We start from the raw sequence: 124,671 nt of genomic DNA on the forward strand, positions 1-124,671 counted from the left end.
CCAACAATTACAATGCGTCAAGGACAGAGTTATAATTGGCTAAAAAAGTTAGCATGTGGACGAGGATCTGAACAGGAGGTTTGGAAAGGTCCTTCCTTTGGGATCAGAGGTTGAAAACCAGAGGATTGTTACAGAGGTAGCAGTTTAAGAAATCCACCATCCAAAATTTCAGGGATATCGTAGCATGCGGACGGAAGTTATGACGGTATAATTTTCCGCCACCGGGGGGCGATCTTGGTGTCGATACGCTGACGTTAGCAAGCCAACAATTACAATGCGTCAAGGGCAGAGTTATAATTGGCTAAAAAAGTTAGCATGTGGACGAGGATCTGAACGGGAGGTTTGGAAAGGTCCTTCCTTTGGGATCTGAGGTTGAAAACCAGAGGATTGTTACAGAGGTAGCACAGTTTGAGAAATCCACCATCCAAAATTTCAGGAATATCGTAGCATGCGGACGGAAGTTATGACGGTATAATTTTCCGCCACCAGGGGGCGATCTTGGTGTCGATACGCTGACGTTAGCAAGCCAACAATTACAATGCGTCAAGGACAGAGTTATAATTGGCTAAAAAAGTTAGCATGTGGACGAGGATCTGAACAGGAGGTTTGGAAAGGTCCTTCCTTTGGGATCTGAGGTTGAAAACCAGAGGATTGTTACAGAGGTAGCACAGTTTGAGAAATCCACCATCCAAAATTTCAGGAAGATCGTAGCATGCGGACGGAAATTATGACGATACAATTTTCCACCACCAGGGGGCGATCCTGGTGTCGATACGCTGACGTTAGCATGCCAACAATTACAATGCGTCAAGGACAGAGTTATAATTGGCTAAAAAAGTTAGCATGTGGACGAAGATCTGAACGGGAGGCTTGGAAAGGTCCTTCCTTTGGGATCAGAGGTTGAAAACCAGAGGATTGTTACAGAGGTAGCAGTTTAAGAAATCCACCATCCAAAATTTCAGGGATATCGTAGCATGCGGACGGAAGTTATGACGGTATAATTTTACGCCACCAGGGGGCGATCTTGGTGTCGATACGCTGACGTTAGCAAGCCAACAATTACAATGCGTCAAGGACAGAGTTATAATTGGCTAAAAAAGTTATCATGTGGACGAGGATCTGAACGGGAGGTATGGAAAGGTCCTTCCTTTGGGGTCTGCGGTTGAAAACCAGAGGATTGTTACAGAGGTAGCACAGTTTAAGAAATCCACCGTCCAACATTTCAGGAATATCGGAGCATGCGGACGGGAGTTATGACGGTATAATTTTCCGCCACCAGGGGGCGATCTTGGTGTTGATACACTGACGTTAGCATGCCAACAATTACAATGCGTCAAGGACAGAGTTATAATTGGCTAAAAAAGTTAGCATTTGTCAAGTACTAAGTTATATCACTGAATACAGCATAGGACGGTTAATAACAAATGAGTGTTTTTCATACATACCATTGTTATTAGTTTAACTAGCTTCACTTGATCAAAGCTTGTCTAACATTCCACACCACAAAATAATGGATGTATGTATGATTCCCGCTGATCGATGTTGGTAGCGGCTAATAATTACGGCTCCAATATCGGTATCGTATCGAACATGGAAAGAGTTGTATCAGCTCTCTTCACGACAACAGTCCAGCAACAACAGTCACAAAAACAATTGTAGGGCTTCATATATAACACTGTATATATCTTCCTCCTATCCAGGAAATCGCAAAAAGCCGCTGCCTGACCAGGGCTCAGAAAATCTGTAGAGACTCCTCCCACCCCCACCAAGGACTGCTTTCACTGCTGGACTCTAGAAAGAGGTTCTGCAGACTCTGTAGCAGGACCTCCAGGTTCTATAACAGCTTCTCCGCTCAGGCCATAAGACTCTTGAATGCATCATAATAATCCCTTCAATTCCCCCCAAAAACGGATTAACTCGCTGGAATATAAAGACAATACAACATACATCCATAAATGTGGATGCATATGCAAAATATTTATCTGTACAGGAATCTTTTTATTTATATCTGTACTTTATTGCTCTTTTATCCTGCACTACAACGAGCTAATGCAACGAAATTTCGTTCATAGCTGTACAGTCAAGTTCAAATTTGAATGACAATAAAAAGGAAGTGTAATAAAGCAGGACTGAACATGCAGGGTTCTAAGACGGCGCCCTGGGGAACACCCTAAGAAAACTTTGACTAATTTGGATCTGTTTAATAAAGCGCCGTGTTGAGTAAAAGTCAAGTGAATCAACAAAAAACTGGGAAGAATGTGTTATCAATCGTTGTGATTAAAGTCGTATTCTTCTTTGTTGTTTCAATGGTTCCACTTCTGCCTCCGACTTTGGATCAAAGCGCTTGACAATGGCGGCTGTGGCAAAGCCGTGTGTGTGTAATTGCAGTGTTAGGAAATTGAAGGTTGCACATTTTAGAAAGTATGAAAAAGTCATTTTTCTTCTTCCCAGTAACATGGAAACTCATGGTCACGGTCAAAGACGCACAAGCCTGAAAAGAACCTGTTTAGTCGTGTTCCGATCCGGCTTTCACAAAGACACGCAAGAGCATGTTTCATCACAAAGGCTTCTGAGCGCACACACACACACACACACACACACACACACACACACACACACACACACACACACACACACACACACACACACACACACACACACACACAGTATTGCCAGGGGCGCAAAAGAAGCAGCTGACAAAGAGACAAGAAAAGACTGAATTGTCTCTCCAAGGAGAGGAACCAGTTCTTGTTTTCATCAAAGCAACAGCAGGAAAACTGAGTGGTCACTTTCGCCTCGGTCGCACATTTTGACTTCAACGCGATGACACCCGGACACCCCCTGGTGGCCATTGCTCGAACAAAAAAAAAGTTTGAATGGGGGGTGGGGGAACGCTGACCTGGAATGTTACGAATGAAAAGAAGATGTCACCTGCACGCCCGGCATGAATGAACTGATGATCAGTGAAAGGGAAACCTCATTTCTGCTCCACAAAATGTTATTACCTTACTATCGTAAAAACACTGCTTAACTACTTTTAATGGAATTTGGTGTAATGACACACAAACACGTAACGGGTCTGTACTTGTGATGGGTTTGCAGACCGCGGTCACACAATGGACTTCTTTACAGGAGGTTTTTTTCTGAAAATGAAGTAAAAATCACATTAACTCCTTCTCTGTGACTCCTTGTACCACTCTGCTTCCTTATTGCAAGTAGCAACAACAAAAAAAAGTTTTAACATTTTGAAGAAATACACATTATATTACAGGTGTCAAACTCAAGGCCCGGGGGCCAAATCTGGCCTGCCACATAATTGTATTTGGCCCGCGAAAGCCTGGAAATAATATGTGTTAATAAAATGCTGAATATTTTCTTACTAAATATATTTGTTCTTTCCCTTTTGACATTAAAAATAATGTACTGCATGCAATTTGCATATCTTTTAAAATTCTATATTATCAAAATCAAAGGATTACATTATCATGTATTCCAAAAATATTTTTGTTAAAATAAAGATAAATACTCTACTGAAATATCTGCTTGACTTATGATTTCAAAATTATCAATGAAATTGTAGACTGTAAAATTGACAATAGATTTTACGGTTAAATTTCGCCGACTGAGTTTTTTTTTTACCGTAAAATCAAGTTTGGTACTGTTTTTTTTCCATATACAGTAAGATACTAAAACATTAAAAAACAAACAAATAAAAACAAGATTTTATGGTAAAAAAAAAACTGGCAGCTTGGTTGCTTGAATTGTACGGGTGTAACGGTACACAAATATTTCGGTTCGGTACGTACCTCGGTTTAGAGGTCACGGTTCGGTTCATTTTCGGTACAGTAAGAAAACAACAAAATATAAATTTTTGGGTTATTTATTTACCAAATTTGCAAAATCTTCCACCAAAAATATTTTTCTTAGTGGAACATTTGATGTGAAGTAATCGGAACCTTGGATAGGTCAATAATTCATAATAACATTGATTTTGATTCAATATTATGTTTTATGACAGTTTGAAAGAAAAAAAACCAGCTTTGTTTTATTAGTCAACATTGCAACTTTTTCTAAATTACATTTAACCTTTAAGCTTTTTTATTTCACTTTTGACATGTTTTTGTTTATTTTAATAGTATTTTTAGAATGTGCCGTGGGCCTTTAAAACATTAGCTATGGGCCACAAATGGCCTCCGGGGCACACTTTTGACACCCCTGCTATAGATAATAAAAAATTAAATCTGATAAATCTATGGATTAAAAAGCAGAGCCAGGCGACGCATGCGCAGTTATCATAACTCTCTCGCTCTCTCTGCCCCTCCCTCACCAATGCTGCTGCACACACAATTTGTTTTGTTTTCAACCCCTTCTTAACCCTGAACGTACACTGAAAATACACGCAACCCTAACTCAAAATGCCGCACATTTGAGGCATTTAAGAAACTCCGCCCTGACAGCTCCGCAAAAGAGGACATGTCCGGTGAAAAGAGGACTTATGGTCAGTCTATCGAAGCCCGTTAGCTGCTAGCATGCCGTGTGTTGTGCCTCGGTGTGCATTGTTTACACAATGTGCGTTACGCTATTTAATGTCCGTGTGGAAACTCGTTCGGTACCGAAACGGTTCAATACAAATACACGTACCGTTACACGCCAATTGAATTGTACCGCTAAAAACCCAGGTATTGTTTTTCCATTCCATTTTTGTATATGCTGTAAAAACCCACTGCTTTTACTGTAAAATTCTGGTGACTGAGCTGACAGTTTTTAAAGTAAAATTTATAAATATTTTTTTTGCAGCTTATGTAAAAAAAAAATATTACTCATTGTTAAAAGCGGCCATCTGAGGGCAACCATAACTGCCATGTGGCCCTCAATGAAAACGAGTTTGACACCCCTGCATTATATCATCAAACAACATTGACTCAATGTAAGATGCAAAAAGAAAACACTGCCGACTAGCGGCCAAAATACAGAACTGCGTGGGGAAAGAGTAAAATAAAGGCAAGATGAATCACACTTTTAAAGTGTTACACATACCTGAACATGAAGTAAACATCACATAAACTCCTTCTCTGTGACTCCTTGTGCCACTCTGCTTCCTACACATAAACAAATAGACATTTTACCAACAGGACACAGGCTACGTAATGTGGTCACGTGACATCAAAGAGGACCGCTTTTTTTCCCCAAACAAATCGCGCCAAAACGTGTGACTCAGAAAAAAACGCTTGTAGCGCTCAAAGTAGCGGTTAAAACAACACAAAAACACTTTATATCTTAAGGGTACATAACAGTAAACAATATAGGGCAAGGGTTACAAAAAACAAACCGTTCCTTTTTGTTAGACAACGACTCACGGCACGACGCCAATTTAAACACAATTCACTTTCTGCATTGCACGTAGAAAAGTGAGGCGGAAGGGGAGGAGCTTCAGAATCCACAGGAAACTACGGAAGCCCGGCAGGAAGGAGTACAATAAAAGCACAAATCTTACAATAATATAGAACGCTTTGAAATCAACTTCACACAAATACCACAAAATTAAAACATTTAGAAAGATTAATAATGTGCATTTTTAACTGTGTTACACACACTCTCTTTGAGACCGCCACCAAAGATGATTCAAGTCTCATAAAGGGTGTCCCTAATGTTTGGACCTACAATACACATTCCCAAAATGTTTTATATTAATTATTAATATATATTTAATATAAATGTCATTAAAACGATTGAATAATATACCTCCCCCCCACCCCGCCCAAAAAAAATATAATATATATACATAAAAAAGTAGGGCTGTCAAAGTCAAAGCATTATTGCAGTTTAATCCATCATTAATAATCAGTATAACATCTTTATCGATACAAAAAAATGACTCGAAATCTCTGAAAGTAACATTAATGAGGATAAATGTTTGTTCATAAGATCAGACATTGTGAGTTCAATAACACATTAAGTCAGCCCTTCTTAAATAGAGTGGCGAGGGTGAGGGAAACATGCTTTATCAGTATCATGCTTCAAAAAGCTGTGCACTACAAAACATTAACCCTGACTTCTTCATATTAATTAAAAATACAAATAAAATCAGCACAAATTATTCTATTCATTTTTGTTAAGTAAATAAAAGTGTTTATATACTCTGCCCCTGGGTTAGTGATGCTGATCAATTAGATTATTACTTTTTTTTTCTTAGTACTAAATGGCTCAAATTGGTCCCAAAAAAATTATAAATAAGGGATTGATTGATTGAAACTTTTATTAGTAGATTGCACAGTTCAGTACATACAATTGACCACTAAATGGTAACACCCGGATAAGTTTTTCAACTTGTTTAAGTCGGGGTCCACGTAATCAATTCATGGTAATAATAATTAATCGTTTTGGAGCTGAAGAACCCGTTTTTGTTTAAAAGTGATGCTTCTTTAAGAGTGTCAGAATAATGGTATGTAAGTTATCACAAAACTTTCTGTTCACATGAGTTCCCGGCGAGGAGACAAAAGCTGTCTTTGATCTTACCAAGCAAAAGGCTTGTAAAACTCCACTGTGTACGATGGGAAGCGACATGAAGGTGTCGGTTTCTTTGATCTATTGTAATCCACAGGAAGATCTTGTCTTATAAATAATGATAAATGGGTTATACTTGTATAGCGCTTTTCTACCTTCAAGGTACTCAAAGCGCTTTGACAGTATTTCCACATTCACCCATTCACACACACATTCACACACTGATGGAGGGAGCTGCCATGCAAGGCGCTACCAGCACCCATCAGGAGCAAGGGTGAAGTGTCTTGCCCAAGGACACAACGGACGTGACTAGGATGGTAAAAGGTGGGGATTGAACCCCAGTAACCAGCAACACTCCGATTGCTGGCACAGCCACTCTACCAACTTCGCCACTTGACCCGAGACCTACAAAGCGGAGAGGAAGCAGGACCTGACGCAAGCTCCAGCCATCTTTTCTTTGAACTGTTTTGTGACCGAGGGCAACGGCTGTTTACGACCCCCTCTCCCCTTAAAAACAGCTGTTGCCATGTAATCAGGGAAAGTCCAAATAAAAGAGGAGGCGTGCAATCCTTTCGTCAGAGCGTGGGACGACACTGTACAAGAGTACAGGTGTACGCGCTCTCCTCATTGAGCTAAATTGAATCATGTCTCTGTTTAATTCCTTGCTTCTTGTCTGTTTAATAGATGTCATCAGTGTTTGAAACCTGACAAAGAGGCTGGCGTTATTTTTTGGGGGGGAATTAAATTCTACAAACAGTACAGATGCTTCGCCGTCTTTATTTCGTGGCTAAAATCAAACATGAGATATGTCCATGAGTAAAAGTAACAATACATGTTGAGCTGCAGGAAAACTTACAATCATATTTTACTGAGAGCAGTTGTACTGAATGCGACAAATAAAATAAATATGACACAAGAGGACATCTTTAAAATCAACAGAGTTCTTGTGCCTTGAAGGTTGTGTGAGGACCGAAAGTGTAAAATAGTGTGTATCTGACCCTTTAAATACGGCAGGTAAAAATGCTAAAAACGGCGTAATGTTTATAGTTCTGTAAGATGGTCAACTTAAGAAATCGGCAGCGATCAAATATTTATTGAATGTACTCTACATTAGGGCTGGGCGATAAAACGATATCAATATATATCGCGAAAGAGACGTAATCGATACCAATAAAAAATGTGTTTGATAAAAATTTAGATTATTTTTATTTCTTCTTCGTCGGAAGAAAAACTGGAAGTTGCGATTCAAGGTCGGTTGTATGAACAAAAGGCACTCGCTTTCTGGTAACCGAGCAACGCAGGAAGTGATCACTGGTCAGTGGGAGTGAGACGCTAACAGCCAATCAGGTAGCAGTATCAACTATCACGTTTGGTTGCGCCATCTTGTTGTATAGCGGTTGATTCTTTGCATAGAGTGAGAAGATAAAGTCGGTTCAAATCGGATGAGAAATGTCCCATTCATTCCGGGAAATCTCGGGAAAATCTGGAATTTTGGTATAGGGGAAACATGTTTTGCGTTCAATATATCGGAAGAGTAGTGTTGGTGGATGGTTGAAAGGTCGGAATTGGGCAAATAAAGGGCGGAAGATTTTGGGCATTGTAGAACTATGAATGGGAATTTCCTGGACATTTGGGAATTTCGGGAAATGCGGGATTTTTTTCAATTATTGATACTCGCAGAATTGTCCTGGATGATATGAATGGGTTGCTGTTGGAATTTTTGGAATCGGTTTAAAAGGGTTGACGTATTAACAGCTTGAATTGAGAATGGGTATTTTGGGAATTCCTGGAATTTTGGGAAAACCAGGAATTTTTGAAAATATTGATTCTCGCACAATTGTCCTCGATGATATGAATGGGTTGCTGTTGGAGTTTTTGGAATGGGTTGAAAAGTGCTGACGTAGTAACACTTTGAATTGAGAATGGGTATTTCGGGAATTCCTGGAATTTCGGGAAAAACAGGATTTTCTAAAAATATTGATACTAGCACAATTGTCCTGAATTATATGAATGGGTTGCTGTTGGAGTTTTTGGAATGGGTTGAAAAGTGCTGACGTAGTAACAGTTTGAATTGAGAATGGGTATTTCAGGAATTCCTGGAATTTCGGGAAAACCGGGAATTTAAAAAAACCCAACATTGATACTAGCACAATTGTCATGGATGATATGAATGGGTTGCTGTTGTAATTTTTGGAATCGCTGAAAAGTGTTGACGTAGTAACAGTTTGAATTGAGAATGGGTATTTTGAGAATTCCTGGAATTTCGGGAACACCGGGAATGTTTGAAAATATTGATACTAGCACAATTTTCCTCTATGGTATGAATGGGTTGCTGTTGGAATTTTTGGAATGGGTTGTAAAGTGTTGATTTAGTAACTGTTTGAATTGAGAATGGGTATTTCGGGAATTCCTGGAATTTCGGGAAAACCGGGAATAAAAATAAAAAAAACATTAGTACTAGCACAATTTTCCTGGATGATATGAATGGGTTGCTGATGGAATTTTTGGAATGGGTTGAAAAGTGTTGACGTAGTAACAGTTTGAATTGAGAATGGGTATTTCGGGAATTCCTGGAATTTCGAAAAAAAATTGATTTTTTTTTAAATATTGATACTAGCACAATTGTCATGGATGATATGAATGGGTTGCTGTTGGAATTTTTAGAATGGGTTGAAAAGTGTTGACATAGTAACAATTTGAATTGAGGATGGGTATTTCAGGAATTCCTGGAATTTTGGGAAAACTGGGAATTTTTGAAAATATTGATACTAGCACAATTGTCCTGGATGATATGAATGGATTGCTGTTGGAATTTTTGGAATCGCTGAAAAGTGTTGACGTCGTAACAGTTTGTATTGAGAATGGGTATTTCGGGAATTCCTGGAATTTCGGGAAAACCGGGAATTAAAAAAAAACAACATTGATACTAACACAATTGTCCTGGATGATATGAATGGGTTGCTGATGGAATTTTTGGAATCGGTTGGAAAGTGTTGACGTAGTAACAGTTTGAATTGAGAATGGGTATTTCGGGAATTCCTGGAATTTTGAAAAAAACGTGAATTTTGGAAAATATTGATACTGGCACAATTGTCCTCGATGATTTGAATGGGTTGCTGTTGGAATTGTTGGAATGGTTGAAAACATGTGGACTGTGAACCTTTTTCAGGTGAAAATAGGGCTTTGGAAAACCGGGAATTCCTGGAATTTTTTTTTGGACTGGGAAAATGGTAGTTTGATTGTCCAAGGTGAGTGGAGTGTGTGGACCGGGAATTCTGGGTAATCCGCAGTATCTATAAAACATTTTTCGGGGGGGCGGCTCACGATTCCCGATTAAGCTGAACGTTTTGATACTCGAACGGCTCCGATCGGAATAACAACAAATAGATGATTGTCTGGAGCCGAGCTCACCCTTTAGAGCACAGCTGTAACTTGCTGGCACTAAACCTGCAGAAAATAGTCATCTATGTTTACGTTTTGTCACTATTTTCTTACACTTTATTAAACATTTCTTACATATTCCTTATTATAAGAAGTTATTAAGTGTTTACACTTAATATATTTTCTCCTGCTCCCTATTTTCCATAGGTTATCAAAAGTATCAATAATTATCGATATCGTGATACAGTTTTCAGCCGTATCGCCCAGCCCTGCGCCACACACATACTTTACACAGATGATACAGTCCATGATGTACACGTGTTGCAGCGGTCAGGTCAAAGCGGCGTCGAAGCTCGGCTGCTCATTAGTCGTGACGATGTGGCACTTTAGCGTCCATCGCTTCACACAAAGCTCTCCTCCATGTTGGAACACAGCAGGAAGGAATCCACCAGCCGCGGTTTGATCAGCTGCTGATGGTCAGACACCTCGATGCTGTCTGGGCACCCTGCTGCCAGCCTCCTCAAGGCCGCCTGCACACACACACACACACACACACACACACACACACACACACACACACACACACACACACACACACACACACACACACACACACACACACACACACACACACACACACACACACACACACACACACACACACACACACACACACACACACACACACGCACACAATATCACATGTATTGCTTTCGACTGACCAACACATTATTAACCAATGTGTTCCTGGAGTTGTGTCAAATGCAGCGTATATAAAAATGCGTCACTTTGATATTCTTTACCTTTTTTTCTTTAAATAAATATATTAATATTGCCGTTTTTAACCCAATAATATCAGAATCGGCTCCTATGCGCAGAAAGTACATCGCACTGGGAATCAAGTAGAAAAAAAAACAGAGTCATTTAACGCTCAACAAGCAGAATGATGGTTTGAAAATGGATATATTCATCATATTTGAACATACTTATACTGTACTGATATTTAATAAATGAGTAAAACTGTATAATTACACTACTGTTCAAAAGTTTGGGGTCACCCAAAGAATTTTGTGGAATAGCCTTCATTTCTAAGAACAACAATAGACTGTCGAGTTTCAGATGAAAGTTATCTTTTTCTGGCCATTTTGAGCGTTTAATTGACCCCACAAATGTGATGCTCCAGAAACTCAATCTGCTCAAAGGAAGGTCAGTTTTGTAGCTTCTGTAATGAGCTAAACTGTTTTCAGATGTGTGAACATGATTGCACAAGGGTTTTCTAATCATCAATTAGCCTTCTGAGCCAATGAGCAAACACATTGTACCATTAGAACACTGGAGTGATAGTTGCTGGAAATGGGCCTCTATAGACCTATGTAGATATTGCACCAAAAACCAGACATTTGCAGCTAGAATAGTCATTTACCACATTAGCAATGTATAGAGTGTATTTCTTTAAAGTTAAGACTAGTTTAAAGTTATCTTCATTGAAAAGTACAGTGCTTTTCCATCAAAAAAAGGACATTTCAATGTGACCCCAAACTTTTGAACGGTAGTGTATGTGTGTGTTTTATGTTAAGTAACAATAAATTAGGTTCACATCGCAGAAAACTTTAAGACAGTGGTTCTTAACCTGGGTTCGATCTAACCCTAGGGGTTCGGTGAGTCGGCATCAGGGGTTCGGTGGAGCCTCCGTGACTCATCGTGTTAATAAAAACTTCTCCCTATCGACGTATTATGGATACCCCCAAACGATGTTCCCTCTAATTTTCCATATACGTGAGCAAACGTAAAAACTCCTTGAGCATTCAGTGGACCACGTGTGAGCGACGTCAGACGTGCACATGCACTGTGGCCACACCAGCAGCACACCCGTCCCAAACCTGACTAAATAACAAGTTAAATGTTTTATTATTATAATCAAATGACAGCAGTCATTTCCATGAGATTATTTTTTAATATAAGTGTTTTGGCCCACTTACAATGACAATAACAAAAAATATTGTTTTTCATGAGCTGTGTACTAGTATTGCATGTCTGGGTGGGGGTCCTGCTTTGGAAAATAAATTCCAACCCCCCCCCTAGAGGGGGGGGGGGGGGGGTTACCCACATATGCGGTCCTCTCCAAGGTTTCTCATAGTCATTCACCGACGTCCCACTGGGGTGAGTTTTTCCTTGCCCGTATGTGGGCTCTGTACCGAGGATGTCGTTGTGGCTTGTACAGCCCTTTGAGACACTTGTGATTTAGGGCTATATAAATAAACATTGATTGATTGATTGAAATTGTACCCCTTTCAGATATCGCATTTAGTTCCCACTAAAACATTCCCATGTTGCACAATGAGATGTAAACATGGGATTATGTGTACATTCCTGTAACTTTCTGTTTGTAAAATATATCTTTATTAGTATTTCTTTAAAATAATAACATCATTTCATGATTAATATTTATAAATTAAGATTACATTTAATTATTTATTTATTTATTTTTCACTAAAGAAGGGTTCGGTGAATGCGCATATGAAACTGGTGGGGTTCGGTATCTCCAACAAGGTTAAGAACCACTGCTTTAAGATCAATAGAATAAAATACATGAGAACATATGAAAAAAAAGACTGTAATTTATGTATTAAATAAAAACTATGAAATTAGAAAATATAAAAATGTTTGTGTTGGCATTGATAATGTTTGATAAATCACCAATTTAAAAAACTACTTATTCGAAAAAAGCGCTATATAAATCTAATCCATTGTTATTTTTTTCATCATCATTGTTACTTATGTACTTGTGCAAAAGTTTGTTGAAATGTTAATTATCTGCAAAATACAAGTGGTAGCGAATCTCACTGAATGCACACATGCCTAAAGGACACAAAGGTGCAGTTTTGTACTGCTGACCACACACACACACACACACACACACACACACACACACACACACACACACACACACACACACACACACACACACACACACACACACACACACACACACACACACACACACACACACACACACACACACACACACACACACACACACACACACACACACAGTCGTACTTACCAGGCAGGCGACCAAGACAGAGTCGCTGTTATTCCTCTCAGTGGGGGGAACGACACAACTCGATAAGACGAGGGACAGCTGAAGGCAGCGGAGGGAAAGATGACTTAGTATTCAAAGTGTCAACCACAATTAACATGTAATTAACATGTAATTAACATGTATTTAGCAAGTTAACAACATGTATGTGACACCATCTTTAGCATTCTAATTTTTACAGAATCCATCACATCTTCCCAACAGCAGATGCATTGCTATTAGTGTACCTAATGAAGTGGACAGTAAGTACCCTGAGAGTACTTGGCTGTGTCTCAATGAGTGCACTTACTTGTTCTGAGTGTATAAATGTCTTCCTGTGGACAATATACAAGTGCGCGCTCAAAATAGCGAGTGTGCACCGCTGACTCGTGTCTCGAATAAATGTTTTCCGTCAGTACACTATTCACTGGGTTCTTAACCTTTTTCCTACGCTTTGAACCCTGTGGCTTATAAACGGTGCGGCTGATTTATGGATTTTTCTTCGCTGACTGCCATAATGCAAATAGTTTGAATACAAAATAGGCAAAGACACTGAATGGGTTATTATTTGTGCTATGGCGCCATCTTGTGGACGAGTTGGCTCACTGCGGGTGTTGCGGCGTTGCATTGCCCTTCTGTTCAGACTGAGTTTTAACCGGAAGTACAGATGCCATTTTGACTACTAGCCGTCCATAACGTTTCTACTCGTATGGATTCGTCATTCATCGCTCCAATCAACGTTTGTAAGTTTTACAATATAACTAAAACAATTCTTACTTATTGAACCATCCCATGTGTAATGTCTGTAGGAGTGTTTTATTGCTTATTTGTACGTTCTATCGTGATGTAATGACGTTAGCGTTGCTAGCATTTGCTAATATGCTAACAAGTTTTTGAGTGTCTCTGTTAGTATTAATAACTTAAAATGCTATTATTTTTGTAGTGTTTCAGTGGATTTATTGGGTCTGTTTAGCTGATTGGAGAGCTAGTTTTGGAATTGGGGGTTAAATCACCAAAATGATTCCTGAATGCGGCCACCGCTGCTGCTCACTGCTCCCCTCACCTCCCTAGGGGATGGAACAAGGTGATGGGTCAAATGCAGAGGTTAATTTCACCACACCTAGTGTGTGTGTGACTATCAGTGGTACTTTACGGGGACGGCGTGGCGCAGTTGGGAGAGTGGCCGTGCCAGCAATCTGAGGGTTACTTGTTCAATCCCCATCTTCTACCATCCTAGCCACGTCCGTTGTGTCCTTGAGCAAGACACTTCACCCTTGCTCCTGATGGGCCTGGTTAGCGCCGTGCATGGCAGCTCCCGCCATCAGTGTGTGAATGTGGAAATAGTGTCAAAGCGCTTTGAGTTCCTTAAAAAGGTAGAAAAGCGCTATACAAGTATAACCCACTTAACTTTAACTTTAGCTTCCGCAGCTAGTGGGTCCATGACGATGACTTCTGTTTTGTTTGATCAGCCGTTTTACTGCCGTGTTACAGACACCGTTTGGAAACAATTAAGGTATGTAAGTAAACATTTACAAAATATTTATATATATATATATATATTTTCAAATATTTATAGTCCGGTGTGGCTAATATATGGAAAATATTTGTTTTTTCAAAAATGTTTTGGGTGCAACTTATATACACCGGCACTCTATAGTCCGGAAAATACGGTAGCTCCGTACTTAGATTTTCCAAATTTACCCACTCTTTGCCTCTCTTTTAGTAGGGAATTGCAACCATGTGGAGCTAGCCCCGCCCCTTATGCTGCGCAGCCAAGATGGCGGCTTTTGAGTCTGGGTTAGTTTTTGCCTCATTCCTGTGAGAACCCTGCGTGTGACTGAAGCATTAAGGAGTGGGACTATCCAGGACTAGTCGCAGCGTGCTCAAACAACCACCAGGTAATACTGTATCATCTCTTTCTTTTCGGGACTTATCAGGTCGGCGGTGCCTTCGAACTAAGACCCACTAGGGTCCGTCCCTTAGAGGCCTACTGAAACCCACTACTACCGACCACGCAGTCTGATAGTTTATATATCAATGATGAAATCTTAACATTGCAACACATGCCAATACGGCCGGATTAACTTATAAAGTGCAATTTTAAATTTCCCGCCACACTTCCGGTTGAAAACGTCTATGTATGATGACGTATGCGCGTGACGTCACAGCGGCAACGGAAGTATTGGTACACCATTGAATCCAATACAAAAAATCTCTGTTTTCATCTCAAAATTCCACAGTATTCTGGACATCTGTGTTGGTGAATCTTTTGCAATTTGTTTAATGAACAATGAAGACTGCAAAGAAGAAAGTTGTAGGTGGGATCGGTGTATTAGCGGCGGACTACAAAAACACAACCAGGAGGACTTTGAGGTGGATAGGAGACGCGCTATCGTGAGTACAGCTTTGGCTTCCAAACATTTGATCGCTTGCCCGTACGTGCGTGTCGCTATGTGCATGTCACGTACGTAACTTTGGGGAAATATATGTTTCTTGCCGACTCTGATGGCGGCCGGGGTGTCGTCAAAAGCTACAACGCCCGCCGCCGCCGCAGCTTCAATGGCGTCGTTAGCAACAGCATTTTTAAGCTTCGCCAAGCTGGAAATTATTAACCGTGTATTTACATGTCCATGGTTTAATAGTATTGTTGATCTTCTGTCCATCCTTCCAGTCATCCATCCATCCATCCATTTTCTACCGCTTATTCCCTTCGGGGTCGTGGGGGGCGCTGGAGCCTATCTCAGCTACAATCGGGCGGAAGGCGGGGTACACCCTGGACAAGTCGCCACCTCATCGCAGGGCCAACACAGATAGACAGACAACATTCACACTCACATTCACACACTAGGGCCAATTTAGTGTTGCCAATCAGCCTATCCCCAGGTGCATGTCTTTGGAGTGGTTTATTAATTTTGTTTCTATCTGCATTTGAGCCCGATACTATCACGTTAGCTCAGTAGATAAAGAGCTTCACCGATGTATTGTCGTGGAGATAAAAGTCACTGTGAATGTCCATTTCTGGTTTCCGACTCTCATTTTCAAGAGGATATAGTATCCGAGGTGGTTTAAAATACAAATCCGTGATCCACAATAGAAAAAGGAGAAAGTGTGGAATCCAATGAACCCTTGTACCTAAGTTACGGTCAGAGCGAAAAAAGATACGTCCTGCACTGCATTCTAGTCCTTCACTCTCACGTTCCTCATCCACGAATCTTTCATTCTCGCTCAAATTAATGGGGTAATCGTCGCTTTCTCGATCCGAATCGCTCTCGCTGCATTGTAAACAATGGGGAAATGTGAGCAGCCCTATCCCCTGTGACGTCACGCTACTTGCGGTATAGGCAAGGCTTTTTTTTATCAGCGACCAAAAGTTGCGAACTTTATCGTCGTTGTTCTCTACTAAATCCTTTCAGAAAAAATATGGCAATATAGCGAAATGATCAAGTATGACACATAGAATGGATCTGCTATCCCCGTTTAAATAAAAACAATTCATTTCAGTAGGCCTTTAAACACTTAAAAGAGTTCAAGTGTGCAGATCGAGACGGTCATAAAACACTTATGGAAGTGGACTGAGAGAAGTCCAGTATGGGATTTGTTCACCTTTCAGCTGGATGGCCATCATGGCCACGTCGCCGTCTCTGCTGAGGCGCGCCAGCGTGACGGCGGCCTTCTGCTGGACGCGCTCGCAGGCGGCGCCCTCGGACGGGCTGGAGGAGGACGGCTTCTCTCCCAGCAGCAGAAGAAGACGCTCGATGCCTTCCGAACACAAGACGAGGTTAGGCGAATATTCATTGTCACCTAATACTCTTCTGATTGCCATGCCAGTAAACATGTGACACAATGCTGCCCTCTGCAGGATGTTGATTGAACTTCAGTCTTAAATGTTTTAAATGAATGAAGTACAATTGTGCAATAAAACAGCAAATCAAATACATTAAATTTTTACCGTTTCAGTTATTTTTAAGTCAACTACGTTTTAAGCAGGCTGCTAGGAGTTCACTTAAAAGAGCAAAGAAACATTTTTTTTTTGGTTGCTACATTTTTTATTTCCAGAGCCTATATCAATAAATAATAATGATTACTTTTTAAATCTAACTTGACACTTCGACCTGTGGCGTGTCTAGAATCTGATACCACAGAGGCGGTATTCAAACTGTGATATGAGTACCACTCTGGCTCCATCTAGTGGTACGCCAAATAATTGCCTAATTCGGGGGTCCCCAAACTACAGGTTGCAGGTTGTCCCAATTTATTTTTTAAAACATGAATCAGGAGATATCAGAATTTGATATCCCACCCAAGGTTAGGTCGGGGTTGGCCTAGTGCCTTTTTAAAAAATGTATGAAAATAGAAAAAAGATGGAGGGGAAAAATATATTTTTTGTTTTAATATGGTTTCTGTAGGAGGACAAACATGACACAAACCTTCCTAATTGTTAGAAATCCCACTGTTTATATTAAACATACTTCACTGGTATTTGGCGAGCGCCGTTTTGTCCTACTAATTTCGGCGGCCCTTCAACTCACCGTAGTTTGTTTACATGTAAAATTTCCCCCCCGACGCTGCCACAGAAAGATGTGTTTTATGCCACTCCTTCTTTGTCTCATTTTTTCCACCAAATGTTTTATACTGCGCGTGAATGCACAAAGGTGAGCTTTGTTGATGTTATTGAGTGCTAATCAGGCACATTTGGTCAGTGCATGACTGCAAGCTAATCCATGCTAACATGCTATTTAGGCTAGCTGTATGTACGTATTGCATCATTATGCCGTGTTTGTAGGTATATTTGAGCTCATTTCATTTCCTTTACTTATGTCCTCTGTGTATTTCATTTATATTTGCATGTCTCATGACACATTATCTGTATGTAATATTGGCTGCATTTTTTTTTGGATTGATTGATTGAAACTTTTATTAGTAGATTGCACAGTACAGTACATATTCCGTACAATTGACCACTAACAATTGAACACCTGAATAAGTTTTTCAACTTGTTTAAGTCGGGGTCCACGTTAATCAACTCATGGTAGTTGATAGTTGTTTGTGCGCCATGTTGTTCCAGACCACAGCAAACGTTACCCAGCTCGCAAAGATTGTGATAAATCCATTAGCTTGCAGTAATGCAGTGACCAAATATGTCTGATTAGCGCTACACACAAGTCAATAACATCAACAAAGCTCACCTTAGCGCATTCACGCACAGCATAAAACATTTGGTGGACAAAATGAGACAAAAGAGGAGTGGCATAAAACACGTCTTAGAAAGTCGGAGAAAGTTGCACATGTAAACAAACTACAGTGAGTTCCAGGACCGACAAAATTAGTAGGACAAAACGGCGCTCGCCAAATAGTCTCTAATAACTGAAGCATGTTTAATACAAACAGTGGGATTTCTAACAATTATGGAGGTTTGTGTCATGTTTGTCCTCCTACAGAAACCATATTAAAACAAAAAATATATTTTTTCCCTCATCTTTTTCCATTTTTCATACATTTTTGAAAAAGCTCCAGGGAGCCACTAGGCCGACCCCCATACTAACTAGTATGCTAATTGATTACCTTGTTCCTGCAGGACTTCGGGAGCACACTGCTCCAAGACCGACAGGTTGGCCAAGATGGTCACCACCTGAAATGGACAAAATGAACACTCAGTAAAAGTTGTTTCCTGTTTTCGTGACTTTTAAACACAAATCATTCGACCAACCATAGAAGGAAATTCAATGTGTAGAAATTGTGTGTGAAGGCTGAAGAACTCAGGCTGAACTGACAATGTTAAACCCCATCCCTATTCCTTCATGCACGTGTAGTAACACATTTAACTCATAACATGTGCAACTACAGGGGAAAGTGGAACATTAAAAAATGTGGAAAAAATATATTTCAAAAGGAAATGTTTGGGATGAAAAATGTGGAATTCCAAAAAAAAACTGAAATTTTATTTGGAATGAGGAATGTTTTGGTGTTGAAATGTTTTGAATAATGTAAATTATTAATTGAAAGAAAACTGGCACGTTTTGGAATGTTGAAAACAGATCGTCCTCGGGATTTTATTAAAATTAAAGCTTTGGGATGTTGCAGTGGCTTAGAATGTTAAATGTTAGAAAGTGTTGATGAAAGAGAAAAAAGTTAAAATGTTCAAAAGTGTTGATGAATGTGTAAATAGTTTAAATGTTACAAAGTGTTGATAAATATGTAACAGTTTAAATGTTCAAAAGTGTTGATGATTGTGTAAATAGTCAAATGTATGAAAGTGTTGATGAATGTGTAAAAAGTTAAAAGGTTTGAAAGTGTTAATGAATGTGTAAATAGTTAAAATGTTAGAAAGTGTTGATGAATGTGTAAATAGTTCAAATGTTAGTAAGTGTTGATGAATGTGTAAATAGTTCAAATGTTAGGAAGTGTTGATGAATGTGTAAATAGTTCAAATGTTAGGAAGTGTTGATGAATGTGTAAATAGTTCAAATGTTCAAAAGTGTTGATGAATGTGTAAATAGTTGAAATGTTCAAAAGTGTTGATGAATGTGTAAATAGTTTAAATGTTAGAAAGTGTTGATGAATGTGTAAATAGTTCAAAGGTTTGAAAGTGTTGATGAATGTGTAAATAGTTTAAATGTTAGAAAGTGTTGATGAATGTGTAAATAGTTCAAAGGTTCAGAAGTGTTGATAAATGTGTAAATAGTTCAAAGGTTCGGAAGTGTTGATGAATGTGTAAATAGTTTAAATGTTAGAAAGTGTTGAGGAATGTGTATTGATTGTTTGATTGAGACTTTTATTAGTAGGTTGCACAGTGAAGTACATATTCCGTACAATTGACCACTAAATGGTAACACCCGAATAAGTTTTTCAGCTTGTTTAAGTCGGGGTCCACTTAAATTGATTCATGATACAGATATATACTATCATATATACTATCATCATAATACAGTCATCACACAAGATAATCACATTGAATTATTTACATTATTTACAATCAGGGGTGTGGAGGGGGGGTAGGATATGGACATCAAGTAGTGGACATAGAGAGAGAGAGAGAGAGAGAGAGAGAGAGAGAGAGAGAGAGAGAGAGAGAGAGAGAGAGAGAAAGAGAGAGAGAGAGAGACATCAGAAGGCATAAGAAAAAGTATCTGCATTTGATTGTTTACATTTGATTATTAGCAATCCGGGGAGGGTGTTAGTTTAGGGTTGTAGCTGCCTGGAGGTGAACTTTTATTGCGGTTTTGAAGGAGGATAGAGATGCCCTTTCTTTTATACCTGTTGGGAGTGCATTCCACATTGATGTGGCATAGAAAGAGAATGAGTTAAGACCTTTGTTAGTTCGGAATCTGGGTTTAACGTGGTTAGTGGATCTCCCCCTGGTGTTGTGGTTATGGCGGTCATTTACGTTAAGGAAGTAGTTTGACATGTACTTCGGTATCAGGGAGGTGTAGCGGATTTTATAGACTAGGCTCAGTGCAAGTTGTTTAACTCTGTCCTCCACCTTGAGCCAGCCCACTTTAGAGAAGTGGGTAGGAGTGAGGTGGGATCTGGGGTGGAGGTCTAGAAGTAACCTGACTAGCTTGTTCTGAGATGTTTGGAGTTTAGATTTGAGGGTTTTGGAGGTGCTGGGGTACCAGGAGGTGCATGCGTAATCGAAAAAGGGTTAAACGAGAGTTCCCGCCAGAATCCTCAAGGTGCTTTTGTTGACCAGAGAGGAAATTCTGTAGAGAAATCTTGTTCGTTGGTTAACCTTTTTGATTAGCTTGGTTGCCATTTTATCACAGGAAAGGTTAGCCTCTAGAATGGAACCTAGGTAGGTGACCTCATCTTTCCTGGTGATAACAATGTCACCCACTTTTATGGTGAAGTCAGTGACTTTCTTAAGTTTGATGTGGGACCCAAACAGGATGGATTCTGTTTTACCCAAGTGGATGGATAGCTGTGTAAATAGTTTAAATGTTAGAAAGTGTTGATGAATGTGTAAATAGTTTGAATGTTAGAAAGTGTTGATGAATGTGTAAATAGTTTGAATGTTAGAAAGTGTTGATGAATGTGTAAATAGTTTGAATGTTAGAAAGTGTTGATGAATGTGTAAATAGTTTAAATGTTAGAAAGTGTTGATGAATGTGTAAATAGTTTAAATGCTAGAAAGTGTTGATGAATGTGTAAATAGTTTAAATGTTAGAAAGTGTTGATGAATGTGTAAATAGTTTAAATTTTAGAAAGTGTTGATGAATGTGTAAATAGTTTAAATGCTAGAAAGTGTTGATGAATGTGTAAATAGTTTAAATGTTAGAAAGTGTTGATGAATGTGTAAATAGTTTAAATTTTAGAAAGTGTTGATGAATGTGTAAATAGTTTAAATGTTAGAAAGTGTTGATGAATGTGTAAATAGTTCAAATGTTCAAAAGTGTTGATGAATGTGTAAATAGTTTAAATGTTAGAAAGTGTTGATGAATGTGTAAATAGTTTAAATGTTAGAAAGTGTTGATGAATGTGTAAATAGTTCAAATGTTAGAAAGTGTTGATGAATGTGTAAATAGTTCAAATGTTAGAAAGTGTTGATGAATGTGAAAATAGTTCAAATGTTAGAAAGTGTTGATGAATGTGTAAATAGTTCAAATGTTAGAAAGTGTTGATGAATGTGTAAATAGTTCAAAGGTTCGGAAGTGTTGATGAATGTGTAAATAGTTTAAATGTTAGAAAGTGTTGATGAATGTGTAAATAGTTCAAATGTTAGAAAGTGTTGATGAATGTGTAAATAGTTTAAATGTTAGAAAGTGTTGATGAATGTGTAAATAGTTCAAATGTTAGAACGTGTTGATGAATGTGTAAAAAGTTAGAAAGTGTTGATGAATGTGTAAATAGTTCAAAGGTTCAAAAGTTTTGATGAATGTGTAAATAGTTTAAAGGTTCAAAAGTGTTGATGAATGTGTAAATAGTTTAAATGTTAGAAAGTGTTGATGAATGTGTAAATAGTTTAAATGTTAGAAAGTGTTGATGAATGTGTAAATAGTTCAAATGTTAGAAAGTGTTGATGAATGTGTAAATAGTTTAAATGTTAGAAAGTGTTGATGAATGTGTAAATAGTTTAAATGTTAGAAAGTGTTGATGAATGTGTAAATAGTTCAAATGTTAGAAAGTGTTGATGAATGTGTAAATAGTTCAAAGGTTCGGAAGTGTTGATGAATGTGTAAATAGTTTAAATGTTAGAAAGTGTTGATGAATGTGTAAATAGTTTAAATGTTAGAAAGTGTTGATGAATGTGTAAATAGTTCAAATGTTAGAAAGTGTTGATGAATGTGTAAATAGTTCAAATGTTAGAAAGTGTTGATGAATGTGTTAATAGTTCAAATGTTAGAAAGTGTTGATGAATATGTAAATAGTTCAAAGGTTCGGAAGTGTTGATGAATGTGTAAATGGTCCCACATTTTCAGCGATGTCATGCGACAGAGTTGCGGCCCACAATGCACCTGGTCCTTGGAGTAGGGCGTGTCCACTCTCTGGCGGTCCTTGCAGGCCTGCAGCAGGATGTGGATGGCGTTGAGCTGCAGGAGGATCTCACAGGCCATGCTGTCAAAGAAGGTGATGTTGGCCAACGCCGCCGACGCCAGCAGGAAGACTTCGCCACAGGAGGCGCTCTCGCACAAGCCTGGGAAACACATCTCAGATCTTTAATCAAGGGAGAGCGGGCCTGAAGCGGGTCATAGGTGACAGGCGAGCGCTCACCGATGAGCGCGGTGACGATGTCGTGCATGCTCTCCAGGAAGCTGGCCAGGTGCTGCGTGGACGTGTGGTGAGGCGACGTGATCTGAGCCACCACCGCCGCCGCCTCGGCCCGCGCCGCCTCCACGCTGCTGTCGTCCGTCAAGATGTCCGCCAGGCACAGGATGCCGTCCACCTGGCGGTCAAACGTCCTCATCAAGTCTGAACAAATTGCACTGTTGACCCCACGTTTCAAAACATTTAAGAGCATTTGGGAACTGTTCAGAGCAAACTATAGCGCACGTTTTTTTATTGTGAGATTATCATCACACTTCAACATCTCTAACATGTAAATGCAGCCTCTTTGCTAGTAAAAGTTCTTACATTTTTGGGTAAATAAATCTTCAATATATGAATACAGGAATTAAATAGTCTTCCTAATTCATACACTACATTACCCAGAAGGCTTAGCGCTGTAGACAGGAACAGGAGGTAGTTCTGAGCACAATTGTGCTGTTTAATAATTTTTTTCTTTAAAAAAAATTTTTTGTCTTGAAAATAACTTTTACCTTGAAAATCATTTTTTGTCATGAAAATCAACTTTTACCTTGAAAATCTTTTTTTTCTTTAAAAAAAATGTTTGTCTTGAAAATCAACTTTTAACTTGAAAATCTTTTTTTCTTTAAAACAAATGTTTGTCTTGAAAATCAACTTTTACCTTGAACATCATTTTTTTGTCATGAAAATCAAATTTTACCTTGAAAATAATTTTTTTCTTAAAAAATAAATTTTTGTCTTGAAAATAACTTTTATCTTGAAAATCATTTTTTGTCATGAAAATCAACTTTTACCTTGAAAATCATTTTTTTCTTTAAAAAAAAAAGTTTGTTTTGAAAATCAACTTTTACCTTGAAAATCATTTTTTGTCATGAAAATCAACTTTTACCTTGAAAATCATTTTTTTCTTTAAAACAAAATGTTTGTCTTGAAAATCAACTTTTACCTTGAAAATCATTTTTTTCTTTAAAAAAAAAAGTTTGTCTTGAAAATCAACTTTTACCTTGAAAATCATTTTTTGTCATGAAAATCAACTTTTACCTTGAAAATCATTTTTTTCTTTAAAACAAAATGTTTGTCTTGAAAATCAACTTTTACCTTGAAAATCATTTTTTGTCATGAAAATCAACTTTTACCTTGAAAATCATTTTTTTCTTTAAAAAAAAATGTTTGTCTTGAAAATCAACTTTTACCTTAAAAATAATTTTTTGTCATGAAAATCAACTTTTACCTTGAAAATCATTTTTTTCTTTAAAAAAAAATGTTTGTCTTGAAAATCAACTTTTACCTTGAAAATCATTTTTTGTCATGAAAATCAACTTTTACCTTGAAAATCATTTTTTTCTTTAAAACAAAATGTTTGTCTTGAAAATCAACTTTTACCTTGAAAATCATTTTTTGTCATGAAAATCAACTTTTACCTTGAAAATCATTTTTTTCTTTAAAAAAAAATGTTTGTCTTGAAAATCAACTTTTACCTTGAAAATCATTTTTTGTCATGAAAATCAACTTTTACCTTGAAAATCATTTTTTTCTTTAAAACAAAATGTTTGTCTTGAAAATCAACTTTTACCTTGAAAATCATTTTTTGTCATGAAAATCAACTTTTACCTTGAAAATCATTTTTTTCTTTAAAAAAAAATTTTTGTCTTGAAAATCAACTTTTACCTTAAAAATAATTTTTTGTCATGAAAATCAACTTTTACCTTGAAAATCATTTTTTTCTTTAAAAAAAAATGTTTGTCTTGAAAATCAACTTTTACCTTGAAAATCATTTTTTGTCATGAAAATCAACTTTTACCTTGAAAATCATTTTTTTCTTTAAAACAAAATGTTTGTCTTGAAAATCAACTTTTACCTTGAAAATCATTTTTTGTCATGAAAATCAACTTTTACCTTGAAAATCATTTTTTTCTTTAAAAAAAAAATGTTTGTCTTGAAAATCAACTTTTACCTTAAAAATAATTTTTTGTCATGAAAATCAACTTTTACCTTGAAAATCATTTTTTTCTTTAAAAAAAATGTTTGTCTTGAAAATCAACTTTTACCTTGAAAATCATTTTTTGTCATGAAAATCAACTTTTACCTTGAAAATCATTTTTTTCTTTAAAAAAAAATGTTGTCATGAAAATCAACTTTTACCTTAAAAATCATTTTTTGTCATGAAAATCAACTTTTACTTTGAAAATCTTTTTTTTTTTTTAATGTTTGTCTTGAAAATCAACTTTTACCTTGAAAATCTTTTTTTGTCATGAAAATCAACTTTTACCTTGAAAATCATTTTCTTCTTTAAAAAAAATGTGTCTTGAAAATCAACTTTTACCTTGAAAATCATTTTTTGTCATGAAAATCAACTTTTACCTTGAAAATCATTTTTTTCTTTAAAACAAAATGTTTGTCTTGAAAATCAACTTTTACCTTGAAAATCATTTTTTGTCATGAAAATCAACTTTTACCTTGAAAATCATTTTTTTCTTTAAAAAAAAATGTTTGTCTTGAAAATCAACTTTTACCTTAAAAATAATTTTTTGTCATGAAAATCAACTTTTACCTTGAAAATCATTTTTTTCTTTAAAAAAAAATGTTTGTCTTGAAAATCAACTTTTACCTTGAAAATCATTTTTTGTCATGAAAATCAACTTTTACCTTGAAAATCATTTTTTTCTTTAAAACAAAATGTTTGTCTTGAAAATCAACTTTTACCTTGAAAATCATTTTTTGTCATGAAAATCAACTTTTACCTTGAAAATCATTTTTTTCTTTAAAAAAAAATGTTTGTCTTGAAAATCAACTTTTACCTTAAAAATAATTTTTTGTCATGAAAATCAACTTTTACCTTGAAAATCATTTTTTTCTTTAAAAAAAAATGTTTGTCTTGAAAATCAACTTTTACCTTAAAAATCATTTTTTGTCATGAAAATCAACTTTTACCTTGAAAATCATTTTTTTCTTTAAAAAAAAAGTTTGTCTTGAAAATCAACTTTTACCTTGAAAATCATTTTTTGTCATGAAAATCAACTTTTACCTTGAAAATCATTTTTTTCTTTAAAAAAAAAATGTTTGTCTTGAAAATCAACTTTTACCTTGAAAATCATTTTTTGTCATGAAAATCAACTTTTACCTTGAAAATCATTTTTTTCTTTAAAAAAAATGTTTTGTCATGAAAATCAACTTTTACCTTAAAAATCATTTTTTGTCATGAAAATCAACTTTTACTTTGAAAATCTTTTTTTTTTAAATGTTTGTCTTGAAAATCAACTTTTACCTTGAAAATTTTTTTTGTCAAGAAAATCAACTTTTACCTTGAAAATCATTTTCTTCTTTAAAAAAAAATGTGTCTTGAAAATCAACTTTTACCTTGAAAATCATTTTTTGTCATGAAAATCAACTTTTACCTTGAAAATCATTTTTTTCATTAAAAAAAAATTTTTGTCTTGAAAATCAACTTTTACCTTAAAAATCATTTTTTGTCATGAAAAATGAACTTTTACTTTTAAAATCTTTTTTTTTTTTTTTTTAAATGTTTGTCTTGAAAATCAACTTTTACCTTGAAAATAATTTTTTGTCATGAAAATCAACTTTTACCTTGAAAATCATGTTTTTCTTAAAAAAAAAATGTTTGTCTTGAAAATCAACTTTTACCTTGAAAATAATTTTTTGTCATGAAAATCAACTTTTACCTTGAAAATGATCCACTGTGACACTCGCTTTGTCCACACAAGAAAGTAACATATTTTCTTGATACGACAATGGATGTACACGAATAATAATGTAGTCTGATATTATTAAAATTAATCACACTATGACATAAAGACATAAGAATAACAGACCAAAATTAAAAGTTGCACTTGCACCTTTCAGAGTGGAAAGGGATTGTGGAATTGTTATGATTTTATGGAATTATTAATGACATAAAGTCAATCAATCAATCAATCAATGTTTATTTATATAGCCCTAAATCACAAGTGTCTCAAAGGGCTGTACAAGCCACAAGTGGTCATCTCCTCATTTTTAAGTCAAATTGCTGGTCGAAAAATAATGTAGTTCAAGTCTTTGTCCACAGGGGGCAGTGTTTCCCATTACATACAAGCTTTAAACATTGCATGTAGTTCAGGTTGTCATCCACACGGGGGCAGTGTTTCCCATGACATACACGCTTTAAACTTTGCATGTAGTTCAAGTTGTCATCCACACGGGGGCAGTGTTGCACATAACATACAAGCTTTAAAATTAGCATCAAGGTTGTCGGCCCAGCTGCTCAGACATGCATTAAATTCAGTAAAAAATAGACAAAATGCAAACTAGGGACACATACATGTTTTCATCATATGGCGTAAAAGAGAAGGTGGAAGTCTTTTAAATGTTTGAAATCCCTTTGAGGGATTTACTAAAAGTCACAAAAGTCCTTGTTTGTTCGCCATCAGCGACACTTAAGGGAGCAAAAGTTTGGAGACGAGCATGCGGCGTGACTCGCACCTGTCACTCTCAGCCGCTGATGAGCATCAGCGCTCCCACATTCCACCGTGCTCGTCCCTATTTCGGTCCCCCGAGGACGTCAGCAGCGTGGATGCAGCCTGACCCAGTGACGTGGAAACACCCACCGCACCTGCACCTCCCCCATTTGCCACTCTCTACCTCACTTAACTTCTCCGCACGTACACACACAAAAGTTCGATAGGAGTGTTTACCAAATCTTTTAAACACAGCCGTCCCGGCAGGCCCAAGACGTTGATTATACGTACATGTCCTTTAAAACTGACATTGATACAACGTTGCAAGATAGTTGCATTTGTAAATTGAGTCAACATTGATGTCCAACGTTGGATCCACGTTGTCCGTTGGGAAATGACCAAATTTCAATGGTCAAATCAACGTCACAACCTGACATTGATTAAACGTCATCAAAAAGCATGTTGTTTCAATGTTGTATTTGTGTTGTTTTTTTGATTGATTGATTGAGAAGTTTATTAACATCTTAAAGAATTGTAGTATCCTAGAAGAGTTAGTGCTGCAAGGGGTTCCAGGTATTTGTTCTGTTGTGTTTATGTTGTGTTACGGTGCGGATGTTCTCCCGAAATGTGTTTGTCATTCTTTTTCGGTGTGGGTTCACAGTGTGGTGCATATTTGTAACAGTGTTAAAGTTGTTTATACGGCCACCCTCAGTGTGACCTGTATGGCTGTTGACCAAGTATGCGTCGCATTCACTTGTGTGTGTGAAAAGCCGTAGATATTATGTGCCTGGGCCGGCACGCAAAGGCAGTGCCTTTAAGATTTGTTGGCGCTCTGCACACAGCTGCGTTTTAAAAAGTCATACATTTTACTTTTTGAAACCAATACCGATAATTTCCGATATTACATTTTAAAAGCATTTATCGGCCGATAATATCGGCAGTCCGACATTATCGGACATCTCTAATATATATATATATATATATACAGTACATACATACATGTTTGTATGTATATACATATATATGCACATTTATATACATATATACATACATATATGCACATTTATATACATATATATATACATATGTATAACTACACATACATTTTATATATATATACAGTATATATATATATACAAAGTATATATATATAATGTGCATTTATCAATTAAAAAAAACCTTCTAAAACTTTTTCTAATTAAAATGGAAAAACATCATTATTTAAACACTCACATGAAAACATGGCTTTCCAGAATACAGAACCATACATATGTAATGTTTTTTTCTGCTGGAAAATTATATTTTTGTCAATTTGTTAAAGTTATTTGTTTTATTGAAATCGTTTAAAATATTTATAATCCGTGCAGAAATACATTATGAACTCAATTGGCTTTTATCAAAAAATATATTTTTTACATATATATATATATATATATATATAAAAATATTTTCAAAAAAATGCCTTTATTAATTAAAAATGTTTTTTTTTTCCGTTTTTTTTTACAAAGTAAAATGTTGAAATAGAAACATTTAAACACTTAAATTAAAATATGACTCTTGGGAATCGAGAACAATATTTAATGTTTCTTCTTTCAAGAAAGTCTACTTTGAGTGAATTTATAGTGTGAATGCTCCAAAGCATTCACACATATGGTTTTCTACACCAAAATTCATCAATTCATCAAACTTCTTCAACTTCTCGTTCTTCTTCTCCAGATTTTGGCGCGCTCTACCTTCTACATTCAAACCATTCCAACTTCAAACTGTTCAGCCTATTCGGGAATCGCAGGCTTTCCCTTGACAAATTCCAAGTTTTCCCAGAATTCCAGGTTTTCCGGGACATTTTTCAACCACTCCACCTTCAACATATTCCACTCATCCCCGACATTCAAACTATCATGTTTCCAAGTTCCAAAAAATTCCAGGAATTCCCAGAATTCCTGTTTTTTCAAACCCTTTTTTGACCCTTTTTTCTGGCGACTACTCCATCCACATTTTTTAACCCACTTCAACCGTTCCACCGTCAAAACAATCCTCTTAATCGGGACAAACAAACAAAGTTGTTTTTTAAACTGGAAAAATTCCCGGGTTTTCCCGAAATTCCTTAATACCATTTCTCAATTCAACATGTTACTGCTTCAACATTTCTCGAACGATTTGAAAAATTCCAACACCAACCATTTCAACTCATTCAGAACATTCAAATTCCCAAAGATTCCCAAATTTTTTGGGAAATCCCCATTGAAATCAATGGGACAGTCTTCAAAGTTCCACAACTCCCACATTTTTCATCTGTTTCAAACTGTTCCAACTTCAAAATATTCACCCTGTTTGGGAATAGTGTGCTCTACTTCAACAATTCTAAAAAAAAATTCCAGGATTTCAGTTCAACAATAGCATTGGAGCATTGGAAATTGGAACTATTTCCCTTGTGGATCAATAAAGTTTGTCTAAATCGAAGTCTAAGTCTATTCACACGAAATTCCTTCAGGAATTGCCTCGTCTAGTTATAGTTATTTTTTTTACATAAAATTGGTAAAATATTTCAGTGTGTGTATAAATAATTATACTTCTACAATAATAACTATGATCATTTTGGTCACAATAACAGTGAAGTCTATTGGAGGTTCAACACGTTGCCATGGTGATATGCCCCTCAGAGTTAGTAAGCACATTTTAAATGGAGATTTAGGAAACAGTTAATAATACAAGCAGGTATGCTCCCATCTACCTGTCAATCATCCCGTCGTGTTTTTACCCCCACACAAAGTTCCCACGTGGGGATAAAAGTGAGCAACAAACATGCGGCCATGACAGTTGTGTTTGTCGAGCCTGAGCGGGCGGCAGCGAGCCGACGTGGCTGACAGCCCCTCACTCCCCTGAGACCACGCTGCTAATCAGGAGCGGACGTCTGCTTTGTTGACGTTACACACCTGGATGCTTCCATATTTTACAGTAGTCCTGGGCGATACGACTTATTTGGGTATCGAATATCTGGGCAGTATCGCTCACACCAATGCTGATACTTTTACTTTGAAAATCATTGACTTATCGCATTTTTTACCACAATTATAATCAGACGAAAACACTATTTTAGGCAAGATGAAGTCAATTAGTGGAAAATAACAAAACATAGACAACTACTGGTTCTGATTTAAATACTTTTGTTAGTTTTTTTTGTCTCGAGGTTTAAAGTTCCTGAGTTTGTAAACAATAACAACAAAAAAAGGATAAAATATCTGGTACTGATACCAAACTTGGTATTGTTTACACCCATATTTGTATTGCTCCACCCACCTTTGTCTACGTTAAAAAGCTCTAGATTAGCGGTTAGCATGGCTTCTTGTATCCCCTACAATGTGTAATGTACCATGTTTAACTATTCACAGGCCTCCAGGGATGATTAGTGACTCTAACTCGCTAACTCGCCAGTGAGGAGTCTACGTAGCAGGGGTGCCCCAACTCCGTCCGGCGGCCAATTGCCTTTTCAATTTGGCCCGCGAGACGGCACAAGTTCAACAAGCAATCTGGCCGAGTCATAATAAATTTAAAAATCCGGCAGTTTCATCGGTGCTTAGTTGTCACCCATCCTGTAGACTCAGACCAATGACCATGGATTATGCTTTCTAAGGAGTACGTGCATAGCATTTACTCATATGACTCAATCTAAACAAGCTTCCCTAGTCATGGCGCAGGAAAAAAAAAATCAACCAGCACAAAAAGTCACTGTCCACTGAACTCTGAGGATATTATATATAAAAAACAGCCAACCGCCATAAAAAGTTGAAAATTACACCCATTTAGCAATGCATGATGGGAAAAATGCCAAACACTCTCTCCACACGTATTCATATTTGGCGCATTTTAGCTGCTTGATATTTCTGATGGATTACAAAATGTAGGTCGTCACAAAGGAAATAAAGGTAAGATTTGAACTTTCACACTCTTAATATTCAATTCTAAAAATTATGAATTATATATCCATTATATTATTATAATATGTACACATATATGTATACACTATATATATATATACACATATATATAGATATGTATATATATATATAGATATGTATATATATATATACATATGTATATATATATATACATATGTATATATATATATATATATATATATATATATATATATATATATATATATATATATATATATATATATATACACACACACACATATATACACACACACACATATATATATACATATATACTACACATATGTATATACATTCATAAATGTATATGTATATATATACATACATATGCATACGTACAGTATATATACATACATACATACATACATACATACATACATACATACATATATATATGCATATATATATATATATATATGCATATATATATATATATATATATATATATATATATATATATATATATATATATATGCATATATATATATATATATATGCATATATATATATATATATATATATATATACATATATATATATATATATATATATATATATATATATATATATATATATATATATATATATATATATATATATATATATACACACACACATACACGTATACTTACTTTGCATGCAGTCGGCTTTTTGTTTTTGTTTGTTTGCTTTTTAGCCCAATGCGCACCCCCCAGTCAAAAAGTTGGACACCCCCGCTATATAGCGTTGAGGATGCGGTTGTTGATTTGTCGCTGTCAAATTTGAGGGGCCACAGCCTGAATTCAATGGTGCCATGTTTCGGTACCTGGTTTGCGCATGATGCCACGCCCAGTTGCCTTTTTGCACTACGACGATCACTCCAGCAGCACAGAAAGCGTACTCAGCCAACCTTACCTCTAGGTAATGTTGCAATTTTCAACGACAAGAAAGAAATTGGTAAAAAAAAACAACAACGCTCCAACGAATGTAAGTAAAGCATTGGCTTTGCTATTAACATGTTAATGATTAGCATTAGCAATTTTAAATGGCGATTTCATCACTGCCAAATTTGTTAACGAAAAAAACCCACTAAGCTGCACGTTACACTCAAACAGCTGGTGCGTAATAAGTACAATACTTAGTGTTAACACTTTGTAGGGCGCAACAAAAGCAAAGCTTTAGCAAAGACTGAACTGACGAGCCCACACACATTAACAAACTATGCATTACTGCCATCTAAAGTCTAGGATTTGCAACCTAATGTTATGCTTAATAAAGACTCAGAAATGTGTAATAAAATAAAATATAACAACTGGACAGCAGTTTTCATAATCAGCTTATTTTTAAATGCTGCAATAAGAATGTGATTTTATAATAAAAAACAATTAATATTTACTAACCCATACAAAAATACCAAAAATCTGTACCATTGATATTGATTTCCAGGTGCCAATCGGTTCAGCAGTTCCTATCCCGAGTCATGTGACAGTCATGTGACTATGCGAGCATGTGGCTTCCCTGGTTAAGCTAGCTCATTGGCAAAATATTCCATTAACAATTGTAATGCTTTAATAGGGTGCCAAATATTATAATCAGACTGTTTGTACTGCATTTTCTTCAATGAATTCACATGAAATAAGCTGGGAAAACATCAAGTTTTCAGCGCTAATGTTGCTACGGCAAGCCTTGTATAGCAAAAATGCTAACACGACAGTCAACAAATGAATGACTGCACTGCAAAAACTGAAATCTAAGTAAGATTAAATATCTCAAATAAGGGTGACATTTGCTTATTTTCTGTCTGATAAGATAATTCTTCTCACTAAGCAGATTTTATGTTAGAGTGTTTTACTTGTTTTAAGGGGTTTGGACCTAAATGATCTCAGTAAGATATTACAGCTTGTTGCTGAGATGTTATGACCTATATTGAGTAAAACATGCTTGAAACTGGAATATCAACTGTTGCAAAGCTGTGTCATTAACACTCACAAGTATAAAACTACTTTTTTAAAGTAATAATTTCTTACTTCAAGCATGGAAAAAAAAATCATGATGCCGAGCGCATATCATTATGTCAAGATAATGGCACTAGCATTTACTTAATTTAAGAATATTTTTCAACATATTGAGCAAAAAAGGTCTCATTTTTTTTCTACCAAGAAAAGTGCACTTGTTATTAATGAGAATTTACTTATTTTAAGGTATTTTTGAGTTCATTGAGGTTAGCTAATTTTATTTGTTTTGGAAAGTCTTGACAAGCTGAATTTTCTTGTTCTATTGGCAGATCATTTTGCTTAGTTCAAATAAAATACCCCTAATTTTTGTATTTTTTTTTTTCTACTTTTTGAACACTGACTTTTTGCAGTGGGAATTCACGAATGTGTTGGTTGTTATTCAAAAAAGGGACATATTAGCATACTTGCCAACCCTCCCGATAACCTCCCGGCAGAAATGTTCTCCCGACAAACTCCCGGTATTCCCGGTAGCCACGCCCCCTACAGCTCAATGCGGACCTGAGTGGGGACAGCCTGTTCTCACGTCCGCTTTCCCACAATATAAACAGCTTGCCTGCCCAATGACGTCATAACTGTAGAATGATCGAGGGCGAGTTCTTGGTTTCTTATGTGGGTTTATTGTTAGGCAGTTTCATTAACGTCCTCCCAGCGCGGTAACAACACACAACAACAGCAGTCACGTTTAGTCTACCGTAAAGCAGTTCGTCTGCCGTAAACAGCAATGTTGTGACACTCTTAAACAGGACAATACTGCCATCTACTGGATAGCCTCCAAAACACTGAAATTCAAGTATTTCTTTTATTTATATGTATAATAAAATACATTAAAAAAATAAAAAAATAAAAAAATAAAAATAACAAAATAAAATATATATATATATATATATATATATATATATATATATATATATATATATATATATATATATATATATATATATATATATATATATATATATATATATATATATATATATATATATATATATATATATATATATGTATGTATGTATGTATGTATGTATGTATATATATGAAATACTTGAGTTGGTGAATTCTAGCTTAAATATATTCCCCTCTTAACCACGCCCCCGCCCCAACCACGCCCCCACCCCACCCCCGACCACACCCCGCCCCCACCCCCCACCTCCCGATATCGGAGGTCTCAAGGTTGGCAAGTATGTATTAGCAAGAACAATGTCAAAAAGTAACATGACACATCTTTGACATGGCTTCTCGCGGGTTAAGATAACATGGGTTAGCGCACACGCATCTACGAAGGGACACTCTACCTTGTCCAGCTGCTTGATGCCTTCCTCCACGCAGCAGATGGAGGCCACCGTCCTCAGGGCGTGAGCGTAAAGGCCCATGAAGCGGTCCTGTCTGCAGATCTTGAACAGCGACACCACCGCTCCTTCCTGCACAGACATGACGATGCACAGCATTATCCATCAGACAATCAAAAAAGACCCAACTGTCGAAGTAAAAACCCTGGTCGGGTTTTGTAGATAAGATAATTGGTCAATAATATATTATCACACAACTTTATGCTTAAGGGCCGTAGCTATAGTTATTATCTGTATTTTTCTATCTGTGCAAAGCTGGCAATCCAAAAGATTACCAGCCATCTCGTATCAGTGTTGTGTCCAGACTCGGCCTGCTGACTGCCATGGTCGAACACCGCCGTGACACAGACAGGGCAGAGACAAGGCGATATCACCAGCGTCAACACATTTGCATGTTTGCATAATCATATATTGTGTCTAACTGGAGTTGTCGAGATTACCCCCTTCCCTCAGCGACAGCTTCAGTGATGTAACCAGGGACCTCCCAAATAACTTTTAGAGCGTAGTTTGGATCTGTAACTAGAATACAGCCCAAAACACGTGTCTCCTCATTGAGGCAAATTGAACTCTGTCTCTGCATGATTCCTTGCTTCTCGTCTGTTTAATAGATGTCATCAGTGTTTGAACCTGACACAAGCGCTCGTCCCGCATTGTGGTTATAATACGGCAGCATGCAATAGGTAAGGTTGTATTTTTGCCTAATTCCTGTGAGAATCCTGCGTGTGACTGAAGCATTAATGTGTGGCACGATCCAGGACTAGCTGCAGTGTGAAAAAACAACCGCTAGGGGGCATCTGTGAGCATAATCGGACGTATCGGGTCGGTAGTGTATCCTTTACTCGCGCTTCAAGTGAGGGATGAAGTAAACCCTAAAAAAATTAATAAAACCTTGTCAAATGGCTGATTGGTATCGGGGTTGACCGCGGTATGTTAATGTCCGCAAAGAAAGGGTATGATTCATAGATGGAATACTTTCATAGTTGGAACATAAAATAATTATTGATGAACTTCTAAATGTGTTTTTATCATAACGAGACATGTAGTCACCTTTACACTACTTTTACCAGATATAGTAGGTAGGGCAGTGGTTCTTAACCTTGTTGGAGGTACCGAACCCCACCAGTTTCATAACCCTCCTTTTTTTTCAAATTCAAGACAAAGTTATTATATGTTTTTGGTAACACTTTAGTATGGGGAACATATTCTAAGTAACAAAGACTTAATTTAGAGTTATTTGGTTAGGGTTAGGGTTCGGGTTAGGGTTAGAGGATTAGGGCCAGGGTTAGAGGGTTAGGGTTATAATAAGGTCATGCCGAATAAGGCATTAATAAGTACTTAATAATGACTAGTTAAGAGCCAATATGTTACTAATTTGCATGTTAAGAAGCAACTAATTAATGGTGAATATGTTCCCCATACTAAAGTGTTACCATGTTTTTTTTACTGGTGCACAAAATGAACCGTGCATGAACATCACCTTGTTCAAAGAACAAAACCAACACAGTGCATAAACTCACAACAAATGACACACCTGCAAATCAGTCTGACTTCTGCTGTTGCCGTATCCGTAATACGCCGATAGGGAGAAGTTTTTATTTACACGATGAGTCGGGTGTGTTTCGACCTCCGCCGAACCCCTGAGCCCGACTCACCGAACCCCTAGGGTTCGATCGAACCCAGGTTAAGAACCACTGAGCTAGGGTGTAACAATATGAAATTGTCATATCGCGGTTGTTGTGACCACAGAACTTTCCTCCAGAAGGTCTTATCTTTGTCTATGTGATGTGAAATGAAACAAAAATTGAGCTGTGTGGCCACAATACACAGCAATATCTTTGGAGGAGAAAAGGTGAGGCCTTTAATCCCAGTAACACCATTCCTACCGTCAAGCATGGTGGTGGTAGTATTATGCTCTGGGCCTGTTTTGCTGCCAATGGAACTGGTGCTTTACAGAGAGTAAATGGGACAATGAAAATGGAGGATTACCTCCAAATTCTTCAGGACAACCTAAAGTCATCAGCCCGGAGGTTGGGTCTTGGGCGCAGTTGGGTGTTCCAACAAGACAATGACCCCAAACACACGCCAAAAGTGGTAAAGGAATGGCTAAATCAGGCTAGAATTAAGGTTTTAGAATGGCCTTCCCAAAGTCCTGACTTAAACATGTGGACAATGCTGAAGAAACAAGTCCATGTCAGAAAACCAACAAATTTAGCTGAACTGCACCAATTTTGTCAAGAGGAGTGGTCAACAATTCAACCAGAAGCTTGTGGATGGCTACCAAAAGCGCCTTGTTGCAGTGAAACTTGCCAAGGGACATGTAAGCAAATATTAACATTGCTGTATGTATACTTTTGACCCAGCAGATTTGGTCACATGTTCAGTAGACCCATAATAAATTCACAAAAAGAACCAAACTTCATGAATGTTTTTTTGTGACCAACAAGTATGTGCTCTAGTCACTCTATCACAAAAAAATAGGAGTTGTAGAAATTATTGGAAACTCAGGACAGCCATAACATTATGTTCTTTACAAGTGTATGTAAACTTTTGACCACGACTGTATATATGTATGTACAAACTTTGTATATATACAGTATATAGATATATTAGGGCTGCAACTAACGATTAATTTTATAATCGATTAATCTGTCGATTGTTATTTCGATTAATAATCGGATAAAAGAGACAAACTACATTTCTATCCTATCCAGTATTTTATTGGAAAAAAACAGCATAATGGTACCATACTTATTTTGATTATTGTTTCTCAGCTGTTTATAAATGTTGCAGTTTATAAATAAAGGTTTATTTTAAAAAAAAAACAAATTAATAAAAATAAAAAAAAACCTCTGCGCATGCGCATAGCATAGATCCAACGAATCGATTACTAAATTAATCGGCAACTATTTTAATAAACGATTTTAATCGATTTAATCGATTAGTTGTTGCAGCCCTAATATATATATATATATACATATATATATATATATACATATACATACATATACACACACACACACACACACACACACACACACACAGACACACACACACACACACACACACACACACACACACACACACACACACACACACACATCATTATTATTATTATCATTATTATTATCATACGATTTTTGAAAATTAGAAATCTATTTTTAATCTGGATGAATAAGAATCGTGATTGGGATGTGATTTTTATTATTTTTGTGTAGAATTAATATCTTTCCAATCATTCTCAACATCCACCGAGGCACGCAGCGTCAATGTTCGTCTTTTAAGCAGTTTTTATAATAATAATAAAAATTAGAATTTAAAAATGTATTTCCCACAAATTTGTTTTAATACAAAACATGCATGAAATTGAATGTAGGTTGGTTTAAAAAACAACAAAAAAAAGGTATAAAATGGTTTCACATAATTACAAAAGTGAAAAATAACATAGTAGTGGTGAGGGCTCCAAATAGAATTCTGCTCAGGGTCTCAAATTAGCCCTGGGTGTCGTGGTGCTCCACGGGACAAATTATAATAATTTTGTGAGGACATTGCGGGGTCCAGCTGAACCACGTCAGAAGATTCACGGCGGTCCTCCATGGAATGACTGGATTTTATCGCGTTTGATAAACATTGCATTTTTCATGAGCTGAAAAATGAGCTCCATGTCTGCTGTTGGAGTAAACAAATATGTGTCATGTCCACACAGACCTCGGCCCCTGGCAAACATTTCCAGGTGTTCGTCCGTGTGCAAATAGACGGAATTACCTGCCGGGAGGCAGCCATTATCCTAATACGGCCATTAGAGCCGACATGTCTTTTTCACGTTTGGAGTGGCCAATCACGCGGCCCATGTTGTGATTGGACGGCCTGACAGGTTCTCAGACGAGCCCGTCGGCAGAGTTTGTATTTGTGACGGTGGCAGTTTTTATTATGAAAAATACGAGAGGGAGAGATTCAAAGAAATAATCCAAAGAATGAAGTTCTCAGGGCATCGGATGGATCGGAACACAGTTTTTGTGTGTGATTGTTGTGCCCTAAAATAACTGAATTTCTGGCGGCTTTTTCGGAAATTTGCATAGATGTTTTTTTTCCCAATAACATTAAATCAACTTGTGATTTTATGCATTGATTATCACTATTTTTAATCTTAAAAAATCCCAGGATTACAACAAAAATTAGATAAATGCTGTATTGATGTTTTATTCATTTTATACCACACAAACATAAAAGTAGATACCAGATAGCAGTTAAAGCCTATTGTTAAATTACTGTACTGTTTTAATTCATTATACCTAATAATAGTAATAATCAATTATAATTACAGGCGTCCTTGTTATATAGACATTCTCCACGTATGTTACGCTTAAAAAGTGTTTGTCCATCTTAAACATTCATTCAACATTCTGTAGCGCTAGTTTTTGCTGGTAAATAGGAGATGGCGTGAGATTATCATCACACTTCAACATCTCTAACATGCAAATGCTGCCTCTTTGCCATGTCAGCATTGTGAAAAGAAAATATGTTTTTAATTGTCTTACCCTGGATAAATAAAGCCCAAATAAATATGTTTATATGTGTGAACTAGGATAACAGGACAGAGTTGTGTTGCTATATGTTTACATAGTACATTACCCAGAAGGCTTAGCGCTGTAGACAGGACAGGAACAATTTGGAGGAAAACTGTATCACATGTTTTATATTGGTGGATATTGATAATTATTGATATTTTTTATGACCTATGGAAAATAAGGACCAGGAGGATAATATATTTAATGGTAACATTTTTGTCAAAATTATAATTTTGATAGTTGATACTAGAGATGTCCGATAATATCGGACTGATGATATTATCGGCCGATAAATGCTTTAAAATTATCGGTATCGGTTTCAAAAAGTAACATTTATGACTTTTTAAAACGCCGCTGTACGGAGTGGTACACGGACGTAGGGAGAAGTACAGAGCGCCAATTCACCTTAAAGGCATATCTACGGCTTTTCACACACACAAGTGAATGCAAGGCCTACTTGGTCAACAACCATACAGGTCACACTGAGGGTGGCCGTATAAACAACTTTAACACTGTTACAAATATGCGCCACACTGTGAACCCACACCAAACAAGAATGACAAACACATTTCGGGAGAACATCCGCACAGTAACACAACATAAACACAACAGGACAAATACCCAGAACCCCTTGCAGCACTAACTCTTCCGGGACGCTACAATATACACCCCCCTGCGTTGCTCGGTTACCAGAGAGCGGGTGCCTTTGTTCATGCAACCAACCTTGCTTCGCAACTTCCGCTTTCTTCCGACAAAGAAAAAAAATGTTTTATCGTAATGATAAATGCACTGATTCAGAAATCGGGGGAAACAAAACAACCACTAAGCCGCCGCATGGTACAAAATAAAAATGCGCAGAGAAGTTGAAAAAGTTGCAAGGCTGCGTATAATATGCGGAAATGGATGAATTTGCGTGAATCAGCGCGATTGCGACCTGGCAAAGTCCTGGAGGGACGAACAAAAACTGTTCACGTTGTCTTGAAACACGTTTCGCCTCTCCTCCGAGCAGGCTTGATCAACAATAAAATTGTCTTGCAATACGATCACGCTATTCTGTTACTCTGATATTTCCACCTAAATAAATGTTTTCTGACGGATTAAAATTAAGTGTATTGTAATGGCAGCGGCGATATGAAGGAGGAAGACTTTTTGAACAAACACGTCTTCTTCGCTACCACTGAGACTCGGTTTACATATGCCTGCTACTGCCCTCTGCAGCCCACAGCGGGTAATCACAGTTCACCACACAATATTACCATCGCTAAGGTATATTATTTTATAACCTGTTCTGATTGATAGTCCGCAATTACAGAATGCTTAACAGGCTGAATATTGCATTTTATTAATAAGTAAGTAGAGAAGGTTAAAACATTCTCATGCACAAATACGAATGTCATTAACTTGTACAACATGTAAAGTACAGAATATCAGAAACATAAATTCAGGTCATAAAATCATGCTTTGACGATCAAAGCATGATTGTAACAATCCACATTTTGTGTTATTAGTAGATTAATAATTAATTAATTAAAGTCTACACAAATTAAATTAAATAAAAAGTCTACTTAATACCTGCATTACCCTTTCAATCCTTACTCTTTCCATCCTTTGAAACTGAGCTACTGTGTGGAACAATTTCCCTTGTGGATCAATAAAGTTTGTCTAAGTCTCAGTCTCAGTCTAAGTCTAAGTCTAGTAGTGTAGCACCTCTACTTTTAATGCAAGTGCTCCTAAAGCAGGAAGGCAAACTCTGTATAAATACAAACTCTGGCAAGAGACCAACGCACTGCAGGTATTTTTTTAAAAGCATGTTTATATTATTTTGTGTCGATCAAAATTTCGAAAAGCATAATGTTTAAAAACATTTCATTAAAGCAAAAAAATTGTCCAGTCATTAAAAACTTAAAAATGATCTGTCTAGGGTACACTTATTAATGACAAGAGCAGGCTTGATCATTTTAATGATCAGATAGGACAGATCTCGCCTGAGACAAGTGAGTGATTCAATGCCCTGGGAATAAAATGAATGAAAATATTCACAGACAAGCAGAAGAAGTCAGGTTTGATGCCCTGTGATTGACAGGCGATGAGTCCAGAGACCCGGCGGAGGCGTAGTGTTTCATATAGCCCGTAATCAGCCGAATCATGATTGAGGTGAGGAAAGGCCACATCCTCAATGATAGATAAAACGAGGACGTGAATAATTCTGGCGTGTGATGAAATGAAAGAATTCCAGTCGGTTGTTTGAAATTTGTCATCACATTTACCTGCGCGGCTCTTCGTCGCCCGCTTCGCCTTTTCACACGTCATCAAACAACTCGCGGCTCGCTTGTTTCCACTGGCTTCACCCAACCCACAGAGCCTCATCGAGCGCAAGTTTTATTGGAGCGCGGGCTGACAGCATCACGCACAAACCGACCGCCTGGGCTGGGAAGGACTCTTGACTGTTTGCATGGACGCAACAAAGCGGCGTGTAATTCTATAATCGTCTGACGGGATGATTGTTGCACTCTGATGCACAAAGAACTGGCGGCTTTCACCAGATCATCGTTTGTTTCCAACACACGGAAACTGTTTCTTTTTTTTTCCTCTCTCTGTTTCTACTCCGAACAGAAGTAATGTCAGCAACTTAGGGCCATTTTTTTGTTGGCAGTGATGACTGAGCCCAGTCAACTATCACAAAACTCTACATTTCTTAGGCCGGGGGTCCGCAACCGGCGTCTCTAGAGCCGCTAGTGGCTCCCTAGAGCTTTGAAAAAATGTAAGAAAATGGAATAAGTAACCTGCTTGTGTTTATGCTTCACTGATGAGAGTATTTGCCGAGCGTACTAAGTTCGGCGGTCCTTGAACTCACCGTAGTTGTGTGGACTGTGACGCAACAGTTTGTTTACATGTTCAACTTTCTCTGACGCTGCCACAGAAAGACGTGTTTTATGCCACTCCTTTTTTGTCTCATTTCCATGTGGGCTCATAGATATAAATGCCGTTTGCCCTTTGGTTTGGGACCCTTTGGGACTGTGCGACAAGGGGTGGCACTTTCGTGACTTCTGCGGTGCTTTTTTGTCAATCAATCAATCAATCAATCAATCAATCAATGTTTACTTAAATAGCCCTAAATGTCAACTTCTGGATCTGCTTTTTTTCTCACCCCCCTAGCGTTTACCTGTTTTTCACCTTTTTTGTAAGGTGCACCGGAAGTTGGCAGACCCGTCAGCGATCCTGTTCTGTCTCCCTGTAATGTTTGTCTGAACTTGAATGGGATTGTGCTGAAAATTTTCATTTCCCCTCGGGGATTGATAAAGTATTTCTGATTCTTATTCTGATGCTGGGGGTCATATATTTATGTATATATTAGGGCTGTCAAAGTTAACGCAATAATAACGCGATAACTATAAGTTCCTTTAATGGCGAACATTTTTAGTCATTCACATCGATGTCCCACTGGGGTGAGTTTTTCCTTGCCCGTATGTGGGCTCTGTAACGAGGATGTCGTTGTGGCTTGTGCAGCCCTTTGAGACACTTGTGATTTAGGGCTATATAAATAAACATTGATTGATTGATTGATTGATAACGTGCGATAAACATTTTTGACCCTTGGCCCGTTCCGTAGTTTGGGTTTGATTGATTGATTGAAACTTTTATTAGTAGTTTGCACAGTGAAGTACATATTCCATACAATTGACCACTAAATGGTAACACCCGAATAAGTTTTTCAACTTGTTTAAGTCGGGGTCCACTTAAATTGATTCATGATACAGATATATACTATCAAATACTATCAAATATATACTAACATCATAATACAGTCATCACACAAGATAATCATCAGAGTACATACATTGAATTATTTACATTATTTACAATCCGGGGTGTGGGATATGGAGGGGGGGGGGTTAGGTTTGGTTGGTATCAACACTTCAGTCCTCAACAATCAGCATCAACAATTGCATCATCAGAATACAGAATAGGGTAAATGTGTAACAGCCTCCAGTTATTGTTGTATCTAAAATAGCTTGCAGAACTGCACAAAGAAAGGGGGACCTTATGGAAATCTCAGATCCAAAGCCATGGCAAGTCGTTCTCTGCGTAAGACAAGAATGTTTAACAGGCTGAATATTACATTTTATTAAGTTTATAAGTAGGTAGAGAAGGTTAAAACATTGTCATGCACAAATATGAATGTCATTAACTTTATTGGGGCAGAAAAAATATCACCCAACATCCTTGACAATCAAAGATTGATTGTAAAAATTCACATTTTGTGTTATTAATGCGTGAAACTGCTATCTAAACATGGAAGTGTAGTTCCTCTCCTCTTAATGCAAGTGCTCCTAAAGCAGGAAGACCAATTCTGTATAAATACAAACTCTAGAACAGTGTTTTTTAACCTTGTTGGAGGTACCGAACCCCACCAGTTTCTTATGCGCCTTCACCAAACCCTTCTTTAGTGAAAAAAATAAATACAAATGTTTTCAAATTAAGGACAAAGTTATGTTTTTTTTACTGGTGCACAAAATGAACCGCGCATGAACATCACCTTGTTCAAAGAACAACACAAACACAGTGCATGAACTCACAACAAATTACACACCTGCAAATCAGATGGAAAATTAGAGGGAAAATTGTTTGGGGGGTATCCATAATACGCTGATAGGGAGAAGTTTTTATTTACACGATGAGTTGGGTGTGTCTTTGACCTCAGCGGCGGAGGCTCCGCCGAACCCCTGAGGCCGACTCACCGAACCCCTAGGGTTCGATCGAACCCAGGTTAAGAACCACTGCTCTAGAAAGACACCAACACACTGCAGGTATTTGTTTTTTTATTCTCTTTAAAAGCATGTTTTAAAAAGCATCATTTCATTTAAATAAATATTTAATTAAAGCAAATTCATTGTTATTAAAAAAACTTCAAAATGATCTGTCTTGGGTACACTTAATGACGAAAAGTGATAGCTTTCTGCAATTAATTTTGAATTAACTATGAACAAAATGTGATTAATCACGATTAAATATTTTAATCATTTGACAGTCCTAATATTTATGTGTAGCTTTGATGTAGCAAGCTACTTTTGCCGTGCAGCTTGTAGTGTAGTTTACTACGATTCTCCAGGGACAGCTTCCCCTGTAGCTTAGCTACATTCAATCGAGAGGTACTTGTCGCCGAGCCTACTACATTTTTAAAGTAGCATGCTCACCACTGATGATATAATTCCTCGGATTTTCAAAGTCTTCCGTGTGCGCACTCTGAATCATTTCTTAATGTCAGCACTACACTCCTCACTACATTATTCACACCGCGTGTCACAACAGAGGAAACAACAACTCTCCTTCCCGACATTTCAAAATCGAATCACGTTTAACGGGGGACGGGGAATTGTACGATGGATGCACGCAGTCTGCGGAAAATGATAATGAGGGTTTGAAGAGCTCGGAAACAAGCCAGGAGTTCTGCACTCATTGTGTGTGTTTCATGTCATTTAGTGTGGTGCAGTCATTGGAAGGCAGCTTCAGCCTCACACTAAACGCCCACTTCAACAAGGTGGGGCGGATTGATAGGTAGACACGCCTAAGCCTTGTGATCAATGCTTCTTGCTAATGGGAACTGACGGTATTGATTGTGTGTGTGTGTGTGTGTGTGTCCTGTAAGTGGCCAGCTAACTAATGACCCGATTGAGACTTCTTGTCTGGTCTCTTTGGTCTTACCTCGTAGCTACGCAGTCTTTTCAGAGGCGTGTGCAGGACAAAGATCGAGTGACCGATGCAAGGTGTACCGTCTTCATTAAGAGGAGGTGTAAGGTTCTGGAGTAAGGTGAGGAATATGATAAAGTTGAGGAATTTCCGTGGGGGTTTATTGTCCGCACTTTACAGGTTGCCGGTCTTCTTCAAACTGTCTGGATTGATGAGGTGTGTGAGGTCAGCGGTCAGATTACTGTGTGTTCACTTTCAGGATTTATTCGTACCAGGCTGAGGTCAATGGATGTTCCTCACCGCTAATCAGTAGGGATGTATACCATGTACCTGCAGTGTTTCCCATAAACTGCCAAGATTCCTGTGGCGGTGGGGGCGTGGCTATGGGCGTGGTCACCATGACATAATCGAGTAATTTGCATAATTTACTACAATGATATGATTTTCTCTAAAAAGGCTCAAAAAATGTATACTTAATAATTAATAATAACAGTTTTGTTTTAAACGTCCATCCATCCATCCATCCATTTTACAATATAATTACAACACTTTATGTACATATTTATATACATATTTGAACAATAAGTTATTCACTGAAATATATTTATTAATTGTGGTTCTTACAAAAAATATATCTTATAAAAATATGAAAGCTAAAATGTCTCTTAAAGCTCTGCCCCTTTAATTAGTGCATACTAAATAATTTAACTTTAGCCTACTACTACAACCATATTATTTACCAGCAACATAAAGTGAAACAGAGGCAGAGGTGTCCTGCCACAGTCAGTAACAAATAAACAGAAAACAGTAGTGGTGGTAGATAGACACAGAGCTTCATCAAACTGAACCACTGAACCTGATCCACTGAACAAAGAGCTCCAAAAATCTTGATCCTACACTTCTCTTTTGTAAAGTAAACCTGAACAGCCGATATGGGCATCTACATCAACTATATGATTTGCCTGAGAAGCTGGACAGGACCAAAAAAAAATTAAAATTAAAATTAAAATTAAAATTAAATTTAAAAAAAATAAAAAACTTTTTTTTTTTTGTGGTGGCCTTAATTCTTTCGTGGCGAGCCGCCACAAATAAATGAATGTGTGGGAAACACTGACCTGTACCGGTTTCTAACTTGGTCGGTCCAGGAAGACTATTAAGATTCTGGACTAATGAAACGGCTATCTGTATTTTTTTAATCCAGTTGACCGTATTAATTTTAACATTCGGTTCAAGTGCTTGTTATGGTACAGTGGCATCGTCTTTCAAAGATGCAGAGGAACGTCAGGAAGCAGCTTGCAGGTAAGAAGAATGATTTATTCTCAAATGCAGACAAAAATATGTTGCGCGGTGCCCACGGCATGGGAAACAAGTACGGGTTAGCCAAAAGGATGCCAGTCAAAACACGGACTCGGAGCATGAACGAGAATGTAACTTTGTTGCATGGGAGCAAACAAAAACACCATGCCGAGTGAGGCCAGAGGATGGACTAGATAGCGTTCTGATTAGTGCCCGGGAACAGGTGAGCGTCCCGAACACTAATTAGATGCAGGTGAAAATAATCAGCACCCATGACAACCAAGAAACACAAAACAGGGGTGCTGAAACCTAGGGATGATACTCGAAACCGGTTTTCCCGGTTGTTCGATAAGAAAAGAACCGAGTCCTCGGACTCGAATCCCTTTTTGAGAACCGGTACCCGTTATCGAGACCACTATAGTAAAGAAAAAGAGTTGGTTCTTTATTCGAATCCCTCGGAACGAATCCCGTCCCGACCAGAAATGCCCCTTGAGACATCACAAGAATTTACGTCACGTAGCTCAGTCATTAGGCGCAGATAGGGAAAGCAGGAAAAACAATGGAATAATAAAGTTAAAAACAAAAGGTATAATCCAATGAATAACTTTACTGAGAGATTTGAGCAGGGTACAAACACATGACGAACACTTTTACGACCAACCGGAAACATAGCAACCAGGCTAGCAACGCACCTCCTTTACGGCAGCTGTCACAACGTTCTTAAAGCAACCGCAGCACATACATATATATACAATATATATGACATCTCCCTTTTTTAACTTTTGTTTTTCTTTCCTTGTAAACAAAACAAAATCACACTGTAGATGTGTTGTCTGTCTAATTATAAATAATGCAGACGAGGCGTGTTGGCTGAGTTCTTGACGTTTACTTTCACGGGTGACGACATGCAACAACACTTTTCGGGGCTACCGTGCATGCTCGTCACTCCCGTTGCATGCTGGGTAGTGTAGTTGTTATATTCCCTAGCTCATAACATCACATCTTTCCCCCTATAAAGAAAGATTTTAACTCAATAAAGAGTATTTCTTTTTGTAGCTTTAACTTTTCATCTTTTAGCATTGTAACCACATTTGCAAACAACTTTTCTCTTCATAGAATTTTCTTTCAATAAAGAAATAAAGTGCAAAAATGTCAAAGCATCATAACAAACAGTTATGTCAAATAGCAGCAGAAGTGCACTTTTTGGAGAGCTGTATTATTTTCAGTTTTGTGCCCATGGGACTGATTTTATTTAACACTATATTATTATTTATACACATATAGTGATCACAGAGACAGCTTGTTTTTGTGTTACTGTATATATTTGTTTTTCTGAAAAATCCCACTTAATATACTTTGGGTAACAACAGTCAATATCTATTTATTTTATTTTATTTTTTTAGGGGGGTAACAGTCAATATTTATTTATTTATTAGATTTCTTATATAATAAAAGTGAGCTTTTGTTAAACCAAATATTGTGTGTTTTTTTCCATATACAACAACCTATCTGGACTCGATAAGAGAATCGATAAGGAATCGGTTCGATAAGAGGATTCGATAATAGGCTCGAACTCGATAATTTCTTATCAAACATCATCCCTACTGAAACCGAACATAAACAACAAGTGAATCAAAAAATGTAAATAAACTATGATCTGGGCAACGGTTCATCACAGTGGTGCTGCTATGCATTAAAAAAAGACCCGGGTAGATGATAATCAGCTTGGAATAATGACAAATAAGGAAGCAACACCACACACAAGTTTCTAACAACAACATTTCCATGCACTAAATTATTTTCACAAGAAGTCCTAGTGTCCATGCACTCTCTCTAATGCGACTATTGGGCATACGCCGTGTGCCTCCCGTATACTGGGGGGCGCTTATTTCCTTTTCGCACGGATAAATGTATTGCTTTTCCGGTTGACCTATGACGTCACACTAGACATCAGAGGCTCCATAAAAGTAAACAGCGCAGCTCTGTTGTACATGATGTCAGCTGCAATATTGGCACAGATTACAAATATTACGTCTCTAATGGGTATGCTGATGTTAAATAACAGACAGCATCAAGGAACAATCTTATATTGCGCTACTACCAAGAATGTATCGGAGTGAACGCAGGTCCGAAGCAAAGAAAGACCGGCAGCAAAGAGTTCTTTCGAAGGAATTTTCGAATGTAGAATCATGGAACCAAAACTTGCGGATGTCTCGGAGTTCATTCACAAGGCTCTGCGGATTGATGGAAGGAGTTTTAAAACCGAAGGAAAAGATTGTTCGTGCCACGGCCGATAATGTTCCAGATGAGGAATGCTATTGTTCTGGACTATCTTGCCAGGGTCAAGAGATCTGGTTTTCAATGGCATAATCCAGGTGTCTTAGTCCGACTTTTCCAAAACCGAATCGGATTAAACTGTTTCCATGGGTTGTAGGAGGCTTATTTAGAGCCGGACTATTTGAGAAATCCGACACATTTCGTGCATGGACACACACTGAAAGTCACACATGATAATAACAGCTACCTGTCAACCGTCCTCTAAACAATCCAGTAATCCACAGCCCAAAATTAATTAACCAAAAAAAGTGTAAACCTGGAATAATCACTGGGTCTTTTTATTTATATATTACACACACGACACCGACATATACATCGGTAGCTGAACAGGTGGGTGCCATGATTGGGTATAAAAGCAGCTTCCATGAAATGCTCAGTCATTCACAAACTAGTAGGGGGCGAGGGACACCACTTTGTGAACAAATGCGTGAGCAAATTGTCCAACAGTTTAAGAACAACATTTCTCAACCAGCTATTGCAAAGAATTTAGGGATTTCACCATCTACGGTCCGTAATATCATCAAAAGTTTCAGAGAATCTGGAGAAATCACTGCACGTAAGCGATGATATTACGGACCTTCGATCTTTAGGCGGTACTGCATCAAAAAGCGACATCGGTGTGTAAAGGATATCATTACATGGGCTCAGGAACACTTCACAAAACCACTGACAGTAACTACAGTTTGTCGCTACATCTGTAAGTGCAAGTTAAAACACTACTATGCAAAGCAAAAGCCATTTATCAACAACACCCAGAAACTTCGTTGGGCCCTAGCTCATCTAAGATGGACTGAAGCAAAGTGGAAAAGTGTTCTGTGGTCTGACGAGTCCACATTTGAAATTGTTTTTGGAAACTGTGGACATCGTGTCCTTCGGACCAAAGAGGAAACCGGCATGGATTAGGAATTTTGGCATTGGTATCAATAAAATCCTAACGATATCAGTGACGACAGTACAACCTATCACGCCAGTCCCGGACAATCGCTGTACCTTGGCGATGATGCTGCACAGCTGAGGTCCGTCCTGGGTGAGGGACAACAGGTTGCTGATGGCGCTGCCGATGGTGTCAACGTCGTCCGAAGACTCAACTTGTTTGATCAGAACCTGCAAGAACCGAAGATCTGACACGTTAAAAACAACTAAAAAGTCATCCGGCTTTTATTTTCATGAAGAAGCTGTCCAGTGCAGACCTGGATCTCATTGGCTAAGGCCATGTCGATCATGTTGCTGAACGAATCGCTGACGTCAGTCAGGATCTCATGGATGGCGTCTCTCATGGATTTCAGGAAGAACTCGTCCTCGGTGTGCAGACATCTGAAAAGGACACTAGTGAATTCAGGGAACACAGTCTTGGCTTCAATAAAGGTAAAAGTGATGTCAAGCTTTTATTTATGCTTTTGACTCAGTATTTTAAATTTGCTTCGATTTTCATCAGATACTCTTAGAACGGATTACGAACTAAACGGAGGTGTGTATCTGATTGCAGGGTTGTCCAAAGTGCGGCAGTTTTTTATTGGCCTGCGGCACATTCTTAAGAAAAAATAGAAACGCTCCTGATTAGAACATTACACACCTAAAAAATTGTTTTATGCGATTTTGGGAGAAATTGTGTGTAAACTGCTGAAATATGCCAGCCGAAGTTAAATGTTAATGTTAGCATGCTAACAGTTAGAATGTGTCAAGTACCAAGTCATATGACTGAGAAAAATGGGCATGTAAAATCAGCTACAAAATCAGCTAAAAAAGTTAGCATGCTAACGGTTAACATGTGTCAAGTACCAAGTTTTAAGACTCTGAGGTGTTTGGCTGATGTATGCTTGAAAATGCTTAATTAAAATTTAGGGCAAGAGTAGGTAGAATATACTTTGTTACCGACAACACACAACTAAGATGTGAACAATTTAGCATATTGTATTGGTTTTAGTATCTTTAAAGGCCTACTGAAACCCACTACTACCGACCACGCAGTCTGTTAGTTTATATATCAATGATGAAATCTTAACATTGCAACACATGCCAATACGGCCGGGTTAGATTAGTAAAGTGCAATTTTAAATTTCCCGCGAAATATCCTGCTAAAAACGTCTCGGTATGATGACGTTTGCGCGTGACGTCACGGATTGTAGCGGACATTTTGGGACACCATTGTGGCCAGCTATTAAGTCGTCTGTTTTCATTGCAAAATTCCACAGTATTCTGGACATCTGTGTTGGTATATCTTTTGCAATTTGTTTAATGAATAATGGAGATAGCAAAGAAGAAAGCCGTAGGTGGGAAGCGGTGTATTAGCGGTCGGCTGCAGCAACACAAACACGTAGCCGGTGTTTCATTGTTTACATTCCCGAACGATGACAGTCAAGCTTTACCATTGGCCTGTGGAGAACTGGGACAACAGAGACTCTTACCAGGAGGACTTTGAGTTGGATACGCGGTACCGTGAGTACGCAGCTGCGGCTTCCAAACATTTGATAGCTTGCCCGTACGTGCGTGCCGCTATGTGCATGTCACGTACGTAACTTTGGGGAAATATATGTGCTGTATGAACTTTGCGGAGGTGAACGGTACTTTGGACTGTGGGATTGAGTGTGTTGTGCGGGTTTTTGATTTGTATTGGCGGGTTATATGGACGGGAGGGGGGAGGTGTTTGTTATGCAGGATTAATTGGTGGCATGTTAAATATAAGCCCGGTTGTGTTGTGGCTAATAGAGTATATATATATGTCTTGTGTTTATTTACTGTTTTAGTCATTCCCAGCTGAATATCAGGTCCCACCCGCCTCTCACAGCATCTTCCCTATCTGAATCGCTTCCACTGCGCTCTAATCCTTCACTCTCACTTTCCTCATCCACGAATCTTTCATCCTCGCTCAAATTAATGGGGAAATCATCGCTTTCTCGGTCCGAATCGCTCTCGCTGCTGGTGGCCATGATTGTAAACAATGTGCAGATGTGAGGCGCTCCACAACCTGTGACGTCACGCTACTTCCGGTACAGGCAAGGCTTTTTTATCAGCGACCAAAAGTTGCGAACTTTATCGTCGATGTTCTCTACTAAATCCTTTCAGCAAAAATATGGCAATATCGCGAAATGATCAAGTATGACACATAGAATGGACCTGCTATTCCCGTTTAAATAAGAAAATCGCATTTCAGTAGGCCTTTAATGTAGAAAATGTATCAAAGCGCATTCTTCAATTTCTTATGAATGTGGCCCTCACTGAGCAAAGTTTGGACCCCCGTGTCGTAAAGGTGCATCTTGGAAAAGGTTTACCTCTCGGTGATAGTAGTCAGCTCCATGCACTTCTCCAGAAGAGCCGTCTCGTACTGTGAAGCAAACACGGCGTGATTAGTGGCGGCACAGTGCGAGCGGGTCCTCGCGGCAGGGGGGGGGGGGGATCACCTTCTGCATCTCAGGCGGCGTGCCCCGCGCCGCACTACTGTACTCGTGCACCAAGGAGCGCACGTGGCAGTTTGCCCGCACGGCCGTGCTGTGGACCCTCTGCCAGCGTCCCTTCTCCAGCCGCTGGAACATCTTGCCCAGTTCTGTGCTGACCACCAGGGCCCGGCGGAGGAGCGTCTGCAGGTTGTTGCGGGCCACGTGGTCCCCGGCGCCTGCCACGCCGCCCACGATCAGCTCAGCCTGCTGGTTGTCGTCCTCCACCTCGATGGGCTTGGCCTGGAGTACGCACATGCACTCCACCTCCGTCATGTGGCGCAAGTCCTCCATCCACCGCTGGACCGAGTCCACCTGCAGGCACTGCATGCGGCTGCTGGTGGACGACATGAGACCACACAGACGTAACTTGTTAGACCTTTTTGGTCCTGTTTACCAAGCCTTTGCACACAATGCATGTAGTAAATATCATTGTTCACACATCATGGCCTTTTCCCGATCTAAAACGTGTTTGTTACTTCTTTCCTTGCTTCCTTTGGACACTGAATCTATGTAACAGATTTTTTCTTCATCAAATAATGCAGACAATTTCAGAAAATAAAATTGTGTGAGCAAAATTTGTGGTTTTAAAATTCAATTTGTCAAAATACAACCCCTTTTAAAATTCATTGAGTATCAATTCAGTGCCAAAAAAAAATGAATGTATGAAAATATTCAGTGTAAAAAAAAATTGGTGTACAAAAAATGAGTGTAACAGAATTCAGTGCATAGAAATTTACTAAAACAAAATTCAGTGCAAAAACAATTCAGGGTATAAAAAAATAAATGTAAAAAATTCACAGTAAGAAATACAACCACTTAGTGTGAATCAATTTAGTGTAAAAAAAAATCACTGTATACACAAAATTTAGTGTTCAGTGTAAAACAATTCAATTCAAAAACAATTTAGTGTATTAAAAATGAAATGTAAAAAAAATCAGTGTAGAAAATAGTGTTTTCTATAAAAACTTTGGGGAAAAAAATCAGTGCAAAAGCAATTCAGTGTATAAAAATGTGTGTTTTACATAAAAAAATTGTGTGTATCAATTTAATGTAAAAAATCACTGTATACAAAAATTCAGTGCAGAAACAATTTAGTGTATTAAAAATTGTATGTAAACAATATAGTGTAAAAATAGTGTTTTATTTAAAAAAAAATTGTGCAAAAAAAAAATTCAGTTTATAGAAATTCAGTGTAAAAAAACTCAGTGCAAAAACATTTCAGTGTATAAATATTTGATTTTAAAAAATCTGTGTAAAAAATTGTGTTTTATATAAAAATTCAGTGTATCAATTTAGTGTTAAAAAAAATAAATCACTGTACAAAAAAATTCAGTGCAAAAAAATAAGTTCGAAAACACTTTAGTATATAAAAAATTCTATGTAAAAATTTCAGTGTAAACAATTAGTGTTTTATATAAAAATGCAGTGTTAAATATTTCAGTGTGTAGAAATTCAGTGTAAAAAAAAATTGGTACAGAAAAATTCAGTTTAAAAAAATAGTGGGTCGATTTAGAGTAAAAATTCACTATAGAAAAAAATGTTTGTGTAAAAAAATTGCTACAGAAATATTCAGGGTAAAAAATTGAGTTAAACATTTTTTGTGTATTAAAAATTGTATGTAAAATATTCAGTGTAAAAAATAGTGTTTTATAAAAAAAAATTCAGTGTAAAAAAATCACTGCAGAAAAAGTCAGCGTAAAAAAAAATAGTGCAGAAAAATTCACAGTAAAAAAAATTGGTGCAACTAAATTTCAGTTTATAAAAATTCTGTTCAAAAACTTTCAGTGTATAAACATTCAATGCAAAAAAAATTAAGTGTAAAATAAACTCAATGTAAAGAAATTTGTCACTTCAAAACTCAAGACCCACTTCTGGTAAATGAAGACTGAAGAACCTCTTTGACTGGTTTTGACACTTGATCGATTGCTTCAGCCTTAATTTACAGGAAGTTGGTTTTGAGGTTTGAAGCAAAACACATTTCTGCATTGAATTATAACAGACTGAATTTTTAAACAAATATTTTGCTCACAAAACTTCATACAAATTACAAATAAAATTGTTAGCATAATTAGAAAATTAAAAATTATGTTAAAAAGGATTTTATAATAAAGACACAAATTAACTTCCAAATTCCACCAGCTGTCATGAATCTGATTGCTTTTAATTCAGATTGAGTTTTTGTTGCATGGTTTATGTCGCGCTCGTGTGAGTTCTTGTGGTTTATTCTTTAAAATAGAAAGTGGTTATTGCAAGAATCTGTGAGCAGGCTGACAAACACATCAATATCTCTCTAATGAACAGCAGGTCACAGGAGCAATTCAGAGTCCGGCACGCGGGAAGTCCCCGAAGTGGTCGCGTCAATGCCAATAACGTCTGGAACTGGTCTCCCCGGGTGCCGTCTGTAGTTGGTTCCTTTGAGACCACATGGCGCTCAATGGCGTAGGACGTAGCATTGTGGTCGTGTGTACTCGCCAAACATTTTCCATTGGCGAGCGGTCTCAGAGCATCGCAGGTATTGGGTTTCGGTTACACAGGACAGAATCATTAAAAAACAAAACCCACAGCTCCATTTCTGTCTAATCCACTAACAAACTCAACAGCGGCTGGCGGTTTATGAAAGCAAATCAATGTGGGCTTTTGTCCGGGTTGTGCTAAGGTCTCACTCGTACCGCAACCAACCCTCCAATCAAATTGTTTTCTGGTCTTCAGGAAGTTTAGTATCAGAAACAGAGGTCTGTTAAACACTTCCAAAGTTGTGCAACGTGAAATTCAACCAAAAAGTACACAAGCTGAGAAAATATCAGCTTGAGAAAATATCACTAACAACGTATTTGTCCAGTCCTCCAAAAATAAATCTTCCCTGAGGAGCCAATAAAGGTTTTGGAAGGTTACCAAACGGTGAATAAGGAGCGAGTCGCACTCCAACAGCTTGATGAGCACACATTGTCGTGGCTGACGAGGAGACACGCCACACACTCGCTCTCGACTTGGCATCATTCCGCACAATTAACCACTTAGGGACACCTAAACCGAGCTGAAATCTCACGATCCTGTTCGTCTCAAACCCGATGGAGCCATTTCCTGCCATTATATAACATCATCTCATAAGAATGAGTCGGGCTTGATTTATTCGCCTCGCCGGCCTCAAATCGTCGCCCCTCGCCGCGAGAGCGCTGATGATGAGGATAATAATAGGCCTGTTTTCCAGAGGAGTGGAAGCGGCGCACAAGCGTTACAAATATTTACATGCACGATCCAAAGAGGCTCCAGAGGGATCCTGGCAACATCGGCATCCCCTTACACCAATGGAATGGTCTACTTCCTTCTGGCACAGGAAGTCTCATTATGTGACCACAGCTAACTGGGCAGATTCAATAGTAATGTTCTTACTTGAAGATAGTTTAAAGAGCCAAGCTATGCTAGGCATCATTACTGCATCAGCATTGACAGTAATAACCCAGCTGGCACAAGACATCGATACAGTGTTTCCCACACAGTAATTTATTTGTGGCGGCCCGCCACGAAAGAATTACGTCCGCCACAAATAAAATAAAATAAAAAATAAATAAAGAAAGAAAATTGTTTTTTTTGTTTTTTTTGTCCTGTCCAGCTTCTCAGGCAAATCATATAGTTGACGTAGATGCCCATATCGGCTGTTCAGATTTACTTTACAAAAGAGAAGGGTAGGATACTTCTCTTGGTGCCTTATTTGTATTTGACTTTATTAAATGTATTTATATTATCATTTGGTGACAGAGGGGGAAATTGTGGGGACAAGAGGGGGATTAGACAGAGAGACAAAAACAACAACAACAACAATAGAGCAACATCAGCAAATACGACATGTACAAATATGATGGTAAAAGTAATAGCAAATAAGCAGTTAGCGAAAATAAAAAACAATACAGAAATGACAATGAGCATTATTACACTACAAATGGAGCAATACAAATACCAATAGAAATAGCGCTATTGATATTGAACAATACCAATACTTTACCTTTATTATCAACAATACAGTTTTTCAAATGCAACAATACATATACCTGTACGTAATGGTAACTTGAGATACGAAAGAATGCAGAAAAATGGAGGGGAAGAAAGAGAAGCAACCTACATTAACCTTGTAGATTGTTATAGTAACGATAGGTTAAGCTTTGTCAGTGTGCCAAGTGTTACCCAGTTTACTCTAGGGCAACAACGTTAATATATGTTTGATGAAACGTGATTGTGTGCATGAGTGTATTTATGCATATGTACTTGTATATACAGAATGTGTATATGTGTTTGTACAGTGAGTGTATATGTACAGTATGTGTATATGTATGTTTGTACAGTGAATGTATATGTACAGTATGTGTATGTGTGTGTTTGTACAGTGAATGTATATGTACAGTATGTGTGTACAGTATGTGTTTGTACAGTGAATGTGTACGTACAGTATGTGTATATGTGTTTGTACAGTGAGTGTATATGTACAGTAAGTGTATATGTATGTTTGTACAGTGAATGTATATGTACAGTATGTGTATGATGAATGTGCGTGTGGATGTACGAACTTTGAGTATGTAAATATGTACTGTATTTGTATATGTATGTGGGAGCGTAGGTACCTATGTATGTGTGTATGTATGTATGTGAGTATATGTGAATTTGTATGTACAATACATTTGACTCCCAGTGTGTGTGGGAGCCAGAGTACGGCCCCAGCGTAGCCTACTATGCATTGTAACTCCGCCAATAGCACTTAATTCACCTGGTGGGCCAGAAGAAGAAGAAGAAGACGACGACGACGAAGTAAAAGAAGAACGGACCGACCGGATCAAAATACGAGGGTAAGACGTCTTGGCAAACAAGTTAAAAAGTGGTCAGAACCTGTGCAGTACCGACTCGGATTTTGAATGCATTTATTTTGAAAGGACAGCTGGAGAGAGACGGGGGAGACGGGAAAGACGGTGAGAGGGGGGATTGACGCGGAGCGAAGCGACTGTCAGGCCTTACACTATTTTTTTCGGAAGCCCCGAAAAATTCATTGCCCTAACAAAGGGTGCAAAGTCTGCAGGCAGTAGGAAACACATGGTTAAGTGTAGGGAGTAAAACTGATGGGAGTCTAAAGTTCAAGATTTTTGGAGCTCTTTGTTCAGCGGATCAGATGTTTGATGAAGCTCTGTGTCTATCTACCACCACTACTGTTTTCTGTTTATTTGTTACTGACTATGGCAGGACACCTCTGCCTCTGTTTCACTTTATGTTGCTGGTAAATAATATGGTTGTAGTAGTAGGCTAAAGTTAAATTATTTAGTATGAACTAATTAAAGGGGCAGAGCTTTAAGAGACATTTTAGCTTTTATATTTTATAAGATATATTTTTTGTAAGAACCACAATTAATAAATATATTTCAGTGAATAACTTATTGTTCAAATCTGTATATAAATATGTACATAAAGTGTTATAATTATATTGTAAAATGGATGGAAGGATGGATGGACGTTTAAAACAAAACTGTTATTAATTAGTAAGTATACATTTTTTGAGCCTTCTTAGAGAAAATCATATCATTGTAGTAAATTATGCAAATTACTCGATGTCATGGTGACCACGCCCATAGCCACGCCCCCACCGCCACAGGTATCTTGGCAGTTTATGGGAAACACTGATTTTGGTTGGGAAATGACCACATTTCAATGGCGAATCAACGTTACAACTTGACATTGATTAAATGTCGTCAAAAAGCATGTTGTTTCAACGTTGTTTTTGTGTTTTAGAATATTGGTTGGGAAATGATTAAATTTCAATGGTCGAGTCAACGTAACAACCTGACATTGATTAAATGTCGTCAAAAAGCATGTTGTTTCAACGTTGTATTTGTGTTGTAGAATATGGGTTGACATTTAACCTTTGCTACCTCTGTCGTCTTGTCCTGGATGTACAGTATGTCAAAACCAAAAGTGTTCTTTTAGGAGAGATGAAAGTATGAATCCTCTTACTTGTGTCCATCAGAAACTGGATCGTAGTTTCTGTTGGACTCTGAGCAGGAAGAAAACTTTGTGGTTGTTCATTTCAGAAGCGTGTGTGCCGCTGTTGACGTGCATGAGTCATCGAGAAGCTGCTGCTCTGCTGCTCGCTCTCAGGAAGTTTCATCCTCCAGCTCAAGCCTGGCGCGCGAGGGCGTGAGTGTTACGTTGATTTTATGAGACACTTAGCACGGTAGTTAGCAGTGAGTAATTGTGTTGTAACGCAATGATATCAACTCGGGCTGTGAATCTCTGGGCACCACACGATTCGATTTGATTCTTGAGGGGAAACTATTCGATTTAGAATCGGTTCTCGGTTCAAAATCAATACATTGGGTGCCAGTTCTATGAGTAACTACATTCCTTCATAGAATACTATAACAGCTCTGATACATTTCTATTTTACTTAAAAGAAAACTGGTTTAGTTTACTAGAATTCTACCCAAACATTTAATAAAGTCAAATACAAATAAAGCAACAAGAGAAGTATTCAACATTTCTCTTTTGTAATGTAAATCTGTACAGCAGATATACTGTAGATCATCTACATCAACAATATGATTTGGCAGAGTGGCTGGACAAGACAGATTGAAAAAAATAATAGTAATAATTTAAAAAATCTCAGAATTATATTATTTTATAATAAAGAATTATAAAAAAATGTTAATTGATTTTTTGATGTTTTTTTAATCGATTAAAAATCGTTACAAACAAGAATCGCGATTATTTCTAAAATATTTTTTTTATTTTCCGCAACCCCAAAAGGGACAATTGGTAGAAAATGGATGGATAGATGGATTTAGATTTATTTTTCATCAAATAAAATGTTTTAAGAATCGCGATTCATTCGATAAACCAATTTTTTTTGACACCCCTAATATCAACGCCATTTAGTTCTTTGAGAGACTCATTACAGAGTCCTACTAGCGGCACAAAATTCTGAATAAAACACAGATTTATTTCTCAGAATTGCTTACATTTTAGATAAATCACACTATTTTATATCGCCATTACTTTTTTTCCCTCTTATTCTTAAGGATGCACGATATGTCATTTTTTCAAGGCAATACCACATATGTATGCTTCTCAAGACCGATACCAATAATTTAGTTGTGTATGCTACTGTTAAATGTAGATTTAGGTGCATTTTGTGCTCACCTAGAGGTAAGAAGGGGTCAAACAAAGGTGGATTTTACAAAGTGTACATATAGATTTAGTCCTGAATTTTAGGAGAATATTTTCATACTTGTGAGCAAAACGGAACGACTTAGAAGTTACAAGCTTTGGCCTGCTCGAAGAAGATAAAAATAATGATCTGTGATTGTGTCATCTCTGGCAAACGTTTTCTTACGCCACAGGAGTAGGAACATGCAACAGGGCATATAAGCCACACCCACTAAATTGTAGAAGAAATACAGGTGTTCCATATATAAGCCGCACCGGACTATAAATCGCAGATATATACGTTGTGGAATTAGTTATTAACACAGAAATATTTTGTAAATGTTTACCTTAATTGTTTCCAAACGGTGTCTTGTCTCTAACACAGCAGTAAAACGGCTGATCAAACAAAACAGAAGTCATCGTCATGGACACCGACGTTGTCTCAATTTACAAATGCTACTATTTTGCGACGATGTTTCAAAGTCAGTTTTGAAAGACATGTACGTACAGTGTTTCCCATAAACTGCCAAGATACCTGTGGCGGTGGGGGCTTGGCTATGGGTGTGGTCACCATGACATCATCGAGTAATTTGCATAATTTACTACAATGATTTGATTTTCTCTAAAAAGGCTCAAAAAATGTATACTTACTAATTAATAATAACAGTTTTGTTTTAAACGTCCGTCCATCCATCCATCCATCCATTTTACAATATAATTACAACACTTTATGTACATATTTATATACAGATTTGAACAATAAGTTATTCACTGAAATATATTTATTAATTGTGGTTCTTACAAAAAATATATCTTATAAAATATAAAAGCTAAAATGTCTCAAAGCTCTGCCCCTTTAATTAGTGCATACTAAATAATTTAACTTTAGCCTACTACTACAACCATATTATTTACCAGCAACATAAAGTGAAACAGAGGCAGAGGTGTCTTGCCACAGTCAGTAACAAATAAACAGAAAACAGTAGTGGTGGTAGATAGACACAGAGCTTCATCAAACATCTGATCCACTGAATAAAGAGCTCCAAAAATCTTGAACTTTAGACTGCCATCAGTTTTACTCCCTACACTTAACCATGTGTTTCCTACTGCCTGCAGACTTTGCACCCTTTGTTATATACACATGTTGTGTTTCTAATATAAATACATTGAATAAAGTCAAATACAAATAAGGCAACAAGAGAAGTATCCTACACTTCTCTTTTGTAAAGTAAATCTGAACAGCCGATATGGGCATCTACATCAACTATATGATTTGCCTGAGAAGCTGGACAGGACAAAAAAAAAAAAAAAAAAAAAAAAAAAAAAAATTATTATTATTTTTATTTTTTAAATTTTAAATTTAAATTTTATTTTTTTTAATTTGTGGCGGACGTAATTCATTCGTGGCGGGCTGCCACAAATAAATGAATGTGTGGGAAACACTGACGTATAATCAACGTTGTATCATTCGTCAAAAACCGCCTGAAGTTGCGTCCGACGTGGCGCGACTGGGACATTAGCGAGTGGCATACGAGCAGGTGTGCGGCGGAGCAGCAGAGCAGATGTTGTCGCTCAAGTATGGCCGTCAAAGCACAGCTGGAAGTGGTTTGTGACCGAGCTGGGTGTGCAGACGGCCTCAGATGGTTTGAGTTGGGGGAAGAATGCTTCATAGATCACGAGCGCAGGTTGAGCGAGTTTCGCTTTAGTCCACCAAATAATGAAACGTCTCTCTGCTGTTTTCCCACAATATGATCCCACGGATGCTCCGAATTAAAGTGGAACAAATTTTGCCTTACAAAAAACATTTGGAGGCTGGAGAGATGGAAACGCACAAACCATGTTGTGTAACTCCAGCCTGACTTTCCTCACCTTTTGTCAGCCGCACGGGGAAATCAAAACGTTTTTAGAGCTTTTGGAGGAGACATCGGAGTGACTAAGGTCTAAACATGGAAAACTTTACTGTGCTGGTTTGCGAGACCACCATCCTGCACATGCAGTGTGCATGCCAGGCCAGTATTTGGCAGTGTGACACATTTTTTAGGGGGTGACTTAAAAAAAATTACTTGTGGCCAATTAACACGTCAATAAACAAAACTTCAGTGATCATTAGATCGTGTAAGCCGGTAAAGTGATGATGGTGTTTTCCCAAAGTATTTATCTGCATTTGTGGTACGAGTGCAACACAAACATCAGACTGCCACAGAAGGATTTAAAGTATCAGTAGTGTGGAAAAACAAGCGTCCTCTATATTGAAGCTATTATCATATCTACATGGGTCTACTGAAAATGTGAGCAAATCTGCTGGGTCAAAAGTATACATACAGCAATGTTAATATTTGGTTACATGTCTCTTGGCAAGTTTCACTGCAATAAGGCGCTTTTTGGTAGCCATCCACAAGCTTCTGGCAAGCTTCTGCTAGAATTTGTTGGTTTTCTGACATGAAATTGTTTCTTCAGCATTGTCCACACGTTTAAAGGCCTACTGAAACCCACTACTACCGACCACGCAGTCTGATAGTTTATATATCAATGATGAAATCTTAACATTATAACACATGCCAATACGGCCGGGTTAACTTATAAAGTGACATTTTAAATTTGCCGCTAAACTTCCGTTTCGAAACGCCTCTGAGGATGACGTATGCGCGTGACGTAGCCCGGGGAACACGGGTATGCCTTCCACATTGAAGCCAATACGAAAAAGCTCTGTTTTCATTTCATAATTCCACAGTATTCTGGACATCTGTGTTCGTGAATCTGTTGCAATTATGTTCATTGCATTATGGAGAAAGAAGCTGAGCAAGCAAAGAAGTAAGTTGTCGGTGCGAAACGGACGTATTTTTCGAACGAAGTCAGCAACAACATTACACAGCCGGCGCGTCTTTGTTTACATTCCCGAAAGATGCAGTCAAGATGGAAGAACTCGGATAACAGAGACTCTAACCAGGAGGACTTTTGACTTCGATACACAGACGCCTGTAGAGAACTGGGACAACACAGACTCTTACCAGGATTACTTTGATTTGGATGACAAAGACGCAGACGTGCTACCGTGAGTATGCAGCTTTGGCTTCTAAACATTTGATCGCTTGACCGTATGTGCGCAACTTTTTTTTTGCGTATGTACGTAACTTTTTTTTAAATATATAAGCTTTATGAACCTTGGGTTAGGTGAACGGTCTTTTGGGCTGAGTGATTGTGTGTGTTGATCAGGTGTTTGAATTGTATTGGCGTGTTCTATGGAGCTAGGAGCTAGCATAGGAGCTAGGAGTTAGCATAACAAAGACGTAGGTGTTTTTATGCAGGATTAATTTGTGTCATATTAAATATAAGCCTGGTTGTGTTGTGGCTAATAGAGTATATATATGTCTTGTGTTTATATACTGTTGTAGTCATTCCCAGCTGAATATCAGGTACCGTGAGTATGCAGCCTTGGCTGCTAAACATTTGATAACTTGACCGTATGTGCGCGTCACGTACGTAACTTTTTAAAAATATATAAGCTTTATGAACCTTGGGTTAGGTGAACGGTCTTTTGGGCTGAGTGATTGTGTGTGTTGATCAGGTGTTTGAATTGTATTGGCGTGTTCTATGGAGCTAGGAGCTAGCAGAGGAGCTAGGAGCTAGCATAACAAACACATAGGTATTTTTATGCAGGATTAATTTGTGGCATATTAAATATAAGCCTGGTTGTGTTGTGGCTAATAGAGTATATATATGTCTTGTGTTTATTTACTGTTGTAGTCATTCCCAGCTGAATATCAGGTCACCCCCGGCTCTCACAGCATCTTCCCTATCTGAATAGCTTCAACTCCCCACTAGTCCTTCACTTGCACTTTACTCATGCACAAATCTTTCATCCTCGCTCAAATTAATGGGGAAATTGTCGCTTTCTCGGTCCGAATCTCTCTCACTTCATGCGGCCATCATTGTAAACAATAGGGAACTTTGCGTATATGTTCAATTGACTACGTCACGCTACTTCCGGTAGGGGCAAGCCTTTTTTTATCAGATACCAAAAGTTGCGATCTTTATCGTCGTTGTTCTATACTAAATCCTTTCAGCAAAAATATGGCAATATCGCGAAATGATCAAGTATGACACATAGAATAGATCTGCTATCCCCGTTTAAATAAAAAAAATTCATTTCAGTAGGCCTTTAAGTCAGGACTTTGGGAAGGCCATTCTAAAACCTTAATTTTAGCCTGATTTAGCCATTCCTTAGTATTCATGGGTATTTTGGCCAAACAGCTCAATTTTTGTTTCATCTGACCACATAACTTTCCTCTAGAACAGGGGTAGGGAACCTATGGCTCTCGAGCCAGATGTGGCTCTTTTGATGACTGCACCTGGTTCTCAGATAAATCTTAGCTGACATTGCTTAACACGATACGTATGTAATGAATAATTCCGCTGGTAATCACAGTGTTAAAAATAACGTTCAAAATATAAAACATTCTCATGTATTTTAATACATCCATCCGTTTTCTCCCACACCTGTTCAAGAAGTCGTAATATTGGTAAGAAGTATTTTATTTATTATTGGTTAGCTTCAGAATAACAATGTTATTAAAAAGAATAATAGACTTATTATACTCTAAAAATGTTGGTCTTACTTAAAAATGCACGCATTTAGTTGTATTCAGTGTTAAAAATATTATATGGCTCTCACGGAAATACATTTTAAAATATTTGGCTTTCATGGCTCCCTCAGCCAAAAAGGTTCCCGGCCCCTGCTCTAGAAGGTCTTATCTTTGTCCATGTGATGTCAGATGAAACAAAAATTGAGCTGTTTGGCCACAATAACCAGCGATATGTTTGGAGGAGAAAAGGTGAGGCCTTTAATCCCAGGTACACCATCCCTACCGTCAAGCATGGTGGTGGTTGTATTATGCTCTGGGCCTGTTTTGCTGCCAATGGAACTGGTGCTTTACAGAGAGTAAATGGGACAATGAAAAAGGAGGATTACCTCCAAATTCTTCAGGACAACTTAAAATCATCAGTTTGGAGGTTGGGTCTTGGGCATAGTTGGGTGTTCCAACCGGACAATGACCCCCAAACACACGTCAAAAGTGGTAAAGGAATGGCTAAATCAGGCTAGAATTAAGGTTTTAGAATGGCCTTCCCAAAGTCCTGACTTAAACGTGTGGACAATGCTGAAGAAACAAGTCCATGTCAGAAAACCAACACATTTAGCTGAACTGCACCAATTTTGTCAAGAGGAGTGGTCAAAAATTCAACCAGAAGCTTGTGGATGGCTACCAAAAGCGCCTTATTGCAGTGAAACTTGCCAAGGGATATGTAACCAAATATTAACATTGCTGTATGTATACTTTTGACCCAGCAGATTTGCTCACATTTTCAGTAGACCCATAATAAATTCATAAAAGAACCAAAGTTCATGAATGTTTTTGTGACCAACAAGTATGTGCTCCAATCACTTTATCACAAAAAAATAAAAATTGTAGAAATGATTGGAAACTCAAGACAGCCATGACATTATGTTCTATACAAGTGTATGTCAACTTTTGACCACGACTGTATGTGATTTGTGACACAGAAAGACTTCCAAAGTTTGCGAATAAATAGATATGATCAAAATAATATCAATCTCAGAGATTTTTGAGCCATTTTGAGAGACAATGAGGAAGCTAGTCACGTGATCGTGACGTAGAGGAGGAACCACAGATCCCTTCCCCATCAACAACAATGCTAATCAAGCAGACTTTGTGAGAGCCAATAACAATTACAATTATTGGGAAAATTATGATCCAAAACCTTATGTTTTTGAGCCCGAACACAAAGAGGATGAGCAATAGGTTTTAGAAGCCGAGTGCTTCATTGTGACACTATAGCATCGTGTAGCATTGCTAGGTGCTAAACGCACAAACTAACCAGAATAAACAATAATAAAACAAACGCTTACTGTAATATTTCCACTCTCGCTGGGATGCCGACCGACGGGACGCTCACATAATCCTGTTTACATGAAGATTCAATCGCAATCCTCACGAAGGGTTAAAAAAAGTTGCCGTAATTAGCGTCTTTTTGTCTTCTTCGCCATCTTGGGGATGTGAAAGTAGGCCAGCCTGTCGGTCCATGGCCACATTTGTCTATCAGGTGAGAGATGCATGAATTATAATCTAGAATTGACTTTTGGCAAGTTTGAGACGAAGCAGAAGTGTGTCGACAATAGCAGCGTAAGCTAGCATTAGCGCACTGCTATCAATGTGCCGGCAAAATAGTCCGTCTGCGTTAGCGCTAGTAATAACATTATCACTCATATTTGGTGAATTTTTAGGTCATGACATGTAAATGGAGTATTGTTGGCAGTTTCTGGATGTTTTTAGAGAGTTTAATGAGCCCAACTGAGGAACCTCCATCTGTTGACTCAACTGTTAGCTATTTATTTACGATTTCGAACGCATAAAAAACCCAAACGTATGTGTTCCAGTCTTACATAAAGATTGTGAATGATAAACAGAACATCTCTATACAATGTTTGCGTATTTCCAGTATGACTGCTCTAATAATATGGTCAGAGTGCAGACGCGTTACTACAGCGATGTCAATCTCCGAAAATAACTGAAGGTATTCGGAGCGGAATATTCAAAATGGCTGACTGAATTTGTGGCATTTTGTGATGTATAGACAGTGTTTTCACATACTTTACGGGTCTTAAATACAATTGGCTATATGGTTTAATGGATACAATGAAACACACAAGCATATGAAGTAAACTTGTTTTTCCACTCTACTGCTATTTTAAAATGAAAAAAGTAATTTGTCAGAATGGATAAAGGAAGCAACTCGTCACTCTCGTGTAGGATGTGTTTTGTCATCGCTGCATGGAAAAGCTTTTAAAAAGACCACGGAAAAAGAGATGGACATATGGGCAGAAGGCACTACAAGCACACACACACACACATACACACACACACACACATTCTTGTATTTTTTACCTTCTTGAGACGTCCGACAAATGCCTACCTCTTTCGGACCACCCTTTCTAGATATATACAGATTCGTATTTACAACAATAATAATATATACATACAATGCAAATATAAAAAAGCTTGTTGTGAAAAATGAGTTGGAATTTCACAACAAAAAGGTCCCAATTTCACAAGTAAAACTTAGAATTTGGGCATTTTTACAAAAAGTCGTAATTTTACTCAACGCAAGTCAAAATTTTACAAGAAAAACTGAACATTTGTGCGATGTTACGATAAAAGTTGGAATTTTACTCAACAGTTAAATTTTACAAGAAAAGGTTAAATTGTTGGCAATTTCATGAAAAGAGTCGTAATTTTACTCAAAAAAGTCACAATTTTATAAGAAAATGTAACATTTTTGGCAATATTGTAATAATAATCGGAGTTTCACTTGGCAAAATTATGACAAAAGTCATCATTTCACTCAAAATATTTCACTTTTTTACATTGGCAATATTGTGATACAATTCAGAATTGTACATGACAAATGTCACCATTTTGCATTAAAAAGTAATAATTTTACATTAAAAAAGTAATAATTTTACGAGAAAATGTTGCATTATTACAGAAACAGAAAGAATATGAGAAATTGTTCCCAATTTTATAAGAAAAAAGTCGACACTGCGAGAAAAAGACAGATTTTAGTTAATGTATTTTTATTTTTTGTTTGTAAATGTTTTTTAATCTTCCTTATTTATTTCAAGTTATTACAGCATTATACATTTGCTATTTTTTACACTTGTTATTACATATGTTGACAAAAGGGGGCACACTTCAAATTGTTACACACACTTGTTATTTCATATATTGACCACAGGGGGAGCACTTTTAAAACCGACACACAGTCAATTTGAAAAATCCCTCCTTTTTGGGACCACCCTCATTTTGATAGACTTCACCACCAGGGGTGAAAATGAGACATTTTCTATTAGATGCAATAGTTTTCCTAACTTGTTCACCGGTCCTCATATTAAAAGGTACAATTCCATGTTGACGTCTCAGGAAAGATAGAAATACAAGAACACACACACTTACACAACATTGTGGGTTTGGGTGCGACCAGAGTCCGGCCGGGGCCGGTTTGAGGCCCACAGCTCATGTTAATGTCTCATACCCGATGGCTGACCACATACAAAAACTGGGGCAACATTTTGGCGACATTTAATTCCTAAAAATGGATCAAGCAAAAACCAAGGTACCATTTATTTCCTTTGTCACTTGCAACACAAATCTGAGTTAAAGTAGCAGTAGAGTGGAAAAACAAGCTGACTTTATATGCTTCATTGTGTTTCAATGTATCAATTGAACCATTTCCAATTGTATTTACAATCTGCAAAGTATGTGAAAATACCGATAAACATCACAAAATCGCCAATTTTGAATATTCCTGTAGATTCAGGGTCAGATGACGTCACTGGAGGAACGCTTCTGCACTCGGACTATGTCATCAGATCAGTCAAACATTTGAAAGAGATGTGTTGTTAATCATTCACAATTATGTAAGACATGAACACATATGCTTGTCTTTTTTTATGCATTCGAAATCGTAAATAATTAGCTAACTATTCAGTCAACAGATGGAGGTTCCTCTGTTGTGCTCATTATACTTTCTAAAAACATCCAGAAAGCGCCAACTATTCTCTATTAACATGTCATGACCTGAAAATTAACCAAATGTGAGTGTTATTGTTATTATAAGTGCTAACACAGACAGACTATTTTAGCGGCGCATTGATCGCAGTGAGCTAATGCTAGCTTACAATGCTATTGTTGACACACTGAGCTGGCGGCTGCTTCTGCTTCGTCTCAAGTAAATTCTAGATTATAATTCATGCATCTCTCACCTGCTAGTGGACAAATGTGGCTATGGACCGACAGGCTGGTCCACTTTCACGTCCCGCGAGTTGGCGAAAAAGACCCTAGTTGCTGCAACTTTTTGTAACCCTTCGTGAGGATTGCGATTGAATCTTTGTCCAGATGGAATTATGTGAGCATCCCAGCAAGAGTGGAAATATTCCACTAAGTGTTTGTTTTATTATGGTTTAATATGGTTAGTTTGTATGTTTAGCACCTGATGCTATAGTGTCACAATGAAGCTGCATTCATTTAGTACTCGGCTTCTAAAACGTATTGCTCATCCTCTTTGTGTTCGGCCTCAGAAATATACATTTTTGGATTATAATTTTCCCAAAGTAATCGTTGTTGGCTCTCACAAAATCTGCTTGATTAGTATTGTTGTTGATGGGGAAGGGATCTGTGGTTCCTCCTCTACGTCACGGATCACGTGATTGGCTTGCTGGTTAATTCTCAAAATGACTCTGTGAGATTGATACTTTTTACTCGTAAACTTTGAAAGTCTTTTGGTGTCATAAATCAGATATATATGATAATAGCGTCAATACAGAAGCAACTTGTTTTTCCATTCTACTGGTACTATAAATATATTCAACTACATCGCATATTATGACTGTCATTGCTTTCGTTCTCGCATGTACTTACGTAAACAAAAGTTGAAGAATGTATAAAACGGGGGTGCACATTATTAAGAAATTTCAGAAATTTGTTTTATTACAACACAGCCTCTCTCTGCAACACATCACAAGCTATCAAGAGTTCAAAAACCAACTGCAGCGTTCCAGTCTTCACAATTAAAGCACTGCTACACGTATCTGCATTTTCCATTAAAGGGCTCCTATTATGCAAAACCAACTTTTCCTACCTGTTTTTGTGTATTTGGGGTCTGCATAAGCCCCAAAAATGTGAACCCAAAACCACGGAGGCCTGGCGGAGATATGTATGAAACAATCTTGCCTTCCTTCGTACTTTCTCCAAACTCTTAGTTTAGAATTACAGACTCAAGTAACGTATGTTGCCTTAGTTACGTCAGCGGCTATATCTCCATATATGATAGAGGTTTACTTTAAAACTTTGTCCGCTATTTTATCCAGTTGTAGTCCAACGTTGTATTGGAGGACTTTGGCACGTAAATAAGGCCGCCCACCTAACAGCAAAATCCTGAAGACAAGGTCAGAAAGTGGCTTTAAGAAGGTCTGTAAAACTAAATCTATGTTAAATTTTAACCAAAGAACCACCGTTACTTGTTATTTAAACCACAATAAAGTGTTTTAAATGCAGAAAAAAAATCATAATATGACCCCTTTAACATGCATTATAAACAGTATATGTGTCTTTATATACATATTTATGTGGTAAATCACTTCGACTTGGTCATTAGATAAGTAGCTTGCCTTCAGAAAAAAGTGTGTACACTTTGGTCTAAATCAGGGGTGTCCAAACTACGGCCCACGAGATGCCAGGACTTCATTAAAGCATCACAATCTAAAATACCGGGCAATCTCTGCCATCTTGTGGACAATGGGCGTAAATCAGATCAATGACCCTTGTATTTACATTGGCGTAATATAGCACATCATTTACTTATATGCCATAATCCAAACAACCTTCCCTAGTCATGGTGCAAAAAAATGCAACTAACATAAAGGTCAACACAATCTGCTCACTGAACTTTGAGGATATTATTAAAAAAAACATCCAAACACCATTAAAACATTTTTTAATTACACCCTTTTAAATCCAGTAAATCAGATCAATGACCCTTGAATTTATTTTGGTGTAAAAGCACATAATTGACTTATACGCCACAATCCAAACAACCTTCCCTAGTCATGGTGAAAAAAAAAAAATGCAACTAACATAAAGGTCAACACACATGGTCACACATAACACAATCTGCTCACTGAACTTTGAGGATATTATATTTTAAAAAAACACCCAAACACCATAAAAATGTTTTCAAAATTACACCTGTTAAAATCCAGCACATCAGATCAATAACCCTTGAATTTATTTTGATGTAATAGCACATAATTTACTTATAGGCCATAATCCAAACAACCTTCCCTAGTCATGGTGCAATAAAAAAAATGCAACCAACATAAAGGTCAACACACATGGCATAAAGGTCGACACACATGGTCACACATAACACAATCTGCTCACTGAACTTTGAGGATATTATTAAAAAAAACACCCAAACACCATAAAAAATGTTTTCAAAATTACACCTATTAAAATCCAGCACATCAGATCAATAACCCTTGAATTTATTTTGATGTAATAGCACATAATTTACTTAAATGCCACAATCCAAACAACCTTCCCTAGTCATGGTGCAAAAATAAATGCAACTAACATTAAGGTCAACACACATGGTCACACATAACACAGTCTGCTCACTGAACTTTGAGGATATTATATAAAAAAAACATCCAAACACCATTAAACAAAAAATCTAAATTACACCCAAATAAATCCAGTAAATCAGATCAATGGCCCTTGATTATTTTTTTATAGCGTAAAAGCACATCATTTAATTGTATGCCACAATCCAAACAACCTTCCCTAGTCATGGTGCAAAAAAAATGCAACTAACATAAAGTTTAATACACATCGCCACACATAACACAATCTGTTCACTGAACTTTGAGGATATTATTAAAAAAAACATTCAAACACCATAAAAACAATTCTAAATTACACCCATTTAAATCCATTAGAGTGCATGATGGGAAAAATGTAAAAGCAGTCTCTCCACACTTTTATCTATATTTGGCGCATTTCAGCTGCTTGAGATTTCTGATTGATTACAAAACTTTAAGGAGGTCTTCACAGAAGTAAACAAGGTAGCAGTCCAACTTTCACATACTCCTAATATCCAATTATATTCATTATAAATCCATTAACATAATATGTACACCAACATGTTTTAGCCTAATGCGGCCCTCAAGTCAAAAAGTTCAAAAACCACCGGTCTAAATTATACGCCACATACTTTATTTTTCTGTATGCAGAGAAAGCTTGTGAACCCGCGACTTAAAAGTTCATGAAATCTGCACCACCTGAGCTGTGTGAACGGTAAAAGCACACTTGTAAAAGAATTGTACATCGAAATGTACAAGTCCGCTTTGAATGTGTCATGCCCAAAGGTCGCACCCGTGCTCCTCCTGTGGCTCCACGTGGAAACTGGACACTGTGTTCTCCTGCTAGTCCATTTGGACCCACTCGGCAAAGGGCAGACACATGACAGCCAGATGTTACAAGCAGACTTTAAAAGCGCAGCCAGATTGGACCGAAACTCCAAAACAGTCCATTTCAGACTCAACGTGTTCTAAATGTGATTCTTGTTGTCATTTGTTCCGGTCTTCCTTCAACTGGACACTCATCTGGTTACATGTAACTGTCCCAATGCATCACACGACATGCCTGGTTCTGGTTCCAATCAACAGGAAATCCTTCTTGTGGATCAAAAAAAAAATCCAGGGCGGTCTTTGACAAGGGATTTTTTATAGTCAAACCTGGTACGTTAGTAATGTTTTTGGTATGCCAGCAAGAGCACAGCTAAAAAGGATCCCCGTGAATACACAGATCTCATTTGGGACTTTTTCCACCTCAAAAAGGCTAAACCACTCATAAACAAATAAACACGGCGGAAACTTGCTAGTTTAGTGAGGTCGAGAAGACGATCAAACTTCACTATCGAGAATAAGTACCGTATTTTCTGGACCGGATTATAATGCGCACTGCCGATGAGCGGGTCTATTCAGGTCTTTTTTTATACAAAAGGCGCATTAAAAGGGTAATATTATGATATTTTTCTAAATTTTAGGCATTTCCTTGTGGACTACATAACATGTAATGGTGGTTATTTGCTCAAAATGTTGCACAGATTATGTTTTGCAGATCATCTTCAAGCCGCTTTCTGACAGTCGCTTCAGGATGCGCCGTTTTGTGAGCGGTCTTATTTACGTGCCTCCACTTCGACAGCGTCTTCTCCCCGTCATCTTTGTTGTACCGCTAACTGTTTTAATGACATTCAGACTTTACTTTACTTTTTACTTTAAAGGCCTACTGAAACCCACTACTACCGACCACGCAGTCTGATAGTTTATATATCAATGATGAAATCTTAACATTGCAACACATGCCAATACGACCGGGTTAGATTAGTAAAGTGCAATTTTAAATTTCCTGCGAAATATCCTGCTGAAAACGTCTCGGTATGATGACGTTTGCGCGTGACATCACGGATTGTAGCGGACATTTTGGGACAGCATTCTGGCCAGCTATTAAGTCATCTGTTTTCATCACAAAATTCCACAGTATTCTGGACATCTGTGTTGGTGAATCTTTTGCAATTTGTTTAATGAACAATGGAGATAGCAAAGAAGAAAGCTGTAGGTGGGAAGCGGTGTATTAGCGGCCAGCTGCAGCAACACAAACACGTAGCGGCTACGTCGTAGCCGGCGTTTCATTGTTTACATTCCCGAACGATGACAGTCAAGCTTTACCATTGGCCTGTGGAGAACTGGGACAACATAGACTCTTACCAGGAGGACTTTGAGTTGGATACGCATGCTTGTGGAGATGGGACAACAGAGACTCTTACCAGGAGGACTTTGAGTTGGATACGCGGTACCGTGAGTGCGCAGCTGCGGCTTCCAAACATTTGATCGCTTGCCCGTACATGCGTGCTGCTATGTGCATGTCACGTACGTAACTTTGGGGAAATATATTTGATGTATGAACTTTGGGGAGGTGAACGGTACTTTGGGCTGTGGGATTGAGTGTGTTGTGCGGGTGTTTGATTTGTATTGGCGGGTTATATGGACGGGAGGGGGAAGGTGTTTGTTATTTGGGATTCATTTGTGGCATATTAAATATAAGCCTGGTTGTGTTGTGGCTAATAGAGTATAAATATGTCTTGTGTTTATTTACTGTTTTAGTCATTCCCAGCTGAATATCAGGTCCCACCCGCCTCTCACAGCATCTTCCCTATCTGAATCGCTTCCACTGCCCTCTAGTCCTTCACTCTCACTTTCCTCATCCACAAATCTTTCATCCTCGCTCAAATTAATGGGGAAATCGTCGCTTTCTCGGTCCGAATCGCTCTCGCTGCTTGTGGCCATGATTGTAAACAATGTGCAGATGTGAGGCGCTCCACAACTGGTGACGTCACGCTACTTCTGGTACAGGCAAGGCTTTTTTATCAGCGACCAAAAGTTGCGAACTTTATCGTCGATGTTCTCTACTAAATCCTTCCAGCAAAAATATGGCAATATCGCGAAATGATCAAGTATCACACATAGAATGGACCTGCTATCCCCGTTTAAATAAGAAAATCTCATTTCAGTAGGCCTTTAAATCAATAACAGAGCAGCATCTTCTCATCCGTGGCTCTCTAGTGCAACAACGCCAGGAAATGTGTCCCGTGAAAAAACATCCGACCGGAACTCTCTAATAACTAAAGTTCCGTGGGTGAATTATGTAAACCCACTACACTGGTAGTTTTTAGCGCTTCCATAGCGAGATATAAGTTAGAACTTTACGCTACTTTATATTAGAAATGGCAACAGCAGAGAGTAAATGCCCCATAACAAGAAGATAGTGAAAAAGAAGAAGCTTATTGCCTATGGCGTCGTGACGGACTACACTGGCGGATGTGCGCAAATTTTCATGGGCTCAGGTACGAGAAGGTAAGAAAAGTTGGTTTTGCATAATATTGTGAAACAAAACGCCAGATCCTGCCCACCCACTCCACCAGACAATTGAGGGACAGTGGAGTTCATACTCCAACAGGCTCCTTCAGCTTCGTTCCCACAGTGTTTGATTCAAGAACTCCTTCATTCCGCACTCCATCCAGCTGTATAATCATTCGCTATACAGCAATAGATGATATCTGTCTATTACCTGACACCTTCCATGTTAGCTACTTCTCTTTGTTTTTAATGTCTATTTTCTGCTGGATTTACTCTCTATTTTTAGCTGCAGCTGTCACATACACTGTAATATTGTACATGGTAATTGTTATATATTGTATATATGTTATACACATAATATAATTAGGGCTGCCACTAACGATTAATTTGATAATGGATTAATCTGTCGATTATTACTTCGATTAATCGATTAATAATCGGATAAAAGAGACAAACTACATTTCTATCCTTTCCAGTATTTTAATGAAAAAAACCCAGCATACTGGCACCATACTTATTTTGATTATTTTTTTCTCAGCTGTTTGTACATGTTGCAGTTTATAAATAAAGGTTTATTTGAAAAAAAAATTAAAAAAATTAAAAAAAAATTTTTTTTTTTAAAAAAGCCTCTGCGCATGCGCATAGCATAGATCCAACGAATCGATGACTAAATTAATCGGCAACTATTTTTATAATCGATTTTAATCGATTTAATCGATTAGTTGTTGCAGCCCTAAATATAATATATCAGTATATATAATATACTGTACATATATTATGTAAATATTACGTATATATGTTATATTTTATATCGCTATATTTAGTCTATTTATACCTGCATTGTCCTTTCCATCCTTACACTTTCCATCATTGTAACTGAGCTACTGTGTGGAACAATTTCCCTTGTGGATCATTAAAGTTTGTCTAATGTCTAATATGTCTGCTAATGGGTGCCATTTTGCGGTCCTTATACACACACCATAGTAATACTTGTACCTCTGACCATGGTAGCCGTAATGGGCCGACAATCCATCAAGCGGTGCCGCTTCAAAGTCATACTAGAACATTTTGACAGATTTTGGAGTGCCGTGTGTAATGTTCTTTATTTTCAAATGGAACATTTAAAGTTTTGGTGTTGTTTACTGGCGTCATATTGCAGTCCACACGTATCTCTTATGTGTGACTGCCATCTACTGGTCACACTTATCATTATACCATGTACCAAATAAAATTGCTTGGAGGTCGGTAAGCACAACCAGAATGATTCCCTACATTAGGTGCACCGGGTTATAAGGCGCACTGACGATTTTTGAGAAAATGAAAGGATTTTAAGTGCGCCTTATAGTCCGAAAGTAACGGTAAACGTCGTAACAAGGTTTCCGTGCGGAAGACTCAATACCGTTGTCAGTCTCAACTTGTCTATGTCCCATGGGGCCACAACAAATGTTCCCACAAATTATTACTGACAAACAATGTTATTGTCAGCATTATTTTTCACCAAATTAAGTACTATCCATCCATCTATTTTTTACCGCTTGTCCCCTTCTAAGTCTCGGAGGGTGCTGGAGCCTATCTCAGCTGCAATCAGGCGGAAGGCGGGGTACACCCTGGACAAGTTGCCACCTCATCGCATATTAAGTACAAATGTAATCATAATATATAGGATAATGCAAGCAATCATTTAAAAGGGTTTCAACGTTTGTTTTTCAGTACTGTAGAATTCTTTACAATCCATCCATCCATTTTTCCGCCGCTTATCCAAGTCCGGGTCGCGGGGGCAGCAGTCCAAGCAGACATGCCCAGACTTCCCTGTCCCCGGCCACCTCCCGTAGTTCCACCGGGAGGACAGACCGAGGCATTCCCAGGCCAGCTTTGAGACATAGTCTCTCCAGTTTGTCCGAGTTCTGCCCACCAGGCCTCCTCCCGGCTGGACATGCCCAAAGCACCTCACCTGGGAGGTGTCCAGGAGGCATCCGTACTAGATGCTCGAGCCGCCTCAGCTCGCTCCTCTCGATGTGAAGGAGCAGCGGCTCTACTCTGAGCCTCTCCCGGATGACAGAGCTCCTCACCCTATCTCTGAGGGTGATCCCCGACATCCTGCGGAAAAAAATAATTTCTGCCGCTTGTATTCGCGATCTTGTCCTTTCGGTCATTATCCAGAGCTCGTGACCATAGGTGAGGGTAGGCTCATAGTCTGACCAATAAATTAAGAGCTTCCTCTTCACCGCGACAGACCGGTACAGTGACTGCATCACTGTTTACCTTCGTAAATAAATAAACAAAAAAATTAAATAAGACTAGTTTTCTGTTACCAAAAATGTACTTTAAATAAACATGGAACATCTTAAAGTACTTTTTTCCCCCCGGTTTAAAAATCTAGGTCGTCATGGCGTTCTCGCTGTTTGTCTGTGTTGATGGGCTCATATTGCCTATCCAGTTTGTGGAGTACGGAGTAGGACCTCACGGAGTAGGACCTCTTTCTCCATGTTTGAAACGAGAGACAAAGTACCCCCACCCCAACTCTAAGGCTTTGCCTCTGCTTCACCCTACAGGGTATGACGGAAAATGGAGTAGCGCCCCTAGTAGCTGGCCTGCCCTCTTCCTGTTGCAAGTCTGGTGGTTTCTGTGTCAACCTGTGTATATGTGCAGGTTTTTTTCTCGGCCCCAGTCTGTGCCCCCTCACCCCACAGGAGCCCAGTCTGAGATCGACTTTTTTTTTATTCACCCGCCCCCAGCGTCTACCTTTTCCTCCACCTTTTACGGGGCGCCGTAAGTGGCGACCCGTCGCCGTTCCTGTTCCGTCTCCCTGTACAATGTTTGTCTAATCTTGAACGGGTTTATGGTGAAAATGAAATTCCGTTATACTTGTGCAATGGCAATAAAGAGCATACCATACCAAGTAAGCAATGTATGGTTCGAATAATTGACCTATTGACTATCAGCCCAAGTTTAGTGGGGGGTTCAAAGTCCAAATGTAACCTACGTGGTTCGATCCCTGCCTTTACCAGGGAGGCGAGCATTCTGACTACTGTGCTAAAAGCCCGGGCTGGCACCTGAGAGCTACCATTGCCCTACTCAGTGGCCTAGTGGTTAGAGCAGGGGTCACCAACGCGGTGCCCGCGGGCACCAGGTCGCCCGTAAGGACCAGATGAGTCGCCTGCGGGCCTGTTCTAAAAAAAAAAAAAATTTTTTTTTTAATTATTAAAAAAAAATATATATATATATATATATATATATATATATATATATATATATATATATATATATATATATATATATATATATATATATATATATATATATATATATATATATATATAATTTTTTTTTTTTTAAATTAAATCTACATAGAAAAAACACAAGATACACTTTCAATCAGGGCATCAACCCAAACAACCTCCCCCATGCACACTCATCCACACCCACTCACACAAAAGGGGTTATTTCTTTCTGCTACCAATATTCTGGTTCCCACAACATAGCCAACACATCTGCAAGGGACACAGTCCCTGAAGCACACATGATTGTATAGGCTGCTGGTCCACTAACATTTTCATTAATTACTATTTTTTATGTAATTATTTTTATATTGTTTTACTTTCTTTTTTATCCAAGAAAATGTTTTTTATTTATTTATCTTATTTTATTTTATTTTTTTTTAAAAGGGCCTTATCTTCAACAGACCAGTTTGTCAATGAAATTTGATTTGTTTAAAGGGTTTTTTAAACCAGGCCCAGTCCAGATAATGTCCAAGTCGGACTCAGCAACACACACCTTCATTCATGTACACAGAAAAAAATTAGGGAACACAACAGATTGCATATAATTTATAAACAAAATTACATTTTCAAAATAAGCATTTATGTACAGTCCAGATTATGTCCAGGTCACTCAAATTAGGGAACACAACAACAGATATCATATAATCTATAAACATAATTATACTTTCAAAATAAGCCTTTGAGGACTTCTCATCTTTTTTTTAATGTTTTTTGGCATCATTATCGTTTTCAACCATGTAACTTTCTAAAATTAGAAAATACTGAATAAATGTTTTAAAGAAAGTAATACTAAGTGAATATCTGTTTTTGGCCTTAAAAATAAACATTTTACCGAGTACTATAATTAAATTGACTACCGGTAAATCATGATTGTCAATGAACTCTCCTAAAATAACAGAAACCACATTAAGCTTCATAAACAAACCAATCCTTAAACACATTTTTTCAACTTGCACCCAAAACAAAGACACAATATGACAATACCAAAACAAATGCAGGGTGGATTCAGGCTCCTGACAACAAAATCGGCAATCATCTGACTTTGTCATATTCCATAATTTTAACATTTTCCCTGTGGGTAAGAAGTTATAAATAATTTTAATTTGAAAATAACGATTTTGCACATCGATAGTGGTTTTATAGATTAGTTTGAATATGGCATCCCATGGCAACGGGCAGTCAAAAAAGTCCTCCCATTTTCCATTTGTGTTGTATGAGGCAGCCTTCAAAGATTTCTTTATTAAATAAAAATTATATATTTTTCTATTTATTTTAGTTCCTTTTTGCCAACTAGAATTTCTTATTAGAGGTTTACAAACTAATAATTTAGTAGTTCCATAATTAATTATTTGTTTCCATCTTTTCCCAATTACTCCAGTTAGTTGATAAAATGAAAAGCTTGAGCAAGCATCACCATACATAGCTCTAAATTCATCATACTTCATAATTTTACCATTCTCATTGATAATATCATTGACAAAAATGATTCCTCTTTCAAACATATTTTTCCAAAAGAAAGGCTTTCCATCTATTACAATATTAGAGTTCATCCATATTAACTGCTGCAAAATATCGTCTCTTTTTTCTGGCACATAAAATTGAAAACATCACTATGAGTGGATTGTTTCCTTTATGAACCCCGCCATGTTTCCCAGCAGACTCTCTGAGAGGGGATCACTTGTAAAAAAGGATACAATTTCTTTTGATACAGTACATGTTTTTTGTCCAACAGGACATTTGTGTACCACTCAATGTTTAAATACATCTTTGGAACAATTGATGCTTTTAAAGACAGACACATAGCTTCAAGATTGAGAAGTTCCAGGCCCCCATATTCATACTCTTTGTACAAAACCTTTCTTTTAATCTTTTCTGGTTTGTCGTTCCAGACAAAATCGAAGACCCTCTGCTCATAAATCTTAAAAAAGTTTTGTGATGGAGCTGGTAATGACAAAAACAAATAAATAAATTGAAGAATAATTAACGAGTTGGCAATAGACATTTTACCATACAAGGTTAGGGATTCCCCTTTCCATAATTGCATAATTTTGTCCAGCTTTCTTAGTCAATTATCATAATTTACTGAGCCTAGATCTTCCATATTTTCTGGGACAACAACACCAAGTATGTTAACTGGTCCATCGGTCCACAAAACAGGCACTTTGCATTCCATTCGAAAGGACGTTCCCTTTAGATTTCCGATCCTTAACATTTTACATTTATCATAATTAAGCTTAAGGCCAGATTGCTGTGAAAATATGTCCAAAAGATTAAGAAGGTTCCGCAAACAATGAGGAAAAATCTTATCTTTGTGAATCAGCCTTTTCTGACATGAACTTCATCAAGAACAAACACAGAACACGCCTCACTGATGCACATCTGCAAGACTCACTCAGAGTTGCAGTGTCAAGTTACACACCAGAGTACAACACACTAGTTAACAGCATGCAATGCCAGGCTTCCCACTAACTGACAAAGAAACAGATAACAGATTTGGTGTCCAGTTCAAAGTGTGACATGATTTAAAAATTTGAGAGTTTACTTTTGTATTTTACATGAGTTATTATTTGTACAAACATGGTGCAAAGTAATTCATGATTTGTTAAAAAATGTTAGTGGCTAGCTAGTTAAAATGGGATATTGTGATTTCACAAGACTGTCTTAGAAGTGATCATTTGAAAATGTTCAATTTGAAAAATGTGCACTTAGAGAAAATATAAAAATAAAGTGTTGCATATTGATATTTATCTGTTTCTATATATATTTATTGTGAGAAATCATTAAAATGATCAGTGTTTCCACAAAGATAAATATAATTAATTATTAATAATAACAGAGTTAAAGGTAAATTGAGCAAATTGGCTACTTCTGGCAATTTATTTAAGTGTGTATCTAACTGGTAGCCCTTCGCATTAATCAGTACCCAAGAAGTAGCCCTTGGTTTCAAAAAGGTTGGTGACCCCTGGGTTAGAGTGTCCGCCCTGAGATCGGTAGGTCGTGAGTTCAAACCCAGGCCGAGTCATACCAAAGACTATAAAAATGAACAAGGGGATGGGTCAAATGCAGAGGACAAATTTCACCACACCTACTGTGTGTGTGACAATCATTGGTACTTTAACTTTAACTTTAAAGTCGTCGGGGAGTGAGGTTTACTGACGTACACACTGGCTGACCTCGGTTACACAAAGATTCGACTGCAAGGTTGATACTCGAATCCAGTCAATGAATAAGCAACAATTCTAAGACACCCTTAAGGATGTTATATCCAAAAACTGGAAGACACATAACTTTTTAGTTGTGAAAGTTCCATGGTTTGGTATGCATTGAGCAAACTGTTTTGAGTGTATTTACAACATCTTTAGGGTTAAACTTTTAATTTCAGACCATAACTGAGAGACCAATTTATTGGCAAGCTATTATCTGTCATGTGTACACAAAAGACACTCCACCCAAACTCTAACCGGTGTTATCACTACCGGCTGTGTTTTGTTCGGGCGATTTGGACGCTTCTGGAAACCTCATCTTTGCTGCTGTGACAGTCATGTGCTCATCTCTCACGCCGCAGTCACATTACCAGAGGAAGATAGGGGTCAAAGTGGGATGAACGCTTCGAGGTTTTCGTACGGATGAAATCAGTCGGTTATTTCCCGCCGCGACAGCTGTTATTATCAGTGTGGCGTCAGGGTGGCGTGGTGGGTTTGTGACGACTGTGATGTTTGTCAGAGTGGTAAAGTACTGACAGATTCCAAGCAGCAGTTTTGTGTCAGACGGTGGAATTAGGCCATTACTGATGATTACAGGGTGTACCTCGATTTTAAGGTCATGTTCGTGTTTAGTAAGAAACAAAAAATGCTTAGCTAAACAGCGGTAAATGTTTTTTTAGTGCTGTCAAGAAAGAAAGTCTAAAATTAAAATAATACAAAATCATTAAATATGATATTGTTCTCCATCTCTACTGAAGAATGGCGGCAGAGTGAGTTCATCTTATCCACCTGTCTTTGTTCATGTATTTCAGCAGGAAGTGTTCCCAAACAAGAGACCTTAACGACGGAAGCAGGTTTTCAAACTCTAACTTGGCAATGAGTTGTCAGAAGTGTTGACACTTTGATACCAAATCAATACTAACATGCAAAAAATACATTGATACCTATATGTTTCAATATTGTTAGTACCAAAGTTTGCTTAATAGGGGTGTACAAAAAAATCGACTTACATCCGAATTGCGATTCTAAATTGGCTTATAATTTTTTTTTTTTATAAATACATTTTTAGGCCATTGCCATGCAGTCAGAAGGAGCTTTTCTAAAAACGTTTCATTATAATTATTATACCAAATAATACATTGCGAGAATCGGTTTGAATTGAGAATCTTGTTTAATTGAGAATCGATTCTGAACCAATTCGTTACCCCAGGAATCGTAATCAGATCGAACCGTTGGGTGCCCACAGATTCACATCCCTATTTTTTAACACTAGCTGCATTTCCATTGCAGTTTTTCACTAAAAATAAGCGATATTGTACATCCTGGTAAGTCATCCTTGTTTTAATTTATCAGACATGTTTCACCCCATTGTAACCCTAGACCTAAGTAGGGAAACTTTACAGAAATGTATCGGACAGTTTTCACTCCATTGTAACCCTCGCTCTAAATAGGGAAAATTCAGGAAAATTTATCGGAAATTTTTCACCCCGTTGTAACCCTAGACCTCAGTAGGGAAACTTTGCGGAAAATTATCGGACATGTTTTACCCCGTTGTAAACCTAGCTCTAAATAGGGAAACATTACGGAAATGTATTGGACATTTTTCACCCCATTGTAACCCTAGCTCTAAGTAGGGAACCTTTACAGAAATCTATCGGACATTTTTCAACCTATTGTAACCCTAGCTCTAAGTAGGGCAACTTTGCAGAAATGTATTGGACATTTTTCACCCCATGGTAACCCTTGTTCTAAGTAGGGAAAATTCACGGAAATTTATCTGAAATTTTTCACCCCGTTGTAACCCTAGACCTAAGTAGGGAAACTTTACATAAATTTATCGGACATTTTTCACCCCATTGTAACCCTCGCTCTAAGAAGGGAAAATTCACGAAAATTTATCGGAAATTTTTCACCCCGTTGTAACACTAGACCTCAGTAGGGAAACTTTAGAAAAATGTATCGGACATTTTTCACCCCATTGTAACCTTAGCTTTAAGTAGGGAAACTTTACAGAAGTTTATCGGACATGTTTTACCCCATTGTAACCATAGACCTAAGTAGGGAAACTTTACAGAAATTTATCGGACATTTTTCACCCCATTGTAACCCTAGCTCTAAGTAGGGAAACTTTACAGAAATGTATCAGACAGTTTTCACTCCATTGTAACCCTAGCTCTAAGTAGGGGAACTTTACAGAAATGTATCAGACAGTTTTCACTCCATTGTAACCCTTGCTCTGAGTAAGGAAAAAATTCACAAACATGAACACTTAACGGAAATTTACTGGACATTTTTTACCCCATTGTAAACCTAGCTCTAAATAGGGAAACATTACAGAAATTTATCGGACATTTTTCACCCCATTGTAACATTCGCTCTAAGTAGGGAAAATTCAGGAAAATTTATCAGAAATGTTTCACCCCATTGTAACCCTAGACCTAAGTAGGGAAACTTTACAGAAATTTATCGGACATTTTTCACCCCATTGTAACACTCGCTCTAAGTAGGGAAAATTCAGGAAATTGTATCGGGAAATTTTCACCCCATTGTAACCCTAGACCTAAGTAGTTTAGGGAAACATTACGGAAATTTATCGGACATGTTTTACCGCATTGTAACCCTAGACCTAAGTAGGGAAACTACAAAAATCTATCGGACATGTTTTACCCCATTGTAACCCTAGACCTAAGTAGGTAAACTTTACAGAAATGTATCGGACATTTTTCACCCCATTGTAACCCTCGCACTAAGTAGGGGAACTTAACAGAAATGTATCAGACAATTTTCACTCCATTGTAACCCTCGCTCTAAGTAGGGAAAACTTTCACGGACATTTATCCGAAATATTTCACCCCGTTGTAACCCTAGACCTCAGTAGGGAAACTTTGCGGAAATTTATCGGACATGTTTTACCCCGTTGTAACCCTAGACCTAAGTAGGGAAACTTTACATAAATTTATCGGACATTTTTCACCCTATTGTAACTCTCGCTCTAAGTAGGGAAAATGAACGAAAATTTATCGGAAAATTTTCACCCCGTTGTAACCCTAGACCTCAGTAAGGAAACTTTGCGGAAATTTATCGGACATGTTTTACCCCGTTGTAAACGTAGCTCTAAATAGGGAAACTTTACGGAAATTTATTGGACATATTTTACCTCATTGTAACCCTAGCTCCAAGTAGGGAAACTTTACAGAAATTTATCGGACATTTTTCACCCCATTGTAACCATAACTCAAAGTAGGGAAACTTTACAGAAACTTATTGGACATTTTTCAACCCGTTATAACCCTAGCTCTAAGTAAGGAAACTTAACAGAAATTTATCGGACATTTTTCATCCCATTGTAACCCTAGCTCTAAGTAGGGAAACTTTACAGAAATTTATCGGACATTTTTCAACCCGTTGTAACCCTAGCTCTAAGTAGGAAAACTTCACAGAAATGTATTGAACATTTTTCACCCCATTGTAACCCTAGCTCTAAGTAGGAAAACTTCACAGAAATTTATTGGACATATTTTACCCCTTTGTAACCCTAGCTCTAAGTAGGGAAACTTTACAGAAATTTATCGGACATTTTTCACCCCATTGTAACATTCGCTCTAAGTAGGGAAAATTCCAGGAAAATTATCGGAAATTTTTCACCCCATTGTAACCCTAGACTTAATTAGGGAAACTTTACGGAAGTTTATCGGACATTACCCCATTGTAACCCTAATTGCTAGCCATGACTCCCGCTGGGCAGTCTTACTGAGTGGACGCGTGACACGAGGCATACTTCCTGTCCCTTAATAAACCGTGTGTGAAATCACCAGACCACAAACGCACGAACACTTACACCCTGACTTCTTTCTGTCTCTTTTGGAATCTGTAAAGTTTTTTGGAGTTTGACCAAAAACATCGGCGTAGTTTTGAGATCTTTCTACTTGCCTGCTTGGCGAAGACGAGAGGGAGCTGCTCTGCCTGGAGCTGCACTGAGGCGTCGCCATCCTGCCCCCCTTCCTTCAGATGATCACCTGGCATGTGAAAAAGAACAGATCTCACATATTTGCCCGAGACCGTCGTACATGCACGGTCACATGTTGCATCTCCACTCCCACGTCTCCTTATTGATCTGCCACCAAGCGTCCGTATCTTGTCTTGGCTTCTTCTGCTGCGACTAATTCAATTATGAACCGAGCTCTCGGTCGGAAGTAGCTGCAGGGCCGCGGTGTGCCAGTGGAATCATATTTCTTATCTTCTAATTTACTGGCTGGCCGCCAGCCAAGGCCGCTCTCCTCACTACTTTGAGCCTTAAGTGCCGCGACTTTATTCCGCCGTTTTATTGATGAATCCCATTTGGATTAGTCCGTTTAAAAACCGGGGACGCACCCTCCGCCCAACCCTGCCTCACGGAGCTAACGCTTTAACCCTTTTAGTTAATGACATCCTGCAGCGGGGGCCGCTCGTTTCGTGTTGACTGTAGAGTTTAATTAGCCGCTAGTTAAGAACGTGACAATGTGCCCCACTCATGCACAGGAACACACAACCCATTAGCAGCCTCGGGGGGGCGATGACCGCGGGGTCCACTTCATCACAACGCAAGCTAGCGTGAGGCATGTTGAGTGTCAAGTAGGGTTGTACTGCATACCGGTATTAGTATAGTACCGCGATACTAATGAATAATTTTCGGTACTATATCACCAGCGGCCCCACCCTCGCGCCCGTGTTGTCATCACGTCGTGACATTGCCGGGTTTACAAGCAGAGGAGCATGTTCAGCGGCACACAATCACAGAGTACTTACAAGCAAACACAGTGTGTAGACAGAAAAGGGAGAACAGGCGCATTTTGGGTTAAAAAATAACAATAAAGGTGAAGTTATAACACTAAAACGCCCTCAGGAAGAGGTGTTTTAAGACATGGCTAGCTAGCTAGCGGCTAATGTCCATCCGCCGTCGGCAGTGCTTTAGCTACTTCTAAATCACTAATTCTCGCCCCCATGGTGACAAATAAAGTAAGTTTCTTACAAGTATCATCCCTGCAGGACGAGGAATAGCTAAACATGCTTCACTACACACCGTAGCTCACCGGCATCACAATGTAAACAAACACCATGGGTGGATCTACACCTGACCTCCACTGTAATGATATCAAGTACAGGCACGTATCTAGTCGATACTACTATGATTACGTCCATATTTTTTGGCATCACAACATCCTTCGTTTTTTGAAATGTATATTATGTTTATAAACTCAGGAAATATGTCCCTGGAAACATGAGGACTTTGAATATGACTAATGTATGATCCTGTAACTACTTGGTATCCGATTGATACCCAAATTTGTGGTATTATCCAAAACTAATGTAAAGTATCAAAACAACAGAAGAATAAGTGATTATTACATTTTAATAGAAGTGTAGATAGAACATGTTAAAAGAGAAAGTAAGCAGATATTAACAGTAAATGAAGAAGTAGATTAATAATACATTTTCTACCACTTGTCCTTAATAATGTTGACAAAATAATAGAATAATAAATGACAATATGTTACTGCATATGTCAGCAGCTAAATTAGGAGCCTTTGTTTGTTTATCCATCCATCCATTTTCTACCGCTTGTCCCTTTTTGGGGTCGCGGGGGGTGCTGGAGCCTATCTCAGCTGCATTCGGGCGGAAGGCGGGGTACACCCTGGACAAGTCGCCACCTCATCACAGCTTTGTTTGTTTACTTACTACTAAAAGACAAGTTGTCTTGTATGTTCACAATTTTGTTTAAGGACTTAACTGCAATAAGAAACATATGTTTAATGTACCCTAAGATTTTTTGTTAAAATTAAGCCAATAATGCAATTTTTTTGTGGTCCCCTTTATTTAGAAAAGTACTGAAAAGTACCGAAAAGTATCGAAATCATTTTAGTACCGTTACCAAAATATTGGTATCGTTCCAACACTAGTATCAAGAAAACTCATCGTCCACACTGTTAAAAGTGATTCTGGCATTCAGTCAGAAGGACTAATGTTGTCAAGTTGACAGAACAAATTGCTCATCACAATTAAGTAAGAAGAGTTACGACAACTTCAACTGGACAAAAGCAGGGAAAGTCATCAAAAATCCATAAGATTAAGTCCAGTTAACTTCGGGAAGTAGGTTCAAGGTGGGCCTTTCAACCTTCATGCATGCGCCAGCAAGAGGCCCCTTTTTCACCGAAGGAACTTTTTCAGGTAAATAAAGTTCCCTGTGTTTCCACCAAAAACTACCCAGGTAGATTTAGTTCTTCAGGAACCTTTCCGAGTTTCTCTTAGCTATGTGGGACTTTTCCAAGCTACCCTGAAACTTTTCCGGTGCGGGCTTTGCTGTCGAACGCTAATTGGTTGAACACCGTTGGGGGCGTATTTTTCCAACACACGACCGCCATTGGAATACACACAACGACTTGTTTATTTCTTATTTCTTGTGTATTTCTATTACAACAATTTTGACAGAGAGAAAGAAGGACAATAGGAACTGCTTTTTACAACGTTTAATCAATGTCAGGTTGTGATTTTCATTTGACCATTGAAATTTGGTAATTTCCCAACCAAAAATCTACAACACAAATACAACGTTGAAACAACATGCTTTTTGACGACGTTGATTCGATGTCAGGTTGTGACGTTGATTTGACCATCAAATTTTGGTCATTTCCCATCCAAAATTCTACAACACAAATACAACATTGAAACAACATGCTTTTTGACCACGTTTAATCAATGTTAGGTTCTGACGTTGATTTGACCATTGAATTTTGGTCATTCCCCGACCAATAATCTACAACACAAATACAACGTTGAAACAACATGCTTTTTGACGACGTTGATTCAATGTCAGGTTGTGACGTTGATTTGACCACCAAATTTTGGTCATTTCCCAACCAATATTCTACAACCCAAATACAACATTGAAACAACATGCTTTTTGACGACGTTTAATCAATGTTGGGTTCTGACGTTGATTTGACTATTGAAATTTTATAATTTCCCAAACAATATTCTACAACTCAAATACAACGTTGGTACAACATACTTTTTGACCACGTTTAATCAATGTCAGGTTCTGACGTTGATTTGACCATCGAATTTTGGTCATTCCCCGACCAATAATTTACAACACAAATACAACGTTGAAACAACATGCTTTTTGACGACGTTGATTCGATGTCAGGTTGTGACGTTGATTTGACCATTGAATTTTGGTCATTCCCCAACCAATAATTTACAACACAAATACAACGTTGAAACAACATGCTTTTTGACGACGTTGATTCGATGTCAGGTTGTGACGTTGATTTGACCATTGAAATTTGGTCGTTTCCCGACCAACGACGTGGATCCAACGTTGGACATCAACGTGGTCTCAATTAACAAATACAACTATTTTGTGACGTTGTTTTAATGCCAGTTTTAAAGGAAATCTACATATAATCAACGTTGTATCAATGTCTTGTGCCTGCTGGGAAAGGACTTTAACTCTACAGACTTCATAAGTTAAACAAAATAGTGCTGTTGTATTATGTTAATTTTAGGACTATTACATGTTTAAAATATGCAATCATGATTAACGGTTGATAGAAGTTTTTCATCTTTAGTAAGTGTACTGTACGTTAGACCAGTGTTTGTTTAAACATATGGTGCATTGTTGGGCCGCCAAAATATCTGTTTCTCAGCTGTGGTCCGCATGAGCTGCAGAGGTACGCAGTTGTAATACACTTTTTTCACCACTTGTGGCAGTAATGACAATATCAAACAAACAGAAGGAGTCTGGAAATAAAGTAATACAGAAGTTTTTTTTAAGCGCAAAAAATATGACTGACTAAAGTTACTTAAGACTTCATTTTATTTACAGTTTATTTTCAGCTGTGGTCCATATCCTCTCGGTCCTACCGGGCACCGATTCACGTAAAATCTAACTGTGCGATTTTTCTTGTGCCTGGCTTGCGCGTGACGACACGACTCAACTCAGCCAAACTACCTTTAGGTAATGTTTCCATTTCAAATGCCAACAAATACATACATGTTTTTTAAAAACACTCAACCGTAAGATAAATAAGGCTCCACTTTTCCAAAAATGTGCTAGCTTGAAGCTAACATACATTGGCTTTGCTATTGACATGCTACTCATTAGCATTAACGCTTTTATAAGGTGATTTTCAACACCTTCAAATGTGTTAATGAAAACTACAATGAAGATGCACGTTCGTGTGTAATACGTACAATACTTGCGGTATTAACACTTTGTAGGGCGCAACAGGTCTTATTCATTTTTCTTTCCAGCGTTCCTCAGAGGGAGCCATCTGCATCAGGGGTTTGTATGGGTCGTGCGGTGGGGGCGCTTTTGTGTCAGCGCCCTGGGGGCCGTGCTGGTGCAGATGGCGCCTGTGATAGTGTTTCGTCACTTGGCTCCTCTGTACTCACTCGTGCATCTATTTGTTCATGTGAGTGCCATGATCGGGGTATTGTTTTTAAGTCTGTAAAGCACTTGGTGTTGCATTTATTTTATGTATGGAGAGCACTTTATAAGTAAAGTTGGATTGTTTGATTAAGGAAAATAGCGTTAAAAGCCTACTGAAATTAAATGTTCTTATTTAAACGGGGATAGCAGGTCCATTCTAGGTGTCATACTTGATCATTTCGCGATATTGCCATATTTTTGCGGAAAGGATTTAGTAGAGAACATCGACGATAAAGTTTGCAACTTTTGGTCGCTGATAAAAAAGCCTTGCCTGTACCGGCAGTAGCGTGACGTCACAGGTTGTGGAGGGCCTCACATCTGCACATTGTTTACAATCATTCCCACCAGCAGCGAGAGCGATTCGGACAGAGGAAGCGACAATTACCCCATTAATTTGAGCGAGGATGAAAGATTCATGGATGAGGAAAGTGAGAGTGAAGGATTAGAGTGCAGTGCAGGACGCCAGGATGTATCTTTTTTCGCTCTGACCGTAACTTAGGTACAAGGGCTCATTGGATTCCACACTTTCTCCTTTTTCTATTGTGGATCACGGATTTGTATTTTAAACCACCTCGGATACTATATCCTCTTGAAAATGAGAGTCGAGAACGCGAAATGGACATTCACAGTGACTTTTATCTCCACGACAATACATCGGCGAAGCACTTTAGCTACGGAGCTAACATGATAGCATCGTGCTTAACTGCAGATAGAAACAGAAGAAATAAGCCCCTGACTGGAAGTATAGACCGAAGATCAACAATACTACTATTACTTCTACTATCAGGAGACCCCGAACCAAACACTGGACCTGTAACCACACGGTTAATGCTGTCCCGCCTGGCGAAGCCTAGCAATGCTGTTGCTAACGACGCCATTGAAGCTAACTTAGCTACGGGACCTCGACAGAGCTATGCTAAAAACATTAGCTCTCCACCTACGCCAGCCCTCATCTGCTCATCACCACCCGTGATCATCTGCGTTCCAGCGATCGACGGCGCGACGGAGGACTTCACCACGATCATCGGTGCGGTCGGCGGCTAGCGTCGGATAGCGCGTCTGCTATCCAACTCAAAGTCCTCCTGGTTGTGTTGCTGCAGCCAGCCGCTAATACACCGATCCCACCTACAGCTTTCTTCTTTGCTGTCTCCATGAATGATAAATGATAAATGGGTTATACTTGTATAGCGCTTTTCTACCTTCAAGGTACTCAAAGCGCTTTGACAGTATTTCCACATTCATCCATTCACACACACATTTACACACTGATGGCGGGAGCTGCCATGCAAGGCGCTAACCAGCAGCCATCAGGAGCAAGGGTGAAGTGTCTTGCCCAAGGACACAACGGACGTGACTAGGATGGTAGAAGGTGGGGATCATTGTTCATTAAACAAATTGCAAAAGATTCACCAACACAGATGTCCAGAATACTGTGGAATTTTGCAATGAAAACAGACGACTTAATGGCTGGCCACAATGGTGTCCCAATTCTTTCGCACAATCCGTGACGTCACGCGCAAACGTCATCATACCGAGACGTTTCAGCCGGATATTTCCCGGGAAATTTAAAATTGCACTTTATAAGTTAACCCGGCCGTATTGGCATGTGTTGCAATGTTAAGATTTCATCATTGATATATAAACTATCAGACTGCGTGGTCGGTAGTAGTGGCTTTCAGTAGGCCTTTAACTGGTCATTACGTTGACAGCCTTAGTTAATTCTATTGACCTAAAACCTGCAGCAGGTTGCATCACAAGCTCTTGTCAGGATGACCGCACAAATAGAGATGACTGTCATGCAATTTCAGCGGCGAGCATTCGGAACATGTTCTGTGTCCCGTTGAAAGAAAGAAGATCCTCAGCAGACAGATGGCTCCGCTTTGGCCTCGGGTGACGCCGCCACACCCCGCTAATAATTCAGGGTGTTCCCGCGTGAGGCTTTTAATTGCGCACGCCGTGTACCTGAACACGAGCAGAGCTGACAGCGTGTTCGACATCCCAGCGCGTACCGCGGGCCGCCTGTGCTGAATCTGGATTTTCTTACCAAGATGAGAAGCTTTGACAGCACGCCGGCTAATTTTCTTGCCGAGGTGGACGTTTCTTTTTCCTGTTTCGGCTGAAACGTGAGCCGCCCCGTCTGCGGATTTCCCCCCCACCCCCGGCGGGCTGCGGTGCCAGTGGTGTGGTGGACCGGACAAAGGACACCTCTGTTTTAACTTCACGTCACACGGCGGCTAAAACAACAAGATCTCAGCGTGTGTGTGTGTGTGAAGAAAAGCAGTTTCCAGAATACCTGCATGTATTCTTATAAAAAATAATATTTTCATACTTAGAATTGTGACGGTTTGAACAGTCACACCGTGTTCAGAGCCACGTTTGAAATAAACAACCGTTTATTTCCATTATTATGAATTAGGGCTGTGAATCTTTGGGCACCACGCGATTTGATTGGATTCGAGTTTTGCGGGTTAAACGATTCGATTCAGAATCGATTCTCGATTCCCAAATTAATACTTTTTAATAACATTGGGTGCCAGTTCTGTGATTAACTACAACAGCTGTGAAAATTGTCTATATTACTTAAAAGAGAACTGGTTTTGTTTAATAAAATCCTACACAAACATTTAATAAAGTCAAATACAAATAAAGCAAACAAGACAAATATGTTGAGTGTAGAGAAAAGCGCTATATAAATCAAACCCATTATTATTATCATTATTAATAGGGGAGAGTGAATCGATCCATATTTGAAAATTATTCTAAATGATTCTTCTTTGTTAATGTTCACAAGGACCTTGAGGGCAAAAACCAAATGATTTAGTGTTTGCTTGTTTAAAAAGTAATTAATTATAGTTACTTGTTATTTTACCAGAAAAACTGATTTATTCGGAATTACTCTTTAATAAATGTAATTAATTACTATGGAGAGTATTTAATACATCACTTAAAAAATACATTTTGCAGATACAGTTGAGAGACATTTCATATGAGAGCAGTCTGCGCTTTTAAAAGGCGGGGCCTGTTGCTAAGTGACGTGTGACGCCATCTGGGTTTTAAACGGGGCTGTTTTTGTTAGCTTTAGCGGTTAGCGTGTCAGCTCTGACGCCAGCTCTTTTGAATCTTTTCACTGGATTGTGTTCCCTTTGCTTAATAAAGAGACTGAACGTGCTTCGACGGCTGTCATATCTTCTTGTCAACAAACGGGGTATTGTTTGGATGGCAAGTTTGGAACTTCAATCGTTGATTTGTTGTTCATTATATTATGTTGTTGTTGTCTGCGGTGTCACAGTGTGATGGCGCTTCTTCCTGTTCGATATCAAGTGGATTTTAGTGCGGTGCTGCTCGGTTGCTTTCACGAGTAAAAATATATGACGCTGTCTTGTTGTTGACATAAAACCACATCTAAAACAACATACAGTTTACATCAAGCTATCGCTAACAGCAAGATTGATTCATTGTTTGATTGAGACTTTTATTAGTAGATTGCACAGTACAGTACATATTCTGTACAATTGACCACTAAATGGTAACACCCGAATACGTTTTTCAACTTGTTTAAGTCGGGGTCCACTTAAATCAATTCATGGTACAAATATATACTATCATCATAATGCAGTCATCACACAAGTTAATCATCAGAGTATACACATTGAATTATTTACATTATTTACTTTATTTACAATCCAGAGTGTGGGATGTGGAGACAAACTGAACAGTAAGGTTTCTATCGATTAAATGACCTGATGAATGAGAACAATCAAATAGAATAGAATAAAATAGAATAAGGAAGTAGTTTGACTAGTCTGTTGATATTGTTACACTGTCAATAGCACTCACCATAGATATATTAAAGTTACAGTTAATAAATGTGATCGGTATCAGCTAAACTTAGTCACAGAATCGGCGGCATAAAACCCAGATTGGAACATACCTGGATGGCAGTACTGTATAGGTTGTTTACGGTATGTTGTCTCGCCAGGAAGTAGCTTTTTCCAGGAAGTTGCGCCCTACAAAGTGTTTATACTGTAAGTATTGTGCTTATTACACACCAGCTGTTCGATTGTAACATTCATCTTAGTTGTAGTTTTCATTGCTAAATTTTGGGGTGGTAAAATCGCCATGTAAAATCGCTAATGCTATAAGTAGCCTGTCAATGGCAAATCCAATGTAAATTTGCATCACGCTAGCGTGTTTTGGAGGAGTGGAGCCTTACTTTAAGTTCAAGAGTTGTCTACCCAGATTGGAACATCCCTAGATGGCAGTACAGTATAGGTTATCTACGGTATGTTGTCTAACTAGGAAGTATCTAATTCCAGGAAGTTGAATGTGTTATGTTGCGCCCTACAAAGTGTTTATACTGTAAGTATTGTGCTTATTACACACCAGCTGTTCGATTGTAACATTCGTCTTAGTTGTAATTTTCATAGCAAAATTTTGGGGTGGTAAAATAGCCGTGTAAAGTTGCTAATGCTATTAGTTGCCTGTCAATAGCAATGTTAGTTCGCATCACGCTAGCGTGTTTTGGAGGAGTGGAGCCTTACTTTAAGTTCAAGAGTTTTCTATCCAGATTGGAACATCCCTAGATGGCAGTACAGTATAGGTTATCTACGGCAGTGGTTTTCAAATGGGAGTACGCGTACCCCTGGGGGTACTTGAAGGTATGCCAAGGGGTACATGAGATTTTTTTTAAATATTCTAAAAATAGCAACAATTCAAAAATCCTTTATAAATATAAATAAAAACCTATCTTTTTTTCCAAATAGTTCAAGAAAGACCACTACAAATGAGCAATATTTTGCATTGTTATACAATTTAATCAATCAGAAACTGATGACATAGCGCTGTATTTTACTTCTTTATCTCTTTTTTTCAACCAAAAACGCTTTGCTCTGATTAGGGGGTACTTGAATTAAAACAATTTTCACAAGGGGTACATCACTGAAAAAAGGTTGAGAACCACTGATCTACGGTATGTTGTCTAACTAGGAAGTATCTAATTCAGGAAGTTGAATGTGTTATGCTGCGTCCTACAAAGTGTTTGTACTGTAAGTATTGTGCTTATTACACACCAGCTGTTCGATTGTAACATTTATCTTAGTTGTAGTTTTCATTGCAAAATTTTGGGGTGGTAAAATCGCCATGTAAAATTGCTCATGCTTTTAGTAGCCTGTCAATGGCAAATCCAATGTTAGTTCGCATCACGCTAGCGTGTTTTGGAGGAGTGGAGCCTTACTTTAAATTCAAGAGTTTTCTATCCAGATTGGAAAATCCAGAGATGGCTGTATAGGTTATCAACGGTATGTTGTCCAACTAAAAAGTATCTTATTCCAGGAAGTTGAATGTGTTATGTTGCGCCCTACAAAGTGTTTATACTGTACGCATATTTTGGAGGAGTGGAGCCTTAATTTAAGTTAAAGCATTTTCTACCCAAATTGGAACATCCTTAGTTAAAACCTCCATTATTGCCGTTAGTTAGTTTGTGTGTTCTTCAACGACTGCCCAGCAAACGTCCACAAAACTCTTGCAAAGTGGTAGAGCATGGCTCAAAGAAGAAACACTTACACATTGGTGAAGATCTGGGGCCGTACTTATCAAGCTTCTTAGAATTACTCCTAAGAAGTCTGCTAAGAGTTGACTTAAGAGTAAATAAATTCTTCGCTGAAAGCTGCACTTAAAAGTTAGTTATCAAGCGTCTTACTCACACTTTCAGCGAAGTGTAGGACTGAATCTTAAGTGTCACACTCAGAGCTGAATTACGACATTACTATGTGCCGTAAACGCAATTTTAGGTGACGTCATTTCTGTGTCCATAGAAATGACCAATCACGGAAGGGAATCCGTTGTCTAAGAATAAAGAAATATCTTGGAAATATTTAAGTGGACAATGGGAGTGTATATTTTGACAATAAACTACAAAATAATACAAAACAAACTAGTCCCCCGCCGGCCCTCACGCTACCGCTCCCTCTCTTCTATCGCCCACACACTCACTGACGTCACTCACCTCACGGCCACACACATACGCTACTGTCATAACATTTTCTTTCCAATTCATTAATTAGGCAACTAATTTGAAACTGGTGTGGGTGGCTCTATATATACTAGCCCACTGCAGACACATGCAGAAATCAACAAGGAATCGAAAAGTATTAAATCTGTGACAAAAATAATATCCGCTCTGTCTAAACGATACCGTTTGATCAGCTGCTCTTCATCAAAAAAAAAAAAACATTGTTCCGTTCCCTGAACGTTCGCGCACGTCTCTCTCGCCTCAGTGCCATCCCCTGCTGGCAACTCCTAACCACTTAAGACACCTCTGAAGGTCTCTTAAATATCGTGGAGAGTAGGAGTGATTCTTAGACTTAAGAACGTTGATAAAAACCTTTTATTCTTAAGTTTGAGAGTAGGACTAAATTTTGCAAATTCTCAAGACTTAAGTGTAAAATGGCACTCTAAGAAGCTTGATAAGTACGGCCCCTGGTTACGAGTGTAATCAGACAGGAACAGGACTTGGTTCCAAATGTGACTTTTCTGTGAATGAATGTGGTCTCAACACCCAAGTGTCGCCCATCTTTGTTTTTGTTCACAACAGCGCCAACAACTTGTGTGGGGAAGAGAGCTCCCAAAAGCAGCGAGGAACGCAGGACGTGACCTCCCGTTTGTGTGCCATCTGCCTTGCTCATGGCTGTGTAGTCAGTGTGTAAAAATACATGTGCAGTGCTTTGATGTTGTTCTGTGGTCAGCTTGGATGACTCCGCGCAGAGTCTGTGACGGGCTACTGACACGAAGAACATGAAAAACAAATCAAAGTGTTGCTTTTTATGTTGTGCCTCAAACAAAGCATTGGCCTTCTTCTCTGGCACCAGAAGAACAGGGAGAAATGTTACTTTAGACCAGGGGTGTCCAAACGTTTTGGGCAAAACATTTTTTTACATATACATATATATATATATATATATATATATATATATATATATATATATATATATATATATATATATATATATATATATATATATATATATATATATATATATATATATATATATATATATATATATACACACACACACACATACGTATATATTAGGGCTGTGAATCTTTGGGTGTCCCACGATTCGATTCAATATCGATTCTTGGGGTCAGGATTTGATTCAAAATCAAATTTTTTTCAATTCAACACGATTCTCGATTCAAAAACAATTTTTTCCCAATTCAAAACGATTCTCTATTCATTCAATACATAGGATTTCAGCAGGATCTACCCCAGTCTGCTGACATGCAAGCAGAGTAGTAGATTTTTGTAAAAAGCTTTTATAATTGTAAAGGACAATGTTTTATCAACTGATTGCAATAATGTACATTTGTTTTAACTATTAAATGAACCAAAAATATGACTTATTTTATCTTTGTGAAAATATTGGACACATTGTGTTGTCAAGCTTATGAGATGCGATGCAAGTGTAAGCCACTGTGACACTATTGTTCATTTATTTATTTTTTTATAAATGTCTAATGATAATGTCAATGAGGGATTTTTAATCACTGCTATGTTGAAATTGTAACTAATATTGATACTGTGGTTGATAATATTCATTTTTGTTTCACTACTTTTGGTTTGTTCTGTGTCGTGTTTGTGTCTCCTCTCAATTGCTCTGTTTATTGCAGTTCTGAGTGTTGCTGGGTCGGGTTGGTTTTGGAATTGGATTGCATTGTTATGGTATTGCTGTGTATTGTTTTGTTGAGTTGATTAATTAAAAAAATTAAATTAAATAAAAAAATAAAAATTAAAATTAAATATATAAATAAAAACCGATTTTTTAAAAATGAGAATCGATTCTGAATCGCACAACGTGAGAATCGCGATTCGAATTCTAATCGATTTTTTCCCACACCCCTAATACATATATACTAGGGGTGTAACGGTACACAAAAATTTCGGTTCGGTACGTACCTCGGTTTAGAGGTCACGGTTTGGTTCATTTTCGGTACAGTAAGAAAACAATAAAATATAAATTTTTTGGTTATTTATTTACCAAATTTGTAAACAATGGCTTTATCCTTTTAACATTGGGAACACTATAATAATTCTGCCCACGGTAATCAACATTAAACTGCCTCAAGCTGTTGCTCAGATTAAACAAAATGACAAAACTTTTCTTCTACATATAAAAAGTGCAACATTAAACAGTTTCAAGTCAACTCATCATGCTTAATTTATTAAGCATTTGGGAAGCCTGTAGTTGATTTTTATTATGTAAATGTTATATTTTTATCAACATGTGATAGCAGGTACCCTGCCATTCAAAACTATGCTGCTACACACACACACACACTCACACGCACACACACACCGCACAATGAGCTAGCACACACACACAAACACCGCAATATGAGCTAACGTTAGGCTAAAAGCTAATTAGCCTTCACCTCAAGCCAGGACTGCGAGCGAGCTGTGCTGCAGTTTATATTTCTAGAACGTCAACGGGCTCATAGTGATGTTACTAGTAGTTGACTGGGAGGTGTTTATTTTAATTTGGGGAGAGTCCGCTGCCTGATGCTCACCTGCTAAACACCTATCTGCTAACCCCACCGCAGAAGCACTGACTCCATGCGCTCTGAATACGCACTGCTGATTGGCTGTTACCGCTATGGTTGTAACCAATCAGATGGTTGTGTGGGTGGGACAATGCTGGGTGCTGTGTAGGAGACAGAGGCAGAAAGCAGAGCAGCTTGCTAAGACTTTAGCTTAGGCGGCTACTTCATATGTTCGCGTGGAAACTCGTTCGGTACACCTCCGAACCGAACCGGAACCCCTGTACCGAAACGGTTCGATATAAATACACGCACCGTTACACCCCTAATATATACATATATATATACACACATATATATATATACATACATATACAGTATATACACGTTCATACACACATATATATATACATATTCAGTATATACACATTCATATATATATATATATATATATATATATATATATATATATATATATATATATATATATATATATATATATATATATATATATATATATATATATATATATATATATATATATATATATATATATATGTATATATACTAAGGCTGCAGCTAACGATTATTTTTCTATCGATTAATCTATAGATTATTTTTTTCGATTAATCGGTTAATCTATAGATTATTTTTTCGATTAATCTATAGATTATTTTTTCCTTTTGCCGATTATTTTTTTATTCAAAATGAAGATGAAAAAATAAATGTAGGCCCGTTTTTTCAAAAGGCATGGCTTTTATTTACAAAAAAAAAGAAGTATGGCCACTCAGTCAACATTGACAACAACATGACTAAATATTCTGTAACAATGTAAACATTTAAAACTTTTAACATTTAACAAAATTAAAAGTAGCTTATTTGCTTTTTAATGTGCAAATATAAAAGTCAACATCCAGTGCAAATCTTAATATTCTGCAATAGTATAAGCATTTCAAAAGTAAAAGTATTGCTTATTTTGCTTTAAAATGTGCAAAAATAAAGATAAACATCCAATACAAAAAAGTGCAAAACGAAATATTCTGTAACAACAGTGTAAACATTTCAACAAAAGTGAAAGTATTGCTTATTTGCTAAAATGTGCAAAAATAAAGATAAACATCCAATACAAAAAAGTGCCAATCTAAATATTCTGGAGCACTGTAAACATTAAATATTGCTTTTAAAATGTGCAAAATAAACATCCAGTCCAACACAGTACACAATAACCAATTCTACTCATTCCAGTGAGTGTCTAACAGTTGTAATGAAGAAAGGTTAGCATGTGTACATGTTTGGTTCTTTTCTTGTTTATAATATTCCCAGCAGCTGAAAATAGGCGCTCAGAAGGGGTCGATGTGGCTGGAACTGAGAGCTAATTAGCCTTCACCTCAAGCCAGGATTTCGAGCGAGCTGAGCTGCAGTTTAAGTTTCTAGAAGGTCAACGGGCTCATAGTGATGTTAGTAGTAGTTGACTGGGAGGTGTTTATTATCATTTGGGGAGAGTCCGCTGCCTGATGCTCACCTGCTAAACACCTATCTGCTCCACGCTGAAGCGCTGACTACATGCGCTCTGAATACGCACTGCTGATTGGCTGATAATGCTTCGTGTGTACCAATCAGATGGTTGTGTGGGTGGGACAATGCTGCGTGTGTACCAATCAGATGGTTGTGTGGGTGGGACAATGCTTCGTGTGTACCAATCAGATGGTTGTGTGGGTGGGACAATGCTGCGTGTGTACCAATCAGATGGTTGTGTGGGTGGGACAATGCTGCGTGCTGAGACAGAGGCAGACGGAGCAAAGCAGCTTGTTAAGACTTTAGCTTAGAAACTCGTTCGGTACACCCCCGTACCGAACCGAAAGCCCCGTACCGAAACGGTTCAATACAAAACACGTACCGTTACACCCCTAGCAGATACAAATGGCACATTCATGTTTTTGTGTAATGATGACAACGTATGCTCGCGCGGACGATTGACTAGTTGGTTTTCTTTTCAAATGTTCGTTCATAGCCGTTGTGCTGCTATGATAGGCCATTTCCGCTCGACACAGTGTGCATACAACAACATTATTAGGCCGTTTATTGAAATACTCCCACACTTTTGGCATGCTTTTCCCCCCTCGCTCGCACCGCTCGCACCGTCTTCTTTGATCGTCTGCTTTGCGCTTCGCCATGACGGTAGTGTGACGTCATTATGCGACGCGTCGACGCACAAAAACGGCGTCGACGTATTTACGTAACCGATGACGTCGACTACGTCGACGCGTCGTTTCAGCCTTAATATATACATACATATACACATATATATACACATATATGTGTGTGTGTACATATTATACTAATATAATGAATGTATAATCAATATATTGTAATTGAATATAAAGACTATGTGAAAGTGCGCCTCCTAATTTTTATCGTGTTTGGACGTTTTTCATAGCATTCACAAAGTTCAGTGAGCAGGTTGTTTTATGTGTGACCATGTGTGTTGACATTTATGTTAGTTGCATTTTTTTTCTTTTACGGCACTATGACTAGGGAAGGTTGTCTGGAGTGTGTCAGATCACATTCAATGGTCATTGTTCTGATTCACTCGTATTGCCCACATGATGGCAACAAACCTGAAGCATTCATGGATCTCCATGGTAATTAAGATTCATTTGAAGGCTAAGTTATGATGTCATGCGGGCCAAATTGAAGTCACCAGTGAGCCATAGTTTTGGCCACCCCTGCTTTAGCATGTGTTCTTTTGGACTGAGATGTTTGATGAGAGGTCTGGACCATGGAGTGCTAACACATGTGTACATGGCTCTAAATTAGGGGTGTCCAAACTTTTTCCACTGAAAAATTTTGATTTTTTTTTTTTTTTTTTTTTTAAACCAATACAATATATATATTCGGGCTGCAACTAACGATTAATCTGTCTATTATTACTTCGATTAATCGATTAATAATCGGATAAAAGAGACAAACTACATTTCTATCCTTTCCAGTATTTTATTGAAAAAAAACAGCATACTGGCTCCATACTTATTTTGATTATTGTTTCTCAGCTCTTTCTACATGTTGCAGTTTATAAATAAAGGTTTATAAAAAAAATAAAAAATAAAAAAATAAAAATTTAAAACAATTGCCTCTGCGCATGCGCATAGCATAGATCCAACGAATCGATGACTAAATTAATCGGCAACTATTTTTATAATCGCTTTTAATTGATTTAATCAATTAGTTGTTACAGCCCTAATATATATATATATATATATATATATATATATATATATATATATATATATATATATATATATATATATATATATATATATATATATATATATATATATATATATATATATATATATATATATATATATATATATATATATATATATTTAAACTGTAGGGCTCCCCTCAAGTTTGGTCCCAGGGACCCAGAAAGGTCTCAGTCATAAAAATAGTAAAAATAAGTCAAATATAATTTTTTGTATTCAACACTTAAGTCTGTAGATGAACTTCAAATCCATCTGGTGATATAAAGTTTACTTTATTAATGTTTTATGCCCTTTTCGTTAAAGAAAAACCCTGTTTTTTATGGCAAAAACACAAAATATGCAATATTGTCCACAAATGTTTTGTTGAAGTAGAATATTTTATGTAAAGTAGCCTTAAATAGACCAAAGATTCACAACATTGATTTTAATTCATTATTATTTTTTTAGGAAATTAAAATTTTTTTTAAATGTCCCACTTAAATCTAAAGCGGATATTACACTTTATGTTTTTTTGGTGATAATAATATTTTTAGAATGTGCCAGGGGCCACATTTTGGACACCCCTGCTCTAAATCATTGTGATTTCAAAGTTCTAACGTATAAGCTGCACTTTGAACAGACATCACTGGCCTTTGACCGGTGACTGGTCAGCCCTGTGATCTCCAGCAGAACCAGGACCGCATGAACAAGCAGGCTGTGCCGGGTCATGGACGTTTCTATCTCGCATGCAGCGACCGGGGTCAAAGTGCACCCCTTGTGCTCAGACCGCGTTGAAAAGAGCTGATGAGAAACGCTTCTGAGTACCTCTCAACACAACAACAAACCTCCACGTAGTAACACAATCAATCTGTCAAACTATCTGGGGAAAAGAAACAACTATTCCCATATCTTGTTGTAAGACACAACAGTCCACTTGATCTTATCTCTACTGTGTGGAAATGCAGCACATTCCACCCAAAACACCAACTTTAGCTCCATTAGCTTCCATTAATACACTTCAATAATTATACTGTGTAGTCCAGGGGTAACCCCACTTTTTGACTTGGGGGCCAAATTTTTTTGGCCAAAATAAATGAATAAATAAATACATAAATAATAAAATTAATAAATATATATATATATATATATATATATATATATATATATATATATATATATATATATATATATATATATATATATATATATATATATATATATATATTTTTTTTTTTTTTTTTTTTTTTTTATGTGAATCAATTAAGAATCGTTACAAATAAGAATCACGGTTTATCTGAAAAAAAATAAAAACATTTGACACCCATAAAACAGAGTACAAACTGAAACTAACGCATATTTGCAAATAAAACTCAGAAGTGCAAAAAAAAACAAAATACAGGTATCAGTAGCGATGGGTAAATGGCGGTTTAGTGAGGGTATGGCACACTCAGTACCTGTTTTGACACTGGACTGATACTGATTTACTAAAAAATTGTAATGTTATATTAAAGTTCCGCTTCATACTCAAAGCCATCATTCATCCACATTCACATGTTGATGGCCGTAAGCTACGTTTGCAGCCTGTCTGCCAACTTGCGCCTCCGACCGCCACCAAACACGCGTTCGCTTTAACGACGCACAACGCCGCCTTCTCCTCGGCCTAATGATGGCAAAACCCGGCGGCGCTCCTGACACGTCTCACGCCGATGTGACAGGGGGGGGAAGCCTCAAAACGAGGAGCGGGGAGGAAGCCCGGGCGCTGCTGGCGTATTGTTGTGCCGCACGGAGGGGGGCGGCACGTCGACAAGGATTTGACAGGGGGCCGTGTGGGCGGTGCATTATGGGTAAAGCAGCAGAGTTGAACCTACGTTCTAGTTAGCGTGTTTTGCCGTTGCAGATGGTGGGCTGTTGCAAATTGACATTCAGCAACTTTTAACAGTTACTCCACAATACCAATTTTCACTACTTTTGTGTGTTTCACTAAATAGTTATTGTACTTGATAACAAAATATCATTTTTATTGTAACATTTAAAAATGATAACTGCTGTCATTTCTCAGTCTCATTTGCAAGTAGGTTGCAATTGCAGTTGCAAGTCCAAGACATGAGAGGGCAGTAGCGTAAAGTTTATGGTGTGTCGGTCATTTCAGGCTTTGCTGTCTGCTGCGCCCTACAAAGTGTTAATACTGTAAGTGTTCTACTTATTACGCACCGGTTGTTTGATTGTTATGCGCATCCTAGTTGTAGTTGAAATCAAAGAGTTAAAATCGCTAATGCTAATCAATAGCATGCCAGTAGCAAAGGCAATACATATTAGCATCGAGCTAGCACATTTTTGGAAAAGTGGGGCCTTACTTGGAGGATTTTTTGAGTCAAATTTCTTTGTTTGCCCGCCACATCATTTGTCATTTTACATGGCCCGCCACTTCATTTTATGTGCCCCGCAACGTAATTTTCCATTTCAAGTGGCCTGCCACATCATTTGTCAATTAAAGTGACCCACATTATCACTTTATGTGTTTCTCCACGCCATTTGTCATTTTAAGTGGCCCACCAGAACATTTTACCTAGCCCTATGCCTCATTTATCTGGCCCGCCTCTTCATTTGTCATTTAAAGTGGGCCGTCACAACATTATATGTGGGCCGCCTCTTCATTTGTCATTTAAAATTGCCCGCCACATCATTTATGTGGCCCGCCTCTTCATTTGTCATTTATAGTGGCCCGCCACAACATTATACATGGCCCGCCTCTTCATTTGTCATTTAAACTTGCCCGCCACATCATTTATGTGGCCCGCCACAACATTATATGTGGCCTGCCTCTTCATTTGTCATTTAAAATTGCCAGCCACATCGTTTATGTGGCCCGCCACAACATTATATGTGGTCCGCCTCTTCATTTTTTCATTTATAGTGGCCCGCCACAACATTATGTGACCCGCCTCTTCATTTGTCATTTAAACTTGCCCACCACATCATTTATGTGGCCCGCCACAACATTATATGTGGCCTGCCTCTTCATTTGTCATTTAAAATTGCCAGCCACATCGTTTATGTGGCCCGCCACAACATTATATATGGCCCTCTTCCTCATTTGTCATTTAAGTGGCCCGCCACAACACTATATGTGGCCCGCCTCCTCATTTGTCATTTAAAGTGGACCACCACATCATTTATGTGGCTCGCCACAACAACATTATATGTGGCCCGCCTCCTCATTTGTCATTTAAGTGGCCCGCCACATAATTTTACATAGCCCGCCGCTTTATTCATGTGGCCCGCCGCTTTATTCATGTGGCCCGCCGCTTTATTCATGTGGCCCGCCACTTTATTTATGTGGCCCGCCGCTTTATTCATGTGGCCCGCCGCTCTATTCATGTAGCCCGCCGTTCTATTCATGTAGCTCGCCGCTCTATTCATATGGCCCGCCGCTTTATTTGTCATTTAAAGTGGCCAGTCACATCATTTTATGTGGCCCGCCTCCTCATTTGTCATTTTACACAGCCCGCCACAACATTATATGTGGCCCGCCTCTTCATTTGTCATTTAAACTTGCCCGCCACATCATTTATGTGGCCCGCCACAACATTATATAAGGCCCGCCTCCTCATTTGTCATTTAACTGGCCCGCCACAACACTATATGTGGCCCGCCTCTTCATTTGTCATTTAAACTTGCCCGTCACATCCTTAATGTGGACCACCACATCATTTTACATAGCCGCCACATCATTTACGTGGCTCGCCACAACATTATATGTGGCCCGCCTCCTCATTTGTCATTTAAGTGGCCCGCCACATAATTTTACATAGCCCGACGCTTTATTCACGTGGCCCACCTCTTCATTTGTCATTTAAAGTGACCCGTCACGTCATTTTGTGGCCCGCCTCCTCATTTGTCATTCAAGTGGCGTGCCACACCACTATATGTGGTGTGGCACACTCTTCATTTGTCATTTAAACTTGCCCACTACAATAACAACGTGTCCCGCCACATCATTTTACATAGCCCCCGCCTCCTCATTTGTCATTTAAGTGGCCCGCCACATCATTTTACATAGCCTGCCGCATTATTCATGTGGCCCACCTCTTCATTTGTCATTTAAAGTGGCCCGAAACATCATTTATGTGGCCCGCCTCCTCATTTGCCATTTTACATAGCCCGGCCCGTCACATCATTTATGTGGCCCGCCTCCTCATTTGCCATTTTACATAGCCCACCACATAATTTATGTGGCCCGCCAAAGCATTTTACGTGGCCCGCATCTTCGTTTGTCATTTAAAGTGCCCCCCCCCCCCCCAGTCATTGGTCATTTTACAGTGCCCACCACATATTTATTTAATTTTATGTAGCTCGCCACATCATTTTATGTGTCCCACCAAATCATTTATTATTTCATGTGACCTGTCACCTCATTTTACATAGCCTGCAAAAGGCTAGAAACAATAAAGCCCTTTATGGCTAAATGTATTAGTTATTTTTTGAATCGGTGCGGGATCCGATCGTTGCCAAAAAAGTTCCGGATTTAGTACCTATCCCCGAGTCCTGATGTACTAATAACACATGCGATATAACTTTTTTTGCCAATGCGACTTACAGCTTTTCAGAAGTTCATTCTAAGCCCAGAATGGTCCGTTTTGGGTCTTGTTTAAGTTCCCGTCCAGCACGCTTGAATGGTCGTGTGCAGACACAATGAACATTTCCCTTGTAAGGCCACAGACTGGAAGATTCTATTCATGTCTCGCTGGGTTCTTTCCTCGCCTGTAATAACAGAAAAATGGAATTCTGGGACTTTGACGTCTGGAAGCAACACAAGCACATATGCCGGCCTTGCACCGTACAATAAACAGCAACAGCGGATGGCTTCTTCCATTTTAACTGCTGTGTCTCACTGATACATGATCATTGTCAGCTTCTTCCCTCTGGTCGCAGGTCTGCAGTCCCAAGACCAGACACTTTTGTCTCGGCTGCCGTTTCACAACTTAGCAAGTTGGAGTCACATCAGTGTTTCCCACACACTCATTTATTTGTGGCGGCCCGCCACAAAAGAATTAAGGCCGCCACAAATATTTATTTATTTATTTATTTATTTTTTTGTCCTGTCCAGGTTCTCAGGCAAATCATATAGTTGATGTAGATGCCCATATCGGCTGTTCAGATTTACTTTACAAAAGAGAAGTGTACGATCAAGATTTTTGGAGCTCTTTGTTCAGTGGATCAGATGTTTGATGAAGCTTTGTGTCTATCTACCACCACTACTGTTTTCTGTGTATTTGTTACTGACTGTGGCAGGACACCTCTGCCTCTGTTTCACTTTATGTTGCTGGTAAATAATATGGTTGTAGTAGTAGGCTAAAGTTAAATTATTTAGTATGCACTAATTAAAGGGGCAGAGCTTTAAGAGACATTTTAGCTTTTATATTTTTATAAGATATATTTTTTGTAAGAACCACAATTAATAAATATATTTCAGTGAATAACTTATTGTTCAAATCTGTATATAAATATGTACATAAAGTGTTGTAATTATATTGTAAAATGGATGGATGGATGGATGGACGTTTAAAACAAAACTGTTATTATTAATTAGTAAGTATACATTTTTTGAGTCTTTTTAGAGAAAATCATATCATTGTAGTAAATTATGCAAATTACTCGATGATGTCATGGTGACCACGCCTATGGCCACGCCCCCACCGCCACAGGTATCTTGGCAGTTTATGGGAAACACTGCACATATTTGATTTTCTGTCATTTATTGTTCAATTATTGCACAGGTGTCAAACTCAAGGCTCAGGTGCCAAAACTGGCCCGCCACATCATTTTATGTAGCACGCCATTTAATCTTACATGGCCTGCCACATCATTTGATCTGGCCCACATCATTTATGTAGCCCACCACTGGATTTGTCATTTATGTTGCCCCCCACATCATTTTATCTAGCCCACATGATTTTATTTGGCCCTCCACATCATTTTACGTGTCGCGCCACGTCATTTTATCTGGCCCACATCATTTTATGTGGGCCAGATAAATGACAAATGATGATTTGTCATTTATCTGGCCCACCACATCATCTTAATTGGCCCAGCACATAATTTTATCTGGCCTACATCATTTATGTAGCCCCCCCACTTGATTTGTCATTTATGTTGCCCCCTACATCATTTATCTGGCTCACATCATTTTATGTGGTCCGCCACTTCATTGTATGTGGCCCGCCACGTCATTTTACGTGGTCCGCCACATCATTTTATCTGGCCCACATTACTTTATGTAATCATTTGTCATTTAAGTGGCCCTCCATGTAATTTCTCATTTTACATGGCCACCACATAATTTGATCTGGCCCACATCATCTTACGTAGCCCGCCACATAATTTTATCTGGCCCACATCATCTTATGTAGCCCACAACGGCATTTTCCGTGGCCCGCCTCCTCATTTTATCTGGCCCACATTATTTTATGTGGTCCGCCACATCATTTGTCATTTAAATGGCCCTTCCCAAAATTTCTCATTGATCTGGCCCACCACATCATTTTACGTGGCCCACCACATCAATTTATCTTGCCTACATCATTTATGTAGGCCGCCACTTGATTTGTCATTTATGTTGCCCCCCACATAATTTTATCTGGCCCACATAATTTTATCTGGCCCACATAATTTCCGCCAATTCATTGTACGTGGCCTGCCATATCATTTTCCGCCACATCATTTTATCTGGCCCACATTATTTTATGTGATCCGCCACATCATTTGTCATTTAAGTGGCTCTCCATGTCATTTCTCATTTTATATGGCCCACCACATCATTTTATATGGTCCGAAACTTTATTTGTCATTTAAATTGGCCCACCACAATATTTTACATGGCCCGCCACATCATTTTATCTCCATCCATCCATCCGTCACGTCATTTTACGTGGCCCGTCACATCATTTTATGTGGCCCACCACATCATCTTATGTGGCCCACCACGGCATTTTCCGTGGCCCGCCTCCTCATTTTATCTGCCCCACATTATTTTATGTGGTCTGCCACATCATTTTTCATTTAAGTGGCCCTTCACATAATTTGTCATTTTACATGGCACACCACATCATTTTATATGGTCCGAAACTTCATTTGTCATTTAAAGTGGCCCACCACATAATTTTATGTGGCCCGCCACATCATTTAACTGGCCTACATCATTTATGTGGCCCACCACATAATTTTATGTGGCCCACCACATCATCTTATGTGGCCGCCTCATCATTTTATCTGGCCTACATTTTATGTGGCCCTCCACGTCATTTCTAATTTTACATGGTCCGAAACTTCATTTGTCATTTAAAATGACCCCCCACTCCATTTCAAGTGGCCCGCCACATCATCTTAGGTGACCCGCCACATGATTTGTCATTTATGTGGCCCGCCACGGCATTTTCCGTGGCCAGCAACATCATTTTATGTGGTCCGCCACATCATTTGTCATTTAATGTGGCCCACCAGATATCTTTCTTATTTTACGTAGCGTCACAGAAGACAATTGATAAGTACTGCTATAGTGAAAGGAAATAAACAGAGTCGGTCAATTTTGTATCTGTGGGTGGAGACGGGGCAGCTGGCATACACAGAGAGGGTTTCCCCCACATAGCCAAGATACCTGTAGCGGCCAGGCGTGGCCTAGGTGTGGTCAATATGATGTCATCATATAATTTGCAAAGTCTGTGATGATGCATGTATTTTCTTTAAAAAAAAAAGCTAAAGAAATGTTAGAAATACATTTAAAACAAATCCGTGTGATTAATTAGTACCAACATGATTTTTTTTCTCATACTATTTTGCTCTAATTTTAAAGGTTTCTGGAAACTTGTTCTTTATTAAAAACGGCTGGCAACAAATATAGCATCTTTTTCTGATGCTATTGGAGACTGTATTCATGTTTAGAGACGAGTTACTTCTGTCGCTCCGTGTCCGCGACGAACAGGGAGAGCTTTCTCCCCATGAAATTTGCACATTTTATAGATGGCTGTCCACGGGTAAATCAGGGATGTATTAAAGCAGTGTTTTTCAACCACTGTGCCGCGGCCCACAAGTGTGGCGTGAGATACAGTCTGGTATGCCGTGGGAGATTATCTAATTTCACCTATTTGGGTTAAAAATATTTTTTGCAAACTAGTAATTATAATCTGCAAATTATGTGTTGTTGTTGTTGAGTGTCAGTGCTGTCTAGAGCTCGGCAGAGTAACCGTGTAATACTCTTCCATATCAGTACGTGGCAGCCGGTAGCTAATTGCTTTGTAGATGTCGGAAACAGCGGAAGGCAGTGTGCAGGTAAAAAGGTGTCTAATGCTAAAACCAAAAATTAAAAAAAGGTGAGTGCCCTTAAGAAAAGGCATTGAAGCTTAGGGAAGGCTATACAGATCGAAACTAAAACTGAACCGGCTACAAAGTAAACAAAAACAGAATGCTGGAGGACAGCAAAGACGGTGTCCACAATGTACATCCGAACAAGCCATGACAATCAACAATGTCCCCACAAAGACGGATACAAACAACTGAAATATTCTTGATTGCTAAAACAAAGTAGATGCGGGAAATATCGCTTAAAGGAAGACATGAAACTGCTACAGGAAAATACCCCCAAAAAAGAGAAAAAGCCACCAAAATAGGAGCGCAAGACAAGAACTAAAACACTACAGACAGGAAAACAGCAAAAAAACTCTAAATAAGTCACGGCGTGACGTGAGAGGTCGTGACAGTACACCTACTTTGAGACAAGAGCTATAGTGATGCGTTCTTGGTTATGGTTTAAAGCAGTGGTTCTTAACCTGGGTTCGATGGAACCCTAGGAGTTCGGTAAGTCGGGCTCAGGGGTTCGGCGGAGGTCAAGACACACCCGACTCATCGTGTAAATAAAAACTTCTCCCTACCGGCGTATTACGGATACGGCAACAGCAGAAGTCAGACTGATTTGCAGGTGTGTAATTTGTTGTGAGTTTATGCACTGTGTTGGTTTTGTTGTTTGAACAAGGTGATGTTCATGCACGCTTCATTTTGTGCACCAGTAAAAAAACATGGTAACACTTTAGTATGAAGAACATATTCACCATATTTTAGTTGCTTATTAACATGCAAATTAGTAACATATTGGCTCTTAACTAGTCATTATTAAGTACTTATTAATGCCTTATTCGACATGGCCTTATTATAAGCCTAACCCTCTAACCCTGGCCCTAATCCTCTAACCCAGGGGTCGGCAACCCGCGGCTCCGGAGCCGCATGCGGCTCTTTGACCACTCTGATGCGGCTCAGCTACATACTTGCTGACCCCCCAGATTTTCCCAGGAGATTTATGGATCTCAGTGTCTCTCATAGGTAACTCCAAGGGAAAATATAATCCTATTTACACTCTAATTACTAAATAAAGGGAGTGCCCTAATTGCACTGCAGTAATTGTCCTCTATAGCATTTACAAACAGCGTGCCAGCCCGGCCACAAGTTGTATGTTGCTTTTACTTGCACACATAGGAGACAGCAAAGCATACTTACTCATCAGCCACACAGCTTACACTGACGGTAGCCGTATCAAACAACTTTAACATTGTTACGTTACAAATATGCGCCACACTGTGAACCCACACCAAAAAAGAATGAAAAACACATTTCTGGAGAACATCTCACCGTAACACAACATAAACACAACACAACCAATACCCAGAATCCCATGCAGCCCTAACTCTTCCGGTCTACATTATACACCCCCGCTACCACCCAATCCCCCCACACATCAACACCCCCCCCCCCCCCCCCCCTCCGTGCGTTGGTTGAGCGGAAGAGTTAGAGCTGCATGGGATTCTGGGTATTGGTACCGTCAGTGTAAAATGTGTGGCTGCTGAGGTAGTACGCCTTGCTGTCACTTACGTGAACAAGCTGAAACTGCATTCTACATGTGGTCGAGCACATACACTGCTAGGGCAGGCTGTAGAGGGCGCCAAAAGCAGTGTCATCATGCCCTGATATTCGGGAGTCTCCCGGGAAAAATGAGAGGGTTGGCAAGTATGACGCTATCAAGCGCCATTCATTCATTCAAAACTCGCGGGCCGCACTAACATCAAATTTCCACATTAAAGTGCGTGCCGGTGCGTGTGTTGGAGACCCCTGGTTAACATAGCACAAAGTATGCGGTGTTTTTCATTTTAAATTTTAATTTTTTTTTTGTGGCTCCCATTATTTTCTTTAATTTGTGAAACTTGCCAAAATTGCTCTTTGAGTGGTAAAGGTTGCCGACCCCTGCTCTAACCCTAACCCTAACCAAATAACTCTAAATTAAGTCTTTGTTACTTAGAATATGTTCCCCTAGTGTCCAAAAAACTCTAAATTAAGTCTTTGTTACTTAGAATATGTTCCCCATACCAAAAACATATAACTTCGTCTTGAATTTGAAAAAAAAAAAAAGTTGTATTTTCCACTAAAGAAGGGTTCGGTGACTGCGCATATGAAACTTGCGGGGTTCGGTACCTCCAACAAGGTTAAGAACCACTGGTTTAAAGTCATATCCAACAATTGCAACAACAACTTTTTACTGTCAACTGAGTTTCGTTTTATAATTATTTCTGCTGGCGGCGTGCCTGCGGATTTTTTTCAAGGCAAAAAATGTGCCTTGGCTCAAAAAAGGTTGAAAAACACTGTATTTAAAGTACGTCCACATGGCAGTTTTTCGGTTTCAACACTGCTGTTTTGTTTTTGTTTTTCAATTTTTTGGGGCTTTACTAATCAATGGTTCGAAAATAATAGGCTATTTACATCGTACATTACATTACTGTTGATGTTTTCATGAAAAACACCACTCATTTTCAAGGTGAGGCGGCTTTTATTTTGCCGTGGTGGGCGGGCCACAATCAATTACATGTAGGGGAAAGTTGAGCCTTGTAGCGAAATTTATTTGGATAACCATAAAAATGTAATCACTTGTTCCATTTCTGACATTTCCTAAAAGTTTCTCCAAAATCCTAACAGACTAACAGACCCCACCAATACAACATTTAAAAAGTAGTACCCTACCTCCTGTGAAATATCCAGATGCATTTCCTCTGTGCCGCCAAACAAACGCCTCAGAAAGAGCCAGCTGGTCCACGGGCAGCCCAGCGGGCCTGAGAGACTGCAGGAACTGGATCCTGGCTCATCCTGGTCCGGGCAAGATGATCGCGTGGGTATGCGTGACACCGGAGACCGGGAGCTGCTTAATACTGAATGAGCCACGCACACATGGCTAATAGGGAGTCTTCCAGACATAATTGGAGACAGGCATGCGCCACGGTCGCCTAAATGCAAGGTGATCAGCTCCGGCATCACCTTGCAGAACTTTACACGCAGCGTGTTTACACTCATGGCCGTAACTAACATTGAGGACACCGAGGTCATGTCCTCGGTATTTGTTTAAGTGACAAAAAGAAGATGATGTGACTGAGGCAAAATGTACTTTGTGTAGGACCTATTGCGCGCTGCGCTGTACCGCACCTGTACAGCACCATGCGAGCATCTTCTCACAATACACGATCTTTGGCCTTGCACAATGACATCCACTTACCTATAAACATCATCCGATCCGATAACGCAAACGAGCGCTCAGAAAGAGAGTAAAGCTAGGGCCAAACAGAATGCAAACTAAACAGGAAGTGAAACCAAAACAAGAGCGTAAAACAGGAAGTGACGCCAAAAACACTGGAAATACACCCCGAAAATAGAACAAAGAACGTCCTGGCGTAACAGGTCGTAACAAAGTATAGATTTTGAATCTAGAATCGTTTCTGAATTGAATCACTACCACCGAACACTGAATGGAATCGTGTGGTGCACAAAAAGATTCACAGCCCTAAACCAAATATGCTACAAAAGAAGTGACTCATATATAATTGACGGAAAATAAATATGCATACAATTGTGTCGTGCTAAAACTAACTAAATTAATGATGAATGTTTCTCAAAATAAACTGTAAATAAAATTAAGTTTTGCCGCCACATCATTTTATGTAGCACACCACTTAATTTTACGTGGCCCGCCACATCATTTTACGTAGCACGCCACTTCATTTGACGTGGTGCACTACATCCTTTTATGTTGCCCGCCACATCATTTAATGTGGTCCGCCATCTCATTTATGTGGTCCGCCACATCATTTTATCTGGCCCACATTATTTATGTGGATTGTGACGAAATGGTTTGTGGCCCGTCAAAGCCTTTTTATGGCCCACCACATCACCTTATGTGGCCCACATAATTTTACGTGGCCCTCCACATCATTTCATCTGGCCCACATCATTTATTTGGCCCGTCACTTCATTTTATTTGGCCCACATCATCGTTATCTGGCCCGCCACATGATTAGTCACTTTAAGTGGTCCACCACATCATTTTATGTGGCCCACCACCTCATTTTATCTGGCCCACATCATTTATGTGGCCCGTCACGTCATTTTATGTGGCCTTTCACGTCATTTTATGTGGCCTGCCACATCATTTTATGTGGTCCGCCATGTCATTTTATTTGGGTCCACCAAATCATTTTATGTAGCACGCCACTTCATCTTACATGGCCCGCCACATGATTTGTCATTTTATGTGGCCTGCCACAACATTTTATGTGGCCCTCCACATCATTTCATCTGACCCACATCGTGTATGTGGCCTGTGACGAAATTGTATGTGGCCCGTCAAGGCCTTTTTATGGCCCGCCTCATCATCTTATGTGACCCACATCATTTATGTGGCCCGCCACATCATTTTACGTGGCCCTCCACATCATTTCATCTGGCCCACATCATTTATGTGGCCCATCACGTCATTTTAAGTGGCCCACCACATCATTTTATTTGGCCCACACCATTTAATGTGGTCCACCAAATCGTTTTATGTAGCACGCCACTTCATCTTACATGGCCCGCCACGTGATTTGTCAATTTATGTGGCCCGCCACGACATTTCAGTGGCCCTCCACATCATTTCATCTGGCCCACATAATTTACGTGACCCGTCATGTCATTTCACGTTGCCCACCACTTCATTATATCTGGCCTACATCATTTTACCTGGCCCGCCACATGATTTGTCACTTTAAGTGGTCCACCACATCATTTTATGTGTCCCTCCACCTCATTTTATCTGGCCCACATCATTTACGTGGCCTGCCACACGATTTGTCATCCTTTTAAGTGGCCCTCCACATCATTTCATCTGGCCCACATCATTTATGTGGCTCGTCACGTCCCTTTATGTGGCCCACCACGTAATTTTTTCTGGCCCACAACATTTTATCTGGCCCGCCACATGATTTGTCACTTTAAGTGGTCCACCACATAATTTTTGTGGCCCGCCACCTCATTTTATCTGGCCCACATCATTTACGTGGCCCGTCATGTCATTTTATGTGGCCCGCCACATGATTTGCCATTTATGTGGCCCGCCAAATCCTATTATGTGGCCCTCCACATCATTCCATCTGGCCCACATCATTTAAGTGGCCCGTCACATCCCTTTATGTGGCCCACCACGTAATTGCATCTGGCCCACATCATTTTATCCGGCCCGCCACATGATTTGTCACTTTAAGTGGTCCACCACATCATTTTATGTGGCCTGCCACATCATTTCAGCTGGCCCACATCATTTATGTGGCCTGTCACGTCCCTTTTTTTGGCCCACCACATAATTTTATGTGGCCAACATCATTTATGTGGCCCGCCACATGATTTGTCACTTTAAGTGGTCCACAACATAATTTATGTGGCCCACATCATTTATGTGGCCCGCCACATGATTTGTCACTTTAAGTGGTCCACCACATCATTTTATGTGTCCCTCCACCTCATTTTATCTGGCCCACATCATTTACGTGGCCTGCCACACGATTTGTCATTTATGTGGCCCGCCACATCCTTTTAAGTGGCCCTCCACATCATTTCACCTGGCCCACATCATTTATGTGGCTCGTCACGTCCCTTTATGTGGCCCACCACGTAATTTTTTCTGGCCCACATCATTTTATCTGGCCCGCCACATGATTTGTCACTTTAAGTGGTCTACCACATCATTTTTGTGGCCCGCCACCTCATTTTATCTGGCCCACATCATTTATGTGGCCCGTCATGTCATTTTACGTGGCCCGCCACATGATTTGCCATTTATGTGGCCCGCCAAATCCTATTATGTGGCCCTCCACATCATTCCATCTGGCCCACATCATTTAAGTGGCCCGTCACATCCCTTTATGTGGCCCACCACGTAATTGCATCTGGCCCACATCATTTTATCCGGCCCGCCACATGATTTGTCACTTTAAGTGGTCCACCACATCATTTTATGTGGCCTGCCACATCATTTCAGCTGGCCCACATCATTTATGTGGCCTGTCACGTCCCTTTTTTTGGCCCACCACATCATTTTATCTGGCCCACATAATTTTATGTGGCCCGCCACATGATTTGTCACTTTAAGTGGTCCACCACATAATTTTATGTGGCCCACATCATTTATGTGGCCCGCCACATGATTTGTCACTTTAAGTGGTCCACCACATCATTTTATGTGGCCCGCCACATCATTTTATCTGGCCCACATCATTTACGTGGCCCGCCACATCATCTTACGTCTCAAAATAAACTGTAAATCAAATGAAGTCTTAAGTAACTTTAGTCAGTCATATTTTTTGCGCTTAAGAAACTTCTGTATGGCTTTATCTCCAGACTTCCTCTGTTTGTTTGATAGTGTCATTACTGCCACAAGTGGTGAAAAAAGTGTATTACAACTGCGTACCTCTGCGGCCCACAGCTGAGAAACAGATATGTTGGCGGCCTTCTAGGGGGCGCTCACCTCCCATTGTTAGTAACCAACATACATTGTCTGTATCCCTACTACACACGCACACAAAACACGTCAGAGTCCAACATTTTAAACCGGACTGTGCTGACCCAGAAGGAACTGGACCGCTTTGGTGGAAAGATGAGTTCAACGTGGCAAGAGATGTAGACCCAGTGTTCCTCCTATAAAACATCTGTTGAGTCACGTCGGGGCTGAACCTCAAAGATCTAAACATGTCTGTGATGAAGGCGGGGTTTCAATGGCTGGACCTTTGTCAAAACCCAGATGACCTCAGTCCATTTGTGCTGAGCACCAACAATCCAAAATCAGCACACATTCTGCCCACTTCTCCTCAGCACCTTTCACGCTTTCTACCGGCAAGGATTTCGCAGAACGAGTTAGCAAACCCTTTACCACCCCGATGACGACGCTAACGACCGCGTACGAAAGCAAGTCGTGTTGACGGAGCCATCATGGCCGCCTCACCAGAAGCCAAGACCAGAACTTTGTGTCCAACAATGTCTCACTGGGGGGGGAAAAGCAACAATTTGGAAGAGCCAACAAAAACACATTGTACTTTCCCTGGTTTCATTAGGACAATAAAGGCTTTGTCGTTACTCTCGCGGCTCACTAAGGTCAGAGTTTAGATAAATTTGCTGCTGGTAAAAACAGTCATGTATAGCGGAGGTCAACGTCTGAATGCTACAGTATAGAGTAGGGTTGTACCGGTACTACAAACCCCAAAACCAGTGAAGTTGGCACGTCGTGTAAATCGTAAATAAAAACAGAATACAATGATTTGCTAATTCTTTTCAACTTATATTCAATTGAATAGACTGAGAAACATAATCATTAACTTAGAATTTAATGGCTGCAACACATTGCAAAAAAAGTGGGCACAGAGGCATTTTTACCACTGTGTTACATGGCCTTTCCTTTTAACAACACTCAGTAAACGTTTGAGAACTGAGAAGACCAATTTTTGAAGCTTTTCAGGTGGAATTCTTTCCCATTCTTGCTTGATGTACAGCTTAAGTTGTTCAACAGTCCGGGGGTCTCCGTTGTGGTATTTTAGGCTTCATAATGCGCCACACATTTTCAATGGGAGACAGGTCTGGACTGCAGGCAGGCCAGTCTAGTACCCGCACTCTTTTACTATGAAGCCACGTTGATGTAACACGTGGCTTGGCATTGTCTTGCTGAAATAAGCAGGGGCGTCCTTGATAACGTTGCTTGGATGGCAACATATGTTGCTCCAAAACCTGTATGTACCTTTCAGCATTAATGGTGCCTTCACAGATGTGTAAGTTACCCATGCCTTGGGCACTAATACACCCCCATACCATCACAGATGCTGGCTTTTCAAATTTGCGCCTATAACAATCCGAATGGTTCTTTTCCTCTTTGTTCCGGAGGACACAACGTCCACCGTTTGTAAAAAACACCACAGAACACTTTTACACTTTGCATCAGTCCATCTTGGATGAGCTCGGGCCCAGCGAAGCCGCTGGCGTTTCTGGGTGTTGTTGATAAATGGCTTTCGCTTTGCATAGTAGAGTTTTAACTTGCACTTACAGATGTAGCGACGAACTGTAGTTACTGACAGTGGTTTTCCGAAGTGTTGCGGAGCCCATGTGGTGATATCCTTTACACACTGATGTCGCTTTTTCATGCAGTACCGCCTGAGGGATCGAAGGTCACAGGCTTAGTCGCTTACGTGCAGTGATTTCTCCAGATTCTCTGAACCTTTTGATGATATTACGGACCGTAGATGGTGAAATCCCTAAATTCCTTGCAATAGCTCGTTGGGAAATGTTGTTCTTAAACTGTTCGACAATTTGTTCACGCATTTGTTCACAAAGTGGTGACCCTCGCCCCATCCTTGTTTGTGAATGCTTTTATACCCAATCATGGCACCCACCTGTTCCCAATTAGCCTCTCCACCTGTGGGATGTTCCAAATAAGTGTTTGATGAGCATTCCTCAACTTTCTCAGCCTTTTTTGCCACTTGTGCCAGCTTTTTTGAAACATGTTGCAGGCATCAAATGCCAAATGAGCTAATATTTGCAAATAATAACAACGTTTACTAGTTCGAACGTTAAGTATCTTGTCTTTGCAGTCTATTCAATTGAATATAGGTTGAAAAGGATTTGCAAATCATTGTATTCTGTTTTTATTAACGATTTACACAACGTGCCAACTTCACTGGTTTCGGGTTTTGTAATAAAGTACAAATGAATCAAAAACGGTACTATACTGCTTCTGAAAAATACTTTTTTATTTTTTATTTTTTTTTCTGGAAATCGCTGGTAAAAACGAGCAGAGGCGCATGTTAGGCAACGTACACAGAAACAGCGTGGAGAAACATAAGAAAGAATGGAAGCATTTTGGCTTAAAATTAGCAATAAAGTTGAAGCTATAAACACTTAGCTCTTGCTCTTGTTAGCCATTGGCTAGCTCTCGGCTAACGTCGGCGGTGTTTCAGCTACTTCTAAATCACTAATCCTTGCCAACCTTGGGGTTAATGGGTTAATATTTATAGCTAGAATTCACTGAAAGTCAAGTATTTCTTATATATATATATATATATATATATATATATATATATATATATATATATATATATATATATATATATATATATATATATATATATAAGAAATACTTGACTTTCAGTGAATTCTAGCTATATATATATATATATATATATATATATATATATATATATATATATATATATATTATATATATATATGTATTTTATTATATATATACACTACCGTTCAAAAGTTTGGGGTCACCCAAACAATTTTGTGGAATAGCCTTCATTTCTAAGAACAAGAATAGACTGTCGAGTTTCAGATGAAAGTTCTCTTTTTTTGGCCATTTTGAGCGTTTAATTGACCCCACAAATGTGATGCTCCAGAAACTCAATCTGCTCAAAGGAAGGTCAGTTTTGTAGCTTCTGTAACGAGCTAAACTGTTTTCAGATGTGTGAACATGATTGCACAAGGGTTTTCTAATCATCAATTAGCCTTCTGAGCCAATGAGCAAACACATTGTACCATTAGAACACTGGAGTGATAGTTGCTGGAAATGGGCCTCTATACACCTATGTAGATATTGCACCAAAAACCAGACGTTTGCAGCTAGAATAGTCATTTACCACATTAGCAATGTATAGAGTGTATTTCTTTAAAGTTAAGACTAGTTTAAAGTTATCTTCATTGAAAAGTACAGTGCTTTTGTTTAAAAAATAAGGACATTTCAATGTGACCCCAAACTTTTGAACGGTAGTGTATACATACAAATAAAATAAATACTTGAATTTCAGTGTTCATTTATTTACACATATATATATACACACATAACACTCCTCTCTACTCATTGTTGTATTTGAAAGTGCAATGCTTTGCAGCCAGTAGCACAGCCTTTGAAGAAGCATAGGTATGGGCAGTGTAATATTCTGGGTTGGAGTCAATAACCAGGCGAGGTGACGAAGTTACGTCTCATTACTTCATACTTCAGAACCGACTCCCACACTTGCCATCAGGGTGCGCATCCATCCATCCATCCATTTTCTACCGCTTATTCCCTTCGGGGTCGCGGGGGGCGCTGGAGCCTATCTCAGCTACAATCGGGCGGAAGGCGATGTACACCTGGACAAGTCGCTACTTCCTCGCAGGGCCAACACAGATAGACGGATACAATGTAAACCAGTGGTCCCCAACCACCGGGCCGCGGACCGGTACGATTGGATTTAGGACCACTGATGTAAACCGTTGGCCAACCAAAAAGTAACCACAGAACACTATACGGCAGTGGTGGGGTGGGGGGGTGTTTAATTTTTTTTAATATTTTTTTTTTTCCATAAAGAAATACAATCATGTGTGCTTACGGACTGTATCCCTGCAGACTGTATTGATCTATATTGATATATAATGTATATATTGTGTTTTTTATGTTGATTTAATAAAAAAAAAAAAAAAAAAAAAAAAGGTTTTTTTTTATTTTTTATTTTTATTTTTTTAAATTAAATTTCTTGCGCGGCCCGGTACCAATCGGCCCGGTGGTTGGGGACCACTGCTATACGGTATTAGTGTTCTGTGGTTACTTTTTGGTTGGCCAAGCGGACGTGACGACAGGCTGTCCTCACTCAGGTCCGAACGGACCTGGAGGGGGCGTGCCTTAAGTCCGGCTGGAAATCAGGAGAAATTCGGGAGAATGGTTGTCCCGGGAGTTTTTCGGGAGAGGCACTGAAATTCGTGAGTCTCCCGGAAAATTCGGAAGGGTTGGCAAGTATGCTTGTAAGGCAAAACCCCTTCAGCATGTCTGAGTTGTAGCCAACTAAAGATGCTCGATTAGGTCTGGGTCAAAGTCCTTCTGGGTTGTTGTGAACCCCTTACAGCTCTATGTGTGCGCGCGCTGACAAAACACTGGCAGACCCAGAGAAGCCATGGCTCTAATAAAAGTATCCTCAGGAATACATGTAAAAACAATATATCCATGGCTGGTCTTTAAAGCCCTGCCAGAAGTTTGAAGTCATAAACTCTGGAGAAAGCGGTCTGGAGCCTCCAAGTATGGACATGGAGAATCATTTAGAAGCAGCTTCCCACCAGGAGATCTTAGCGTGATCCTCGCCTCATTTGTGTCACACGGCTCCTTCAGCAAGATAGAGTGCCTCCGAAATGGCACGGGCCCGAGGTTTGCATGTCAGGAGGACTGGGCGGCTCCAGAAACGATCCATTCGCACAATTTATAGACGGCCGTGCATACGTCAACGCCCACGTGCAGATTCACGACCTCGTGGCCAAAAAGCCCGGTCCGCATAAAAACACCGAGCGTGAGCATTCAGCCTTCGGACCGGCCGTTGGCCCGGGTCGTCACGGCAGCCGGTTCACACAGCTGTTGGACATTAGGAGGCGAGACGGGCAGAACGAGGAGTCCAGGCAGGGGTGTGGAGGATCCACAAGGCGGGTCTGAGAAAAGGAACACAGGCACCACTTCAAGGCAGGCGGACTTTTATTTTATGCGTCTTCCAGCAGACGTAAATAAGAGCCACATGGGGTCGTTGTGATAAGTAAATCATGCCAGGAATGCAAGAACAAGTCTGACACTCAACAAGTCACCTAAATGTTCTTTTATCTACGCCAGAGGTGTCCAAACTCTTGCTACTGAATGCCGCACACTTCAAGATCAAAGCAGGTTTATATATATATACAGTATATATATACAGTATATATATACTGTATATACACACACACACATACATACATACATACACACATACATACACACATACATACACACAGGTCCAATGTTTAGTAACAAACACCTTCATAACAATATGTAATATGCACAATATACACACAGCAAGTATATATACTTTATAATGTAGTAACACAGACACCTTCATAACAATATGTAATATGTACAATATGCACACTGCAAGTATATATATATATATATATATATATATATATATATATATATATATATATATATATATATATATATATATATATATATATATATATATATATATATATATGTATATATATATATATATATATATATATATATATATATATATATATATATATATATATATATATATATATATATATATATAATGTAGTAACAGACACCTTCATAACAATATGTAATATGTTTTATATACACACTGCAAGTACATATATAATGTAGTTACAGCCACCTTCATAGCAATATACACACTACGAGTATACAGTATATATAATGTAGTAACAGACACCTTGATAACAATATGTAATATGTACAATATACACACTGCAAGTATGTATATAGTTGTCTGTCTATCCGTGTTGGCCCTGCGATGAGGTGGCGACTTGTCCAGGGTGTGCCCGAATGCAGCTGAGATAGGCTCCAGCGACCCCCCCGCAACCCCAAAAGGGACAAGCGGTAGAAAATGGATGGATAAAGTATGTATATATATATATATATATATATATATATATATATATATATATATATATATATATATATATATATATATATATATATATATATATATATATATACATATATATATATGTATGTGTGGGGAAAAAATCACAAGACTATTTCATCTCTACAGGCCTGTTTCATGAGGGGTTTTCCTCAATCCTCAGGAGATTTTTTTTTTTTTTTTTTGTGATTTTTTCCCCACACATACATATTACGCTCTACCACGGTATCGAGCACTATTTTTTGGATAATCTAATTAAGACACATATATATATATATATATATATATATATATATATATATATATATATATATATATATATATATATATATATATATATATATATATATATATATATATATATATATATATATATATATATATATATATATATAGTAACAGACACCTTTATGACAATATGTAAGATGTATAATATACTCACTGCTAATTATGTATATGATGTAGTAACAGACACCTTCATAACAATACACTGTGAAAAAAAATTCTGTAAAAAAATGGTCACCTACTGGCAGCTACGGCTGCCAAACGAAAACCATGAAATTAAAGTCAAACATTGTAAACCAAATAATGATCAAAAACATTATATGTACAGAAATTTTCATGAAACGTTTTGCAGAAAAATATCGTCATTTTACAGATTTTTACTAAATTATTAAGATCAACCACCTTTAATAAAGTGTCGATGCAAACAGTTCTGCAGAAAAGTACCTTTATTCTACAGAGTTTTTCCAAAGTATTTCGATCAAACACTTTTAAAAAAGTGACGATGCAAACAGTTCTGCAGAAAAATACCTTTATTCTACAGCATGGGTGTCAAACTCTGGCCCGCGGGCCAAATTTGGCGCGCCGTGTAATTTCACTTGGCCCTTGCGGCGATATCAAATTAAAACTAAAGCTGGCACGCCGATTATATATTGCGGCGGTGCCGCGGTAACACCGCGTTCACCGCTAATTCTAATACTTGTCAACCCTCCCGGGAGTCTTCCAAACTTCAGCGCCCCTCCTGAAAATCGTCACGTCTGCTTTTCAGCCAGTCCAACGAGTGCCGGCCCAGTCACATTACATGTGCGGCTTCTGCACGCACACACAATTGAACGCAACGCATACTTCATCAACAGCCATACAGGTCACACCGAGGGTAGCCGAATAAAAAACTTAAACACTGTTAGAAATATACGCCACACTGTGAATCCACACCAAACAAGAATGACAAACACATTTTGGGAGAACATCAGCACAGTACCACAACATAAACACAACAGAACAAATACCCAGAACCCTTTGCAGCACTAACTCTACCGGGACGCTACAAGGTGTGTGTGTGCCCTCAGCATACTTGCCAACCCTCCCGTTTTTAGCGGGAGAATCCCGGTATTCAGCGCCTCTCCCGACAACCTCCCGGTATTCAGCCGGAGCTGGAGGCCACGCCCCCTCCAGCTCAATGCGGACCTGAGACTGAGTGGGGACAGCCTGTTCTCACGTCCGCTTTCCCACAAAATTTTTTTGTCAGACTTCTCCATTGAACACGGTGGCCGAAATGATATACTCATCATGAACGGAGAAGTTAAACAGGACAATACTGCCATCTAATGGATAGCCACCGGAACACTGAAATTCAAGTATTTTTTTTCTTTTTCTATGTAAATAAAATAAAATAAAATAAATTAAAAAAAAATATATATATACATATATATATATATATTTATTTATATATATATATATATATATATATATATATATATATATATATATATATATATATATATATATATATATATATATATATATATATATATATATATATAGCTAGAATTCACTGAAAGTCAAGTATTTCATACATATATATATATATATATATATATATATATATATATATATATATATATATATATATATATATATATATATATATATATATATATATATATATATATATATATATATATATATATATATATATACACTACCGTTCAAAAGTTTGGGGTCACATTAAAATGTCCTTATTTTTCAATGAAGATAACTTTAAACTAGTCTTAACTTTAAAGAAATACACTCTATACATTGCTAATGTAGTAAATGACTATTCTAGCTGCAAATGTCTGGTTTTTGGTGCAATATCTACATAGGTGTATAGAGGCCCATTTCCAGCAACTATCACTCCAGTGTTCTAATGGTACAATGTGTTTGCTCATTGGCTCAGAAGGCTAATTGATGATTAGAAAACCCTTGTGCAATCATGTTCACACATCTGAAAACAGTTTAGCTCGTTACAGAAGCTACAAAACTGACCTTCCTTTCAGCAGATTGAGTTTCTGGAGCATCACATTTGTGCGGTCAATTAAACGCTCAAAATGGCAAGAAAAAGAGAACTTTCATCTGAAACTTGACAGTCCATTCTTGTTCTTAGAAATTAAGGATATTCCACAAAATTGTTTGGGTGACCCCAAACTTTTGAACGGTAGTGTATATATATGAAATACTCGAGTTGGTGAATTCTAGCTGTAAATAACCACGCCCCCAACCACGCCCCCCCCTACCCCCCACCTCCCGATATTGGAGGTCTCAAGGTTGGCAAGTATGGCCCTCAGTGGAAAACTTTTGGACACCCCTGCTGTAATATGATTGTTCATGTTTTTCACTCAGTACAGATTGCTGTCCTATCACAGTGTTGTGGATTACAAACTCAAAAGCCTTTCGTGTTGTCGTAGAAGCAACCTTATCTCTGGCCGTAGTTAGCTTTTATGGCTAACACCGTAGCATGCCGATGTGTTACTACGCTAAAAAAAAAAAAAAGGGTTCCTCAGTGTTCGCTCTTGCAATAACAATGTCGCTACAGTTTGATTATACAGGTGACGGAACGTAAATGAAGTATTGTTGACGCTTTTTGAATGCATTTTTAAAGCGATTTAGAGGCCGATTTTTGCATGCTAGAAAGCAAAACAAAAAAACGTTTGTCTTCTTGTCTCTCATAAAATTCGCCAAAAAATGCAGTTCCCCTTTTAAAGCCCGTCAGAAGAAAAGAGAGGCGTCGTTGCGTGTGAAGGAGTTACGCTAACACGGCGCCATCCCAGCATGCAACAGAAGAATGGCAGGTCCTAACCTCTCTCCAATTAGCAGATGCGCACGGGCAGCAGGCGAGCAAGAGGGGTTAAGATGGAGAAAAAGAAAAAAAAATCAGGTCACGTTATAGGAAGCTTGAAGCCAACGCTCTAATTCAAGCAGTCTGATATTGATTTACTCGAGGCCCGCACCGGCTGCCATATCGGACCCACCTACGCAAAAATTTATACCTGCACTCTCCTAATTGAGTCCCCGGCAAGTGCGAGGCGCCACTGAGTCATGGACCCGGTAAGGTGTCCGCCATGCATGACGTACACAATAAAGTGGCGCTTTTCTCGTTTTGTGGCCGACGCCTCACGGCAAACATGGGGCCGACATCAGCCCCGTGACGGTGATTTGTTGCAACGCCCGAGGTTTATTCTCTCCACGGCCCCCACGGAGGACCGCAAAAGTTATGACTCAGTTTCTCGTGGACAAACTTCAAAGGCGTCTGATTTCATCCGAGTCAAAGGTCAGCCGC

The 124,671-nt window shown here is 38.6% G+C and overlaps 1 protein-coding gene across 1 annotated transcript; it reads right to left on the reverse strand.

Annotated features, from left to right (window-relative positions):
• Positions 1-7,261: 7,261 nt before the first annotated feature.
• On the reverse strand, positions 7,262-111,502 carry LOC133646907 (protein inscuteable homolog). Its single transcript, XM_062042825.1, is given in 15 exon segments — positions 7,262-10,415; positions 12,950-12,994; positions 12,996-13,027; positions 16,568-16,723; positions 18,527-18,593; positions 22,417-22,595; positions 22,673-22,844; positions 34,399-34,524; positions 49,329-49,442; positions 49,529-49,652; positions 51,608-51,660; positions 51,737-52,106; positions 83,917-84,002; positions 104,834-104,997; positions 111,292-111,502. Coding segments are annotated over 13 exon segments (1,626 nt in total). The 5' UTR covers positions 83,976-84,002; positions 104,834-104,997; positions 111,292-111,502; the 3' UTR covers positions 7,262-10,286.
• Between the last annotated feature and the right edge of the window lie 13,169 nt (positions 111,503-124,671).

This window comes from Entelurus aequoreus, linkage group LG03, assembly GCF_033978785.1.
Source record: "Entelurus aequoreus isolate RoL-2023_Sb linkage group LG03, RoL_Eaeq_v1.1, whole genome shotgun sequence".
Classification (NCBI taxonomy): domain Eukaryota; kingdom Metazoa; phylum Chordata; class Actinopteri; order Syngnathiformes; family Syngnathidae; genus Entelurus; species Entelurus aequoreus.